General features: G+C 42.8%; 2 protein-coding genes across 3 annotated transcripts; one reads left to right on the top strand and one right to left on the bottom strand.

Annotated features, from left to right (window-relative positions):
- Positions 1–48,875: 48,875 nt before the first annotated feature.
- Positions 48,876–81,609, top strand: bard1 (BRCA1 associated RING domain 1). Of its 2 annotated transcripts, XM_035773999.2 has the most exons (11): positions 48,877–49,135; positions 49,285–49,341; positions 49,468–49,622; positions 50,981–52,089; positions 52,891–52,971; positions 53,902–54,077; positions 65,025–65,151; positions 65,378–65,510; positions 66,547–66,639; positions 78,311–78,408; positions 80,567–81,609. In XM_035773999.2, the coding sequence occupies exons 1-11, from the start codon at positions 49,047–49,049 to the stop codon at positions 80,930–80,932; spliced, it is 2,484 nt and encodes an 827-aa protein (XP_035629892.1). In that variant the 5' UTR covers positions 48,877–49,046; the 3' UTR covers positions 80,933–81,609. The 2 variants fall into 2 exon arrangements, with proteins under 2 accessions (XP_035629893.1, XP_035629892.1); XM_035774000.2 differs by lacking the exon at positions 49,285–49,341 and having other exon boundaries at positions 48,876–49,135.
- A 9,046-nt stretch (positions 81,610–90,655) lies between these two features.
- LOC118386514 (von Willebrand factor C domain-containing protein 2-like) lies at positions 90,656–128,485 on the bottom strand. Its single transcript, XM_052522702.1, has 4 exons — positions 127,405–128,485; positions 125,384–125,790; positions 99,807–99,936; positions 90,656–90,809 (listed from the first exon to the last, which is right to left on the bottom strand). Exons 2-4 carry the CDS (start codon positions 125,771–125,773, stop codon positions 90,658–90,660), a joined length of 672 nt encoding a protein of 223 aa, XP_052378662.1. The 5' UTR covers positions 125,774–125,790; positions 127,405–128,485; the 3' UTR covers positions 90,656–90,657.
- Between the last annotated feature and the right edge of the window lie 15,694 nt (positions 128,486–144,179).

Genomic DNA, 144,179 nt, shown 5'->3' with positions numbered 1-144,179 from the left:
GCAGCTCTTTCAGAACATCAGCTATCTGGATTTGGGTGAAGAAGAAGTGGAGGGGGGTGCCTTGGGCAAGATGCTGCAGGGGGTGCAGAGCTGTTGGCCGGGGTAGCCAGGTGGAAAGCATGGCCAGCCGTAGAAAAATGCTTATTGAAACTCTCAATTATCATAAATTTATCGGTGGTGACAGTGTTCCCTGTTTCCTAGCCTCAGTGCAGTGGGCAGCTTGTAGGACGGCCAGTGTGTTAAGCATATTCCAGTTTAGGTCACCTAACAGTACGAACTCTGAAGATATAAGGGAGCAATCATTTATATGGTGTCGGGTTGTCTATAACAAGCGGCAACAGTGAGAGACTTACTTCTGGAAAGGTGGATTTTTAAAAGTAGAAGCTCAAACTGTTTGGGCACAGACCTGGATAGTATGATAAAACTCTGCAGGCTATCTCTGCAGTAGATTGCAACTGCCCCCTTTGGCAGTTTTATCTTGATGGAAAACGTTGCAGTTGGGGTTGGAAATTTCTGAATTTTTGGTGGCCTTCCTAAGCCAGGATTCAGACACGGCTAGGACATCAGGGTTGGCAGAGTGCTAAAGCAGTGAATAAAACAATCTTAGGGAGGAGGCTGCTGATGTTAGGTTACAGAAGTCAACAAATGAGAGCACCTGGGGAATAGGTGTGGTACTGGGGGCTACAGGGCCTCGGTTAACCTCACCATCACCAGAATAAGGGTATGGCTAAAGGCTATAAGAACTGGCCTTCTAGTGCACTGGGAACAGAGAATAAAAGGAGCAGATTTCTGGGTGTGGTACAATAGATTCAAGGCATAATGTACAGGCAAGGGTATGGTGGGATGTGTGTACAGTGGAAGTAAACCTAGGCATTGAGTGATAATGAGAGAGATTGCATCTCTGGAGGCACCAGTTAAGCCAGGTGAGGTCTCCGCATGTGTGGGGGGTGGGACAAAAGAGCAATCAAAGACATGTTGAGCGTGACTGGGGGCTCTACAGTGAAATAAAACAATATGTACTAACCGTGATAGCATATTGACATTAGAGAGAGGCATAAGATGAGATGGGCAGAGATGGTCAGTCAGGTACGCATAGGACCTGAGGTCGAGGCTGGGGCCGACAGATAAACAAAATAGAATAGTCCAGCAGGCATCTTCTGTGTAGCCGAGTGATCATAGGGTCCAATGAGCAGCAATAGATGAGTCCGGGAGCAGTTCGGTAGTCGCTACTACGCAAGGTGAGCGGGAGACAACGGCGTTCAGAAACTGGTGGGTCGGATCTAGCGGATGGGTCTCCGACGACGTCGGAAAAGCCTGTTGAAACCACATCGGACGATTAAGTCGGCAGACCAGTTGTGATGGATCGGCGGGGCTCCGTGTCGACAATAAAGGGTCCAGGCCAATTGGCAAAGGAGGTATTGTAGCCCAATAAGTTAGCCTCGAACTAGGCCCATATACCAGCTATCTCAAGGCTAACTGATAGTGGGGTGGTAGATGCCCATCTTCCCTTATGTCTCAGCACCATATACAGTGGGGAGAACAAGTATTTGATACACTGTCTATTTTGCAGGTTTCCTGTTCTCCACTCATTACCTGTATTAACTGCACTTGTTGAGAGAGAGAGAGAGAGAGAGAGAGAGAGAGAGAGAGAGAGAGAGAGAGAGAGAGAGAGAGAGAGAGAGAGAGAGAGAGAGAGAGAGAGAGAGAGAGAGAGAGAGAGAGAGAGAGAGAGAGAGAGAGAGAGAGAGAGAGAGAGAGAGAGAGAGAGAGAGAGAGAGAGAGAGAGAGAGAGAGAGAGAGAGAGAGAGAATATGAATATAATGGGAGAAACTCCCCGAACACAGGTGTGCCAAGCACCGTACCCAAGAAGACTTGAGGCTGTTAAAGGTGCTTCAAAAAGGACTGAGTAAATGGTCTGAATACTTATGTGATATTTCCTTTTTCTGTTTTTCAAATCAAATTGTATTTGTCACATGCAGTGAAATGCTTACTTACAAGCCCTTAACCAACAATGCAGTTTTAAGAAAATACCAACAAAAAAAAGTGAGCGATAAGTATAACTAATAAATCAAGAGCAGCAGGAAATAACTATAGCGGGCTATATAAGGGGGGTATCGGTGTCGAGGTAATTCAAATCAAATGTTATTAGTCACATGATATGAATACAACCGGTATTACAACCTTACAGTGAAATGCTTACTTACGAGCCCCTAACCAACAGTGTAGTTTTAAAAAATACGGATAAGAATAAGAGATAAAAGCAACAAGTAATTAAAGAGGAGCAATAAAAAATAACAATATATACAGGGGGGTGCCGGTACAGAGTCGATGTGCGGGGACACTGGTTAGTTGAGGTAGTATGTACATGTAGGTAGAGTTAATTAAAGTGACTTTGCATAGATGACAACAGAGAGTGTTGGGGGGGTGCAATGTGAATAGTCTGGGTAGCCATTTGACTAGTTGTTCAGGAGTCTTATTGCTTGGAGGTAGAAACTGTTTAGAAGCCTCTTGGACAAAGACTTGGTGCTCCGGTACCGCTTGCCGTGTGGTAGCAGAGTGAACAGTCTATGACTAGCGTGGTTGGAGTCGTTGACAATTTTCAGGGCCTTCATTTGACACTGCCTGGTATAGAGGTCCTGGATGACAGGAAGCTTGGAGCCAGTGATGTACTGGGCCGTTCGCACTACCCTCTGTAGTGCCTTGTGGTCGGAGGCCGAGCAGTTGCCATAACAGGCAGTGATGCAACCAGTCAGGATACTCTCGATGATGCAGCTGTAGAACCTTTTGAGGATCTGAGGACCCATGTCAAATCTTTTCAATCTCCTGAGGGGGAATAGGGTTTGTCGTGCCTGCTTCACGACTGTCTTGGTGTGCTTGGACCATGTTAGTTTGTTGGTGAGTTGGACTCCAAGGAACTTAAAGCTCTCAACCTGCTCCACTGCAGCCCCGTCGATGAGAATGGGTGCGTGCTCGGTCCTCTTTTTACTGTAGTCCACAATCATCTCCCCTGTCTTGATCACGTTGATGGAGAGGTTGTTGTCCTGGCATATGGCCAGGTCTCTGACCTTCTCCCTATAGGCTGTCTCATTGTTGTTGGTGATCAGACCTACCACTGTTGTGTCATCAGCTAACTTAATGATGGCGTTGGAGTCGTGCCTGGCCATGCACTCATGAGTGAATAGGAAGTTCGGGAGGGGACTGAGCATGCATCTCTGGGGGGCCCCAGTGTTGAGGATCAGCGTGGCGGATGTGCTGTTACCTACCCTCACCACCTGAGGGCAGCCCGTCAGGAAGTCCAGGATCCAGTTGCAGAGGGAGGTGTTTTGTCCCAGGGTCCTTAGCTTTGTGATGAGCTTTTAGAGCACTATGGTGTTGAACGCTGAGCTGTAGTCAATGAATAGCATTCTCACATAGGTGTTCCTTCTGTCCAGGTGGGAAAGGCCAGAGTACAATAGAGACTGCATCATCTGTGGATCTGTTGGGGCAGTATGCAAATTAGAGTGGGTCTAGGGTTTCTGGAATGATGGTGTTGATGTGAGCCATGACCATTCAAACCTTTCAAAGCACTTCATGGCTGCAGACGTGAGTGCTATGGGTCGGTAGTCATTTAGGTTACCTTAGTGTTCTTGGGCACAGGGACTATGGTCGTCTGCTTGAAACATGTTGGTATTACAGACTTGTACAGGGAGAGGTTGAAAATGTCCGTGAAGACACTTGTTAGTTGGTCAGTGCATGCTCGCATTACACATCCTGGTAATCTGTCTTTGCCCTGCAGCCTTGTGAATGTTGGCCTGTCTAAAGGTCTTTCTCACATCGGCTACGGAGAGTGTGATCACACTGTCTTCCGGTACAGCTGGTGCTCTCATGCATGTTTCAGTGTTATTTTACTCAAAGCGAGCATAGAAGGAGTTTAGCTCATCCAGTAGGCTAGTGTCACTGGGCAGCTCTCAACTGTGCTTCCTTTTGTAGTCTGTAATGGTTTGCAGGCCCTGCCATATCCGACGAGCGTTCGGTGCCGGTGTAGTATGACTCGACCTTAGTCCTGTATTGACGCTTTGCGTGTTTGATGGTTCGTTGGAGGGCATAGCCAGATTTCTTATAAGCCTCCGGGTTTGAGTCCCGCTCCTTTGAAAGCTGCAGCTCTAGCCTTTAGCTCAGTGCGGATGCTGCCTGTAATCCATGGTTTCTGGTTGGGGTATGTACATATGGTCACTGTGGGGACGACGTCAATGATGCACTTATTGATGAAGCCAATGACATATGTGGTGTACTCCTCAATGCCATTGGATGAATCTCAGAACATATTCCAGTCTGTGTATAGAAAATCAGTCCTGTACCTTAGCATCTGCTTCATCTGACCACTTTTTTATTGATCTAGTCACTGGTGCTTCCAGCTTTAATTTTTAGCTTGTAAGCAGGAATCAGGAGGATCGAATTATGGTCAGGTAATATGTACATGTAGTGACTATTGTCTGGGTAGCCATTTGATTAGCTGTTCAGCAGTCTTATGGCTTGGGGGTGGTGCTTGTGGCTCCGGTGCTGTTTGCCATGCAGTAGCAGAGAGAACAGTCTATGACTAGGGTGGCTGGAGTCTTTGACCATTTTTTACTTTGTCATTATTGGTATTGTGTTTAGATTGATGAGGGGGAAAAAACTATGTAATCCATTTTAGAATAACATATATGCTTGGATTCCGAAAGCAAGTGCAGGTGGTGAGTCTAAAACCTCTTAAGGATCACACCCTGTTTTACAATTTTCACCTAAAATGACATACCCAAATCTAACTGCCTGCAGCTCAGGACCTGAAGCAAGGATATGCATATTCTTGACACCATTTGAAAGGAAACACTTTGAAGTTTGTGGAAATGTCAAATTAATGTTGGAGAATATAACACATTAGATCTGGTCAAAGATACATTTTTTGTTCCATCATCTTTGAAATGCAAGAGAAAGGCCATAATGTACTATACCAGGTTAGGCGCAATTTAGATTTTGGCCACTAGCAGCAGTGTATGTGTATGGGTTTTGACTGATTCAATAAACCATTGAATTTCTGTTCAATATGTTGTATCAAGACTGCTCAAATGTGCCTAATTGGTTTATTAATACATTTTCATGTTCACAACTGTGCACTCTCCTCAAACAATAGCATGGTATTTTTTCACTGTAATAGTTACTGTAAATTGGACAGTGCAGTTAGATTAACAAGAATGTATGCTTTCTGCCCATATCAGATACAGTATGTCTATGTCCTGGGAAATGTTCTTGTTACTTACAACCTCATGCTAATCACATTAGCCTACATTAGCTCAACTGTCTCGCGGAGGCGACACCGATCCTGTAATAAACGGAACATAGAACAATATAACAAACACGAGTAGCATATAGACATGAATCACATAGTTCCATTCCCCAGGCAGTATTGACTAAAGAGATGACAGATATAAGGAGGGGGGGGGGTAATCAGTGAAGAGGAGTACAGTAGGGATCTGACGGCCTTGGCGGGTCCTCCCTCAATGTCCAGGGGGAGGTGGAGAAGGGTCGTGGGGGACAGCCAGGGGACCAGGAACCACCGGCCTGAGAAGGGGGACATGAAACGTAGGTGAGATACGGTAGTCACTGGGAAGCTGTAACCTATACGTCACCTTGTTGACCCTCCGGAGAACCCTGAACGGCCCCACAGACCGGGGGACCAGCTTCTTGCAGGGCAGGCGGAGTGGGAGGTTCCTGGTGGAGAGCCATGTGCGATCACCAGGATGGAACACGGGCGCGTCACTGCGGTGGCGATCCGCCTGCACCTTCTGGAAACGGATGGCACGCTGGAGCCTCACATGAGCCTCACTCCAAACCTCCTCTGTGCGCCAGAACCATTCGACCACTGCAGGGGCCTCAGTCTCAAACATAACATCACTACATTTTAGGTATAGCAAACACAGCTAGCCAGCTAGCTAGCTAAACTTGGCCAACTTGGCTTGTAGTATTACTAGCAAGCTCTGTTATGTCCGATTCGGTCTCCGAATTGTTATGTACTGAACAACACTGCCTTGTGTAAAAGGAGAGGTTATATTGCTAGCTAGCTCCAAACTTACTTGTTTGTCATTTGCCCTCCTGAGTCCTGGTCCAGTTGGTCTAGGCTACCACAGCTGCTTGCTGTTTTCGCAATTATTTTTCTTGCTGTTTTAACTCCTCTTAAGTCTATTACCACTCAAATAAATAGGTCTATGTGTTCCTATGTAAAATAACACGCACAGTAAACATTTATATATATATATATATATATATATATATATATACACAGTATATCACAAAAGTGAGTACATCTCTCACATTTTTGTAAATATTTGAGTATATCTTTTCATGTGACAACACTGAAGAAATGACACTTTGCTACAATGTAAAGTAGTGAGTGTACAACTTGTATAACAGTGTAAATTTGCTGGCCCCTCAAAATAACTCAACACACAGCCATTAATGTCTAAACCGCTGGCAACAAAAGTGAGTACACCCCTAAGTGAAAATGTCCAGGTTGGGCCCAAAGTGTCAATATTTTGTGTGGCAACCATAATTTTCCAGCACTGCCTTAACCCTCTTGGGCATGGAGTTCACCAGAGCTTCACAGGTTGCCACGAGTCCTCTTCCACTCCTCCATGACGACATCACGGAGCTGGTGGATGTTAGAGACCTTGCACTCCACCACCTTCCCTTTGAGGATGCCCCACAGATGCTCAATAGGGTTTAGGTCTGGAGACATGCTTGGCCAGTCCATCACCTTTACCCTCAGCATCTTTAGCAAGGCAGTGGTCGTCTTGGAGGTGTGTTTGGGGTCGTTATCATGTTGGAATACTGCCCTGCGGCCCAGTCTCCGAAGGGAGGAGATCATGCATGCTCTGCTTCAGTATGTCACAGTACATGTTGGCATTCATGGTTCCCTCAATGAACTGTAGCTCCCCAGTGCCGGCAGGACTCATGCAGCCTCAGACCATGACACTCCCACCACCATGCTTGACTGTAGGCAAGACACACTTGTCTTTGTACTCCTCACCTGGTTGCCGCCACACACGCTTGACACTATCTGAACCAAATAAGTTTACCTTGGTCTCATCAGACCACAGGACATGGTTCCAGTAATCCATGTCCTCAGTCTGCTTGTCTTCAGCAAACTGTTTGCGGGCTTTCTTGTGCATCTTTAGAAGAGGCTTCCTTCTGGGACGACAGCCATGCAGACCAATTTGAGGCAGGGTACGGCGTATGGTCTGAGCACTGACAGGCTGACCCCCCACCCCTTCAACCACTGCAGCAATGCTGGCAGCACTCATACCGCTATTTCCCAAAGACAACCTCTGGATATGAAGCGGAGGACGTGCAGTCAACTTCTTTGGTCGACCATGCCGAGGCCTGTTCTGAGTGGAACCTGTCCAGTTAAACCGCTGTATGGTCTTGGCCACCTTGCTGCAGCTCAGTTTCAGGGTCTTGGCAATCTTCTTATTGCCCAGGCCATCTTTATGTAGAGCAACAATTCTTTTTTTCAGATCCTCGGGAGAGTTCTTTGCCATGAGGTGCGATGTTGAACTGCCAGTGACCAGTCCAACTATAGGCCCATATCAAAATTGTCTGTACTGTCAAAGTTACTGGAGTCCTTAGTTAGTAGGCAGCTAAAGACCTACTTCCAAGAAAACAACATCTTAAATGGAATGCAATCAGGTTTTAGGTCTGGCCACAGCACTGTTTCAGCAACATTGAAGGTTTTAAATGACATCCACTGTGCTCTTGATAAGAAATTACATTGTGTGTCTGTTTTTATTGATTTTATTGAAGGCTTTTGACACCGTGGACCATGCTGTGTTAGTGCAAAGGTAAACACTTTGTGGAATTACTGGTCATGCTCTAGATTGGTTTATAAATTAACTATCAAATCGTACACAATGTGTAATGGCGGATGGTTGTCCATAGAGGTGTGCTCAGGTGTTTGGGCCCACTGTTGTTTGGGCCCACTGTTGTTCATTTTTTATATCAACAACATTGGGGATCTTATTGATCTCATTTTTATGCAGATGAGACTGTTCTTTATTCAAGTGGTTGTAGTTTATCTTTAGCTTTTGAAAATGCCCAAAGAGCATTTAACATCATACATCAGAATCTGTATGATTTAAAGCTGATTCTAAATTTGGGTAAAACAAAATGCATGGTATTTTCAAATGCCAGGCATGTTACAAATCATGTCATTGCTACATTGGCTGGACATACTATAGAGCAAGTTAAAGTGTACACATATTTGGGTGTGTGAGTTGATGATAAGCTGAGCTTCACTGTGCATGTAGAGAACTTGATAAGGAAGCTCAAGCTGAAAATATAATTGTATTACCGGCATAAGGCTTGTTTTTCTTTTGAGGCCAGGAAGGAGCTGGTACGATGTACATTACTGTCGGTTTTAGATTGTAGTGATATTATATATATGCAGGCCTCAGCCACTACCCTGAGAGTACTTGATTCAGTGTATCATGCAGCCCTCAGGTTCATTACAAATCAGAAAAGTCTATCACATCATTGTGATCTCTACAGCGCTGTTGGCTGGTCGTCATTGACCTTGCGTAGGCTTAAACACTGGTATACACTGATTTATTCGGCCATATTGGGTAAAATGCCATTTTACCTCTGTTCTTTTTTAGTCAGGTCAGTAAATAAATATTAATTACGGTCCCATTCTGATTTAATTCTAACAGTACCAAAAATTAGGTCATGGTAGAAATAGTTTTAGTTACTTAGCACCGTGGTCCTGGAATTCTCTCCTTGTCACGCCCTGACCGTAGAGATCCTTTTATTCTCTATGTTTGTATGGTCAGGGTGTGCCTCGGGTGGGAAGTCTATGCTTTCTGGTTCTTTGTTTTTGGCCGGGTATGATTCTCAATCAGGGACAGCTGTCTATCGCTGTCTCTGAGTTTTAATCATACTTACGCAGCTTTTTTCCTTTTCTCATTTGTGGGTTGTTGTCTTTTTTAGTGGCATGTATAGCCGTACAGAGCTTCACGTTCATGTTGTTTATTGTTTTGTTGGCTCCATTTAAAATAAAAGAATGTACTCTTACCACGCTGCATGTGTGTTTATAGTTTTGTTTAATGATGTGTCTGTAAGTTGTTTTGTCTGAAACGTTGTTCCCCCTGCTGCTATTGGACCAGGTCTCTCTTGGAAAAGAGATATTATCTCAATGAGAAAAAACCTGAAAAATAAAGGTAAAATACAAAAAATTAAAGAAATTTGTGACCAAGCTTTAACTTCCTGACTGATGTCTTGAGATGTTGCTTCAATATATCCACATAATTTCCCATCCTTATGATGCCATCTATTTTGTGAATTGCATCAGTCCCTCCTGCAGCAAAGCACCACCACAACATGATGCTGCCACCCCCGTGCTTCATGGTTGGAATGGTGTTCTTTGGCTTGCAAGCGTCCCCATTTTTCCTCCAAACATAACAATGGTCATTATGACCAAACCGTTTTTATTTTTTTTCAGACCAGAGGACATTTCTTTGTCCCCATGTGCAGTTGCAAACCGTAGTCTGGCTTTTATATGGTGGTTTTGGAGTAGTGGCTTCTTCCTTGCTGAGCTGCCTTTCAGGTTATGTCGATGTAGGACTCGTTTTACTGTGGATATAGATATTTTTGTACCTGTTTCCCCCAGCATCTTCACAAGGTCCTTTGTTGTTGTTCTGGGATTGATTTGCACTTGATTTGCACCAAAGTACGTTCATCTCTAGGAGACAGAACGCATCTCCTTCCTGAGTGGTATGACGGCTGCATGTTCCCATGGTATTTATACTTGCATACTATTGTTTGTACAGATGAACGTGGTACCATCAGGCGTTTAGAAATTACTCCCAAGGATGAACCAGACTTGTGGAGGTCTACATTTGTTTTCTGAGGTCTTGGCTGATTTCCTTTGATTTTCCCAAAATGTCAAGCAAAAAGTCGCTGAGTTTGAAGGTAGGCCCTGAAATACATCCACAGGTACACCTCCAGTTGACTCAAATTATGTCAGTTAGCCTATCAGAAGCTTCTAAAGCCATAACGTAATTTTATGGAATTTTCCAAGCTGTTTAAAGGCACAGTCAACTTAGTATGTGTAAACTTCTGACCCATTGGAATTGTGACACAGTGAATTATAAGTGAAATTATCTGTCCGTAAACAGTTGTTGGAAAAATTACTTGTGTCATGCACAAAGTAGATGTCCTAACCGACTTGCCAAAACTATAGTTTGTTTTAATGACTCCAACCTAAGTGTATGTAAAGTTCTGACTTCAACTCTAATTAAAAGTTTACACTATTCATTTATGGCAAAGATACTTATACAGAGCATTCGGAAAGTATTCAGACCCCTTCCCTTTTTCCACATTTTGTTACGTTACAGCCTTATTCTAAAATGGATTTTTTTTTAAAATGTTGCCTCATCAATCTACTGTACACACAATACCCCATAATAACAAAGTGAAAACAGGTTTTTAGAAACTCCCCAAATACAGGTGTGCCAAGCTTTTTTGTTGTTGTTATTATATATTTTTTTCAATTTAACTAGGCAAGTCAGTTAAGAGCAAATTCTTATTTACAATGACAGCAGTGCCTTAGACCGCTGCGCCACTCGGGAGCCCAAGCTTGTAATGTCATACCCAACAATCAAATTTTTTCGCATTTTAAATGTGCAAAAAATTCTAAAAGCCTGTTTTTGCTTTGTTGTTATTTTTTCCATTATGACGGGAAAAAAATATGATACATTTTCTAGTAAGGCTGTAACGTAGTCAAGTGGTGTGAATACTTTCAAATGCATTGAATGTCTCCACTTTCACATGTGTCTGGTGTTAAATAGTTACTGGCTAGTTAGGTCTTCAGCTAGCATGGAGCAAAAGTGGGGGATGGGTCGTTCAAACTAGTTGTCATGTCAACACATTCATCAGTGCTGCTACGAATTGCATCGCAAGAGACGTGCCAAACAGAAGCTGTATATATAAAATAAATACATTTGTAACCATGTTTTCACCCACAGGTTCTATGTGTAAAGTCATACTGTATATAAAAAAATCTATGATGGAAACAGGACATTTTGGCACTATTTTATAAACGGTGACAGGTAATTTGTTTTTTCGACATATTTTGTGTTGATAAAATTCATTGGTGGGATTTTTTGTGTTCATTATGCGAGAACAGTTGGTGGAAATGCTTTTATGGACAAATATTGATATAATAACCATCATATCAAAGTAAACTTGGAGTTCCGCGGTGACATTTTGTGTAGTTCTCCCACTACGAGAAAGCATGCAGTTTATTATTTTGCATTTCTACCCCCCCCCCCCAAAAATAAAATAAAAACATATTATGGTGATTTGTTTTTGGCCCAAAAAGGCTATTTTGCATTGGAATCAGAATGACTGCTCGGGACCTTAAAATTCTTGTCTCAAATTTGCGGCATATGAAGTGCCGCAGGATTCCCCCACCCACAACCTGAGCTAGCTTTGGTTATTTTGAACTGAGAGGAACTGACAGAGCAGAGAGGAGAACCCTGTTTAGAGCAATATGTTCCCCAGTTCTTTCATCATCATCATAATTTTTAAAGATCTCTTGAGTTTTTATGAAATCTTAACTTGCTCTTACCTCAGATGAGAAATCTGAATCAGTAGTTGATATTTGCTGTGTCTACTGTTGCCAATTTGCCTTAATTGAGTAAGCTATGCAGTGTGGAAGTCTCCCGACCACACACACACACACACACACAGTTCTAGTTTTGTTCTGCCTATGATGTGAGTTTCAAATGCTGTGTGTTTTTTAAAGTTGACTTTTAACTTTTCCCTCAGACGAGAACTCAAAATCACTAATATTTGTTATCTCTACTATCATTACATTAATTGGTCTAAACAATGATAAAAATGTATGAGGAGGCACCAAATACACAGTAGGTGATAATCTTAAAGGACTCCAGCTGGTAACTATGAATCTGTCTGACAACCCCATGATGCTTCTCAACAATCCCTCGAACAACATTTATTTATCACTGAGACGTTTCAATAGCAGGAAGCAGCTGGTTTGATTCATAAATTGTAAGGAGAGCTCTGGCAGGGGGTGTTGGCAAACAGTAATTGCTTCTTCGTGGTGCTGGAAGTTGGAACATCTGGAGTTGGAACATTTCTGTTTGCGAGAGATCATTTATTATGAATGAAATGCTGTTTGTTGTGGGTTTCTCCGCTGAACCATTGAGAGTAATTACTGGCTCTGCTGGCATGGAAAACTAACATTGTCTCCAGGCCTGTCAAATAAGGACACAGGACAGTTTGTAGCAGGACTAATAAACATGGGACATTTGGCTTTGTGATCAGCTAATCAATCAATCAAATGTATTTATTAAGCCCTTTTTACACCACCAGTTGTCACAAAGTGCTTTTTAGTAACCAGGTCTAGACCCCAAAGAGCAAGCAGAAGGGGGAGGTTCCTTCCTCCATCCCTCCCTAGTGCTCTCTCTCCATTCTTCCCCCTAAATGTAACTCTCTGCCACCCCATGTAACTCAAGCTAGAAATATAACCAGATATAAACAAAACATATAAAAAAAACATTTTACTGCAGGGCGGGGACTGTGAAGAGACACACAGACATTTTGCATTGTATTATGTATTGTATTATGTGTGTGATACGTGGTTGGGATACGACTGTGCTATGCGGTTGTCTCGCCTGACTATCTTAAGATGAATGCACTAGCTGTGGGTCACGCTGGATGCTGCTGAATGGCTAAATTGTAATGTAAATATAGTGATAAAGTTTGGGGTCACTTACAAATGTACTTGTTTTTTAAATAAAACTCTGGGATGCTGGCCTTCTTGGCAGAGTTGCAAAGAAAAAGCCATATCTCAGACTGATTAAGATGGGAAAAGATTAAGATGGGAAAAAGAGCAATGACACTGGACAGAGGAACTCTGCCTAGAAGGCCAGCATCCCGGAGTCGCCTCTTCACTGTTGACGTTGAGACTGGTGTTTTGCAGGTACTATTTAATGAAGCTGCCAGTTGAGGACTTGTGAGGCGTCTGTTTCTCAAACTAGACACTCTAATGCACTTGTCCTCTTGCTCAGTTGTGAACCAGGGCCTCCCACTCCTCTTTCTATTCTGATTAGAGCCAGTTTACGCTGTTCTCTGAAGGGAGTAGTACACAGCGTTGTACGAGGTCTTCAGTCCCTTGGTAATTTCTCGCATGGAATAGCCTTAATTTCTCAGAACAAGAATAGACTGATGAGTTTCAGAAGAAAGTTATTTGTTTCTGGCCATTTTGAGCCTGTAATCGAACCCACAAATAATGATGCTCCAGACACTCACCTAGTCTAAACAAGGCCAGTTTTATTGCTTCCTTAATTAAGCACAACAGTTTTCAGCTGTGCTAACATAATTGCAAAAGGTTTTTCTAATGATCAATTAGCCTTATAAAACTTGGAATAGCTATCACAATGTGTCACTGAAACAGTGACTTCATTGTAACTTCCGGCGCCGACAGAGATGGCCGTGTTATTTCTTACATTAGTACCCCAGGTCATCTTAGGTTTCATTACATACAGTCGAGAAGAACTACTGAATATAGGATCAGCGCCAACTCACCATCAGTACGACCAAGAATATGTTTTCCGCGACGCGGATCCTATGTTCTGCCTTACAAACAGGACAACGGAATGGATCGCATGCAGCGACCCAAGAAAACGACTCCGAAAAAGAGGGAAACGAGGCGGTCTTCTGGTCAGACTCCGAACAAGGGCACATCGCGCACCACTCCCCAGCATTCTTCTTGCCAATGTCCAGTCTCTTGACAACAAGGTTGACGAAATCCGAGCAAGGGTGGCATTCCAGAGGGACATCAGAGACTGCAACGTTCTCTGCTTCACGGAAACATGGCTCACTGGAGAGACGCTATCCGATGCGGTGCAGCCAACGGGTTTCTCCACGCATCGTGCCGACAGAAACAAACATCTTTCTGATAAGAAGAGTGGCGGGGGCGTATGCCTCATGACTAACGAGACATGGTGTGATGAAGGAAACATACAGGAACTCAAATCCTTCTGTTCACCTGATTTAGAATTCCTCACAATCAAATGTAGACCGCATTATCTTCCAAGAGAATTCTCTTCGATTATAATCACAGCCGTATATATCCCCCAAGCAGACACATCGATGGCTCTGAACAAACTTTATTTAACTCTTTGCAAACTGGAAACCATTTATCCGGAGGCTGCATTCATTGTAGCTGGGGATTTTAACAAAGCTAATCTGAAAACAAGACTCCCTAAATTTTATCAGCATATCGATTGCGCAACCAGGGGTGGTAAAACCTTGGATCATTGTTACTCTAACTTCCGCGACGCATATAAGGCCCTGCCCCGCCCCCTTTCGGAGAAGCTGACCACGACTCCATTTTGCTGATCCCTGCCTACAGGCAGAAACTAAAACAAGAGGCTCCCACGCTGAGGTCTGTCCAACGCTGGTCAGACCAAGCCGACTCCACACTCCAAGACTGCTTCCATCACGTGGACTGGGACATGTTTCGTATTGCGTCAGATAAAAATATTGACGAATACGCTGATTCGGTGTGCGAGTTCATTAGAACGTGTGTCGAAGATGTCGTTCCCATAGCAACGATAAAAACATTCCCTAACCAGAAACCGTGGATTGATGGCAGCATTCGCATGAAACTGAAAGTGCGAACCACTGCTTTTAATCAGGGCAAGGTGTCTGGTAACATGTCCGAATATAAACAATGCAGCTATTCCCTCCGCAAGGCTATTAAACAAGCTAAGCGTCAGTACAGAGACAAAGTGGAATCTCAATTCAATGGCTCAGACACAAAAGGCATGTGGCAGGGTCTACAGTCAATCACGGACTACAAGAAGAAACCCAGCCCAGTCACGGACCAGGATGTCTTGCTCCCGGGCAGACTAAATAACATTTTTGCCCGCTTTGAGGACAATACAGTGCCACTGACACGGCCTGCAACGAAAACATGCGGTCTCTCCTTCACTGCAGCTGAGGTGAGTAAGACATTTAAACATGTTAACCCTCGCAAGGCTGCAGGCCCAGACGGCATCCCCAGCCGCGCCCTCAGAGCATGCGCAGACCAGCTGGCCTGTGTGTTTACGGACATATTCAATCAATCCCTATACCAGTCTGCTGTTCCCACATGCTTCAAGAGGGCCACCATTGTTCCTGTTCCCAAGAAAGCTAAGGTAACTGAGCTAAACCACTACCGCCCCGTAGCACTCACTTCCGTCATCATGAAGTGCTTTGAGAGACTAGTCAAGGACCATATCACCTCCACCCTACCTGACACCCTAGACCCACTCCAATTTGCTTACCGCCCAAATAGGTCCACAGACGATGCAATAATAAATAAAATAATAATATGCCATTTAGCAGACGCTTTTATCCAAAGCGACTTACAGTCATGTGTGCATACATTCTACGTATGGGTGGTCCCGGGAATCGAACCCACTACCCTGGCGTTACAAGCGCCATGCTCTACCAACTGAGCTACAGAATCTCAACCACACTGCACACTGCCCTAACCCACCTGGACAAGAGGAATACCTATGTGAGAATGCTGTTCATCGACTACAGCTCGGCATTCAACACCATAGTACCCTCCAAGCTCGTCATCAAGCTCGAGACCCTGGGTCTCGACCCCGCCCTGTGCAACTGGGTACTGGACTTCCTGACGGGCCGCCCCCAGGTGGTGAGGGTAGGCAACAACATCTCCTCCCCGCTGATCCTCAACACGGGGGCCCCACAAGGGTGCGTTCTGAGCCCTCTCCTGTACTCCCTGTTCACCCACGACTGCGTGGCCACGCACGCCTCCAACTCAATGATCAAGTTTGCGGACGACACAACAGTGGTAGGCTTGATTACCAACAACGACGAGACGGCCTACAGGGAGGAGGTGAGGGCCCTCGGAGTGTGGTGTCAGGAAAATAACCTCACACTCAACGTCAACAAAACTAAGGAGATGATTGTGGACTTCAGGAAACAGCAGAGGGAACACCCCCCTATCCACATCGATGGAACAGTAGTGGAGAGGGTAGCAAGTTTTAAGTTCCTCGGCATACACATCACAGACAAACTGAATTGGTCCACTCACACTGACAGCGTCGTGAAGAAGGCGCAGCAGCGCCTCTTCAACCTCAGGAGGCTGAAGAAATTCGGCTTGTCACCAAAAGCACTCACAAACTTCTACAGATGCACAATCGAGAGCATCCTGGCGGGCTGTATCACCGCCTGGTACGGCAACTGCTCCGCCCTCAACCGTAAGGCTCTCCAGAGGGTAGTGAGGTCTGCACAACGCATCACCGGGGGCAAACTACTTGCCCTCCAGGACACCTACACCACCCGATGTTACAGGAAGGCCATAAAGATCATCAAGGACATCAACCACCCGAACCACTGCCTGTTCACCCCGCTATCATCCAGAAGGCGAGGTCAGTACAGGTGCATCAAAGCTGGGACCGAGAGACTGAAAAACAGCTTCTATCTCAAGGCCATCAGACTGTTAAACAGCCACCACTAACATTGAGTGGCTGCTGCCAACACACTGTCATTGACACTGACCCAACTCCAGCCACTTTAATAATGGGAATTGATGGGAAATGATGTAAATATATCACTAGCCACTTTAAACAATGCTACCTTATATAATGTTACTTACCCTACATTATTAATCTCATATGCATACGTATATACTGTACTCTACATCATCGACTGCATCCTTATGTAATACATGTATCACTAGCCACTTTAACTATGCCACTTTGTTTACTTTGTCTACATACTCATCTCATATGTATATACTGTACTCGATACCATCTACTGTATGCTGCTCTGTACCATCACTCATTCATATATCCTTATGTACATATTCTTTATCCCCTTACACTGTGTATAAGACAGTAGTTTTGGAATTGTTAGCTAGATTACTTGTTGGTTATCACTGCATTGTCGGAACTAGAAGCACAAGCATTTCGCTACACTCGCATTAACATCTTGTAACAATGTGTATGTGACAAATAACATTTGATTTGATTTGATTTGAAACACAGGAGTGATGGTTGCTGTTAATTGGCCTCTGTACGCCTTTGTAGATATTTCATAAAAATTATTTTGTTTCCAGCTACAATAGCCATTTACCACATTAACAATGTCTACACTGTATTTCTGATTAATTTGAAGTTATTTTAATGGACACATTTTTTTGCTTTTGAAAGGCAGTGTATATTTATGTAAAATATATCTTTTATTGGTTATGTTGTTTCCTGTTAGAACTCCAGAAAGAGTAGCCGCTGGTTCGGCAGCTGCTAACTGGGTTCCTAATAAATACTAAATACTAAAATACTCTCCAGGGTTCAAGGTATTTTTAAAATTGTATTTCACCCTTATTTAACCAGGTAGGCTAGTTGAGAACAAGTTCTCATTTACAACTGCAACCTGGCCGAGATAAAGCAAAGCAGTGCGACAAAAACAACAACACAGAGTTACACATGGAAGAAACAGTCAATAATACAATAGAAAAGTCTATATACAGTGTGTGTAACTGAGGTAGGATAAGGGAGGTAAGGCAATAAATAGGCCATAGTGGCGAAATAATTACAATATAGCAATTTAAAACTGGAGTGATAGATGTGCAGAAGATGAGTGTGCAAGTAGAGATACTGGGGTGCGAAGGAGCAAAGAAATAAATAAAAATAACAGTATGGGGATGAGGTAGTTGGATGGGCTATTTACAGATGGGCTATGTACAGGTACAGTGGTTAGTGAGGGAGATATGAGTGAGGGAGATATGAGTCTCCAGCTTCAGTGATTTTTGCAGTTCGTTCCCGTCATTGGCAGCAGAGAACTGGAAGGAACGGCAGCCAAAGGAGGAATTGGCTTTGGGGGTGACCAGTGAAATATACTTGCTAGAGCGCGTGCTACGGGTGGGTGTTGCTATGCTGACCAGTGAGCTGAGAAAAGGCGGGGCTTTACCTAGCAAAGACTTATATATGACCTGGAGCCAGTGGGTTTGGCGACGAATATGAAGAGAGGGCCAGCCAACGAGAGCATACAGGTCGCAGTGGTGGGTAGTATATGGGGCTTTGGTGACAAAATGGATGGCACTGTGATAGACTGCATCCAATTTACTGAGTAGAGAGTTGGAGGCTATTTTGTAAATGACATCGCTGAAGACAAGAATCGGTAGGATAGTCAGTTGTACGAGGGTATGTTTGGCAGATTGAGTGAAGGATGCTTTGTTGCGAAGTAGTAATATGAGTCTGGAAGGAGAGTTTACAGTCTAACCAGAAACCTAGGTATTTGTAGTTGTCCACATATTCTAAGTCAGAACCGTCCAGAGTAGTGATGCTGGACGGGCGGGCGGGCAGGTGTGTGTAGCGATCGGTAGAAGGGCATGCATTTATTTTTACTAGCATTTAAGAGCAGTTGGAGGCCACGGAAGGAGAGTTGTATGGCATTGAAGCTCGTTAGGAAACACAGAGTCCAAAAAAGGGCCAGAAGTATACAGAATGGTGTCGTCTGTGTAGAGGTGGATCAGATAATCCCCAGCAGCGAAAGCAACATCATTCATGATATACAGAGAAAAGAGTCGGCCCGAGAATTGAACCCTGTGGCACCCCCATAGAGACTGCCAGAGGTCCGGACAACACACCCTCCGATTTGACACACTGAACTCTGTCTGAGAAGTAGTTGGTGAACCTGGGGAGGCAGTCATTTGAGAAACCAAGGCTGTTGAGTCTGCCAATAAGAATGTGGTGATTGACAGAGTCGAAAGCCTTGGCCAGGCCAATGAATACAGCTGCACAGTATTATCTCTTATCGATGGAGGTTATGATATCGTTTAGGACCTTGAGCGTGGCTGAGGTGCACCCATGACCAGCTCGGAAACCAGATTGCATAGCGGAGAAGGTACGGTGGGATTCAAAATGGTCATTGATCTGTATGTTTACTTAATATAATAATAATAATAATATATGCCATTTAGCTGACGCTTTTATCCAAAGCGACTTACAGTCATGTGTGCATACATTCTACGTATGGGTGGTCCCGGGAATCGAACCCACTACCCTGGCGTTACAAGCGCCATGCTCTACCAACTGAGCTACAGAAGGACCACGCCCAATTTTTCAGTTTTTGATTTGTTAAAAAAGTTTGAAATATCCAATAAATGTCGTTCTACTTCATGATTGTGTCCCACTTGTTGTTGATTCTTCACAAAAAATACAGTTTTATATCTTTATGTTTGAAGCCTGAAATGTAGCAGGAGGTCGCAAAGTTCAAGGTGGGCCGAATACTTTCGCAAGGCACTGTATCTGGGATAGGAGAACCCTTCCACTGAGCTATCAACTTCTTCAACGACATGGTAAGACTACGCTAACACATCATGCACAGTTAGCTGATACAATATATTTCCTCTAGCTTTGCTACATTGTCCAAAAATTGATAGCCAGGAGGATTTCTACGTTGCTCATCCTGCACCTCCTTTATACAGTCAATGACAGAACTATGAAAATTGAGCACATAACCCTAATTGCTCCTGTAAGTCACTCTGGATAAGAGATTCCATTACTCTTTAGGCTTGATAAACATTGCATTTCTGAGGTAAACAAAGAAGGGTTTTGAAAGGCAACTTCCTTTCAATATTGTTCAATAATTAGACTATTTCGTTGTTTACCTAGTTAACATCCCATGGATTGAGACATACTGTAGATATTTAAACTCCTGCATGAAGTGCTGACCCCTCTCTTTCTCTCTCTCAAAAAACACAAATACATTTTTTTTTGATGAAACATTGAATTTGGCCTTACTGCTATTAGGCCATAGAAATGCTTTTAATAACATATTTATACATGGAAGAACAGATAGTCAAAAATGTAATCAAAAGGAAGTATGTCTGACAGATAGAAGAAAGCTCAGAAAAAAATATATAAGAATTCTCTATACACTTACACTACATTACCAAAAGTTTGTGGAAACCTGCTCATCAAACATCTCATTCCAAAATCATGCGCATTAATATGAAATTGGTCTCCCTTTGCTGCTATAACAGCCACCACTCTTCTGGGAAGGAGTTCCACTAGATGTTGGAACATTGCTGCAGGCACTTCCTTCCATTCAGCCACAAGAGCATTAGTTAGATCGGGCTCTGATGTTGGGCGACTAGGCCTGGCTCACAGTTGGCTTTTCCCCTTCCTCCCAAAGAAGTTTAATGGGGTTGAAGTCAGGGCTCAAGTTCTTCCACACCGATCTGGACAAACCATTTCTGTATGGACCTTGCTTGGTGCGCGGGGGCATTGTCGCGCTGAAACAGGAAAGTACCTTCCCCAAACTGTTGCCACAAATTTGAAAGCACAGATTCATCTACAATGTTATCGTATGCCGTAGCGTTAAGATTTCCCTTCACTGGAACTAAGGGGCCTAGCCCTAACCATGAAAAACAGCCCCAGACTATTATTTATCCTCTGTCAAACTTTACAGTTGGTACTATGCATTGGGGCAGGTATTGTTCTCTTGGCATCCGCCAAACCCAGATTAGTTCTTCGGACTGCCAGATGGTGAAGCTTGATTCATCACTCCAGCGTGTTATTGCAAATGGTGATATTAGGCTTGTGTGCGGCTGCTCGGTCATGGAAGCCCATTTCATGAAGCTCCCGACAAACAGTTATTGTGCTAACATTGCTTCCAGAGGCAGTGTTGCAAGTGAGGACAGATGATTTTTACACGCTTCAGCACAGTGGCATCCTATGATGGTGCCACGTTGAAAGTCACTGTGCTCTTCGGCAAGGCCATTCTACTGCCAATGTTTGTCTATGGATATTGCATGGCTGTATGCTCAATTTTATACACCTGCCAGAAATGGGTAGGGCTGAAATAGCCAAATCCACTCATTTTAAGGGGTGTCCAGATACTTTTGCATATATAGTGTGTGTGTGTATTGCCATATATACTGTAGATTATGATACCAAAGCATCCATTTTCCCTCTATAACCTCTACTGTGTGTGTTGCAGTATGAAGGAATTTGAGGCTCTGTGTACACTCTGGTCATCACGGCGATGGGCCAGTTCAGGTGTCTGGGCTCCCTGCAGCACATCAAGAACCTGTCAGTGGATTCTCCCACCTCCCACCTCCCCCCTCTCCTCCCTCTCCCATTCCCCTCGCCATCTCCTTCCCCTCCCACTCTCATTCCCTTTCAGCTAGTCATTAGTCAGTCTGGGATGCTTGAAGATTTGTTTGTGCTGCTTTTCCAACTCCTATGATGGTTGTTGTTTGGCATGACAATGGCCAAATGAGATCTGAAACCAGACTATTTCTATTGTTCTCTGACACACCTTTTGTTCCATGTACCCTATGCCTATACATACAATTCTCCAGTGTTAAATAACATTTAAAAAATGAACACAGAGTTTTAAATCATATAGACACCGGAACAGTGTTAAATTAACAGAATGCGTAGTGTAAAGCGTTTTTCAGATACAGTGGGGCAAAAAAGTATTTTGTCGCCACCAATTGTGCAAGTTCTCCCACTTAAAAAGATGAGAGAGGCCTGTAATTTTCATAATAGGTACACTTCAACTATGACAGACAAAATGAGAAAAACATCCAGAAAATCACATTGTAGGATTTTTAATGAATTTATTTGCAAATTATGGTGGAAAATAAGTATTTTTTAAATCATGTATGAGACTATAACACAATTTATATGGTAGGCAAAAATCCAAAGAAAAACCAAACAGAATGAGTAATTGTTTTGAGATACCAGGCTCTTATAATGGAAAACTATGGGTTCTATGCAAGTCTAGCTCCCAGATTGCAATTTCTATGGCTTCCACTAGATGTCAACAGTCTTTGTTCAAGGTTTCAGGCTTGTTTCTTCCAAAATGAGGAAGAATTTGGAGTTTTGGTACAAAGAGTCACATTGGAAAATCAGTCTGTTGGCGGGCCTGCATTTTTGTTTCTATTGAACATACTTCTTTCCATATGAAATATTATAGTTGAATGACATTTTAGGGTATTTGAGGCTTAAATAGAAACGTAGTTTGACTTGTCTGACCAGAGTTTAGCGGTAGCTTTTTGGATTCCTTTGTCTGCACGTTGAACGAGTGGAACTAAACTGACTTTTTCGGATATAAAGAAGGATTTTATCGAACAAAACGACCATTCATGTTGTAGCTGGGACCCTTGGGATTGCAAACAAAAGTAAGTGATTTATTTAATCACTATTTGTGATTTTATGTAGCCTGTGCTGGTTGAAAAATATGTTGATGTGGGGCGCCGTCAAACAGTTGCATGGTATGCTTTCGCTGTAAAGCCTATTGTAAATCGGACAATGCAGTTAGAGTAACAATAATTAAGCTTTTAATTTATATAAGCTACTTGTATGTTCATAAATGTTTAATATAACGATTATTTATTTGAATTGTGCACCCTCCAATTTCACCAGATGTTTCGACAGGTGTCTGATGGGACGTCTATCCCTATTCAAAAAAATAAAAATAAATTTCCTTCACATTGAGTTGATCAGGCTGTTGATTGTGGCTGTCGTACACGCTGATCCAGAGCATTTCAAACATGCTCACTGGGTGGCATGTCTGGTGAGTATACAGGCCATGGAAAAACTGGGCCATTTTCAGCTTCCGGGAATTGTGTACAGACACTTGCAACATGGGGCTGTGCATTCTCATACTGAAACATGAGGTGATGGCAGTGGATGAATGGCACGACAATGGCCTCAGTATCTCATCACGGTATCTCTGTGCATTCAAATTGCCATTGAGAAAATGCAATTGTGTTTGTTGTTCATAGCTTTTGCCTGCCCATACCATAATCACCTTCACCATGGGACACTCTGTTTACAATGTTTACATCAGCAAATCACTCACCCACATGACACCATACACATGGTCTGCAATTGTGTGGCTGGTTGGACGTACTGCCAGATTCTGGAGACTGCTTATGGTAGAGAAATTAACATTCAATTATCTGGCAACAGCTCTGGTGGACATTCCTGCAGTCAGCATGCCAATTGCACGCTCCCTCAAAACTTGCGACATCTGTGGCATTGTGTTATGTGACAAAACGGCACATTTTATTGTCCCCAGCACAAGGTGCACCTGTGTAATTATCATGCTGTTTAATCAGCTTCTTGCTATGGGACCAACATGTAACATGTTGCATATATTTTTGTTCAGTGTAAATTGAAGTGACCACCCATGACTGAATTTGTTAGTGATAGAGACATGGTTGTTGCTGTCATGCCTTTTATTTTTATTTAGTTTTTTTAAAACAATAAATAACATAAACATACAAAGAACAACAACATCATCACACAAACATCAACTACTTCATACCTGCCCAGACCTACGTGCTCACACCCCCATCTCCAGCGCCGCGTCACTCTTCGCCACTTGGCCTAAAACTGCACCATTTTGTTTCTCTCCGTCGCCCACAGAGAGATAATAAAGAATCGTACCTTTCCATTGTGCTAATGAGCCATGCTGGTTAAGTGTGCTTTGAATTCTAAATAACACACAGCGTCACCTGCAAATCACCCCCACTCCATCACACCTCCTCCTCCGTGCTCCACTGTGGGAACCACACATGCAGAGATCAGTCACAGCGGTTGGAAACAAAAATCTCCAATTTGGATTCTTCAGAACAAAGGACAGATTTCCACCAGTCCAATGTCCTTAGGTCGTGTTCTTGGCCCAAGCAACTCTCTTCTTCTTGTTGGTGTCCTTTAGTAGTGGTTTCTTTGCAGCAATTTGACCATGAAGGCTTGATTCACACAGTGTCCTCTGAACAGTTGATATTGAGATGTATCTGTGAAGAATTTATTTGGGCTGCAATTTATGAGGCTGGTAACTCTAATGAATGTATCCTCTGCAGCAGAGGTAACACTGGGTCTTCCTTTCCTGTGGGGGTCCTTATGAGAGCCAGTTTCATCATAGCGCTTGATGGTTTTTGCGACTGCACTCGGAGAAACTTTCAAAGTTCTTGACATTTTCCGTATTGACTGACCATGTCTTAAAGTAATGATAGACTGACGTTTATCTTTGCTTATTTGAGCTATTCTTTTAACAAATAGGGCTATCTTCTGTATACCAACCCTACCTTATCACAACACAACGCATTAAGATTGAAAGAAATTCTGCAAATGAACTTTTAACGAGGCACACCTGTTAATTAAAATGCATTCCAGGTGACTTCCTCATGGAGCTGGTTGAGAGAATGCAAAATGTGTGCAAATTTGTCATCAAGGCAAAGGGTGGCTACTTAGAATCTCAAATGTAAAATATATTTTGATTTGTTTAACACTTTTTGGCTAACTACATGATTCCATATGTGTTATTTATTAGTTGTGATGTCTTCACAATTATTCTACAATGTAGAAAATATTAAAAACCCTGGAATGAGTAGGTGTGTTTAAACTTTTTACTGGCACATTGATTCTTGAAGAATATGAATAATACATGCCTCACTGTCACACTCCATGAGAACCCAAAATATAAGATTATTTTTATCCAATGTTTGTAAACATTGTAAATGCAAACAAACACTCTGTAACCTCATAACATGGTTAAAACAATCATTTTGATATCATGGATGGTCAGTCCTTGCATCCATATATAGCTCTTTCTATTAATCTGAGAGTGGCTACATTTCTCCAGACCTATTCCTCAGTTTTTGATTAAGGCAGTCCCCTGCAACTCTCTGATTCGGGGGTTGGGTTAAATGCGGAAGACACATTTCAGTTAGGTATCCCCCTTTCCCTTTACCAAAACAGAGGTGGGGCAACCATTTTGTTATTGTTTCATCTGTCTATTTGCCTGTTAAACTGCTGCATATTATCAAGATATCAAAGTGTCACCAACAAAAAAGTAAACAATAGGCCTATTGCAAATGCAGCATATGGCATTCATTTTTCACATGTAAATAGCACTTTTCAGTAGTGCTCAAAGCATGCCATTCCATGAGCACAGCGTTTATTTTTCAAATCGATTCAATGAGCCCAATCAGTCCTCCATGACAACAAAATCATAAACAACAGAGTAGCGCTGGCTAATAAGTCCTTAGATTTGAGGTCATGTTTAGGTAAAACAATTTTGCTAAACTATATTTCCAAGTCCTATTCTTGAAGATCAAGGGGTATAACGTTTATTGGAATGACTAGAATTCTGATAGACTTTGGATTTTAATGTAAAGATAACATTTTATTGTATTATTATATGTAGTAGAAAGCTTAAAGTAAAATGTATCATCCATTTTTGGCCAGCTATGTAAACTTTAACATTGATTTATCCTGCAATAGATGTGGTTCAATTGGTAACACACATTTTTGCCTCTTGAGGAGAAGTAATCTAAAAGTAACTCAATGTAATCAGATTACGTTACTGGGTTTAGGTCAAACAAAATGTACATAGCTGATTACAATTTTGGACAGGTAACTGTAACGGATTACATTTAGAAAGTAACCTACCCAACCCTGTATGTTTCCCCTTTCATCTGTGTCTGGTGTTAGTTAGTTATTTACTGGCTAGCTAGGTCTTCATCTGTGTCTGGTGTTAGTTAGTTATTTACTGGCTAGCTCGGTCTTCATCTGTGTCTGGTGTTAGTTAGTTATTTACTGGCTAGCTAGGTCTTCATCTGTGTCTGGTGTTAGTTAGTTATTTACTGGCTAGCTAGGTCTTCATCTGTGTCTGGTGTTAGTTAGTTATTTACTGGCTAGCTCGGTCTTCATCTGTGTCTGGTGTTAGTTAGTTATTTACTGGCTAGCTAGGTCTTCATCTGTGTCTGGTGTTAGTTAGTTATTTACTGGTTAGCTAGCTCTTCATCTGTGTCTGGTGTTAGTTAGTTATTTACTGGCTAGCTAGGTCTTCATCTGTGTCTGGTGTTAGTTAGTTATTTACTGGCTAGCTAGGTCTTCATCTATGTCTGGTGTTAGTTAGTTATTTACTGGCTAGCTAGGTCTTCATCTGTGTCTGGTGTTAGTTAGTTATTTACTGGCTAGCTAGGTCTTCATCTGTGTCTGGTGTTAGTTAGTTATTTACTGGCTAGCTAGGTCTTCATCTGTGTCTGGTGTTAGTTAGTTATTTACTGGCTAGCTAGGTCTTCATCTGTGTCTGGTGTTAGTTAGTTATTTACTGGCTAGCTAGGTCTTCATTTGTGTCTGGTGTTAGTTAGTTATTTACTGGCTAGCTAGGTCTTCATCTGTGTCTGGTGTTAGTTATTTACTGGCTAGCTAGGTCTTTATCTGTGTCTGGTGTTAGTTAGTTATTTACTGGCTAGCTCGGTCTTCATCTGTGTCTGGTGTTAGTTAGTTATTTACTGGCTAGCTAGGTCTTCATCTGTGTCTGGTGTTAGTTATTTACTGGCTAGCTAGGTCTTCATCTGTGTCTGGTGTTAGTTAGTTATTTACTGGCTAGCTAGGTCTTCATCTGTGTCTGGTGTTAGTTAGTTATTTACTGGCTAGCTAGGTCTTCATCTGTGTCTGGTGTTAGTTAGTTATTTACTGGCTAGCTAGGTCTTCATTTGTGTCTGGTGTTAGTTAGTTATTTACTGGCTAGCTCGGTCTTCATCTGTGTCTGGTGTTAGTTATTTACTGGCTAGCTAGGTCTTCATCTGTGCCTGGTGTTAGTTAGCTAGTTACTGGCTAGCTAGGTCTTCATCTGTGTCTGGTGTTAGTTAGTTATTTACTGGCTAGCTCGGTCTTCATCTGTGTCTGGTGTTAGTTAGTTATTTACTGGCTAGCTAGGTCTTCATCTGTGTCTGGTGTTAGTTATTTACTGGCTAGCTAGGTCTTCATCTGTGTCTGGTGTTAGTTAGTTATTTACTGGCTAGCTAGGTCTTCATCTGTGTCTGGTGTTAGTTAGTTATTTACTGGCTAGCTAGGTCTTCATCTGTGTCTGGTGTTAGTTAGTTATTTACTGGCTAGCTAGGTCTTCATCTGTGTCTGGTGTTAGTTAGTTATTTACTGGCTAGCTAGGTCTTCATCTGTGTCTGTGACAACAGTCACCCTCGAAGCATCGTTACCCATCGCTCCACAAAAGCCGCGGCCCTTGCAGAGCAAGGGGAACTAGTACTTCAAGGTCTCAGAGCAAGTGACGTAACCGATTGAAACGCTATTTAGCGCACACCGCTAACTAAGCTAGCCGTTTCACATCCGTTACACTGGAAACAGAAAAAGGAAATTGATACATGTATCGGCACACTGCTTTGAAATAAACTGCTCAGCCATTTCAACGCATGCATCGGAGCTCTGGTATAAAACGTAACATCACGAAGTATCACTATAATGTCAAATGTTTGTACCACTTTATGAACAAATCTAAACCTTTTTTTCTGAGAGCATAATACAATGGCCTGGAACTCACAGTTTATAGGCAATATCAGGCCTGCAAGTCACATTATTCTGGCATGCAAGATAATGTGTAATTTGTATTGGAATCCAGCCAGTTTGGGGAAAGCCAATTTTAGGATTTTTTTTTATCACCCGCAACCTGTATTCAGAATGAATGCCAGGGTTGGGAAGACTAAGCTATGAGACTACATAAAAATCTAAACCTGAACAACCATTTCATTAATCGGTGCAATAAATCCAAATAGCATAATGGATTAGTAAAAAAAATTAAAAAAATAATCAAATCAAAGTTTATTTGTCACGTGTATATTACATATATATTATTATATTACGTGCGCCGACCTTACATTGAAATTATTACTTACAGGCTCTAAAAAAGGTATTAGGTGAAGAATAGGCAAGTAAAGAAATAAAAACAACTGTCACGACCTGGCCATAGAGAGGGTTTTATTCTCTATTTTGGTTAGGCCAGGATGTGACAAGGGTGGGCATTCTAGTTTATTTATTTATATGTTTTCTATTTCTTTCTGTTTGGCCGGGTGTGGTTCTCAATCAGACGCAGCTGTCTATCGTTGTCTCTTATTAAGAATCATACTAAGGCAGCTTTTTCCCACCTGTGTTTTGTGGGTAGTTGTTTTCTGTTTTGCGTCTGCACCAGACAGAACTGTTTAGTTTTGTTCCATTTTGTTATTTTGTCTCAGTGTTCAGTTTAAATAAATTATCATGAACACGTACCATGCTGCGCTTTGGTCCACTCCTTCTTCATGCAACGACGAGCATTACAACAACAGTAAAAAGACAGTGAAAAATAACAGTAGTGAGGCTGTATACAGTAGCGAGGCTATAAAAGTAGCGATGCTACGTACAGACACCGGTTAGTCGGGCTGATTGAGATAGTATGTAGATAAGGTTAAAGTGACTATGCATATATGCTGAACAGAGAGTAGCAGTAGTGTAAAAGAGGGAGTGGCGGGTGGCGTGACTCAATTCAGATAGCCCGGTTAGCCAATGTGCGGGAGCACTGGTTGGTCGGGCCAAATGAGGTAGTATGTACATGAATGTATAGAATGTATAGCTTGGGGGTAAAAACTGTTCAGAAGCCTTTTTGTCCTATACTTGGCACTCTGGTACCGCTTGCCATGTGGTAGTATAGAGAACAGTCTAAGACTGGGGTGGCTGGGGTCTTTGACACTTTTTATGGCCTTTCTCTGACACCGCCTGGTGTAGAGGTCCTGGATGGCAGGCAGCTTAGCCCCAGTGATGTACTGGGCCGTACTTTGTAGTGCCTTGTGGTCGGAGGCCGAGCAATTGCTGTACCTGGCAGTGATGCAACCTCTCGATTTTGCAGCCCTTTGAGAACCTTTTGAGGACCTTTTGAGGATCTCAGGACCCATGCCACATTTTTTTAGTTTCTTGAGGAGGAATAGGCTTTGTTGTGCCCTCATCACGACTGTCTTGGTGTGTTTGGACCATTCTAGTTTGTTGGTGATGTGGACACTAAGGAATTTGAAACTCTCAACCTGCTCCAATACAGCCCCGTCGATGAGAATGGGGGCGTGCTCGGGCCTCTTTTTCCTGTAGTACACAATCATCTCCTTTTGTCTTGGTTACCTTGAGGGATAGGTTGTTATTCTGGCACCACCGTTCACACCACACCCTGGGGGGCTCCAGTGTTGAGGATCAGCGTGGCAGATGTCTTGCTACCTACCCTCACCACCTGGGGGCGGCCCTTCAGGAAGTTCAGGATCCAGTTGCAGAGGGAGGTGTTTAGTCTCAGGATCCTTAGCTTAGTGAGGAGCTTTGAGGGCACTATGGTGTTGAACGCTGAGCTGTAGTCAATGAATAGAATTCTCCCATAGGTGTTCCTTTTGTCCAGGTGGGAAAGGGCAGTGTGGAGTGCAATCTTGATTGCATCATCTGTGGATCTGTTTGGGCAGTATGACAATTGGACTGGGTCTAGGGTTTCTAGGATAATGGTGTTGATGTGAGCCATTACCAGCCTTTCAAAGCACTTCATGGCTTCAGACTTGAGTGCTACGGGTCTGTAGTTAGTTAGACAGGTTGCCTTCATGTTCTTGGGCACAGGAACTATGCTGGTCTGCTTGAAACATGTTGGTTTTACAGACTCAATCAGGGACATGTTGAAAATGTCAGTGAAGACACCTGCCAGATGGTCATCACATGCCCAGAGCGCACATCCTGGTAATCCATCTGCCCTGCAGCCTTTTGAAAGTTGACCTTGAAAGTTGAAAGTTTAAATGTCTTACTCACGTCGGCTACGAAGAGCGTGATCACACAGTCTTCCGGTACAGCTGATGCTCTCATGCATGCATGCCTCAGTGTTGCTTGCCTCGAAACGATCATAGAAGTGATTTAGCTCGTCTGGTAAGCTCGTGTCACTGGGCAGCTTGCTGCTGTGTTTCCCTTCGTAGTCTGTAATAGTTTGCAAGCCCTGCCACATAAGACGAGGTTCGGAGCCGGTGTAGTATGATTCAATCTCAGCCCTGTATTGATGCTTTGACTGTTCGCTTGTTCGTCGCAGGACATAGCAGGATTTCTTATAAGTGTCCGGGTTTTAGTTGCATAAAGTTAATGAATCAATCAATCAATGTACATGCACAAACAGATATTGAAACAACCTGAAATACAGCCTGCTGGGAAATATGATAATGATGGGCATGGTTTTGGTTTGCGTTTCTGGGCTTTGTAATTAGGGTAAAACTAGGCCATCAAAATAAGGCTTTATGAAATACATGTTGTATTGTGTTAAATAATTGATACTTTTAATAATAAAATATATTCACTTAGGATCTCACTTGAAGTCCAGGATCAAAAAATAGGTGAATGCAACAATGCAACATGTCATGGAAAGGCAAGGAACTTTCTGAAAAGGCAAGGAACTCTGGAAAATATATGAATATGGCTTTACACTAAGCAGTGTGGTAATTTAACAATATTCCAGTGTCTTTCTGGGTCCACAGACTCAACACTTTACGTGCTGAATTAACACTGTGTTAATTTAATGTTTTTTTTTTACACTGAAGATTTTGCTGTGTAGCATTCTCCCATATATGTATTATGTGCTGCCTTGCCAACTCATATGGTCATTGTTTCTCGTGACAACGGCCATAGGCAGCACAAACAGATCTAGGACCAGGCAATTCCTACTGTGTGATTTGATGTTTGTTTCCTGTGCCCTAAGCTAGCTTGTTCCCAGATCTATTTGTGTTGTATAGCCAGCTATTGCACCATGACAACACAAAAATATCTGGGACAAGGCTAACTGTACGCTATGGCTATAAACTAATATTCCCCCTTCTGACAGATAATAACATTGACTCTGATTGGTAATAAAATATATACATTCCTTTGTGGTTGAGTGTGTGTCTCTCAGCTTTGGCAGTGGCTTCACAGTGAAGATGTATCTGGCAGTGTCTTCCTGTGAGGTGGAGTTTATTACCAACTTCATTCAACACCACTTCCGCACATTTCTCCCAGCACGTTCCCAAAGCACATCCACACAGTTTATGATGTATGGCACCTGATTGATGATTGATTGATTGACATGTGCCCTCCTGTCTCCTCACAGGATCAACACTCTTTCATTGTGGAGTATCATGTTCCTGTGGCACCTGGAGGTATGGTAGACATCTTTGACCAGCTGGAGTCCAACAAAGCCACTTTGCAGATCAAGCACTTCTCCGTCAGCCAGACTACCCTGGATGAGGTAGGCGAGAAAGACAGGGAGAGGAAGGGAGATGGAGAAAGTGAGATATGGGGTGTGAGAAAAGAGAGACAGACAGAGATGGTGGGGGGAGTCTGGCAGAGACTTAAAAGGCCATTATGTCTTCACACTTCAAAAATCAAGGTGCAAAATATGTTTTGAATCCTACCTATGCTGCATCCCAAAATGGCACCCTATTCCCTTTATAGGTCAAAAGTAGTGCACTAGGGAATAGGGTGCCATTTGGGGCATAACCCTACAGTATGTAAAGCAGTCTGAATAACAAACCCAGTCACTGATCCTTCCAGGTCTTCATGAACTTTGCCATGGGAAAGGTCGGCATGGAGACAATCCCAAGCACACAGCATAAGCCTCGAATACATTGAGGCTTCAGATACATAGCTTTTGCGGCTATCTTGTTCACAATACAATGTGTCTGTCTGTGGACACCCACTGTGAAGGAAGAAGAGCAACATTCAATCTGGGTTGGAACTGAATAAATGGATCTGCATGTACGTTGAATAATAATATAAATATGAAATGAATTCTTCTTGTAATTAATTTACTTTATTTTAATTGTATAATTTTGCTTTTGGTACTGTAATCACTGTATCACATACCTTATAAAGGATAACTTATGAAGTCACTTTGTGGCCACTTTGGACTGTTAAAGTGAACCGGGTTGCTCTATTGATGGTTCATCATGTAATGAGAATCAAAGAGATGTTAACATGCTTCTATCATGTTTCTTCACTAATATGGGTTGAAGTCCTAAAAATGTAATGGCCATCCTTCCTCACCTGTAGGCTATAACCAATTAACAAAAGTACAATTACATATTTACAATTACATCTAAGAGCAAATAAATGTTATTGTCATGTTATTATCATTCCAAATCAAAGTACTGTGGTGGAAGCACTGCTCTTCACCAACAGTTATAACCTTAGAGAAATCAGTATTCCCCATGTTTAACCATTCTCTGCATTCCAATGGTGAAACTCTTATATTTTGTTGATTAAATGATATTTATTTGGCCCAATGGTTAAGCAGAAAAAGATCTGAAAAAATACTTGAAAATGTACGACCTACTATATGTGCAGAGACTGTACTTATGGTGAAGATAATATCATCAAAGCTTCTGAGATAGATGTAAGTCAATAGAAAAAAACTTTTTGCCACCCAGAGATACAAATGTTCTCAATATCTCTTCATTTCTCCTTACGACTTCCTCTGAGGGCATATCTAAATATTTTATTGGCACCTCCAAATGCTTTAAAGCGGCAATCAGCAGTTGACAAATCGTTCTCCCCGCCACTTTTTCTCTAGAAAGCTGAGGTATGTTGCAGGAGAAATGTAACCACTCTCAAATTCATAGACATAGCTATGGGTGCAAGGGCTGACCATCCATAATATCAAAATGATAGTTTTAATCATGTTTTGAGGCTATATTGTTTGTTTACATTTATTGTTTACAATCATTGTAGTAAAACAAGCTTATATTTTTAGTTCTGATGGGGTATAACAGTTGAACTAAACTCATAAGTTATATTCTTCAAGAATCAATGGGAATATGTTATTCATTTATAAGTGCAACAATTTATGTAGCTACTGTATATTGCCCCTTTAAGAACAGTTCCACATAAACATGAATGCACAGAACTTATTTTTGTACATTTCATAACGCTATTTTTCAAAGCATTTGTTGCTGTGTGGTGTGCTCATTATATGATAGCAAGTGTTGGTTCCTTATTACAACAATGTGTCATAAAACATTACTTTGTCCATTAGGCTTATCTATTGCATTTCACCATGTGCATGCAAATGATCTTCCTCCATTCCAGTATGAGTAAAGATTGTTGTTAGCTACCGTCATTTTCATTATAATTCTAAGTATATTCAATGCATAATGAATGAGTATAACGTTGAGATGGTAGATACAGTATCTACTTGTTGAGGCTTTTTTCGTTTATGGAAGAGGGGAAGAAATGTGCCATACACAGTCAGGAAGGCACAGGAAGCGATTGATGAGGTAGAGCAGTGGGCATTAATGTGGGGATTCAGGTTCTCTGTAGAGAAAACTCAGACAGTGTTCTTTACCAGGAAGGTGAGAGATGAGGTACACTTGAGGTTATATGGGAGAAACTTGGAGAGGGTGAGGCTTTCAGGTTCCTTGGGGTATGTTTTGACACTAGACTGACCTGAGAGAGAGAGAGTCGTGGGAAAGTGTAAGAAGGTGCTAAATGTGATGCTCTGTCTGACGGGGAAGGAGTGGGGTGGCTGGGCGTTCCTCATTGAGGACCATGTATGTTACATTTATCCGATCTGTAATAAACTTTAAAAAAGTGAAGTCTATCTGTTCTTTTGTTTTTTGATATAGAGTCTCTCCCTACTCAAGTGCAGTTGGGGTATATAAACTACAGAGTTAGAGCATTTATCCCAAGACCAATGCAGTGTGACCATTGTAAAAGTGTTTGCAGAAGGGAGAAGCCAAGAAGTCCAAGTTGTGGAAAAGATCATATCATGTGTTATAAAAGTGATGGAAATGTTGCAATTGTGGTGGGAACCATGAAGCCACAGCTTTCGAATGCCCCACAAGAGTGAAAGAGAATGAGGTGGCCAAAGTCAGGGCTGTCCAGCGCATTTCATATGCAGCAGCTGTTAAAAGGGTTGAGGGTTGGAATGGTGCACCTGAAGAGTCCATGGTGGTGGAAAGGCCTTCACTGCCAGACATTTCAAATCAAATCAAATTGTATTGGTCACATACACATGGTTAGCAGATGTTATTGCGAGTGTAGCAACATGCTTGTGCTTCTAGTTCTGACAGTGCAGCAATATCTAGCAAGTCATATCTAACAATTCCACAACAAATACCTAATAGACAAAAATCTAAGTAAAGGAATGGAATAACATTAAATAAATATATGGATGAGCAATGACAGAGAGGCATAAGCGAAAATGCAATAGATGGTATAGAATGCAGTATATACACTACATATGAGATGAGTAATACAAGATAACTGGCATTATTAAAGTTACTAATGTTCCATTTACTAAAGTGGCCAATGATTTCAAGTCTGTATGTAGGCAGCAGCCTATCTGTGTTAGAGATGACTGTTTAACAGTCTGATGGCCTTGAGATAGAAGCTGTTTTTCAGTCTCTAGGTCCCAGCTTTGATGCACCTGTACTGACCTCGCCTTCTGGATGGTAGTGTGGTGAACAGGCAATGGCTCGGGTGTTTAAATTGTATTTATTTATTATAATTTCACCTTTTTTAACCAGGTAGGCCAGTTGAGAACAAGTCCTCATTTACAACTGCGATCTGGCCAAGATAAGGCAAAGTAGTGCAACAAAAAACAACAACACAGAGTTACACATGGGATAAACAAACTTACAGTCAATAACACAATAGAAAAATCTGTATACAGTGTGTCCAAATTAAGTAAGGAGGTAAGGCAATAAATAGGCCAATAGTGGTGAAGTAATTACAATTTGTCAATTTACACTGGAGTGATATATGTGCAGATGAGGATGTGCAAGTAGGGATACTGGTGTGCAAAAGAGCAGAAAATCAAAAACAAATATGGGGATGAGGTAGGTAGTTGGTTGAATGGGCTATTTACAGATGGGCTGTGTACAGCTGCAGCGATCAGTAAGCTGCTCTGACAGCTGACGCTTAAAGTTAGTGAGGGAGATATAAGTCTCCAACTTCAGTGATTTTTGCAATTCGTTTCATTCATTGGCAGCAGAGAACTGGAAAAATGGCAGCCAAAGGAGGGGTTGGCTATGGGGATGACCAGTGAAATATACCTGCTGGAGCGTGTGCTACGGGTGGGTGTTGCTATGGTGACTAGTGAGCCGAGATAAGTTGGAGCTTTACCTGGCAAAGATAACCTGGAGCCAGTGGGTTTGGCGACAAATATGTAGCGAGGACCAGCCAACAAGAGCATACAGGTTGCAGTGCTGGGTAGTATATGGGGCTTTGGTGACAAAAGGGATGACACTGTGATAGACCACATCCAATTTGCTGAGTAGAGTGTTGGAGGCTATTTTGTAAATGACAGGCCTTGATGCGAAATAGGAAGCCGATTCTAGATGTAACTTTGGATTGGAGATGCTTAATGTGAGTCCTCAAGGAGAGTTTACAGTTTAGACAGACACCTAGGTATTTGTAGTTGTCCACTGATAAGGGAATTATATGCTGAAAGGTAATGACTAAACAAATTCCACCCTGAAACGTAATTATTACATGATGTAACAGATATAATGAATAATTAGACAAATGTAACTATTAGTAATCATTTGATTCTGTAACATGTATAATGAATTAGAATGGTAAACTTCAGTGTGACTAAGGAGAGACCGAGAACCAAAGAAGAACTCTGAGAAACTTACGATAGGACAGGACTACCTGGCATGATGACTCCTTGCTGTCCCCAGTCCACCTGGCCGTGCTGCTGCTCCAGTTTCAACTGTTCTGCCTGCGGCTATGGAATCCTGACCTGTTCACCGGACGTGCTACCTGTCCCAGACCTATTATTTGACCATGCTGGTCATTTCTGAACATTTGAACAACTTGGCCATGTTCTGTTATAATCTCCACCCGGCACAGCCAGAAGAGGACTGGCCACCCCTCATAGCCTGGTTCCTCTCTATGTATCTTCCTAGGTTTTGGCCTTTCTTGGGAGTTTTTCCTAGCCAATGTGCTTCAACATCTGCATTGCTTGCTGTTTGGGGTTTTAGGCTGGGTTTCTGTACAGCACTTTGAGATATCAACTGAGGTACGAAGGGCTATATAAATACATTTGATTTGATTTGACAGGGTGTCTTTTCAAGGTTCCTCTAATCTCGGGGGAATGGAACTGCCGGCTTGGTAGTGATAAACAGTGGATACAACTCACCTACTGTTTGTGTGTATGTATGTGCGTAGCATATGTACTGTTTGTGTGTATGTATGTGCGGAAGTAGGGAGTGAACTATAAAATGGATGTCTTCTTATTATCACTGTTGCCGCCTGCTACCGACCCCCGTCAGCTCCCAGCTGCGCCCTGGACACCATTTGTGAATTGATCGCCCCCCATCTAGCTTCAGAGTTTGTTCTGTTAGGTGACCTAAACTGGGATATGCTTAACACCCCGGCAGTCCTACAATCTAAGCTAGATGCCCTCAATCTCACTCAAATCATCAAGGAACCCACCAGATACAACCCTAACTCTATAAACAAGGGCACCCTCATAGACGTCATCCTGACCAACTGGCCCTCCAAATATACCTCCGCTGTCTTCAACCAGGATCTCAGCGATCACTGCCTCATCGCCTGTATCCGCCACGGAGCCGCAGTCAAACGACCACCCCTCATCACTGTCAAACGCTCCCTAAAACACTTCTGTGAGCAGGCCTTTCTAATCGACCTGGCCCGTGTATCCTGGAAGGACATTGACCTCATCCCGTCAGTTGAGGATGCCTGGTCATTCTTTAAAAGTAACTTCCTCACCATTTTAGATAAGCATGCTCCGTTCAAAAAATGCAGAACCAAGAACAGATACAGCCCTTGGTTCACTCCAGACCTGACTGCCCTCGACCAGCACAAAAACATCCTGTGGCGGACTGCAATAGCATCGAATAGCCCCGTGATATGCAACTGTTCAGGAAGTCAGGAACCAATACACGCAGTCAGTCAGGAAAGCTAAGGCCAGCTTCTTCAGGCAGAAGTTTGCATCCTGTAGCTCCAACTCCAAAAAGTTCTGGGACACTGTGAAGTCCATGGAGAACAAGAGCACCTCCTCCCAGCTGCCCACTGCACTGAGGCTAGGAAACACGGTCTCCACCGATAAATCCATGATTATCGAAAACTTCAATAAGCACTTCTCAACGGCTGGCCATGCCTTCCGCCTGGCTACTCCAACCTCGGCCAACAGCTCCGCCCCCCGTAGTTCCTCACCCAAGCCTCTCCAGGTTCTCCTTTACCCAAATCCAGATAGCAGATGTTCTGAAAGAGCTGCAAAACCTGGACCCGTACAAATCAGCTGGGCTTGACAATCTGGACCCGCTATTTCTGAAACTATCTGCCGCCATTGTCGCAACCCCTATTACCAGCCTGTTCAACCTCTCTTTCATATCGTCTGAGATCCCCAAGGATTGAAAGCTGCCGCAGTCATCCCCCTCTTCAAAGGGGGAGACACCCTGGACCCAAACTGCTATAGACCTATATCCATCCTGCCCTGCCTATCTAAGGTCTTCGAAAGCCAAGTCAACAAACAGGTCACTGACCATCTCGAATCCCACCGTACCTTCTCCGCTGTGCAATCTGGTTTCCGAGCCGGTCACGGGTGCACCTCAGCCACACTCAAGGTACTAAATGATATCATAACCGCCATCGATAAAAGACAGTACTGTGCAGCCGTCTTCATCGACCTCGCCAAGGCTTTCGACTCTGTCAATCACCAAATTCTTATCGGCAGACTCAACAGCCTCGGTTTTTCGGATGACTGCCTTGCCTGGTTCACCAATTACTTTGCAGACAGAGTTCAGTGTGTCAAATCAGAGGGCATGCTGTCCGGTCCTCTGGCAGTCTCTATGGGGGTGCCACAGGGTTCAATTCTCGGGCCGACTCTTTTCTCTGTATATATCAATGATGTTGCTCTTGCTGCGGGCGATTCCCTGATCCACCTCTACGCAGACGACACCATTCTATATACTTTCGGCCCGTCATTGGACACTGTGCTATCCAACCTCCAAACGAGCTTCAATGCCATACAGCACTCCTTCCGTGGCCTCCAACTGCTCTTAAACGCGAGTAAAACCAAATGCATGCTTTTCAACCGATCGCTGCCTGCACCCGCATGCCCGACTAGCATCACCACCCTGGATGGTTCCAACCTTGAATACGTGGACATCTATAAGTACCTAGGTGTATGGCTAGACTGCAAACTCTCCTTCCAGACTCACATCAAACATCTCCAATCAAAAATCAAATCCAGAGTCGGCTTTCTATTCCGCAACAAAGCCTCCTTCACTCACGCTGCCAAGCTTACCCTAGTAAAACTGACTATCCTACCGATCCTCGACTTCGGCGATGTCATCTACAAAATGGCTTCCAACACTCTACTCAGCAAACTGGATGCAGTCTATCACAGTGCCATCCGTTTTGTCACTAAAGCACCTTATACCACCCACCACTGCGACTTGTATGCTCTAGTCGGCTGGCCCTCACTACATATTCGTCGCCAGACCCACTGGCTCCAGGTCATCTACAAGTCCATGCTAGGTAAAGCTCCGCCTTATCTCAGTTCACTGGTCACGATGGCAACACCCATCCGTAGCACGCGCTCCAGCAGGTGTATCTCACTGATCATCCCTAAAGCCAACACCTCATTTGGCCGCCTTTCGTTCCAGTACTCTGCTGCCTGTGACTGGAACGAATTGCAAAAATCGCTGAAGTTGGAGACTTTTATCTCCCTCTCCAACTTCAAACATCAGCTATCCGAGCAGCTAACCGATCGCTGCAGCTGTACATAGTCTATAGGTAAATAGCTCACCCTTTTTCACCTACCTCATTCCCATACTGTTTTTATACTGTTTTTATTTATTTACTTTTCTGCTCTTTTGCACACCAATATCTCTACCTGTACATGCCCATCTGATCATTTATCACTCCAGTGTTAATCTGCAAAATTGTATTATTCGCCTACCTCCTCATGCCTTTTGCACACATTGTATATAGACTGCCCATTTTTTCTACTGTGTTATTGACTTGCTAATTGTTTACTCCATGTGTAACTCTGTGTTGTCTGTTCACACTGCTATGCTTTATCTTGGCCAGGTCGCAGTTGCAAATGAGAACTTGTTCTCAACTAGCCTACCTGGTTAAATAAAGGTGAAATAAAAAAATAAAATAAAAATTATAGACTTCAGAACGTTCTCTGAATAAACTGTACGGACCTTTTGCATAAGCTGAGTCTTTGCCTAATTATTATTAAACCCAGGGTCTTACAAACCTCTGGAATTAGTCAAAGCTTTAATAATCGTTAGTTATTATCATTGGGATTGAAAATTCTCGTGACACCACCTATTCTAAATCATAAGCGTCCAGAGTAGTGATGCTAGTCAGACGGGCGGGTGCTTGCAGCGAACGGTTGAAGAGCATGCATTTAGTTTTACTAGCATTTAAGAGTAGTAGGAGGAGACGGAAGGAGTGTTGTATGGCATTGAAGCTCGTTGGAGCTCGTTTGTTAACACAGTGTCCAAAGAAGGGCCAGATATATACAGAATGGTGTCGTCTTTGTAGAGGTGGATCAAAGAATCATCCGCAGCAAGAGCGACATCATTGATATATACAGAGAAAAGTGTCAGCCCGAGAACTGAACCCTGTGGCACCCCCATAGACACTGCCAGAGGTCCGGACAACAGGCACTCTGATTTGACACACTGAACTCTATCTGAAAAGTAGTTAGTGAACCAGGCGACACAGTCATTAGAGAAACCAATGAACGAGTCCGCTTTCCAATCTTTAGGAATCTCAGACGATACAAAAGAGAGGTTGAACAGACTAGTAATAGGGGTTGCAACAATTGCGGCAGATAATTTTATGAAGAGAGGGTCCAGATTGTCTAGCTCAGCTGATTTGTAGGGGTCCAGATTTTGCAGCTGTCTGGATTTGGGTGAAGGGGAAATTGGGAGGGGATTAGACCAGTTGCTGGGGTGGGGGGGTGCAGAGCTGTTGGCCGGGGTTGGGGTAGCCAGGTGGAAAGCATGGCCAGCCATTGTTGGCCAGCCAAATGCTTATTGAAATGTTTGATTATCGTGGATTTATCAGTGGTGACAGTGTTTTGTTGTCTCAGTGCAGTGGGCAGCTGGGAGGAGGTACTTTTATTCTCCATGTACTTAACGGTGTCCCAAAACATTTTGGAATTAGTGCTGCAGGATGCAAATTTCTGTTTGAAAAAGCTAGCCTTTGTTTTCCTAGCTGACTGTGTGTATTGGTTCCTGACTTCCCTGAAAAGTTGCATATCGCGGAGACTATTCGAAGCTCGTGTAGTATGCCACAGGCTGTTTTTGTGCTGATCAAGGGCAGTCAAGTATGGCATAAACCACGGGCTATATCTGTTCTTAGTTCTACATTTTTTAAAAGGAGCATGCTTATTTAAGATGGTGAGGAAAGCACTTTTAAAGAACAGCCAGGCATCCTCTACTGACAGGATGAGGTCAAAATCCTTCCAGGATACCCGGGCCAGGTCGATTAGAAAGGCCTGCTTGCAGGAGTGTTTTAGGGAGTGTTTGACAGTAATGAGGTGTGGTTGTTTGACCGCGGACCCATAACGGACTCAGGCAATGAGGCAGTGAACGCTGAGATCCTGGTTGAAAACAGCAGAGGTGTATTTAGAGGGCAAGTTGGTCAGGATGATATCTATGACGGTGCCCATGTTTTTACGGATTTGGGGTAGGTTCCTTGATAGGTAGGTTCCTTGATAATTGGTGTGAGATTGAGGGCTTCTAGCTTAGAATGTAGGATGGCCGGGGTGTTAAGCATATCCCAATTTAGGTCACCTAGCAGTACGAACCCTGGCGATAGATGGGGGGCAACCAATTCACATATGGTGTCCAGGGCACAGCTGGGAACTGAGGGGGGTCTATATTTCTGGAGAGATGGATCTTAATAGTAGACGTGGATAGTATGACAGAACTCTGCAGGCTATCTTTACAGTAGATTGCAATTTCACCGCCTTTAACAGTTCTGTCTTGACAGAAAATGTTGTAATTGGGGATGGAAATTTCAGAATTTTTGGTGGCCTTCCTAAGCCAGGATTCAGACATGGCTAGGACATCAGAGTTGGCAGAGTGTGCTAAAGCAGTGAATAAAGCAAACTTTGGGAGGAGGCTTCTGAAGTTAACTAGTTGCGACGAGCAAACCCGTATCCGGGAGCGTAATCATAGCCTCAAAAGCATTAGCATAACTCAACGGACATAAATACCCCTAGAAACTTTTCCTATTCATGAAAATCGCAAAATAAATATATTCAAACACAAGCTTAGCCTTTTGTTATCAACACTGTCATCTCAGATTTTCAAAATATGCGTTACAGCCTAGCGTGCATTTGTGTAAGTTTATCATGGCATAATGCTATGCTAGGCTCTGCTGGCAGCAGGCAACATTTTCACAAAAATAAGAAAAGCAACCAATTAAATAATTTACCTTTGAAGAACTTTGGATGCTTTCACTCAGGAGACTCCCAGTTAGATAGCAAATGTTCCTTTTTTCGCAAAATATTATTTTTGTGGGCGAAAAAGCTCCCGTTTCTTCACCATGCTTGGCTGAGAAATCGACCGAAAAATGCTACAACTATAATGCCAAACTTTTTTCAAAATTAGCTACATAATATCGACAGAAACACAACAAACGTTGTTTAGGATCCATCCTCAAGGTGTTTTTAACAAATATATTCGATAATATATCTGTCGAGGCAGTTGGTTTCTCATAAGAAGCGATTGGAAAAATGGCTACCTCAGTATTTTACGCAAGGTTTTCTGCGGGAGACACCATGTGACCACATGCCATATATGGTCCCTTACAGCCATTCTTCAAGGGAAATGCCTAAAACGACATCAAAATGCTGTAGACACCTTGGGGAAAACGTGGAAAACGTAAGCTCATTCACAGCCATATAAGGAGTCATTGGCATGAGGCGGTTTCAAAGAATGCGGCACTTCCTGGTTGAAATTTTATCTGGGTTTCGCCTGTAACATCAGTTCTGTGGCACTCACATACAATATCTTTGCAGTTTTGGAAACGTCAGAGTGTCTTCTTTCCAAAGCTGTCAATTATATGCATAGTCAAGCATCTTTTCGTGTCAAAATATCTTGTTTAAAACAGGAACGTTTTTCATCCAAAAATTAAAATAGTGCCCCCTAAATCCAACTGGTTAACATGCATGAACACAGGGCTTTTACGGTTGCAGAAGTCAACAAATGAGAACGCCTGGGGACACACAGGGCCTGTCTTAGCCTCTACATCACCAGAGGAAGAGGGGAGGAGTAGGATGAGGGCATGGATAAAGGCTGTAAGAACTGGTCGTCTAGTGCTTTGGGAACAGAGAATAAAAGGAGCAGATTTCTGGGCGTGGTAGGATAGATTCAGGGCATAGTGTACAGACAAGGGTATGGTAGGGTGCGAGTACAGTGGGGGGAAACCTAGGCATTGAGTGAAGATGAGAGAGGTTGCACCTCTGGAGGACCCAATTAAGCTAGGTGCGATCTCCGCATGTGTGTGGGGTGGGACAAAGGGGCTATCTGAGGCATGTTAAGCAGGACTAGGAGCTCCGCAGTAAAATAAAACAATTAGAGCTGACCTAAACAACAGTATACAAGGTATATTGACACTAGAGAAAGGCATAAAGCAATCACAGGTGTTGATTGGGAGAGCTAAGACAACAACAGGGAGACAACAGCGGGTAAACAGCTAGGACAACAACGGGGAGACAACAGCGGGTAAACAGCTAGGACAACAACGGGGAGACAACAGCGGGTAAACAGCTAGGACAACAACGGGGAGACAACAGCGGGTAAACAGCTAGGACAACAACGGGGAGACAACAGCGGGTAAACAGCTAGGACAACAACGGGGAGACAACAGCGGGTAAACAGCTAGGACAACAACGGGGAGACAACAGCGGGTAAACAGCTAGGACAACAACGGGGAGACAACAGCGGGTAAACAGCTAGGACAACAACGGGGAGACAACAGCGGGTAAACAGCTAGGACAACAACGGGGAGACAACAGCGGGTAAACAGCTAGGACAACAACGGGGAGACAACAGCGGGTAAACAGCTAGGACAACAATGGGTAATGAATGGGCAGAGTTCGAGGCTGGGGCAGACAGATAAACAAAATGAAGTGCCGTGTTTATGAACAGTCCAGCAGGCATCAGCTGTGTAACTGAGTGATCATAGGGTCCAATGAGCAGCAATAGATGAAACAGGGAGCTGTTCAGTAATCAATTACTACACTAGGCGAGCGGGAGACACAGCGTTCAGGAAGCTAGTGGGCCGGGGATAGCAGATGGATCATCACCAACATCCATGGCGTTGAGAGCACATCAGCCGAATTATGTCAGCAACCCAGCAGTGATGGATTGGCGGGGCTCCGTGTCGACAAAGGGTCCAGGCCAATTGGCAAGAGAGGTATTGTAGTTGGTGTACTTCGTTTGCTAGCTGGGAGATGGGCCTTGCTCGAGGCTAACTGGTGCATGTTTCTGGACAAGGGCGTTAGCCACAATAGCCACTCGGTAGCAACTAGCTAGCTGAAAAGATTCGGTGTAATGGTTCAGAGCTTGCGGCATGAATCCGGTGATGTAGTGGGGAAAAAAGCAATCCGATATGCTCAGGGCTGATATCGCGCTGCACAGACTGGCAGGTGTCTTGTTTTGCACACTTCGTACAAAATAATAAAATGCAGTACTACAGGATATTTCTTAACGTAGCTCCTTATTAGCTAGCTATAACTGGCATGTTCACGTATCGCCAACCAGGATCAAAATGACCATGACCTAACCAATCATAGCACAGTATCATATGGCGGTAAAATGCATCCAATTACAATTCAGTATGTTTACACATATGCATATTACATCCCCCCTTCTTTTAAAACAAAATAAATGTTTCCATATTCTAAGGGTTTCTTTTGAATACATGCTCTGTAGTTTGAACTCAAGGTAAGTAACCATTTATATTGCATACTATACCAACTGAATCAACATAGACTGCTACTTTTCAAACAAGGGATTCTCAGCAACTCAGCTTTCACTGTAGAAATAACATCTTAACATTTCAAACAAATACAATACCAAAGCATTTCAAGCACTTTCAATAACAAGTTTACAGTCTGGAACTCTTTTAGGGCAGCCTACACCCTTTGACAGTTCACAAGTCTAGGACAGCTCTGGGCTTGACCTCTCTTCTTGACCTTGTGCGATATGATGCTGAGCCTGTGGTGTTGCAGGTGGTGTTGCAGGTGAGTATAGTGTATGTTGTGCTGTGTGTGTGTTTAGTCCATCACGTTCTCTTTCAGAGGAACAGTTCATCCCATCGGGGTGTTGTTCTTTTGTGTCCGTAGGTGACGACGATTGCGGCAGTACACCACCGCTCCTTCTGCGGTGAAGACGTGATATGAACGTTCAGTGTCAGCTGGCTGGATGACGACTGCTGGCTTCCAGAGGCCATGCCCCTGGATTCTAACAGACTCTCTGTCGATCAGTGGTGGCAGTGGTCTAGCTGACTTGTCGTAGTATTGCTTTTGTTGTTGTTGTCTCTGCACGTTTTCATGCATTTCCTTGTAGCTGACGACCTCAGGTTGCAGCTGCTGGTTGGTGCTGGGAAGGATTGGGCGAAGACTGCAGCTCATCAACAGCTGGGCTGGTGATTTGAAGTTGTCAACTGGAGTGTTGCGGTATTCAAGGAGACTGAGGTAGGGGTCTCTCTTGTCTGCTTTTGCTTTATCCATGAGTGATTTAGCAATCTGCACAGATTTTTCAGCAAGGCCATTACTCTGAGGGTAATGTGGGCTTGTGGTGACATGTGTAAACTCCCATGAATTTGTGAAGGATTCAAACTCATTTAATTTGTAACAGGACCCATTGTCAGATATTAACGTCTCTACAATGCCATGCCTGGCAAAGGCTGCTTTCAGCTTGTGTATCACAGCTGCAGATGTGGTGCTGTGAAGCTTGTCAAGTTCGAAGTATCTGCTGTAGTAGTCCACTGCTACGATGTAGTCCTCGCTGTTCCAGGTGAACAGATCGGTTGCCACGATCTGCCAGGGTCGGTCTGGGATACAGTGAGGTAACATTGGCTCTTTGGTGTTTGAGGGGTGTCGTTCAAGACATATGGTGCATTTACCAACAATGTTTGCACATTCCGGGCCAAAACAAAATGTCCCATGCTCTCTGTTTGCACTTTTCCATGCCCATGTGTCCAGCATGGATCATTGTCAAAATCTCTTCTCTGAGACTGGTAGGAATAATTATTTTCTCTCCTTTGAAAATGATTCCGTTAATCTGTGATAGTTCATCACGATGGTTCCAGAATTCTGAGACGCTCTGAGGACATTTTCTCTTCTCCTCAGATAATCCATCCTGTATGACTTTCCTCAGCTGTGTGAGTTGTGTCCTGTTCTGTTTCTGCTTGGATCTCCTTCAGTTTTGTGTCACTAACTGGTAAGTTACTGTACACAGTGTGCACTGGCATGTCCATGCCTTCACTAAGGCTGCTGTCCTTATAGGTCCGAAACTTCCTGGAGAGTGTGTCTGCGACAGGGATGTCTTTGCCTGGACGGTGAGTAATTGTGAAGTCGTATTTTTGTAGTTGAAGGATCATTCTCTGTAGCCTTGGCGGGGCTGCGGCTAGTGGTTTCCTCATAATTGACTCAAGGGGCTTTGTGGTCGGATTCTACAATGACTTGTCGTCCATATATGTACTGATGGAAACGTTTACATCCGAACAGAATGGCGTAGAGCTCTTTTTCGATTTGAGCGTAGTTGATTTCACAGTCTGTGAGAGATTTGGAAGTGTAGCCGATGGGCTTTCCTTCTTGCAGTAGCACTGCACCTAGTCCATACTTCGACGCGTCCACTTGGAGTCTGCGCTCTTTGTCGGGGTCGTAGTAGGCAAGGATTGATCCTTGTTCTCTCGTGATCAAGTCTTTCACATTCTGGAAAGCTTTGTCTTATTGCTTGTCCCAAATAAACTCACTGGACTGCTTTAGTAGTTGACGCAGGGGTGCATTAGCATTGGAGGGGCTGGGTGCGAACTTGGCTAAGTAGTTGACCATGCCAAGCACTGTTTCCAGCTCTGCACGGTTCTTTGGTGGCTCCATTTCTTTTATGTCTAAGATCTTCTGTGGATCTGGCTTGATTCCAGTCGCTGTGAGAAGATGTCCGAAGTAGCTGACCTCTGTAGCGCCGACTGTGCTCTTCTCAGGGTTGAGCCGGACTCCTCTCTTGTGGGACCTTTGCAGCATCGAGAGGAGGTTTCGGTCGTGCTCCTCTTTGGTTCGACCATAGGCAAGGATGTCGTCCACAACTGCCACAACTCCGCCGAGGCCTTCGTACACTTCGTCGATCTTTCGCTGAAACTCGTCTTGGGCTGAGATAATCCCAAAAAGCAGGCGACGGAACCTGTAGCATCCAAATGTTGTGTTGAATGTTGTGAGCTTAGATGACTCTACTGTGAGCTTTATAGCCCAGTAGCCTGATCTAGCGTCCATGATACTGAAGTAGTGTGCTCCCGCTAGCTTGTGTGTGATGCCATGTGTCGGTAAAGGATAATGGGGGCGTTTGATAGCCTTGTTCAAGTCTCTTGGGTCGAGACATACTCGGAGCTTGCCTGTGCGTGGTTTCTCCACCACCACTAACGCATTTAGCCAGTCAGTCGGTTCTGTAACCTTGGTGACTATGTCAGATTGCTCCATGCTCTCCAACTCTTTCTTCAGACTGGCACGGAGAGCAAGGGGAAACTTTCTCGGTGGGTAAACCACAGGGATTGCGTCTGGGTCAAGGTGAATGGTACATTCTCCTGGGAATAATCCTATCCCTGTAAAAACATCAGCAAACTCCTCCAGTACATTGTCTGTCTCTACTGGTGCTGTCACTGATAAAACTAGCTTAAAGCATGCCTAAACATGCTTTAAGACCTAGCACTGCAGGTGCTCTAGTGTCAACAACATAAAAGTCCAACATCATGTCACTTTCTTTGTATTTGCATTTGAAAGTGCATGTGCCTTTTACTGGGAGCTGTTCACCACCATAACTAGTCAGTCTGTGCATGGTGGGCTGTAGCTCGCACTCACTTATTCAGAGGAATAATGTTTTCTTGTGCACCAGTGTCTAGTTTGAACTTTAGCTCTGTGCCTTGTGTTCCTATCTCAATGTCAGCAAAGGCTTGCTCTGTCTCTGATATTTTACTTTTCTGTGTCATTGAATCAATAAACAGTTCATCAGCGTTTGACTCTTTGATTGACATTTCATCTTCACTCACTGTGTGTACTGTTTTTCCATCGTAAGCTCTGCATACTTTTGCAAAGTGATTCCATTTACCACATTTAGTACACTGTTTGCCGTTTGCTGGGCAATTTCCTTGTTCGCCACGCACTTTGTATCCACAATATCCACATGTTTTGGAGCGTTTTGAGTCTGTATCGTTGTTTTGGAGTTATGTCTCTCTGTTCTAAAACACACTCTCTGTGCACAGGAGGTGTGCTTTGATGTCTGCCTGACTGCATGCACTGCGCTCTTGCTGCCGTGCGAAATGGTTTTCATCTGAGCCTGTGCTCGCTCGTAAGATATGGCTATGTTGATAGCTTTATGCAGTGTTAGCTCAGACCCAACATTCAAAAGTTTCTCTCTCACTCGCGGTGAGTGTATTCCAAATACAATACGATCCTTGACCATCTCATCCTTGTTAGCATAATCACAGTCTTTCACAAGCAGACGCAGCTTTGTCACAAACTGTTCAAAAGACTTGCTAGCTCCCTGTACTTTCTCATGGAATTTGTACCTAGCGAAAATCGTATTGGTCTTCGGCGCAACATATGCTTCAAAATGATCGTAGTATGTTTTCAGTACCTTTGATTCAGCCTGGTAAGTGTCCATGTGTAAATCTCTCCCTTTTTCACCGATCCAGAGGAGCAGGTAGCTGCATTTTTCCTCTTATCCTCTGTCCTTCAGAGGACCCGTGAACATTGGCTCCACATGCTGTTTGTACTTACGCCATGCATCGGGTAAGTTTGTAGACTCCCAGTCCATTCGAGGTGAAGGAACTCCAGAAAAACCCTTCTTGTAAGACCTTTTACTCTGACACCATCTCTTGTTTTGCACACTTTGTACAAAATAATAAAATGCAGTGCTACAGGATATTTCTTAACGTAGCTCTTTATTAGCTAGCTATAACTGGCATGTTCATGTATCGCCAACCAGGTTCAAAATGACCATGACCTAACCATTTGGGTGGTCTTAACCAATCATAGCACAGTATGATATGGCGGTAAAATGCATCCAATTACAATTCAGTATGTTTACACATATGAATATTACTGCAGGTATTATCCGGCCTGTCCGGGCTAAAGCGTCTGGAATCCGAGCTAAAGGTAAAGACCGCTAGCAGTGGCTAACAATGACTAAATAGCTAGATCTAAAAAAAAATGTTTTTTTTAAATAGCAGACCTGTACCACATTGGGTGAGGCAGGTTGCAGGAAGGTATATTTAATTCAAAAATGTAAAAAAAGAGAGATTGAAATATAATGAAATGTATATAACCCCCCTACATGGGACATAAACAAACACGTCTTACTGCTGCGCCATCTTGCAATTAAGAAGTTGGATTTTGTGGCCTATATACCTATGGGGATAAAGAGCACTGCCAAGGTGGAGAGAAGGACCAGGAAGATAGAAATCATTGTGGATGCTGCAGAGAGGTTTCTGGGGCTGAAATATTTCTTGGCGAAGGAGTTGTCACAAGCCGTACCACCCTCTCAGGCCCTACAGCCTGAGAAGGGAGACATGGAGATTTGAAGGAAGAACTGGGATTTTTGTTTTGTCAATGTATTATTTTTATTTGGCTGGATTTAAGTTTCCCTATTACGTATGGATTTTCTTTTAACCTTGTTTTGGTTTCAACCGGTCCAGTTGGTGGCAGCAATACACCCTTATCGGTTGTGAAATCCAAAGAAGAAGAAAAAGAGGGCGGGAGGGAGGTGTACGCAGTTACATCACGGGCAGGCCCTTGTCCCTGACGCTTTGGCGGGAGAAGCGAAAAAAACTAAGAAGTGAAGCTACCGCAGCAAAACTCAGCTTTAGCGTCATTTCAAGATATCAAACGTGTACGAATATAATTTCGAAATAGTGGAAAACGTAGCCATATTTCGTTAAATGGATCCTGATCTTTGCACCGACGAAGGCTGGACGAAAACGAAGGAGGCTGTCGCGCATTTTCGAAAACTTCTGCTGTGCTCAAAATGGTAAACACGCTACATTTAACTTGACTTATTTATTATGAAACTGGGCATGCTTGGCTGCTTGTTGCTAACTAGTTGGGGTAATTTATAATACTAGCGAGATCTAACTTACATGATTATGGTCATGTCTTTGATATACTTTGTCATTCCAGTTTAAAACTGATGAACGAACCTGTGTGCCTCGGGGTTTGTGAACATATGCTTTGCAGGTGAGTGGATGCTGTCCCTCTTGGAGTGGCTAACTTGGTAGAAGCAGATTGTTGTACTTTACTTGGCTTGTTATTTTACTATCCTGAGGTTATCAATGACTTGTGATTCTTTGTACTAACTACTAGGTCGTGTGCTGGTCCTCAGGCTGGAGAGGGATGTGTGGTGTGTCACAGTCCTGCCTGGGTGAAAGACATTCGGATCAACAGACAACTCAGCAATATCACAGAACTCTATGGCAACCTAGACTCACTGCTCAATCCCACTGGCTCCGATTACTCCGGTATGTTATTATTAGAAAATAAAAATAGCTGTATTGTCCTTTGGTTAGAATGGAAATGTTTCTACTGCTTTTCCCAACACCCCCAGATTATTATATTATAACCCCTGAACAGAGTGCAGGCTGTAATTTGTGAAAGAGTGCTGACCAATTTCATAGAATGGAATTGGGTGAAAATGTTGGCAGTCAGACGTCTACAGTGGGTGGTTCTTAAAACACAGCAGACTAACGCTAGATCCACATTCAGTGTGATGTGCACAAGCCTTAAGACAAAGGAATTACAGACAGCACTGAACTCTTCCACAACCTAGATTCACTGTTTATTCCCCCGAATGTCTGTGACTCTTCACTCAACATGATAGTTATGACTATGCTTTCACTTTGTTTCCCCTGTAGGTAGGTAGGTACAATTTGTAGGATGTAGCCTAGTGGTTAGACCGTTGGACTTGTAACCAAAAGTTTGCAAGATCGAATCTCCAGGTAAATATATTTTGTTCTGCCCCTGAACCAGGCAGTTAACCCACTGTTCCTATGCTGCCATTGAAAATAATAATTTGTTCTTAACTACTTGGCTATTTAAATAAAAGTTAAATAAATAAATAGGCGGCCAGTGTGGTGCAATACACTTTAGTAAACTATTAACAAAATATACTGTATTTACAAAATAATACATACAGGAGCAGTCAGAATTGTACGTCAGGATGCATAACTACAACGGGTTGTGCACGCTGATGTACAATTCTGACTGCTCCCATATGTATTCCTTTGTAAATATATTCCATTTTATTACCTGCCATTTAGGAGCCTACCTTTCCACTGCCCTCATCTCACCTGTGATTATTATTCCTTAACAAAGGTAGGCCTGTATCCCTTAGCATTAAGCACAAATGGAAGTATTACCATGTATTGCCTCTCCCCCCCCCCCCTCCCATCATAATCCCTGTTAATGACAGTAATGATGCAATGCCATTATGTATGGTGGTGTTTAGCTTCTATACTTGAGCTCTAACAAACGGGTGATGTTCATGTTCTCGCAGTGGTAGAGGAACACTGACGGGCAGCTACATGCCCCTCTGGGTCACCAAATTAGATACTAGCTAGCTTGCTAGGCAGAACAGGCTGGATGTGTGACAAGCAAGGTCGCGTGAATGAATGCAGCGCAGACAACCAAACACAACCACGGGTGAATCTAGTGGAATACAAATTGTGCTGTGACAAGGAAAGAAAACATTATAGTGCTACCTTACCGCTTGCTTTCACATATGCCATTATAGTCTCTGTCCTTAGCTTAGGTGAGACGTTTTGATGTGTGGTTTCAGTTTGTCCTACCAGTATTTTTCTCTTTCCTGTACTATTTTCAGATGCCCTTCCCATTACACCACCAGCACAGTCTGATAAATCTGTCTTAAAGCACAAGAAGAACTTCAAGATCTGGTTTAGTCCCCGCAGCCGCAAGGTGCGCTGCCGGGTAGAGAAGCCTGCGGTTGTGCCTCTCCCGGAGGCTGGGAGTGGGACTGTGAAAGCTGCTCCAAGACATCCTGAGACACTACCTGAGTCTAAAGGCAAAGACCTGTCTGTCTTCAACTTCAACTCCTCCTCCCAAGACTCTGGCTCCTCCTCTCCTCAAAGGGCGACTAACTATGAAAAGAAGAAACCGACTAAGAAGACGAGAAATGGTGGTGGTGTCAGGAAGCCTGCAGCTGGGGGTGGGCAGAAACCAACCAAGCATGAAGAAACCAAGCAGAATGTCAAGACACAGAGGCTGGAGGCAGTCAACCAGCAGTGGGGCTTTGGCGGAGCGAGAGAAGGAGATGTCGGAGAGGAAGAAGAGCAGGTCACTGCAGAGGGAGAGCACAGGTCTAGTAAAAGAGTTTCCTTCCAAAGTCCAGCCACCTTGCCTGCCACTGCGGAGTCTCAGACGGAGGATCTCCCTCAGGGGAACACCATAATCCTCAGCCCCAGCAGAAGCATCCTGAAGGTGGTTCAGCCAGGAGAGAACGTCCCACTCTCTGAGGACCAGGACGGTCCAAGCCCACACACCACCCCTTCTCAGCTGGATAAGATATCTGCAAAGCAGCACTCCAAACCAGATGAAGAAATGACTAAAAAGCCTGACCTGCCCTCCCCTCCTAAGCGCACTCCCAAAAGATTCTGTGTGGAAGCTAAAAACATCTCACAGTGTACCCCAAAGAAACCCAAGGCATCTCCTGGCCAGGGTAGACGTCCGGCAGTGGACAGGGTTGTACTCCCAGCCATGCATACCTCGCCCTCCCCCGCTGCCAGCCCCAGACAGGGTCGAACCTCCACCAGCACCAGGATATCCAGAGAAGGAGAGCAGCAGTGGGGCAGTAGTCTGTGTTCCCCCGCCCCCCTGGGGAAGAGATCCCCGGGCAGACTGTCACAGAACAGCCCAGCGGTAGTGAAGAGAAACCACAAGGGGGAGACACCCCTACACCTGGCAGCAATAAAGGTGAGATAAACATGACTTGGGTCACAGGCTCAGGGTCAGTTGTTAGAGACATGTCAAATTGTAGCAGCTGATCCCAGACCTGCTGCTATTATCAATCATTCACAGCGTTGGGACATTGATTACCTCGGGAGGATCCATGCAGGGATTACAGCAGTGTTTACAGGGCTTATGTTAAGCTCCCTGCTATTCTCCCAGGGCTGGGAAGGGAATGCTTGTCTGATCAGTAAAGAGTAGTGCTATGGGCCATGAGAGAACCACACTGCACAACCAGGTAGATTTATATATTCCGATTTAAGCTAGATTCACAACAAGGCACCCAGAACCTTAAACTACAATAGTAACATAACCTTAAACTACAATAGTAACATAACCTGGGGAGACTATCTCTTTGATTGTATTACTGTCTGCTTCCCAAATGGTACCCTATACCGATGTAAAAGTCCTGCACTATATAGGTCTTAGGTTGCCATTTGGGACACACACTGGTTGTGTGAAGTGCTTCTTCTCATGTCTCTAGTAACTGACTCTGTACCTGTGAACCTGATTGATGATCAGTGCATGCCCCATGATGCCTGTGTAGGATCAGATGCTGTGTTTGGAGTACATGTTGACATGTCTCTAACACCTGACCCTAGACATGTGGCCTGATGCATCTTTGTGAACCTCACAGAGTAATTGATTGATCATAGCAGCTGGTCTAAGATGATTTTGGATCAGCCAATGTGTTTGAATGGCATGTTCATATCTTTTACAACTGACCCTAAACCTGTGGCCTGTCTCCTCTCTCTGTCACCCCTGCAGGGTGATGTGGAGACCGTGAAGGAGCTCCTAGACCAAGGGGCTGACCCCAACCTGAAAGACAATGCTGGATGGACACCGCTGGTGAGTAAAGCCTTGTCTCCTCAGTCTCTCCTTGTCTAGACAGCAAATACATCCAATCATATACATCAAGGGACAGATAGGAATACAGGGCAGCGGTGTCAAACTCATTTTGTCCCGGGGGCTGCATTCGGTCCGGAAGGCCTCATTGAAAACTGGTTGTATTTCCTTGCCGTCAAAGTTTGATTTCGAAATTTCCGATGCTCCCTGACTATCTAGCTTTCATTTCAGTCATTTTTAGCGGGTTTGACACAAACTTTATGAATGTAGGTCCATTGTCATTTCTACACAGTTTTAATTTGGTTTTAGTCATTTTAAAGTATATTGTGTTCGTTCCTCCCCAACACCTTTTGTACAAATCTTTACTCAAACTACCGTCGGCCGGATTCGACCCCTTCATACGGGCTTCATGTTTGCCACCCCTGATTTACATGTTGGTATAGCATGCCAGTCTTTAACTTTGCCCTGCCTGATAGAAGCGCTGTTATACGTATGCATACAGTATTACAAATCTATGACTTTTGGCATTTTTAAAGGGATACTTAGACATTTTTGCAAATTGCCCAATTATCTACTTTTCCAGAGTCCAATCAACTTGTGGAAACCATTTTTGTTTTTCTGTGTTCAATTTGAAGGAAGTTAGTGGTAGTTTTGTGAGCCAATGCTAACTAGCGTTAGCATAATGATGAAGTCTATGGGTATCTTATTGCGCTAGTGCTAGTTAACAAGTTCCTTCAAACTGCATGCAGAGACACAGAATTGGTATCCACGAGTTCCACTGACTCAAAATTCCGAAGTATCCCTTTAACAGCCTCATTGAATATTCAATGTCATCAGTGCTAGTATGTATTACATAGTAATAGAAGACCGTATGCAAGAGGAAGGATGCAGTTACTGTATAATATATGTAATAACGGTGCTCCTGTGTTACAGCACGAGGCATGTAACCTGGGCCACCTGGGTGTAGTGGAGGTGTTGGTGGAGAGGGGAGGCGTGCTGTTGAACACACCAGGCTACAAGAACGATTCTCCTCTACACGACGCTGTCAGGAACGGACATACTGGCATCGCCATGCTACTGCTGCAGCACGGGGCTTCACAGAGCGTCTTGTGAGTATGATTGAATTTATGTATTATTTTTTAGCCACTCTTGTGGCCCATCCCACATGGCATTTTTCACATTAATATGGTAGAGCATATTGTGAGTATGGAAGAATGCACACTGATATCCGCAGCGAAACCCTTAGTCACATACAATGGGGCAAAAAAGTATTCAGTCAGCCACCAATTGTGCAAGTTCTCCCACTTAAAAAGATGAGAGAGGCCTGTAATTTTCATCATAGCTACACTTCAACTATGATGGACAAAATGAAGAAAAAAAATCCAGAAAATCACACTGTAGGATTTTTAATGAATTTATTTGCAAATTATGGTGGAAAATAAGTATTTGGTCAATAACAAAAGTTTATCTCTATACTTTGTTATATACCCTTTATTGGCAATGACAGAGGTCAAACGTTTTCTGTAAGTCTTCACAAGGTTTTCACACACTGTTGCTGGTATTTTGTCCCATTCCTCCATGCAGATCTCCTCTAGAGCAGTGATGTTTTGGGGCTGTTGCTGGGCAACACGGACTTTCAACTCCCTCCAAAGATTTTCTATGGGGTTGAGATCTGGAGGCTGGCTAGGCCACTCCAAGACCTTGAAATGCTTCTTACGAAGCCACTCCTTCGTTGCCCGGGCGGTGTGTTTGGGATCGTTGTCATGCTGAAAGACCTAGCCACGTTTCATCTTCAATGCCCTTGCTGATGGAAGGAGGTTTTCACTCAAAATCCCACGATACATGGCCCCATTCATTCTTTCCTTTACACGGATCAGTCGTCCTGGTCCCTTTGCAGAAAAACAGCCCCAAAGCATGATGTTTCCACCCCCATGCTTCACAGTAGGTATGGTGTTCTTTGGATGCAACTCAGCATTCTTTGTCCTCCAAACACGACGAGTTGAGTTTTTACCAAAAAGTTATATTTTGGTTTCATCTGACCATATGACAAATGCTCTCTAGCATACTTCAGACGGGCCTGGACATGTACTGGCTAAAGCAGGGGGACACGTCTGGCACTACAGGATTTGAGTCCCTGGTGGCATAGTGCGTTACTGATGGTAGGCTTTGTTACTTTGGTCCCAGCTCTCTGCAGGTCATTTACTAGGTCCCCCCGTGTGGTTCTGGGATTTTTGCTCACCGTTCTTGTGATCATTTTGACCCCACAGGGGTGACATCTTGCGTGGAGCCCCAGATCGAAGGAGATTATCATTGGTCTTGTATGTCTTCCATTTCCTAATAATTGCTCCCACAGTTGATTTCTTCAAACCAAGCTGCTTACCTATTGCAGATTCAGTCTTCCCAGCCTGGTGCAGGTCTACAATTTTGTTTCTGGTTTGACAGCTCTTTGGTCTTGGCCATAGTGGAGTTTGGAGTGTGACTGTTTAAGGTTGTGGACAGGTGTCTTTTATACTGATAACACGTTCAAACAGGTGCCATTAATACAGGTAACGAGTGGAGGACAGAGGAGCCTCTTAAAGATGAAGTTACAGGTCTGTGAGAGCCAGAAATCTTGCTTGTTTGTAGGTGACCAAATACTTATTTTCCACCATAATTTGCAAATAAATTCATTAAAAATCCTACAGTGTGATTTTCTGGATTTTTTTTTCTCATTTTGTCTGTCATAGTTGAAGTGTACCTATGATGAAAATCACAGGCCTCTCTCATCTTTTTAAGTGGGAGAACTTGCACAATTGGTGGCTGACTAAATAGTTTTTTGCCCCACTGTATGTGACTGGTTACAGGATCTGAGGCATTTGTCGCCTCAGATGCCATTGCCCCAACTGTAGACCAGGTGTTTTTAGAGCTGCATTCCGTTTTTGTTACCTTACAAAAATGTTTAGTTTCAAACTTATACTTAATGTCAGGAACACTAAATATATGTTCTCTAAAATAGAGATGGTCTACATATTTACGAATCGATTGATATTCCCAACCATGAGTTTCCCGCCTATAAAGATCTGGGCTTTTTGATTGTCGATTAAAAAAACATGCTGGGGAGCTATAGTACAATAATCGGTACCGGCGTTGAAAAATCATAATCGGTCGACCTCTAGTCTTAACATCAGACAGGATGCTATTGTCTCCTTCAATCCTTGCAATGGCTACTGCTATAGGTTTCAGGAGTTTCAGGCTGCTTACCACTCTCTCCCAAAATGCATCATCCAGGAGGATCCTCTTGATGGGGCAGACTGTGATATGGCCATTTCTTAGTGAGACTCCTTCCCCTCCGGGAGACTGTCAAACATATTGACAACACCACCCCAACGGGTGTTGCTGGGCAGCTTCAATATGGTGCTATTATTCTTCTCACTTTGCTTGTTGAGGTATTGCTATAAATTGATGACCCTTCACATACTTAATAATTTCCTTGGCTCTCTTGTAGAGTGTATCCATTGTTTTCATTGGCATGATGTACTTGAGGAGCAGATTCAATGCATGAGCAACACAGCCAATGGGTGTGATGTGAGGATAGGACTACTCCACTTTACACCAAGCAGCCTTCATTTTCGCAGCATTGTCTGTCACCAGTGCAAATACCTTCTGTGGTCCAAGGTCATTGATGACTGCCTTCAGCTCATCTGCAATGTAGAGACCGGTGTGTCTGTTGTCCCTTGTGTCTGTGCTCTTGTAGAATACTGGTTGAGGGGTGGAGATGATGTAGTTAATTATTCCTTGCCCACGAACATTAGGCCACCCATCAGAGATCATTACAATACAGTCTGCTTTCTCAATGATTTGCCACACCTTCACTTAAACTCTGAACTCTACATCCAGCAAATGAGTAGATAAAGCATGTCTGGTTGGAGGGGTGTATGCTGGGCAAATAACATTCAGAAATCTCTTCCAATACACATTGCCTGTGAGCATCAGAGGTGAACCATTTGTATACATTCATCAGCATTTCTCTGACTACGTTCCTCCATTGAGTAAAAAAACCTTCTGATTCCAGAAGGACCATGAGCTGTTGCTATCGATAAGGTGTCCGATTCATCATTTTCACTTCGAATAGAAGTAGAGGGACTTTTGTCCAGAGGCTGCTTGTTATGAGTGCTGAGGGAACTTTATGCTCTTGGCCAGATGATTCTGCATCTTTGTTGCATTCTTCACATTTTATTTTGAATATTATTTGCAAATGTACACAGCTTTTCCTTCTACATTAGCTGCAGTGAAATCTTTCCAAACGTCAGATAGTGCCCGTGGCATTTTCCTGTTAAGATTTTTTTAAATGAGTAAAACAAATACAATTCCATGAACAGATAAATGGTTAAGCAGTTAGATTAAACAACTCCTTTGTAAGATACATTTTTTTAAATGAAACATGTATGGAAACAGGAGAATTAACACTCCTCAGTTAGCAGACTCAAGCAAGCTAAAACCCACATGGTAGCAAAAACTATCAGAAATTGATAAAAGTTTGAAATGATTTAAACATACTTTGCTGTAGGCTACTATATACTAGTTTAAAAAAATATATGTAATCTCATATAAAATATATTCACCCCACCTGGTATTGTAATAAAAACTTACCAGAAAGCATGTACTCCTTGGCGCAGTCCATGTAGTAGTGTGGGCTCCATAGTATCTCATTAGTGTGCAAGTCCTGGAGAATCAGCTGTACATATGATGGAAGAATGCACTGTGCATGCAGAGGGTTGCAATTCCATTGAATTGGGGATAGTGTAGCTAAATATGCCGTAATACCTAGAATTGCCTTATGTGTATCCTACAAAAAAAGGTTCTCTGCTATAAGCTAAACTTTTTGATGAATTTAAGCAAAGTTCCCAAATTCCAGGGCTTAACTTCCCAACCCTTTGCCACCCTATGTACCATTTACAAATACCATGAGTTAATTTTTCATGATCTGCGGTACCGGACAGCCGGAGTCACAATTCTAGTTGGACAGCCGGACACTGATTGGTTGTTTGATGGTCAAGTGGTTTGACCTCATTGGGCAGGTTGGCTTAGAATACATCAGCCAGTGGGGTGGGAAGGTGCTGGTGTGTGTGTGTGTGTGTGTGTGTGAGGACACTCTCATATTATTTGATGCTGATAAGGTGGCGGTCGTTAACTGAGTGTTGAAGGAACAATTACCTATATATTCTCCCCTTCTATCTTCTCTCTCCTTCAATTTCTTTTTTCGCCCTCTGTCTTTTCTCTCTCACCTTCCCTTCTCTCTTCCCCACTGCTCAGCATGTTGATGCGCTGTAGTGGGTGGTGCCCGGGGCCTTGGCGACGGAGGTTAGCAACAGCAGATTTACTCAAGTTTACCCTGCCTGCCTGCTAGTCGTCTGCAAGGCAAAAGAGACAATCTGTCATGATGCCACAAGACAAGTGCAACCCTTCCCTGTCACACACTATCAATGAATTTAGTCTACACAAACACACACACAGGGATGATCACACACTGCCTCAGTCTGGTATAACTAATCTTTCGGGGACAGACCCACAATTCAGTCCCACTCAAAATCCTGTTTTCCCTAACCATTGCCCTAACTCTATCATTAACCCCAAAACCAAATTCTACTCTAAATCCGTAGAAAAATAATTTGACCTTGTGGGGACGAACAAAATGGGAGAAATGCATAAAGGTCTCATGCAGCCTTTAAAAAAAAAATCTCAATATCAAATATTTTCTGTGTGACAATTAAGTACCTTACTGTCATAGTTTTCAATTAAAATCGTCAAAAATTAACAAAAATAGCTTCTTAGCAAAGAGCAATTTCTCAAGCAAGAATTTTGTGAGTGGGGAGGGGAAACAGAACTAGCTGTTATGGGCAGAGGTTTGGGAACTCTTTCTTATTGGTCTAACTCATTTACCACCTGGTGATGTCACCACTCAACTCAAACCAACTCAAACAGGCAGTAATGTTAGGCAGTTTTTTCAAACTGCTATTACACTAAAATGGTATTATCCTAATATTTCACCATTTCACAGTATTATTCCAACCTCATTGTAGACGGGCAGAGATGCATACAGTTGAAGTGGGAAGTTTACATACACTTAGGTTGGAGTCATTAAAGCTTGTTTTTCAACCACACCACAAATTTATTGTTAACAAACTAGTTTTGGCAAGTCTGTTTAGACATCAACTTTGCATGACACAAGTAATTTTTCCAACAATTGTTTACAGACAGATAATTTCACTTATAATTCACTGCATCACAATTCCAGTGTGTCAGAAGTTACCGTACACTAAGTTGACTGTGCCTTTAAACAGCTTGGAAAATTCCAGAAAATGTCATGGCGTTAGAAGCTTCTGATAGGCTAAATGAGATAATATGAGTCAATTGGAGGTGTACTTGTGGATGTATTTCAAGGCCTTCCTTCAAACTCTGTGCCTCTGCTTGACATCATGGGGAAATCAGCCAAGACCTCAGGAAAAACAATTGTAGACCTCCACAGTCTGGTTCATCCTTGGGAGAAATTTCCAAATGCCTGAAGGTACCACGTTCATCTGTACAAAAAACAGTACGCAAGTATAAACACCATGGGACCACGCAGCCGTCATACCGCTCAGGAAGGAGAAGCATTCTGTCTCCTCGAGATGAACGTACTTTGGTGTGAAAAGTGCAAATCATTTCCAGAACAACAGCAAAGGACCTTGTGAAGATGACCAAGGAAATAAGTCTTATATCGACATAACCTGAAAGGTCTCTCAGCAAGGAAGAAGCCACTGCTCCAAAACCGCCATAGAAAAGACAGACTACGGTTTGCAACTGCACATGGTGACAAAGATTGTACTTTTTGGAGAAATGTCCTCTGGTCTGATGAAACAAAAATAGAACTGTTTGGCCATAATGATCATTGTGTTTGGAGGAAAAATGGGGAGGCTTGGAAGCCAAAGAACACCATCCCAACCATGAAGGACAGTGCTCTTCACAAAATAGATAGCTGCATGAGGATGTAAAATTATGTGGATATATTGAAGCAACATCTCAAGACATCAGTCAGGTAGTTCAAGCTTGGTTGCAAATGGGTCTTCCAAATGGACAATGACCCCAAGCATCCTTACAAAGTTGTGGCAAAATGGCTTAAGGACAACAAAGTCAAGGTATTGGAGTGGCCATCACAAAGCCCTGACCTTAATCCTATAGAAAATTTGTGGGCAGAACTGAAAAAGTATGTGCGAGCAAGGAGGCCAACAAACCTGACTCAGTTACACCAGCTCTGTCAGGAGGAATGGGCCAAAAGTCAGCCAACTTATTGTGGGAAGCTTGTGGAAGGCTACCCGTAACGTTTGACCCAAGTTAAACAATTTAAAGGCAATGCTACCAAATACTAATTGAGTGTATGTAAACTTCTGACCCACTGGGAATTGGATGAAATAAATAAAAGCTGAAATAAATCATTCTCTACTATTATTCTGACATTTCACATTCTTAAAATAAAGATCCTAACTGACGTAAAACATGGCATTTTTACTCTGATTAAATGTCAGGAGTTGTGAAACTGAGTTTTAAATGTATTTGGCTAAGGTGTATGTAAACTTCCCACTTCATACATACATGCATGCAGTAGCAAGAAAAAGTATTTGAACCCTTTGGAATATTTCTGCATAAATTGGTCATCAAATTTGATCTGATCTTCATCTAGGTCACAACAGCAGACAAACACATTCTGCTTAAACTAATAAAACACAAACAATTATATGTTTTCATATCTTTATTGAACACACCGTGTAAACATTCACAGTGCAGGGTGGGAAAAGTATGTGAGTCCTTGGATTTCTAACTGGTTCACCCTCCTTTTGGCAACAATAACCTCAACCAAATGTTTTCTGTAGTTGCGGATCAGACCTGCACAACGGTCAGGAGGAGTTTTGTACCATTCCTCTTTACAAAACTGTTTCAGTTCAGCAATATTCTGTTGATTTTCTTCTGTGTTTTGGGTCGTTGTCCTGTTGACTTTCAATTGGCGGGCAGATAGCCCAACATTCTCCTGCAAAATGTCTTGATAAACTTGGGAAATCATTTTTCTGTTGACTATAACAAGCAGTCCAGGCCCTGAGGCAGTAAAGCAGCTCCAAAACATGATGCTCCCTCCACCATACTTTACAGTTGGGATGAGGTTTTTATGTTGGTGTGCTTTGCCTTTTTTTTTTTTTCACACAATGTTGTGTGTTCCTTCCAAACAACTCAACTGTAGTTTTTAAATATTTGGTAGTAGCACTGTGTATGTACCTATGTATGTATGTATGTATGTACATACATACATACATACATACATACATACATACATACATACATACATACATACATACATACATACATACATACATACATAAACTCAGCAAAAAAAGAAATGTCCTCTCACTGTCAACTGCTTTTATTTTTAGCAAAATTAACATTTGTATGAACATAAGATTCAACAACTGAGACATAAACTGAACAAGTTCCACAGACATGTGACTAACAGAAATTGAATAATGTGTCCCTGTACAAAGGAGGGGTCAAAATTAAAAGTAATAGTCAGTATCTGGTGTGGCCACCAGCTGCATTAAGTACTGCGGTGCATCTCCTCATGTACTGCACCAGATTTGCCAGTTCTTGCTGTGTGATGTTACCCCACTCTTCCACCAAGGCACCTGCAAGTTCCCGGACATTTCTGGGGGGAATGGCCCTAGCCCTCACCCGCCGATCCAACAGGTCCCAGACGTGCTCACTGGGATTGAGATCAGGGCTCTTTGCTGGCCATGGCAGAACAGATATTCCTGTCTTGCAGGAAATCATGCACAGAACGAGCAGTATGGCTGGTGCCATTGTTATTCTGGAGGGTCATGTAAGGATGAGCCTGCAGGAAGGGTACTACATGAGGGAGTAGGATGTCTTCCCTGTAACGCACAGCGTTGAGATTGCCTGCAGTGACAACAAACTCAGTCCGATGATGCTGTGATGGCCCCTCCACCTCCAAATCGATCCCTCTCCAGACAACAGGCCTCGGTGTAACGCTCATTCCTTCAACGAAAACCGCGACTCGTCAGTGAAGAACACTTTTTGACAGTCCTGTCTGATCCAGTGACTGTGGGTTTGTGCCCATAGACAATGTTGTTGCTGGTGTAATAGCCTTTCTCAGCCTATTGCGGACAGTCTGAGCACTGGCGGAGGGATTTTGCGTTCCTGGTGTAACTCTGGCAATTGTTGTTGCCATCTTGTACCTGTCCTGCAGATGTGATGTTCGGATGTACCTGATCCTGTGCAGGTGTTGTTACACGTGGTCTGCCACTGCGAGGACAATCAGCTGTCCGTCCTGTCTCACAGTACGGACATTGCAATTTATTGCCCAGGCCACATCTGCAGTCCTCATGCCTCCTTGCAGCATGCCTAAGGTACGTTCATGCAGATGAGCAGGGACCCTGGGCATCTTTCTTTTGGTGTTTTTCAGAATCAGTGGAAAGGCCTCTTTATTGTCCTAAGTTTTCATAACTGTGACCTTAATTGCCTCTGTAAGCTGTTAGTGTCTTAACGACCGTTCCACAGGTACATGTTCATTAATTGTTTATGGTTCATTGAACAAGCATTGGAAACAGTGTTTAAACTCTTTGCAATGAAGATCTGTGAAGTTATTTGGAATTTTACGAATTTTACGAATTATCTTTGAAAGACCGGCTCCTGAAAAAGGGATTACATTTTTTATTTTTATGAGTCTACATGCATACATTACCAGTGAAACGTTTGGGGACACCTTCTCATTCAAGAGTTTTTCTTTATTTTTACTATTGTGGAATAATAGTGAAGACATCAAAACCATGAAATAACACATACGGAATCATATAGTAACCAAATAAGTGTTAAACAAATATATTTGAGATTCTTTAAAGTAGCCACTCTTTGCCTTGACAGCTTTGCACACTCTTGGCATTCTCTCAACCAGCTTCATGAGGAATGTTTTAACAATAGTCTTGAATGAGTACTCTCATATGCTGTGCACTTGTTGGCTGCTTTTCCTTCACTCTGCGCTCCAACTCCTCCCAAACCATCTCAATTGGGTTGAGGTCAGGTCTTTTGATGCAGCACTCCCTCACTCTCCTTGGTCAAATAGCCCTTACACAGCCTGGAGGTGTGTTCTGGGTCATTGTCCCGTTGACAAACAAATGATACTCCCACAAAGCACAAACCAGATGGGATGGCATATCGCTGCAGAATGTTGTGGTTGCCATGCTGGTTAAGTGTGCCTTGATTTCTAAATAGATCACTGACAATTTCACCCGCAAAGCACCATCACACTACCTCCATGCTTCATGGTGGGAACCACACATGCAGAGATCATCCGTTCACCAACTCTGTCTCACAAAGACATGGCGGTTGGAACCAAAAATCTCAAATTTGGACTCATCAGACCAAAGGACAGATTAAACAGACCGCTCGAAACATTCAGCTTGTCAATTCTTCTTACAAAAACAAGTCGTGATGAAGTCAATCTCTCTTCTACTTTGAGCCATGTGAGATTGACATGCATATCATTGTTAGCTTCCGGTATACTTTTAATGGCCAGCCGTGCTGCCCTGCTCTGAGCCAATTATAATTTTCCTAAATCCCTCTTTGTGGCACCTTACAACATGACTGAACAGTAGTCCAGGTGCGTCAACTAGGGCCTGTATGAACTGCCTTGTTGATAGCGTTAAGAAGGCAGAGAAGCGGTTTATTATGGACAAACTTCTCCCAATCTTAGCTAATGTTGTATCAATATGTTTTGACCATGACACTTTACAATCCAGGGATACTCCAAGAAGTTTAGTCACCTCAACTTGCTCAATTTCCACATTATTCTTGACAAGATTTGGTTGAGGTTTAGGGTTTAGTGAATGGTTTGTCCCAAATTACAATGCTTTTAGTTTTTGATTGCATTCTGGGTTAAACTTGCAAGCCCTACACAGCAGGGCAGTATTCAATATAAAAAGGCATAACCAAAACAAAACATGAGAGATGTAGATTTTTTTTGGTGCAGAAAAATGTGAGAAACAAGGCACTCCCAGACAGACACAATGTTTTTTTGGCTTTCACAGCTGATCGCTTCGCTTTCCCAGCTGCACTGAGAACTACACAGAGCCATGCATCGGGTGTTTCTGGTTCCTCTTCTGTATGCCATCGTCTTGGCTTGGATCCTCACACATCATATATGTATCATGATCAATAAAAGATGATCTCAATGGGGTATTTACTTACAGATATAACAACTGACAAAACATCTGGCCTATTCATTTATAGCAAGGTTTGTCTTATGTAGATGGAGGAAGTTTGAGAATTCATTTTTGTAAAAATAAAATGGACAACACTGTGCAACTACTGTACTCTGCATTCAGATCTGAATTGATAAATTAATGCATTTTCCCTTATCAGTATGAAAGGCTTGGTTTCAGTGGTTACCCACACCCCTTAGATACACACACTACACCACCTACCCAATGCAATTTTCCATGCTTTTCATATCCTTTCACTGGGAATGTGTGTGTGTGTCTTCGTACATGTTCGCGTCTGCAGTATTTGTGTGTCTATCTGTGTGTTTGGGGGGGTGTTATGAATCCAATTGAAATATTTTATGGACCAGTGGACCTATTAATTGTCCCCCAGGTGTTATCTTTGCTGACGCCTAATCTTTATGCACCAACCTGTTCTGCTTCTCCTCCCTCTTCCCCTCCTTTTTCTCATCCCTTCCTTCCCCTCCTCCAGGAACGTGCTGTTTCACTTTGTCTTCTGTGTCTCAGTGTATCGCGCTGCATTGCTGTTCACTGGATCCACATAGCCCTATGTCAATCCATGCACTAATATATTGTATCATATTGTCACTGATGAGTGACTTTGTTACCATCCATGTCTGTATAACCCTAATCTTAGCACCCAGAATGATGCATTGCTGTTCGGCTGCGAGATGGTACTAGTCTGTGTATCTGGATACCCAGACAGTTTTGACATGGTTCAGGTTTGTGACGGAGACAGTCTGTATCTCTATCTAACAGGAATATGTTTGGCCTTCGCCCTGTGGACTATGCCGTGAGCCCAGAGATGCAGGCAATCCTTCTGGCAGCCTCTGAAGGACCCCACCCAGTCAACTCACCTCTCAGTCCTTCACCCAGCCTCAATAAGGTATGCCCATCAGCCCATCATTGTTCTCACACAAAAGCAATGTTACATCAACCATTACCTTCTAGCTCTGCGTTAACTTATTCCAAATTATACGACTACGGAAAGAGCAGGAAGTTGTTTTATTTTATACCTTTTTTATTTATTATATACAGTAAGTTGCAAGAGGGCAACAACATATAAAATCTGTCATTTAAAACCCATGGTGTGTGTCTATGTTCTGTTACAGGCCAGTGAAGGTGTGAGGCTGGAGGAACAGGCAGTTGTACTGGGTAGTAAACTGTCCCAGTCCCAACAGACCCGGCTGGCCAAACTGGGACATCTCCTGGGAGGAAAGAGGGCAGACGCCTTCTCCTGCTCTGGTAACTTACCTGTCCACTATACCTGTACCCATCAACCTGTACACTGCCACCTGCTATAAAACATTTGATACTAGCCTGCTCCCAGATCTGTTAGTTCTGTCGTGCCAAATCCTATGGCAAACATTTGTTTAGCATGTCAACGACCAAATAGGAGTTGGCAATGCAGCACAAAGAGATTTGGGTCCAGGCACATTTTGGGACTTATTTCCTGGTTACTCCCAACCACTCTAGGTTTGATTAAGAAACAGAAGACTCACATTTGTCGTATTGTGAAAGGGTTGCAACATCACTTATTACATACAAGTAGCTACCTTTTTGGAGCTTTGCAAATCTTAGTGATACAGAGTAACAGGGAAGGCAGTTTGTTAGTTCTTTGGTAATGGCAGTTGGAACAGAGGACAGGGCTGGAAAGTAAGTGAAATAATTCCTCATAAGGTGTTTGTGACTTCTGTTGTGATGAGTGTTAGACTACAGGGCTTTGGGTAGTAAAGACTTCAGTGTCTCATATTATTTAAAGTGAAGGCAGAGCAAAGCTCCACAGCATGTAAACCACAGAGTTTAGCCCCGAGATACAATTAAGGTCATTTTGCAGCCTGTCAGCCACAGAGCCTTGTTGACTGCAGAGACAACAAGAATGTCTAAAAATATATATATACATAAAAGTCTCATTGTCTAAGCCTGGTGTGAATGAGGCTGATTCCGGTGCCGGTGTTGCAATCACTCACAACAAAGACATTGCCATTATTTTATTCAAGTAATATTTTGGAGAAGGCTATTCTATTAAAATTGTATTCAACTGTCTATTTATTTAGTAGGCCTAAATTGATATTACATTTTCATAACTACGCCTAATTATCAGATTGTAACTGTTATAAACAGATACGAAACCAATTGAATGCACTGGCATGCATTTTATGTGTACTAACCCGACCCATGAAATGGCAGACATTAGTTGATATGTGCTGTATCCATCACTACCCATGCACTAAAATACATCTTCGGATGACCTCCCGTTTTTCTTCTCCCATTCCTCTAGTCACTCATGTGGTGGTACCAGACGGGCCGATGCCCACCACCCTGTCCACTCTCCTTGGCCTCCTGAACGGCTGCTGGGTCCTCAACTTTAGCTGTAAGAAACGTTCACCTCTGCCTCCTAGGCCTACAGTAGCCTGGCCTACAACTCTGCCTCTTACCATACCTTCAGCCTCTATGAACTTCTGTCTAAGTATCTTATTATTATTATAAAGGCTGCATCCCAAATGGCACTCTTTTCCCTCATACATTAACTTTGACCTTGATTCTGTACTGCTTCTTTCAAATGTGTGTCTATGTATGGTTTATGTATTCTAATGAGAAATATAATTATACTGTAAAACTGTCCATATGTTGTGTAATATACTGTACATGGATACATTGGGCATTAATAATATATAATTTCAAACCCTTACATTTTTACATGATCGATGTCAGGCATTCAGAGTTATCCTCAACCCTCTGTTTCAAGTATGCTTTAAAGCAGTATGGATTTATACTCCATAATAATCTAGATGGAGAAATATGCCTACTTTTTATTCATCTTCCCTTGCATTATCTGCTGTTTCCTTGCTTTTGGAAGAAATGCATTTGCTTTTGTCTTTTATCTTCTTTATTCTATGTCATGCAGTGTCCTGAGAGGCATGAAGTGTTTGTTCAACAGGATATTGTAGATATTACGTGTCGGGCATACAGGCAAATACAGTGGATTGAAATAGGGGGGTTTGAGAATTGTCAGTGGACCTAAATGTCAAAATTGGTAGAAATCAAAGAAAGAAACTCTCTTCTCTTGTGTTTGTTTCCTACAGAGGTGAATTTATAAGTGGAAACTTTACCATTTCCATGCAGTTTTATATCTATTCCTAGCGGCAACCATAAAATATACTAGATATTCACAGGCAGTCTACCTCAAAAAGGAAAAAGGTGACTGTCATCAAGGTGTCTGATGCCTTGGGGTATGTGTGTGGCTTGTCTTTTTAGGATTGAGAACATTTTTATTATTCCCAACACCTCTCTCTCCTCCACGGAGGATGAACACTTGACACAGCCTGTCTACCCTCAACAACAAGTGTGCCACGTTCCATCCCTCTGTCTGTCCCTCTTTCCATGAACCCCAGTCTCTGGTGGTGGGGCTAACTAGCTGGCCCTATCTTCCGAAGCACAGTGGAGTGGAAGCCTGGATTAACCCCGGTATCTCTTCCCCCCCCCGCCAAGGCCTCGCAGGGTCTCTCGAAATGAAAGATGCAATTAAGGAGGATTAGTAAATGTAATTATGCTTGATGACTGCTTTGGACACTGTTTGTGTGTGTCAGACAGTGTTGTGTGACTGTGTAGTGTGGTCATATGGGAAGTGCCCTCATGAGAAAATACATTGTAGCTGCCACTGCCGCGGTTAGGGAGTGATCAACATGGCACTGTTGTATTGATAGCATATATCATCATGCCAAGCACAATGGCATCATGAGACATTCAAATGGAAAACACTTGGTTACCTTGCAGATTGTCATTAAGCTTTAGGCCATGTTATTTGCATGTAGTAACTAATGTCCATAAATTACCCCAACTAACAGAAAAGTGTAATGCAACCCTCCATCACCTTGAAAGCCTTATTTTACTGGAGTAAGGGTTGTCTGAAATGGTATTTTATATAGTGCGATATGTAGGGGATAGAGTGCCATTTCGGATGCAGCCAATGGAAAAGTTTAAAGCAACCCTCACTCCCATCCCCTTGAAATGCTTTTTATTTTAGCCATGACTGCTGTTCATCTGTCATCCGAACCTCTCTCGGCACGAAGAGGTCTCCCAGTGGTGAGCAACACAACAACCCAAATATTGTGTTTGTTTTTACAATCGATAATGTAATAATGGAGCATTTACCTAGTCCCAGACAGTACTATTAAAGTTCTGTTGTCTGGTACCGTTGGAGAAAACCTTCCTCTTGTCTGTGGCACCACAGGGAGGGCACTACATGGAGGGGGAAAACATCTGCTTCCCAAATGGCACCCTCTAACCTACTGCATATAGTGCAGTATTTTTGCCCAGGATCCTACAGTCAAAATAAGTGCACTATGTAGGGATTAGGGTGCAATTTGGGATGAATCCTAGGGCCTTTTCATCTCTATGCAACTTCTCCCGTTTTTTAAAAACAATTGTGACATTATATTAAGAAATGAAAGGGCGCTAGGTTAGAGTGAAGTGAAGAGAGGATTAAGGTGGATGTGTGTATTGAACTCCTGCCACTGGGGGCCATATGTCGTCAGTGGTTAGAAGCACGACTAGACCAGATCCTGGTACTCAATTTATTCAAGTGCTATGTGGGAAAAATCACTGCTTTTTGTAAATGGTTCATTTCTTACACGTGGAGAGAAGGAGATACTACGCTAAAGCTTGCCGTATTTCATTCTGTGTTGCATCATTCGCCCGTAGGGCAAGTGTGTTGAGGGCATTCTACTCTTCATCACACTTTAATTTTTCAAATGGTTTCTTCAAATCAAATTTTGAAGCTGTACTGACCACGCCTTCTGGATGGTAGTGGGGTGAATAGGCAGTGGTTGTTGTCCTTGATGATCTTTTTGGCATTCCTATTACATCGGGTGCTGTAGGTATCCTGGAGGGTAGGTATTTTGCCCCCGTTGATGCATTTTGCAGACCGCCCCACCCTCTGGAGAGCCCTGCGGTTGTGGGCGATGCAGTTGGCGTACCAGGCAGTGATACAGCCCGACAGGATGCTCTTGATTGTGCATCTGTAAAAGTTTGGGTTTTCGGTGACAAGCCAAATTTCTTCAGCCTCCTGAGGTTGAAGAGGCTCTGTTGTGCCGCCTTCTCCGCACTGTCTGTTCTGGGTGGACCATTTTCAGTTTGTCTGTGATGCGTATGCCGAGGAACTTAATTTTCCACCTTCACTGCTGTCCCGTCGATGTGGATAGGGGGGGTGCTCCCTCTGCTGTTTCCACGATCATCTCCTTTGTTTTGTTGACGTTAATTGAGAGGTTGTATTCCTAACACCACACTCCCAGAGCCCTCACCTCCTCCCTGTAGATTGTCTCGTCATTGTTGGTAATCAAGCCTACTACTGTTGTGTCGTCTGCAAACTTGATGATTGAGTTGGAGGCGTGCTTGGCCACGCAGTCATAGGTGAACGGGGAGTACAGGAGGGGGCTGAGCACACACCCTTGTGGGGCCCCAGTGTCAAGGATCACCTAACTGGTGTTGTTTCCCCACCTTCACCACCTGGGGGCGGCCTGCACAGCGCGGGCTTCAGACCCAGGGCCTCAAGCTTAATGATAGCTTGGAGGGTACTGTGGTGTTGAATGCTGAGCTATAGTCAATGAACAGCATTCTTACATATACGTGTCCAGATGGGATAGGGCCGTGTGCAGTGTGATGGTGATTGCATCGTCTGTGGCTCTATTGGGGCGGTAAGCAAACTGAAGTGGGTCTAGGGTGCAGGTAAGGCGGAGGTGATATGATCCTTGACTAGTCTCTCAAAGCACTACACGATGACAGAAGTGAGTGCAATGGGGCGATAATTTAGTTCAGTTACCTTTGCTTTCTTGGGTACAGGAACAATGGTGGCCATCTTGAAATATGTGGGGACAGCAGATTGGTATAGGGATTCATTGAATATGTCCTAAAACACATCAGCCAGCTGGTCTGCACATGCTCTGAGGACGTGGCTAGGGCTTCTGTCTGGGCCGGCAGCAGGGGCACTGTGTTATCCTCAAAGCGGGCAAAGAACATGTTCCTTTCCGGAAGCAAGACGTCGGTGTCCGCGACGTGGATGGTTTTCCTTTTGTAGTCCGTGATTGTCTGTAGTCTGTGCCACATACGTCTCATGTCTGAGCCGTTGAATTGCAACTCCAATTTGTCTCTATATTGACGTTTTGCCTGTTTGATTGCCTTGCGGAGGGAATGACTACTGTGTTCTGCCATGTTCCCAGTCACCTTTCCATGTTTAGGACATGTTCATGGTTATATACTCTAGCTATGATATGTAAGTGTATGGTAGGGATTTGACAAATGGAAATCAGTTTTCTGTCTACTCCCAGTGTCAAGATTTGATTCATTATTGTTGGACCGGAGGAGACTGAATAGTTGCCGTACTTTCGAGAACACAAAAACTCAAATTTTTCATAGCGAGCTAGCAAGGGACAGGACGAGAGAGGAGGGGCACAGTATAGGCAGGTTGGCCACCTGGCAGATAGTCCGAATGGTGCACTAGGATTATCTATCTGCAATGATTGGCTTGCAATGTTTCGCAACTTCAGTAAAGCAGGGGCCATGCCATCATCAATGAATAGGCTATTTCTCTCTCTCGGAGGACTCTCTCCGCCTTGCTGTCTCCAGTCCACCTGGCCGTGCTGCTGCTCCAGTTTCAACTGTTCTGCCTTATTATTATTAAGACCATCCTGGTCATTTATGAACATTTGAACATCTTGGCCATGTTCTGTTATAATCTCCACCCGGCACAGCCAGAAGAGGACTGGCCACCCCACATAGCCTGGTTTCATCCTAGGTTTTGACCTTTCTAGGGAGTTTTTCCTAGCCACCGTGCTTCTACACCTGCATTGCTTGCTGTTTGGGGTTTTAGGCTGGGTTTCTGTACAGCACTTTGAGATATCAGCTGATGTACGAAGGGCTATATAAATACATTTGATTTGATTTGACTATTGAGATGAGCGAAATTCAACACTTGGCTCACACATTATTGGCACATGTGCACAGGTTCGCTTCACTCTATCTACAGCGTGGTAGCTAGGGCACCAGAGCCTTGCGCTTCAGAGCTCTTTAGTTTTTGTGGAAATTGACCCACTGCTGTTTACTTTCTGTGTATCTACTTCATATAACCAAGTCTACATTCAAATTTTATTTTTCTAATTATGCTATAACACAAATATTTTGATAACTACACTGATTAAAACGTTTTTGAGTTAGGGATTTTTCTTAACTTGAAGGATCCCAATTTAGTTTTTATATGTTCACAACGCTGGTGTGTGGTACTAACAGCCAATTTTTTGGGTTCATTTTAGAGGTCGACCGATTATGATTTTTCAACACCGATACCGATTTATTGGGGGACCAAAAAATGCAGATACCGATCAATATAATACATCAATAAAAATCCATTTAGCCTCAAATAAATAATGAAACATGTTCAATTTGGTTTAAATAATGCAAAAACAAAGTGTTGGAGAAGAAAGTAAAAGTGCAATATGTGCCATGTAAAAAAGCTAACGTTTAAGTTCCTTGCTCAGAACATGAGAACATATGAAAGTTGGTGGTTCATTTTAACATGAGTCTTCAATATTCCAAGGTAAGAGGTTTTAGATTGTAGTTATAGTATTTATAGGACTATTTCTCTCTACCATTTGTATTTAATTAACCTTTGACTATTGGATGTTCTTATAGGCACTATTGCCAGTGTAACAGTATAGCTTCCGTCCCTGTTCTCGCCCCTACCTGGGCTCGAACCAGGAATACGTCGACAACAGCCACCCTCGAGGGCATCGTTACCCATCGCTCCACAAAATTGGCTGCCCTTGCAGAGCAAGGGGAACAACTACTCACATCGGTTACACCAGCCTAATCTCGGGAGTTGATAGGCTTGAAGTCATAAACAGCTCAATGCTTGAAGCATTGTGAAGAGCTGCTGGCAAAATGCACTAAAGTGCTGTTTGAATAAATGCTTACGAACCTGCTGCTGCCTACCATCGCTCAGTCAGACTGCTCTATCAAATAATAGACTTAATTATAACATAACACACAAATACAAGCCTTTGGTCATTAATATGGTCAAATCCGGAAACCATTTACATTTACATTTAAGTCATTTAGCAGACGCTCTTATCCAGAGCGACTTACAAATTGGTGCATTCACCTCATGACATCCAGTGGAACAGCCACTTTACAATAGTGCATCTAAATCTTTTAAGGGGGGTGAGAAGGATTACTTTATCCTATCCTAGGTATTCCTTAAAGAGGTGGGGTTTCAGGTGTCTCCGGAAGGTGGTGATTGACTCCGCTGTCCTGGCGTCGTGAGGGAGTTTGTTCCACCATTGGGGGGCCAGAGCAGCGAACAGTTTTGACTGGGCTGAGCGGGAACTGTACTTCCTCAGTGGTAGGGAGGCGAGCAGGCCAGAGGTGGATGAACGCAGTGCCCTTGATTGGGTGTAGGGCCTGATCAGAGCCTGGAGGTACTGAGGTGCCGTTCCCCTCACAGCTCCGTAGGCAAGCACCATGGTCTTGTAGCGGATGCGAGCTTCAACTGGAAGCCAGTGGAGAGAGCGGAGGAGCGGGGTGACGTGAGAGAACTTGGGAAGGTTGAACACCAGACGGGCTGCGGCGTTCTGGATGAGTTGTAGGGGTTTAATGGCACAGGCAGGGAGCCCAGCCAACAGCGAGTTGCAGTAATCCAGACGGGAGATGACAAGTGACTGGATTAGGACCTGCGCCGCTTCCTGTGTGAGGCAGGGTCGTACTCTGCGGATGTTGTAGAGCATGAACCTACAGGAACGGGCCACCGCCTTGATGTTAGTTGAGAACGTCAGGGTGTTGTCCAGGATCACGCCAAGGTTCTTAGCGCTCTGGGAGGAGGACACAATGGAGTTGTCAACCGTGATGGCGAGATCATGGAACGGGCAGTCCTTCCCCGGGAGGAAGAGCAGCTCCGTCTTGCCGAGGTTCAGCTTGAGGTGGTGATCCGTCATCCACACTGATATGTCTGCCAGACATGCAGAGATGCGATTCGCCACCTGGTCATCAGAAGGGGGAAAGGAGAAGATTAATTGTGTGTCGTCTGCATAGCAATGATAGGAGAGACCATGTGAGGTTATGACAGAGCCAAGTGACTTGGTGTATAGCGAGAATAGGAGAGGGCCTAGAACAGAGCCCTGGGGGACACCAGTGGTGAGAGCGCGTGGTGAGGAGACAGATTCTCGCCACGCCACCTGGTAGGAGCGACCTGTCAGGTAGGACGCAATCCAAGCGTGGGCCGCGCCGGAGATGCCCAACTCGGAGAGGGTGGAGAGGAGGATCTGATGGTTCACAGTATCGAAGGCAGCCGATAGGTCTAGAAGGATGAGAGCAGAGGAGAGAGAGTTAGCTTTAGCAGTGCGGAGCGCCTCCGTGATACAGAGAAGAGCAGTCTCAGTTGAATGACTAGTCTTGAAACCTGACTGATTTGGATCAAGAAGGTCATTCTGAGAGAGATAGCGGGAGAGCTGGCCAAGGACGGCACGTTCAAGAGTTTTGGAGAGAAAAGAAAGAAGGGATACTGGTCTGTAGTTGTTGACATCGGAGGGATCGAGTGTAGGTTTTTTCAGAAGGGGTGCAACTCTCGCTCTCTTGAAGACGGAAGGGACGTAGCCAGTGGTCAGGGATGAGTTGATGAGCGAGGAGAGGTAAGGGAGAAGGTCTCCGGAAATGGTCTGGAGAAGAGAGGAGGGGATAGGGTCGAGCGGGCAGGTTGTTGGGCGGCCGGCCGTCACAAGACGCGAGATTTCATCTGGAGAGAGAGGGGAGAAAGAGGTCAGAGCACAGGGTAGGGCAGTGTGAGCAGAACCAGCGGTGTCGTTTGACTTAGCAAACGAGGATCGGATGTCGTCGACCTTCTTTTCAAAATGGTTGACGAAGTCATCTGCAGAGAGGGAGGAGGGGGAGGGGGATTCAGGAGGGAGGAGAAGGTGGCAAAGAGCTTCCTAGGGTTAGAGGCAGATGCTTGGAATTTAGAGTGGTAGAAAGTGGCTTTAGCAGCAGAGACAGAGGAGGAAAATGTAGAGAGGAGGGAGTGAAAGGATGCCAGGTCCGCAGGGAGGCGAGTTTTCCTCCATTTCCGCTCGGCTGCCCGGAGCCCTGTTCTGTGAGCTCGCAATGAGTCGTCGAGCCACGGAGCGGGAGGGGAGGACCGAGCCGGCCTGGAGGATAGGGGACATAGAGAGTCAAAGGATGCAGAAAGGGAGGAGAGGAGGGTTGAGGAGGCAGAATCAGGAGATAGGTTGGAGAAGGTTTGAGCAGAGGGAAGAGATGATAGGATGGAAGAGGAGAGAGAGTAGCGGGGGAGAGAGAGCGAAGGTTGGGACGGCGCGATACCATCCGAGTAGGGGCCGTGTGGGAAGTGTTGGATGAGAGCGAGAGGGAAAAGGATACACGGTAGTGGTCGGAGACTTGGAGGAGTTGCAATGGGGTTAGTGGAAGAACAGCATCTAGTAAAGATGAGGTCGGCGTATTGCCTGCCTTGTGAGTAGGGGGAGAGGGTGAGGTCAAAAGAGGAGAGGAGTGGAAAGAAGGAGGCAGAGAGGAATGAGTCAAAGGTAGACGTGGGGAGGTTAAAGTCGCCCAGAACTGTGAGAGGTGAGCCGTCCTCAGGAAAGGAGCTTATCAAGGCATCAAGCTCATTGATGAACTCTCCGAGGGAACCTGGAGGGCGATAAATGATAAGGATGTTAAGCTTGAAAGGGCTGGTAACTGTGACAGCATGGAATTCAAAGGAGGCGATAGACAGATGGGTAAGGGGAGAAAGAGAGAATGACCACTTGGGAGAGATGAGGATCCCGGTGCCACCACCCCGCTGACCAGAAGCTCTCGGGGTGTGCGAGAACACGTGGGCGGACGAAGAGAGAGCAGTAGGAGTAGCAGTGTTATCTGTGGTGATCCATGTTTCCGTCAGTGCCAAGAAGTCGAGGGACTGGAGGGAGGCATAGGCTGAGATGAACTCTGTCTTGTTGGCCGAACTCCACGTGGGTCGTGCGCGCTGGGACCACCAGATTAGGGTGGCCGCGGCCACGCGGTGTGGAGCGTTTGTATGGTCTGTGCAGAGAGGAGAGAACAGGGATAGACAGACACATAGTTGACAGGCTACAGAAGAGGCTACGCTAATGCAAGGAGATTGGAATGACAAGTGGACTACACGTCTCGAATGTTCAGAAAGTTAAGCTTACGTAGCAAGAATCTTATTGACTAAAATGATTAAAATGATACAGTAGTGCTGAAGTCGGCTAGCTGGCAGTGGCTGCGTTGTTGACTTTGTAGGCTAGCTGGCAGTGGCTGCGTTGTTGACACTACACTAATCAAGTCGTTCCGTTGAGTGTAATAGTTTCTACAGTGCTGCTATTCGGGGGCTAGCTGGCTAGCTAGCAGTGTTGATTACGTTACGTTGCGTTAAAAGAACGACAATAGCTGGCTAGCTAACCTAGAAAATTGCGCTAGACTACACAATTATCTTTGATACAAAGACTGCTATGTAGCTAGCTACGATCAAACAAATCAAACCGTTGTGCTGTAATGAAATGAAATGAAAATGTGATACTACCTGTGGAGCGAAGCGGAATGCGACCGGGTTGTTGAGTGCAGAAGTTCTATCATAAACAAAACGTTTATTTCAGTGAAATACGGAACCGTTCCGTATTTTATCTAACGGGTGGCATCCCTAAGTCTAAATATTGCTGTTACATTGTACAACCTTCAATGTCATGTCATAATTACGAAAAATTCTGGCAAATTGGTTCACAGCGAGCCAGGCGGCCCAAACTGTTGCATATACCCTGACTCTGCGTGCAATGAACGCAAGAGAAGTGACACAATTTTACCTGGTTAATATTGCCTGCTAACCTGGATTTCTTTTAGCTAAATATGCAGGTTTAAAAATATATACTTCTGTGTATTGATTTTAAGAAAGGCATTGATGTTTATGGTTAGGTACAGTCGTGCAACGATTGTGCTTTTTTCGCAAATGCGCTTTTGTTAAATCATCCCCCGTTTGGCGAAGTTGGCTGTCTTTGTTAGGAAGAAATAGTCTTCACACAGTCTGCAACGAGCCAGGCGGTCTAAACGGCTGCATATACCCTGACTCTGTTGCAAGAGAAGTGACAATTTACCTAGTTAACCTCTCTAGGGTACGTGAGACGGTTGCGTCCCACCTATTCAACAGCCAGTGAAACTACAGGGCGCCAAATTCAAAACAACAGATATCCCATAATTAAAATTCCTCAAACATACATGTATTTTACACCGTTTTTAAAGCTTCACTTGTTGTAAATCCAGCCACAGTGTCCGATTTCAAAAAGGCTTTATGACGAAAGCAAACCAAACGATTATGTTAGGGGAGTGCCTATTCACAGAATAACACAGCCATTTTTCCAGCCAAAGTATAGATATATAGATAAAAGGAATCACTAACCTTTCATTATCTTCATGAGATGACACTCATAGGACTTCATGGTACACAATACATGTATGTTTTGTTCGGTAAAGTTCATATTTATATCCAAACATCTGAGTTTACATTGGCGCGTTATGTTCAGTAGTTCCAAAAAATCTGGTGATTTTGCAGAGAGCCACATCAATTTACAGGAATACTCATAATAAACATTGCTAAAAGATACTTCTCCTTAATGCAACCACTGTCAGATTTAAAAAAAAGCTTTACTGAAAAAGCAAACCATGCAATAATGAGTCGGCGCTCAGAGCCCAATCAAGACATAAATATATCCACCATATTATGCAGTCAACAAAAGTCATAAATAGCATTTTTAATCTTTACTTTGCTGATCTTTGTCGGAATTCACTCCCAGGACTCCCACTTCCACAAGAAATGTTTGTTTTGTTCGGTAATGTCCATCATTTATGTCCAAATAGTTACTTTTGTTAGCGCGTTTGGTTAACAAATCCAAAGTCACGAAGCGCGTTCACTAAAAACATGTCAAACAATATTTTGAATATATCTTTAGGATGTTTTTAACATAAATCTTCAATAATGTTCCAACTGGAGAATTCCATTGTCTTCAGAAGTGCGATGTAACAGAGCTCCCTCTCATGTGAATGCGCATGGTCAGCTCATGGCAGACCTTACTCATTCCCTTCTCCTTCGGCCCCACTTCACAGTAGAAGCATCAGACAAGGTTATAAAGACTGTTGACATCTAGTGGAAGCCTTAGGAAGTGCAACATTGCCAATATCCCACTGTATCTTCAATATGAGCGGAGTTGAAAATCAACCAACCTCAGATTTCCCACTTCCGGGTTGGATTTTTTTTCTCAGCTTTTTGCCTGCCATATGAGTTCTGTTATACTCAGACATCATTCAAACAGTTTTAGAAACTTCAGAGTGTTTTCTATCCAAATCTACTAATGATAATATGCATATTCTACCTTTTATGGCTTTGTAGCAGGCCGTTTACTCTGGGCATGCTTTTCATCCGTATGTGAAAATACTGCACCCTACCCCAAAGAAATTGTTAGCAGGCAATATTAACTAAATACGCAGATTTTAAAAAATATATACTTATGTATTGATTTTAAGACAGGCATTGATGTTTATGGTTAGGTACACGTTGGAGCAACGACAGTCCTTTTTCCGCGAATGTGCACCGCATCGATTATATGCAACGTGTACCGAACCATAAACTGTAAGGTTGCAAAATTGAATCCCCGAGCTGACAAGGTAAAAATCTATCGTTCTTCCCCTGAACAGGGCAGTTAACCCACCGTTTCTAGGTTGTCATTGAAAATAAGAATGTATTCTTAACTGACTTGCCTTGTTAAATAAAGGTGTAAAAAAATATATATGTTAAAAAAAAATACAGATTTCCGATTGTTATGAAAACTTGAAATCGGCCCTAATTAATCGGCCATTCCGATTAATCGGTCGACCTCTAGTTCATTTGACTGCAGGGATCTCCTCATCTAGCTATAAAATAGGTTTTCAAGTTCTCTCCTCTCATCTAAACTTCTGCTGTCCCCTTCTTGTCCCTGTCTCTTTCTCTCCTCATACAGGGGTAGAGGCGTGCCTGCAGGCAGATAGCTGGATCTCCGAGAGTGACCATGAAGCAGGAGCAGGACCGCAACGCAGCCGCATTAACAGACACAGCCTGGTAGGTAACGCGCGCGCACACACACACACACACACACCCCTGAAAACAAGAAGCAAAACAAAATGGAGGCAATGAACCGGCTTTCTCTAAAACTCTGGAGAGTACCAGTTTACAGCAGGAAACAATTGAGTGCATTGATGCATTCAGTGGAGGGGCCTTCTGGCACCTGAATACACAGCCACTAAACTGATAAGAGTTTTGGTTTAAAAAAAAAAAAAATCTACAATGGAGTCTGACTCTTGGGTTGGAAAGCAACATCATTACAATGCAATCCCAATGCAATAGAGGAATACAATACAGGAGTACAATGCAATAGGGCTGGGTGATCTATGGAATTAATTTGATTAATTAAAATACATGTTTTTTGCGTGATATTCCAAATACCAGAATTGCACAATAGTTTTTGAGCGTTTATGTCTGCTTGTACTCATGTCTTTTTGGTCTTGTCTCATTCGCTCCTTCTGAGATGCTCCTGTCTCCGCCCTAACAATGGGAGTCGTTGTCCCAAAGGCAGGTGGGCAGGCGACCAGCTAAGGTTCAAAATAAGCAGATTTTGGCAGGAGTAAAACCTTTCGCTTTGCCACTTTCTCCTACACCCCTCCCCCTACCACTCACAACAAAGATGAGAGGTCACTTTTTCTTCTCTGATAAATGTTTTCAACGGCGATTTGCATTTTGAGGTTTGGTCCAACAGAATTGGTCATATGGACACCGAAACACATGGAGACGTTATTTTACTGTGACACTGAAGTTAACCTTTGAACCATACCCTGTTTATGTTAGATCTTTTTGAGCAGACACTACTAAAACGGATGTACCAATGAACATTCATTCTGGAAAATGTAGGCTCAGTTTGTTGCGAGCGCATTACGGTACCATGTATCGCTAGCAGCATTTTAGTCAAATAAGGATTGTTATACTAGCTGTTTAGTCTCTGTATTTACAAATGTGCAATAAGCGTAAAACAAATAAGGATTTGACATCTCCTCATTCTGAGAAATAAGGTAGGCCACTTGATTTCAACATCTGGCAAGCCTGCTGTTCAAACAGTTGGAGATGGACAGAAATCTGTGTTCATAACAATTCACCTGTTCTGCCTTGTTAGCTGAATTCAGAGATTATGAAATTATACCTAATGCCAAGTTGGCTAAACTTGAAATATAAATATTAGCTGGCTACTCACTAGCATGTGGGCTTGTGCTTGAGCAATTGTTTGAGACCAGTTTTAATTTTCTATAATGCCTGCTACATTATTAGTGAATGTGCATTAAGAATGGTTCTGGTGATTAAATTTGTAACAAAAATGACATTTCTATAGACAGACCTGAAATCCAGATCAGTGATTATTGCAACAAAAAAAGCAGGTACAACTATTTTGATGAAATGATTAGTGGGTCTTATGGTTGTTGGAAGGTATGTATTCAGCCTTGGTATCATTTCACAAGCTTTGAAATCAATAGATTATTGCTGACTGTTTTTAAAAAATGTGGTGTGTTTGAACTTTTTAATTGTGCAACAAAGCTTATTTAGAGAAAATAAAACAAATCGAGATGTGATCATAAATCGCACATAAGTTTGAAATAACCAAGGTATGAGTTTTAGTCCATATCACCCAACCCTGGAGTGGAGTATTTGGTATTTTATTAGGAGTGGAGTAGAGGCTGCGGTTATGTAAAAACTGAAATGTTGTGTCTGTGATGCAGCAGTGATTCAGCAGCATTTCAACTCATTAACTACAGAACAATCTCTGTTGTCTGGACACTTTGTCCAGACACTCGGCTATTCTTAGTGGGACTTGATTTTATCCCGAGGCACTAGAGTGGTTAGCATCGTTTAGGATCAAGGAAGAAGATACATTCTTTGTTCTCTTTTTCTCTCCCTCTGTATGTGCACGGCTTTGATGAATTTGTAAGGGCTTGTCTACCGTAATTTACAAAATTCATGAAACATCCTCACTTTTCCTTGTTAGAGGACAACAAATGATTTGTTTAGTTCTCCTTGCAGTCCACAGACGACATGTTTTTGTCTTAACAAGCCTTATCTCATTTCTGTCCCCTCTTTCTATTTGACTCTGTTTAACTATACTCTTTTTGACTACTGTATTTGACTTTATTTGATTCTATTGTTCAATACTCCACTCATCTCTACTCTACCCCAGCTGCCCCCGCTGTTGGACGGTTGTTTCTTCTACCTCATGGGCTCCTTCAGGAAGCCCCCCAGGGACGAGCTCCTCCAGCTGGTGAGAGAGGCAGGGGGCCAGATTCTTACCCGACAGCCCAAACCAGACAGTGATGTGACCCAGACCCTGTCTGCTGCAGCCTACCACGCCTCTCTGGGCTCAGACCAGGCCCTGTGTACCCAGTACATCATCTATGATCCCCAGGGCTCTTACAGGCCACCCAGGGTGAGGTTAGGAAAGGTGTGGTCAGCTCCATCTACATGGGTTGTAAACTGTATATCGGCCTTCCAGCTACTGCCAGTGCCTGAGCTTGAATCACAGACACACCTGGTGTGTAATCAGTGAGGTGAAACATTCGCAACATTTCTGATAGAAATGTAATAAATAGGGTTGTCATGATTGCCTATTCGACATGACAGACAATCATATTTGTTCTACACAATATGTTTCTATGTAAATGTTCCGTAACATTGCACCCTCTTTAACAGGCCCATGGTCTTTCCGTCTCCCACCTGAATATCAAGGTCTAATCAGAACACAGACAGCTGTGGTTGTAAAACTATAACCTTGACATAATAGAGATTGTACAGCCACAGTCAGTCCCCAATCTCTGATGTCTCTGGATTTGGCCTTAAATATGACTTGTTTTTCTTAAAGTTTTGTACCTGTAGCTCAATGATAAGCTCGGGAAGTGTTTAATTGTATCCCCGCTCAATGACGATAGAAGATTATAAAAATGTTAGCACTTTTCACTATTTTGAATGAAGGAGTGAAAAATGGAACTGTTTTCTCCTACTGAGACTCTTTATAACATCTGTGCTTTTGAGAATAACCTTTTCTTTGAAACTGAATTGTGACTGCCTCTTCTCCATTTGTATGACATAAAAAAAGAAATTCTGAAACACTGCCTTTTATTAATACCAACGTCACCTCCTGCTGCTGCACACAGTTTTCTGTTTGGGCTTTTGAGAACGAATGGTATTCTACAAAATAAACGTTGTTGCAGCAACACAATTACTGACTCATATGCATCTTAATTATATACACTGTCCAAAACATTAAGAACATCTGCTTTTTCCATGAGACTGACCAGGTGAATCCAGTTGAACGCTATGATCCCTTATTGATGTCACTTGTTAAATCCACTTCAATCAGTGTAGATGAAGGGGAGGAGACAGGCTAAAGTTATTTTTTTTAATGCTTTGAGATGATTGAGGATGAATGGGCAAGACAAAATATTTGAATGGGGTATGGTAGTAGGTGCCATTCTTCATAAACACGGGAAACTGTTCAATGTGAAACCCAGTAGCGTTGCAGTTCTTGACACACTCCAACCAGTGCGTTTGTGTCAAGAACAGAAACGCTGCTGGGTTTTTCACATTCAACAGTTTCCCGAGTGGTCCACCATCCAAAGGACATCCAGCCAACTTGACACAACTGTGGAAAGCATTGGAGTCAACATGGGCCAGCATCCCTGTGGAACGCTTTTGACCCAATGTAGTCTATGCTCTGAAGAATTGAGGCTGTTCTGAGGGCAAAGGGGGGTGCAACTCAATATTAGGGATTTTATGGCTAGAAGGTGGACATAGTGGCTAATGCATAGGAATGCTAGTCATCGTATTCAGCCAATCGGGTTGCAGCAGTCCCTGGCTGAACGTTGGTGTAACATCAGAAAGTAGCATTAGCCATAATGATGGAAATTGTGTTTCATAAAGTATATATTTATATTCCCATTTTTTCCTACCTCTCCATTAAACCAAGTTAAGGAGGAAAGAAACACCTTTGCAGCCTGAATTGAGAATGTTTTTATTTATTTTTGTTTAATTTATTATTTTTATATACAAACCGGTCCACGGGGATACAAGTGTATAGCTGGCTGCATTACAATGCCTTTGGACAGTAAGATGAAATGACTCAATATTGCCATCTGCCAGCCTTTAAATTAGGACACAGCCATTCTCTCTTCCATATCCCAGGATGCCCCTCTCAATAGCATTAGTCAGGGATAGGTCTAATTGCTATTGATTGCAGCGTGCCACATTAAATTACCCCTTCCTGTTCTTGCGGGAGGTGTAGGGGGGCAATTAATGGTGCAGACAGACAGAACCTCAGCTCAGCCTCGTAGTTAATAGGAATGTGGAATAGAACCAGAGTGTTTATGCAGATGCTGTGTATCCCAAATTGCATCCTATTTCCTGCATAATGCGCTACTGTTGACTAGAGCCATATAGGACCCGGTCAAATGTAGTGCACTATATAGGGAATAGGGTGCCATTTGTGAGAAAGACAGAGGAAAGCCCTGGGTCACTTCCTCTAGTAGACCTCTGGGATATGATTATTCCCGATCAATCAGGAATTCCCACTTCTTTGACATTTTATATCCTCTATCTGTACATCATTAAAGTTGACCTACCCCTGAAACCAGTATCCTCTCTTTCCTGGTTTTCTATAGTGGTAGGCTATGGCCCAGGCACTATTCCCAAAATAGTTATTTTTCTGATCTCTGCATGGTTTGTTTGACTGGTGTTCTCGCTCCCAGCTACACCGGGATGGGAAGAAGCATGATGCTTCAGGTGTAAGTCATATGAAATACTGTTGGTGTCAATGGTGAAGAATTGGAAGTAAAATGTTAAAACACCACCATATTTATCTCATTTGTGGTGCAGTGAATTACAGCCCCTAAGTTTCATGCAGAGGTTATATTGTGAATAAGGAGTGACCTTTCCTACAATAAAGTGGTGAAGAGTTGCACGCATGTAGGATTGTGTTTCTGCCTGGACAATAGAAGTGGAAATGAAATAAATTGACACACACACCCTTGCTGTATAATAACACTTATTTTTCACTCTATTTAACAAAATAGTTTGTTTCCATAAATAATACACATTTTTTTCTTCAACTCTGATTTTCAGAATACACATACGTTTTGAAGGGATTTACAACTTACTATACACCATAATTGGCACCACGGGTGTTATTTCAATTGGAACAAAAATCGGGAGTGTTTGGTTCAATGTATGTACCCACTATGTGTTATAAGCTATGTATGGTCTCTAGACTCTGTCTTGGTATTTCCAACCAAACCATCTCTTTGTTTTTATTATGAACATTTCTGGCTCTAATTCAATATAACATTAATTGATAACAGAAGGAGTTAATATTAATAGAATCTTTAGGAGTAAACCCCCCTGAGCCAGTATAATGCAATTTGATTAAGTGTTTTTCTCTCAATACTAGATAGTACTCTTGTTTTTTTCAGGCACACTTTATGTAACAGTTTTTTTTTGTAAAAAAAAAAAAAAAAAGAAGCAATAGAACAATCTTTCATAGCTTCCAGCTACAGTAAGTCGGTGGAAAGAGAAATGGAATGGTATACCTTTACAGCAAATGAGCAGTGTCAAGTTGAATGGGTTGGAGAGTGCTTTGTGAGTAGTAGGCTAGACTTTCATGGCCAGACACACAAAAGACCAGACTATTTCATGAGGAGAAAATTAACAGGGATATCGACTGCTCCCTCAGACTATCTTTTGATACATTTTGAAACTCTATTACTCAGTCAATAATTCTTCACTGCAGCTGGGGTCTCACAGTTGGATTCAAAATCTACTGCAAATTCACTGAACAGTTTGAGTACATTGAAAGCTCCCTGCAGTAACCCATGTTCAGGATGCTAGGCGGTAGCTGGTGGTGAAAACAATTATGACTGCCTTCTTAACCTTTTGTACTTGAATAATTTCCCTCTGTATTATTCAAATAAGACTTTCCGTCCTTTCATTGTACAACTGTTCATGAAACAAATACCTGGAATATGATTGTCAATAAAGAGAGGGGTTAGCAATATTAATGGGAGAGGGGTTATTTCAATATTATGCTCCCTACATAGAATTAGGAATTACAATACTAGAATGGAGTAGAACCTTCTTATTATGGGATAAAGGTCAGCCATTTTGGTCAGGGAGTTGGTCAACCATTGTTTGCCATTGCTGTGATAAGATATTGTGTAAAATAATGAATTTTAATAATTGATCTGCATTGTACGCTTGTTAGCGAGCTGTCCAGACAGTTTTAGAGGAATGATTCCATAAATATTTCTAACTGCCAATAGGCCAACATTCCATTCAAACAATGCAGTCAATACACTGGCTGAAATCAGTTGATGATAGGACTTACACAAGTTGTAAATGCAACAAGTACTGATATTGTCTCATATAATAGCACTCACAGCTTTCCAAGAAAACAAATGTGTTGATATTTATGGTCCTTGCATATATTGTAGAGGCTATTATACAGAAAATTGGTATAAAACCTTTTTAAGTTGTGTTGAAGATAATTATATTACCACATCTTGCTTTTTTCCCCCTGCATGATTAAATGCCTCTACTGCCATTAATTCCAATTAGACTGGTTTGGGTGTCTCCCTGACCAATATGACTGCTATTTTCACCCTATTCTGGAACATTGAGGGTTTATGACATATTTTATTTTTATTTAACTAGGCAAGTCAGTTAAGAACAAAATCTTATTTTCAATGACGGTCTAGGAACAGTGGGTTAACTGCCTGTTCAGGGGCAGAACGACAGATATGTATGTACCTTGTTAGCTCGGGGACTTGAACTTGCAACTAGGCCAACGCTCTAACCACTAGGCTACCCTAATCTCTATGGCTCTCTACTTGTCAGTGTTCTAAATGGGACATTATTTAGCCTTTTTACCTGAACATGCAAACACCACCAGAAAAATTCATAGCAAGCAGTGCACTGGAATGAAATTCACTTTCATGGGATGGGTGGCCAAAAACAACTAACTGAAAGCCACATCCCAACAAAGCCATGAATATGACCGCATTGATGGATATGTCCCTGTGCTTCTATGGCTATATGCACCATGCCACTGCCTACATCATTTGTTCGTTCTTCAAGCAAGACGGCTCATAATCCAGTTCCTTTATCACAGTCAACACACCTATATTTGAGCTTGAATTACTTGAGCTTGAATTACAGCAACATTTTCTCTCTGCACCATGGCAAAATGTGTAGAATTGCAGGAAGTTAGCAATTCCTGAGGGAGAAGTTAACCACCTATCCAGAACAGGTTAGTCTGAGTTCAGCTGTACTGCTACCCACACAATCCCTGGAGGACCCCTTCCCTATCCCCAGCGCTATATACTGTATATGCACTGTTATACATTATATATGGCTCTGCCTTATCCCACTGTACACTGAACCCAGCTGGCCACTGGTCACAGAGGAGCTATGCAGGTTCGAGGTGACTCCACTAGCTCTTGGCTGTGCTGTATGTATGGGGAGCTACATATCCACTACCTCTTGGCTATGCATGTAGAGTATGTTTAACTAAATTGAGGCAGATAATGGATATACATAGCACTTGAGGAGGTCTCAGCTGGTTGGTTTGCAGCTGCGGACCATGGACGGTTCCTGTAAGGGTTCCAGAGCAATTTCTGTCTTGTTCATCTGGAATACTGTCTTTTTCTGTCTCCCTCTCTCTCCACCTCTCTTTCTGTCTCTCGATTATTACCATGGTAGCAAGAGATAATCTATATCCAGTACTAAAAATCTATAACACACTAAAGAGAAAATCTCAGATATCAGGACTATGATAGACCTAATTAAAAGAGATGAGTGATAAAGGTGTCATGGAGTCTCATACAATGTATGGACCTGTAGAGTGATGTATATCTTAGGGTGCATGTGCCTTCATGCATCTTAATATGTGTAGTTTTTTAATTCTATGTCTGTCGTTATGTGTCCTTGTGAGTTATTGATGATGTATGCTGTGATAAAACAACTTCCCAAGTTGGGATTAATAAAGTAAAACTACTCTCTTCTCTGGGTACTGTACGAGTAAGTATTCTGGCTTGAAAAATTGCGTCTCTCTTCTCATTACAAATGACTAATTCATCACGAGACAAGGTAATGATAAAAATGACCTGAGCAACTTTGACCATAATGATGCACCCAGGTTTAAAATCCCCTTCCCTCATTTGTTAATCTTCTGAATTCCTGAATCAATAATGATACAACTACAGGCAGCTGAGTATAACAGAATGAGCTAGTCTACAGTACAGTGGCTGCAGACAGACATAGATGGGTTTGGGAGGAGAGGCTTATTAGGTCATGTATATTTTTGGGAATGTCCCAAATGGGACCCTGCATATATAGTGCTCTACTTTTATCCAGAGCCCTTTGGGCCCTGGTCAAATGTAGTGCACTCACTACATTGTGAATAGGGGTGCCATTTGGGACACAGTCTAAGTCATTTTCTATTCTTCCACCTCTTTAGTCAGGGGTCTCACTCCTGTGTTCATTTCCGTCTCATTACCAGAAGCTGGAAGCCGTTATTAAGTAGTTAATCTATCACACAGGACGAATAGCTTCTAAAAGGTGAACAGGAATGTATTCCCACTGAAGCACACAAATATAAAGTATCAGTGATGAATTGCATGGGCTTAGCAGGAAATCTGCCTTTGAATTATTGAATAGTTTTTATCATTTCAAAAAGAAAAGGAGGTTGGGTGGGGTTGGTTGCTTGGAGTGTGACCCTGAAACCTATAGGAAGGAATCTATAGGCTAAGCAATGCATTAAATCAAGCTAAGTTATAACCCTGGCCATACTGTGGGGTGCTGTAGCGGAGCTATGCAGATATATGGAGGAGGCTAGAAAACAGAAAATCTATTGTGTAATCTATAGGGGAGGGGAGGAGAGGAGCTGTGTATCTCAGTGAGAGCTTTATTGGCTTAAGTGCTTCTTGGGGTGCAGTGGATCAACATTTTTTAAGCTGAAAATTAATTGTGAAAGCTGTAGGTATGGCCCTTAGAGGATGAAAGGGTATGCGTACAAGTGTGTGTGTGCCCGCACATGCTTGTGTGTAGGCACATGCATACGTGTTCACCTGTGTGTTTGTTTGCTTTTACAGATATCCCCTTTGTCTCTCTCTGAGTTCTTGCCGAGTGTACTTGGTGCTTGGCTGATGCTTGCAGACGGCAGCCAGGTGGCGTAGTGTTGAGCGCAGAGAGGCCCGGACATTTGATTTATCACAGAATACCCTTTGCTTAATGGAAATTAAAGCAGGCCACTGCTTGGCTCGCTAATTTCTTAGATAACAAGTTCAAGCTGTTCACACTGAGGACAATTTTTGTTGGTTTGGGCTATGGGGAAAAACAACAAAGGGAATTAAGCCAAGAGGAATGGCCCCGGTAGTGTATGAATGCTGGAGCATATTTATTTTTTACCCCCTCTGTTATGGGTTACATGGCTTCTAACTTAAGTAGTTGTTTCAACTACTAAAATAAGTAAAGTTGGTTCCTTTTTCTACTGTTTCCAGTAACTTATCACTTACTAATGTATCGGTTGGCTATACAGTACCAGTCAAAGGTTTTCTACATTGTAGAATAATAGTGAAGACATCAAAACTATGAAAAAACACGTGGAATCATGCTGTAACCAAAAAAAGTGTTAAACAAATCAAAATATATTTTATACTTGAGATTATTCAAAGTAGCCTCCCTTGGCGTCGATGACAACTTTGCACACTCTTGGTATTCTCTCACCCAGCTTCATGAGGTAGTCACCTGGAATGCATTTCAACTAGCAGGTGTGCCTTGTTAAAAGTCAATTTGTGGAATTAATTTCCTAGACCAAGTCCTTATTATGGCCAGAATACTGTAGCTCAAATAAGCAAAGAGAAACGACAGTCCGTCATTACTTTAAGACATGAAGGCCAGTCAATCTGGAAAATTTCAAGAACTTTAAAAGTTTCTTCAAGTGCAAAAAACCATCAAGCGCTATGATGAAACTGCCTGTCATGAGGACTGCGAAAGGAAAGGAAGACCCAGTTACCTCTGCAGGCTTTGTAAGGGCTATTTGACCAAGAAGGAGAGTGAGAGAGTGCTGCATCAGATGACCTGGCCTCCACCCAATTGAGATGGTTGGGGATGAGTTGGACTGCAGAGTGAAGGAAAAGCAATAAACAAGTGCTTAGCATATATGGGAACTTCTTCAAGAAAATCATTCCAGGTGAAGCTGGTTGAGAGAATGCCAAAAGTGTGTAAAGATGTCATAAAGGCAAAGGGTGTCTACTTTGAATAATCTCAAATCTAAAATCAATTTAGATTAGTTTAACACTTTTTAAATTACTACATGAGTCCATGTGTTATTTCATAGTTTTTTTACAATGTAGAAAATAATCCAAATAAAGAAAAATCCTTGAATGAGTAGATGTGTCCAAACTTTTGACAGGTACTGTATATTAGATAAAACTGGCCTCCAATCTCTCCATGCAGAGAAGAGCACCTCAAAGACAGTCTCATCAAACATATTGTGTGTAGTAAAAACAGTAACTGAGGGGGATCTGTTTGTGGCCATGCATCTTTTGTCAGTCCAGATGAGTGTAACTAACAGCACATCAGAATGCTTACATTTTATGTCAATAATTAATTTCATTGACCCCAACACCAGAAGTGAACTCTTGCTATTGACTCATAGAAGGATTGTGCATTTAGTGGGAAGCCAACAGCGGTGAGTGATATGTTTTTGTGACCATTGTAATTCCCATAGCGAAGCGGTGTGGTGAAGACATCTCAGAGAGAGAGAGCTACAGTAAGCAGATGACAGAACACATCTGACCGACTAGCATCACCACACTGGATGGTTCCGACCTTGAATATGTGGACACCTATAAGTACCTAGGTGTCTGGCTAGACTGCAAACTCTCCTTCCAGACCCATATCAAACATCTCCAATCGAAAATCAAATCAAGAGTCGGCTTTCTATTCCGCAACAAAGCCTCCTTCACTCACGCTGCCAAGCTTACCCCAGTAAAACTGACTATCCTACCGATCCTCGACTTCGGCGATGTCATCTACAAAATTGCTTCCAACACTCTTCTCAGCAAACTGGATGCAGTTTATCACAGTGCCATCCGTTTTGTCACTAAAGCACCTTATACTACCCACCACTGCGACTTGTATGCTCTAGTCGGCTGGCCATCGCTACATATTCGTCGCCAGACCCACTGGCTCCAGGTCATCTACAAGGCCATGCTAGGTAAAGCTCCGCCTTATCTCAGTTCACTGGTCACGATGGCAACACCCATCCGTAGCACGCGCTCCAGCAGGTGTATCTCACTGATCATCCCAAAAGCCAACACCTCATTCGGCCGCCTTTCGTTCCAGTACTCTGCTGCCTGTGACTGGAACGAATTGCAAAAATTGCTGAAGTTGGAGACTTTTATCTCCCTCACCAACTTCAAACATCAGCTATCTGAGCAGCTAACCGATCGCTGCAGCTGTACATAATCTATTGGTAAATAGCCCACCCATTTTCACCTACCTCATCCCCGCAGTTTTTATTTATTTACTTTTCTGCTCTTTTGCACACCAATATCTCTACCTGTACATGATCATCTGATCATTTATCACTCCAGTGTTAATCTGCAATATTGTAATTATTCGCCTACCTCCTCATGCCTTTTGCACACATTGTATATAGACTCCCCTTTTTTTTCTACTGTGTTATTGACTTGCTAATTGTTTACTCCATGTGTAACTCTGTGTTGTCTGTTCACACTGCTATGCTTTATCTTGGCCAGGTCACAGTTGCAAATGAGAACTTGTTCTCAACTAGCCTACCTGGTTAAATAAAGGTGAAATAAAAAAAATGTTTAACAGTGCTAATGGTTTGGTGGAAATGACTTCATGAAATATATAAACATGTTTATAAGCAGCATAAGCAGTAAGTAGTTATCAGAAAATATAAATAGTCACACAGTCAAAGCAGAAGACAAAAAAACAGTCTCAAGAAAAGTTCCTCCTGCTCTCTCCGCTCCTCTGTGGTTAAAGTTGTGGTAGTGGTGGTGTGTAGGTACGGTGTACGAGAGCTTTTCATTTCAGCTTGTTTTGCAGTCTCCTAGTCAATGTTGCCAAGGAATTGTGCTCCTCTCCTGTCCATCCTATCAAACATACAAGATGAGCGTTTTGTTTGTTTGTTTGCCTTTGCAGCAGGCAGGACCGCTCCCTGGCTGCACGTCACCAACACCGTCCCCGCCGGGGTTTCTATGACAACGTCTGGCCATTGAGGCACTCCCGGCGCAGGCACTGTGCTGGCTTCCACCAGTCCCCATTGTGACAGCGGCAAATGGTGCAGTCATCTACCTTCACTTCAATACCGGCTGGGATGATCGTCGTTCCGGCAAAGCAATTTGGACCTGCCTCATGGGAGCAGAGGAAGAGAGTGAAGAGAGAAAGACAGAAGGAAGAGAGACGGAAGGGAAGGAGGGAGGGGAGAGAAAAGGAGAAATGAGTGTGGTGGTTGTTTTCTTGGGAGGTTCTGTAAGAAGAGGATGGCAGAGTGATGCCTGCTTGGGGAGTTTTGAAGTCAGGACAGACACACAGATCCTTTCACGGGCATGCACAGATGGGCTTGTTTTTGCAACATTAAAGCGCTTTTCTTAGCCTGGCTCTCCCTCGACATAGAATGCATTGCATTTCAATGTGCCGCAACCAGAGAGGAGGAGAGAAGAGGAAGGAGAGGGCTTGACAGCACAGAGAGGGCTGGAATACAAACACACGCAAATGCACACATGTACACATGTACTCCTGCACACACAAACACAAATGCACACCAACACACAGAGAGAGAGAGAAAGTCACTCCTTGATTCCTAGTCTGCATGGAAAGGCCTCCTCAGCCTCTGTGGAAAGTTTATTTGGTCGATCATTGCGCTTGCAACGCGCAAGATAGTGGGTTTGATTCCCATGACCACCCATATGTGAAATGCACACAGGACAGTAAGTCGCTTTGAATAATGTATTACATTATCTTTCTACAAGACTTAACAATGAATGCTTCTCAGCATGCACGTGAGATTTGGTTCTGGGTGCTGAGATTAGGAAAGCCTAGTAGCCTATTTAATTTCTTTGGAAAAGATAATCATGTCCAGATTGTGTCCCTGCTCCCTGGCTGCATATGATCTTGATTCAAAAGTAATGTAAAGTAAGTAGCTAGCCTTGTCTGAACTGGAATGGCCCATAGGGCAGGAGCCTATCTCCTGTTTCTGAAGCATGAGGTAACTTGCTGTACAAGTACACGTCCTGGACAGGACACAAGTCTATTGCATGGCCTAAATTATACTTCAGTAAAAAGTCAAAGTAAATGCTCTACATCAAACAGGCAAAGCATCAATATAGGATCAATATTGAATCCTACTACACCGGCTCTGACGCTTGTAGGATGTGGCAGGGTTTGCAAACTATCACAAATTACAAAGGGAAAACCAGCCACGAGCTTTCCAGTGATGTAAGCCTACCAAACAAGATAAATACCTTCTATGCACCCTTCGAGTCTAGCAACATTGAACTATGCATGAGAGCATCAGTTGTTCTGGACGACTGTGTGATCACGCTCTCCATAGCCGATGTGAGTAAGACCTTTTTAACTAGGTTAACATTCACAAGGCGGATTACCATAAAGCGTACTGAGAGCATACGTTGACCAGCTGGTAAGTGTCTTCACTGACATTTTCAACCTGTCCCTGACCCAGTCTGTAATACCTAAATGTTTCAAGCAGACCACCATAGTCCCTGTGCCTACAAATGCCACGGTAACCTGTCTAACTGACTACCGCCTCGTAGCACTAATATCTGTAGCCATGAAGTGCTTTGAAAGGTTGATCATGGCTCACGTCAACACCATCATCAGACACCCTAGACCCACTCCAATTTGCATACCGCCCCAAAATATTCACAGATGACGCAATCTATATTGCAATCTACTCTGCCCTTTCCCACCTAGACAAAAGGAACACCTATGTGAGAATGCTGTTCATTGACTACAGCTCAGCGTTCAACACCATTGTGCCCTCCAAGCTCATCACTAAACTAATGACCCTGGGATTAAACACCTCCCTCTCACTGGATCCTGGACTTGGTGACGGTCCGTCCCCAGGTGATGAGAGTAGGCAACAACACATCTTCCATGCTGACCCTCAACATACAGTAGGGTCCCCTTAGTGGTGCGTGCTTAGTCCCCTCCTGTACTCCCTGTTCACCCACGATTGCGCGGCCATGCACGACTCCAAAAAGATCATTAAGTTTGCTAATGACACAACGGTGGTAGGACTGATCACCGACGATGATTAGACAGCCTACGCAGGGGTGTCAAACTCATTCCACGGAGGGTCTAGTGTCTGCATGTTTTTGCTTTTCTCTTTCAATTAAGCCCTCGACAACCAGCTGAGGGGAATTCCTTACTAATTAGTGACCTTAATTAATCAATTATGTACAAAAACCTGCAGACACTTGGCACTCCGTGGAACGAGTTTGACACCTGTAGCCCTCCGTGGAATGAGTTTGACACCTGCCAGGTCAGAGACCAGTGTGGTACCAAGAACACAACCCCTCCCTCAATGTCAGCAAGACAAAGGAGCTGATTGTGGATTACAGGAAACGCGGGCCGAGCACGCCCCAATCCACATCGACAGGGAACAGGTGGAGAGCTTGTCCACATCACTAAGGAACTATCATGGTTCACACACATCAGCACGTCGTGAAAAGGGCATGACAATGCCTCTTCCCCCTCAGGAGGCTGAAAAGATTTGGCATGGGCCCTCAGATCCTCAAAAGGTTCTTCAGCTGCACCATTGAGAGCATCTTGACTGACTGCATCACTGCTTGGTTATTTTTACACTTTCTAAAAATGTTCCTCTCTGGATTGTTGGGAAGGGCCCGTAAGTAAGCATTTCACTGTTAGTCTACACCTGGTGTTTATGAAGCATTTCACTGTTCGTCTACACCTGGTGTTTATGAAGCATTTCACTGTTAGTCTACACCTGGTGTTTATGAAGCATGTGACAAATAACATTTGATTAATATTAAGAAAACCAGACGGCATGATTTTCTTGTTTATTTTATTTACTGACTGACAGGGTCCGACTCCAACACTCAGACATAATTTACAAACACAGCACTTGTGTTTAGTAAGTGCTTCAGATCAGAGGCATTAGGGATGACAACATGGTTGTAAAGTTCTGTATTTATTTTCTTAGTCAACCTTGTGTTCTGTTTCGTTGTGTTCTTGTACGTAGCCCTGTCTTTCATTTATGTTCATTGATTTCTCCTGTGTTAGTTACTCACCTGGTCTCATCTGCTCCTTATTTAGTTCAGTTCATTTTGACTCTACTAAGCCTTTTCCTAGCTCATTTGTGAGAACCAGTTACAGCCTTCAGTCCTAGTTTTGATTCACCTGCCTGTTTGCCTACCTGTGTATGACCACTGCCTGCCTGTGACCACGTTCCTGCCTTCTAAGAAGGTGAAATTAACACCTGCCGCGCTCTGCGCATGAATCTACACCTTTTTCTCCCTGAGTATTCATTACAGAGGTATATTAATAGATGCTTGAATTGGACCATAATTATGTCCTGCCTGAGCATTCGAAGTGTAACTTTTTGGTGTCAGGGAAAATGTATGGGAGTAAAAGTACACATTTTCTTTAGGATTGTAGTCAGAATTATATAGGGAATAGGGTGCCATTTCAGACGCATATTTAACTCACCCTTGTCTGTTTAACCCACATAGGGGAATATCATGTCAGGAATAATCATATGTAAAAACATCTCTAACTATAGTAATAATAGACCACTAGCTACACCTCATAATAATAAGACACTGCCCACATCCCCACAGCAGAATCTAAAATATGCAATCACTATCAGTTTTCTTTCCGATTTTATTGCATTAAAATAGCTTGTCTCAAGGCCTACTGTAAGCAGTCCTCAATGATCTGCAGTACTGTCTCTTACTCCTCTTCCTCAAGGTATACTACTGACTCCTTCCAGGAGTTTAGTGTTTTAACAGACACCCAGGCATTTGGAAACACCCCTCAGCTGCTCTGGAACAAACTTCAGTTTCCGGATTTCTTGCTAATAGCTGAGTGAACACACTAGCAGTGTAGCAGTGCAAGACTGCTCTGAACCAAATAGATCTAATGGCATCAAGTATACCTTATAATACATCAAACACTATCTAGCCTAGCACTACCTCCTTCCGGCACCTTGGGCTACCCATACCCCTCTCTTCCGTGCCCGGGTCGATTCTCCTCTCGTAGTCTACTAAGATATGATAAAAGCCCATCAATCAACCTGTACCTCAATGGAGAAATCGTGAGTGGCCTGATGCCAAGTCCTAATTCTCATCGATCCACCACCCACCTTCAGTACAGCTTCAGTACATCTGGCACAAGTCATAGACAAACTGGGCAGAGGTTGATAAGAAAAGTGGGCATCAAGCAGCCCTGCCAAGTGTGGGTGTTTACGATGGGAAGTCACATCAGGAGAAAGGCACAATACGGGTCCCAAATGGCACCCTATTCCCTTTGCAGTGCAGTCCCTTTTCTCCCCAATTTTGATCTTATCTCATCACTGCAACTCCCCAACAGGCTCGGGAGGCGAAGGTGGAGTCATGCGTCCTCCGAAACATGACCCGCCAAACCGCACTTCTTAACACCCGCCCACTTAACCGAGACGCCAGCCACTCCAATGTGTTCGGAGGAAACACCATTCAACTGACAACCGAGACATGCGTCCTCCGGAACATGACCCGCCAAACCGCACTTCTTAACACCAGCCCGCTTAACCGAGACGCCAGCCACTCCAGTGTCGGAGAAAACACCATTCAACTGCCACAAGGATTCGCTAGAGCAAAGCCCTCCCTGGCCAAACCGCCACCTAACCCGCACTACACTGGGCCAATTGTGCGACGCCCTATGGGGCTCCCGATAACGGCACTGTAAAGAGAATACGGTGCCATTTGTGATGCAGTTACATGCAAGGACACAGTATCCACTGTCTGTCACCACTGCCTGTCACTACTGCCTGTCACTGCAGAAGATGGAAAAGACAAGGCTCTGAGACCTTGGGACATTGCTCCATTCAAAGCCAGTGCTTGTCTGTTAGTACTGTCAACAGGGATACATGTTACCTGTTTCTCTGTGTTGTCACATGCCTGTCTATCAGGAATACAGTGACTGACAGGTCAGATGAAAAGGAATAGATAGACGCTGAAAAGACAAGTTCCCATGTGTATTTTCCCTGCAAAACTGTAAAATAACTTTATGTAAGCTACATTTACTTGTGAATAATTTAAATGTATCTTACATAAAGTAAATTCATATTTAAATCAAATTCATAAGTTAATTTATATCCCTTTAGGATAGAGCTAGGTTGTTACATTTGCATAGTCCTTAGGGATCCTCAGCTTAATTTGCCTAAGGAAACCTTGAAGAAAGCCTGATGAAGCCCTCTGCAAGTCAGAGTACTTTAGTCAAAGTATGTGTATCTGCTGATGCTATGCGAGTGTCCCATATGTCACCCGATGGGCCCTGCAATGTTAGCCGTTTTTGTCATTTTAGTAGTAATTTACTGTATTAATCAACAGTAGGATACTGTGTAAACTGAATATAGTAAATTACCGTAGGATGCACAGTAAAATACTGAACATTTATTTTACAGTACACCGTAATTTCAACAGTAAAACACTGAAATGCAGAGTAAAATAACCTAAATGTGTTTTACTGTATTAATTATGGTGCATTTTGAGAAAATGGTGTGGGCGGGGAAAGAGTCTCTGACTCATTACCATATTTTAAGGTATGGCTTGTAAGAGACTATATTTGAGTGAGAATGCTGTACCTCCACAGAATACGGTAATATAAGCTACTCCAATGGTGCAACAGTCTACGGCTAAATCACCCCGGGTGCATTCCTGGGCTGTGACATTGTCGGCCTTGGCCGTGAGAGATATTGAATGGTTCACAACTGGCCCAGCATCGTCTGGGTTAGGGGAGGGTTTAGCTGGTGGGGCTTTACTTGGCTCATTGTGCTTGAATGACCCCTTGTGGGCCGGGTGCCTGATGGACTGATGATTGTTACACGTTATTATAACAGATGCAATTTGGGGGGTGTAATTGTTTGATTTGATTAATGTAAGCTGAATTGATTATTTATTGTTTGAATTGTTTATTATTTTTGGAATTGTACATAATTTGTTTAGAAATTTTAGCATGTATTGAATTTTGGAATAACCATTTAAATGGACCTTTAATGGTTACGTGACTAGCCATGTGCTTTTGATTTGTTTCTGTCAGTTTAGAAGCCTTTGTTAAGGCCTAAAGTGCAACTGATATAAAACACCTAGTATTTACATTTATGCTGTAATATGTAAATACATAGAGCCAACCTGCTTGGTATAATCCCTTGTAATTACAGTAAAATACTGTAGAAATAATTTTCTTACAGTTTAATAGTCACTTTTACTGTGTTTAATTTCTATGGCATCAAATTACCTTGAATATCTCAGTATTGGTACTATCCAGATATGGTCAGAGCTACACTACCATTCAAAAGTTTTGGGTCACTTAGAAATATCATTGTTTTTGAAAGAAAGGCAATTTTTTTGCTCATTAAAATAACATCAAATTGATCAGAAATACAGTGTAGATATTGTTAATGTTGTAAATGACTATTGTAGCTGGAAACAGCAGATTTTTTTATGGAATATCTACATAGGCGTACAGAGGCCCGTTAATAGCATCCATCACTCCTGTGTTCCAATGGCACGTTTTAAGTTTATCATTTTCAAAGGCTAATTGATCATTAGAAAACCCTTTTGAAATTACGTTAGCACAGCTGAAAACTGTGGTGCTGATTAATTAAGCAATAAAACTGGCCTTCTTTAGACTAGTTGAGTATCTGGAGCATCAGCATTTGTGGGCTTGATTACAGGCTCAAATTGGCTAGAAACAAAGAATTTCCTTCTGAAATTCATCCATCTATTCTTGTTCTGAGAAATGAAAGCTATTCCATGCGAGAAATTGTCAAGAAACTGAAAATCTCATGCAACGCTGTGTACTTCTCCCTTCACAGAACAGCGCAAACTGGCGCTAACCAGAATAGAAAGAGGAGTGGCTCTAACCAGAATAGAAAGAGGGGTGGGAGGTCCCGGTGCACAACTGAGCAAGAGAACAAGTACATTAGTGTCTAGTTTGAGAAACAGACGCCTCACAAGTCCTCAACTGGCAGCTTCATTAAATAGTACCCGCAAAAACCAGTCTCAGTTGAGAGTTGCCTATCAACCAGAGGCAACTCTGGGATGCTGGCCTTCTAGTCAGTTGCAAAGAAAAAGCACACACAAAATCAAACGCACACACACACACACACACACACACACACACACACACACACACACACACACACACACACACACACACACACACACACACACACACACACACACACACACACACACACACACACACACACACACACACACACACACACACACACACACACACACACACACTCTCTCGCTCTACAACAGAGATGAATCTTGCCAGAGCTGGCTTTGGTTCCCTATGGGGTTGGAGATGGCAGGCAGGCTCCCTGAAATGCCACCACCACGAGGGTGTCACTGTATCCTGTCTGTGTGGATTAGTGCTTCCTCCAGCTGCAGGCCCAATATGTGTGTGCGTGCACGCCTGCGGAAGTGTGTGTCTGTGTGTACAAGCATCTTCCTTGTACACCTTACAGCTCCAGTACCCTCTTTCAGAGAGCTTAGCCTATATAGGACAAACTGAGCTACAAACGAAGATACAGTCATTTTAGTGAAAATAGGAATTTGATTGAAGTCTAAATTGGGACATTTATTTATTCTTTATTCCTTATATATACTGCTATGAGCCATATCCCAAGTGGATGCTCTTGTCCTTTTCCTTAAGGATGCACTGAAATGTCCTTTCCTGTCTCTTGCATGTGAGAAGCCCTTCATTAGTTTGTTCTTCATTGTTTACGTGGAGCTAGTTTAATCAACAGTCAGTTTAGTCCTTTTTGCATTTTCCATTGAGAGAGTTAGCCTATACAACGGAAAAATCATCATCATGACGTCTGACCTGCAAGACTATACCCGCATAGTGGCTATTTGGCTCAGGTATGGATGCCCTGAGCTACAAGGCAAATTCTTCAGTGTAAATGTTTTAATCTATTAAACACTGAAAATTTTGAGTCTGTGGACCAATATATACACATGAACCATATTAAATTAACACAGGACTTAGTAGAGTTACCACCCATGACTGTATTTGTTAGTGACAATGTTGTTGCATTCCCCCATTTTCCGTTATATGTTATAATTAAAATGTTTTATTATTTAACACAATACCATTAGTGATGGGGAAACTGAGCTTCCTGAAGCATTGATGTTTCCTAGCCAATTGCATCGAAAATAGGTTCATTACTTGACGCTTTGATCAACACAGTGTACATTGGTAGCCCCTGCTGGTCAAAATAATCTAGAGCTGCCAAATTATTATAGATGACGTCCCACACCCCATATCGTGTTTGCAGTGTAGCCTTTTTGCTTCCTACCAAACCAATCAGATGGTTGTTTGACAAAAACAAAGCTTCAGACGTCATTGATCATATGCCTCTGATAAAGTGATACAGACATAGACATACTGCTTAGTGATTTCGACACATGCCTTGGAGTTCCTGTATCAAACGTAACATCACTAAATATCATACATATTTCATTAAGCCTTGTTTTGAGGGCCTAGTTTTACACAAATACATGGGCCTGAGACTCATACACATTTGCAGTGTTAATGCTGCTTAGTGTGTTGTATTTAATTAAAGCAGTTTGTTGTGTCCTCATTAGCGCTCAGGCAACCCCCCCAAAGTAACAATTTAATATACAGTAAAACATAAAAGATGCACGTCCTCAATTAAAGAGACTGAAGACTCGAATCATGAAAATATAGACGTAGAGAAAGAATCTTTTGGTTGGGTTTCGATGTGATAAAAGTGTAATTATTTTGTAGTGGGTTTGTCGGTTGAGGTTCAAACAGTTACGTTTCAAGTTTATTTGTGTAACGAATGTGTAATGACTACTTTAGAAATGTAACTTTCCAGTGTGCTCACAATAAAATCACAAGATCAGCAAGAAATATACAAACATACTAGCCTGGTTAACCAGACAAAATAGCTATGTTCATCATTCTGTTTTGTGAAACAATGGTGAGCACAGCGTCAGTCTGGCTTCCCAGGGTACATGTACACAACAACCAGCAATACAATCGTAAGGTTGATATACATAAAGTATTTCAGTAAAACCTATGTGCGTGCGTGTCAGAAACACACGACAGTAAAGTGCCCTTACCGTTTTTACAGACGGGACAGCACTGTTCTGGCTCGTAGACTGGGTTGACACACTCTGGGACGGCACAGTCAGAGACCACACAGTGCACCTCGTTATTTGGTTCACAGCGACACCACTCACAAGGCGAAGGCTGGAGGGAGAGAGGGGGAGAGAGAAAATGGAGAGAGAGAGTGAGGGAGAAAGCGAGACCGAGGGGAGGGAGGGAGAATGAGGGGCAGAGAGAGGGGGGAAGATTTTAATTGCATTTGAATACCAATCATATAACTATTGTAACAACATGGTGGCAAGATTGCTGTTAATATCAAGTTATAAGCCTTGAAAAAATACAAGGGTTAATTTGACTGAACATTTAAAAGATCAACTCATTGTCACAGTAGGATGTCTGCACACTCTTAGAAAAAAAGGTTCCAAAAGAGTTCTTTGGCTGTCCCCATAGGATAATCTTTATTGGTTCCACTTAGAAACCTTTGGAGTTTGAGGTCGAACCCCATGTAGAAAGGGTTCTACATTGAATCCAAAAAGGTTATATCTGAAACCAAAGGGTTCTGCTATGGAGACAGCTGAAGAACCCTTTTAGGTTCTAGATAACACATTTTTTCTAAGTGTGTAGGGTTACTCTTTACAACACATTAGGAAATCCACTGAAACTTCACTTGTAAACTGACAACTATGATATGATTTAGCAGTGTTCCTAAGCAACAGTGCTTAGCCTACTCATCCTTGGGGGCCATGCTGGAAACAGAGTGATTGAATTGGAACATCTCAATCACGCCACATCAACCTGGGTATGTTTCCGTCTGTCCCTCTACCTACTGAGATCCAACTGGTACCTAATGTCATGGGCAGGTCTCCTATTGGAAAAAAGTTACTGTATGTCCATGGGACTTAGAGTAAGTCCAAGGTAAAATAAAAGAGAAAAAGGTCTGTCTGTAGCAAAAGGTAAATATTAAGCTCACGTAAAGAATATACTGCGTGGGAGAACTCAACCCAATTGAAACAGAATGAACTCCAACAGTTGTTGTCATGCCATGTCTGCATAAGCAGAAACCTTTAGTTTACCCACTGACCACATTTCCATTATAGTCTGTACACTCTTTAAAAAAAGGGTTTATTTTGCTGTCCCCATAGGAAAACCCTTTTTGGTTCCAGGTAGAACCCCCTGTGGAAAGGATTCTAAAAGGAATCCAAAAGGGTTCAACCGGCAACCAAAAAGGATTATTCAAAGTGTAATCCTATGGGGACCGCCAAAGAACCCTTTAAGGTTCTAGATAGCACTTATTTTTCCTAAGAGTGTACTACATGCCTTTTGTAGTATACAATGTATGCCATCATGTTGTAAGCTACAGTGAAAGCAAGTCACTGCCTCTAGAGAATGACAAAACCACTATCTTTCATTTTCACATTCACCCACTGCAAAGGGTATCCTTTTAGCAATGTTAAAAGTCCCTGCAGCCCCAATGGCCTTTTCTCTGCCCCAACTTAACAATGTCACCCTATTTCCTATATAGTCTTCTACTTTTGACCAGAGGCATATGGTCCCCGGTCAAAAATAATGCACTATAAAGCGAGTGGGGAGCCATTTGAGACAAAGCCAGAGAGATGTTGACTCATACATTTGGAGCGGTGCCTCCGCCTGGCTGGTGTGTGTGTGTGTGTGTGTGTGTGTGTGTGTGTGTGTGTGTGTGTGTGTGTGTGTGTGTGTGTGTGTGTGTGTGTGTGTGTGTGTGTGTGTGTGTCAATAGGGTGATGAGAGACAGAGGAGAAGCCTGAGCCCTCTCAGTAGCCAAGGTGTTTAAACTTTGTACATAGGTAATTGCCAGACTGAGATCCCCTGTCTATGCCTTAAATAACACTGTTTGGCCTCAGAGCCAAGGGCTCTTATCCATGGAAACGCTCCCTAATTGTACTGAGCTCAATGGTAAACAAGAACAAACAAACAAGTTTGTGCCTGAGGGTGAAATGGCAGTCTTTTCGACTGAAACTGCATGACTTTTACTTTGAAGCCTCACAGTTTGTGATACAGTTGAAGTTGGAAGTTTACATACACTGAGGTTGGAGTCATTAAAACTCGTTTTTCAACCACTCCACAAATGTCTTGTTAACAAACTATAGTTTTGGCAAGTTGGTTAGGACATCTACTTTGTGCATGACACAAGTCATTTTTCCAACAATTGTTTACAGACAGATTATTTCACTAATAATTCACTGTATCACAATTCCAGTGGGTCAGAAGTTTACATACACTAAGTTGACTGTGCCTTTAAACAGCTTGTAAAATTCCAGAAAATTATGTCATGGCTTTAGAAGCTTCTGATAGGCTAATTGACATAATTTGAGGTGCACCTGTGGATGTATTTCAAGGCCTACCTTCAAACTCAGTGCCTCTTTGCTTGACATGGGAAAATCAAAAGAAATCAGCCAAGACCTCAGAAAAACAATTGTAGACCTCCACAAGTCTGGTTCATCCTTGGGAGCAATTTCCAAATGCCTGAAGGTACCACGTTCATCTGTACAAACAATTGTACGCAAGTATAAACACCATGGGGCCACGCAGCCGTCATACCGCTCAGGAAAGAGACACATTCTGTCTCCTAGAGATGGACATACTTTGGTGCGAAAAGTGCAAATCAATCCCAGAACAACAGCAAAGGACCTTGTGAAGATGCTGGAGGAAACGGGTACAAAATTATCTATATCCACAGTAAAATGCGTCTTATATCAACATAACCTGAAAGGCTGCTCAGCAAGGAAGAAGCCACTGCTCCAAAACCGCCATAAAAAAAGCCAGACTACGGTTTGCAACTGCACATGGGGACAAAGATCGTACTTTTTGGAGAAATGTCCTCTGGTCTGATGAAACAAAAATAGAACTGGGGGATGCTTGCAAGCCGAAGAACACCATCCCAACCGTGAAGCACAGGGGTGGCAGCATCATGTTGAGGGGGTGCTTTGCTGCAGGAGTGACTGGTGCTCTTCACAAAATAGATGGCCTTATGAGGAAGGAAAGTTACGTGGATATATTGATACAATATCTCAAAACATCAGTCAGGAAGTTACAGCTTGGTCGCAAATGGATCTTCTAAATGAACAATGACCTCAAGCATAATTTCAAAGTTGTGGCAAAATGGCTTAATTAAGGACAACAAGGTCAAGGTATTGGAGTGACCATCACAAAACCCTGACCTCAATCCTATAATTACACCAGCTCTGTCAGGAGGAATGGGCCAGAATTCACCCAACTTGTTGTGGGAAGCTTGTGGAAGGCTACCTGAAACGTTTGACCCAAGATAACAATTTAAAGGCAATGCTACCAAATACTAATTTAGTATATGTAAACTTCTGACCCAATGGGAATGTGATAAAGGAAATAAAAGCTGACATTTCATATTCTTAAAATAAAGTGGTGATCCTAACTGATATAAGACAGAATTTTTACTCTGATTAAATGTTGGGAATTGTGAAAAATGGAGTTTAAATGTATTTAACTAAGGTGTACGTAAACTTCCATCTTCAACTGTACATACTCAGAAAAAAAGGGTTAAAAGCGGGTTCTTTGTAAGGCAAAGGGTTCTACCTAGAACGTTAACATCTTAAGAACTATTTTTGGAAGAAAGGGTTATTTGATTATTCTTTGGAAGGCAAGAAGGATTCTTTGGAAGGCAAGAAGGGTTCTACATAGAACCATATATAATATTTCCTAGCATGTCTGTTATTTTGCATGTGCATTATTTGGTTGATTCATTTTATGCAACACAAAAATAAAGAACATACAGTTTTCTAAACTAATCCAATCTATTGGATGTATTGCACCCGTTACTGAGATGGTTGTTCCAGTTTGGATGACTGACAGTCTCAGTATTCAAGTTGCCTTACTCTGCCAGTCAGTCTGAATGCAGGTGATTAACAATGCCACTTGTTGGATATCCTAACTCTGGCTGGATTCCAATAGGAGTTACACGTCACTTTGTAAGCCAGCATGTGACTTGCAGGCTTGATGTGACCTGTAAAACAGGAGATTCTTAACACTGTATTAGGGTATAATTAGTGATAGTGAAACAAAGCTTGATGAAGCATTGTGGTTTTCCAATAGTCTTGAAAACAGGTTCATGACTCGAGGCATTGATTAACACAGTGTACATTAGTGGCACCTGCTGGTAAAAATAATTTACAGCTGCCAAATTATTATAGATGACGTCCCACACCCCGTATCTTATGCGCAACAGCCTTTTTGTCTTCTACCAATTCCAAACCAATCAGGTGGTTGTTCGATGAAACTAAACTTCAGACATCATTGATCACATGCTTCTGATAAAGTGATACAGACATCAGCACACTGCTTTGAAGTATACTGCGTAGAGATTTTGATGCATGCCTCAGAGCTCCAGTATCAAACATCACTAGACATAACTAGGCCCCCAATGAATTGCCTTATCATATATGTAATTTATTGTCAGAAATAATACAAAAAAAAAAACACTTTATTATACACAAACTGGCAGTAACATTTTTATGAAGGCATTTAAAGGTCTATGGAATCGTTATAAAACTGCAGCTCTGGGATAATGGTCTTATTGAACCTTTAGTAAAAGTGAACTGTCTGACAACTCAAGCATCCTCAGCTTGTAACTAGTAACATGCAATTTCATGATACAGACATTCATGAAACCTGTCATTTTCAGAGCTTCCTCTGTTTTTCAGACAACACAAAACTCCTCAAACTTTGATATCTACTTGATATCAATCTATCTAATTTACATATTTTCCTGCAACTGATCTTCCAACATACCTGTAACTTTCTCCATCCCCTTTCCTTTGGAATATTTTTTTACCAGCACTCAATTGTCATTAAAATACCTTAATTAGTAAGAGACCTTGAACAAATATTTTCAGCACTAGATTACTGCCTCCAGTTTTCTTGTAGATGTAAATGGATGGATATATCTCGCTGAATTTGCTTGATATGGTGCCACTGCCAAATCTATGGGGAAGGTGATGAAGTTAAAACACTGACAAGCCTTTACTGCACTCTATATTTACCATCATATAACAAACATTTGCTTCTTCATGGCATAGATACAAAATGAAACAAAATAAGAAATTGCACACTACTCATCGAGGGATACATTAGATATGGATGGTTGAATTAAACTGAAGCTATTATTTATTTCCTTTGTATAAGTTGTGTTTACGTCCCTACGGTACATGTTCATGTGCTGTCACAGTGTCTCTTACAAAGACTGTCAGATTAATTTATTTGACATGATCACCGGAATAATGACATATTTCTCTGTAATCATGACAAGAAAAACACATTGAATGCAATTTCTTGACTGGATGCATTGTTATACATTTGATACATCTGAAATTAAAGTATATTTAAAATGAACGGGAAGTATCCACTGTATAATGTACTTCCTGCCTCTCAATAATACATTGCAGTCTAGTGCATGCGTCCATCAATGTATTTACTGTAACAGTGCTAGAGTGCTTTGAATGCAACCTTTTGTGTGAGATTTACCGTTCGGTGAAGTGGATTAATCATGCCACGGTCTGTAAGTACGACAGTAACACACAAAAAAAAGAAAAACACCAAGACCATGTTTTGCCATGCCGAGGGGTGTGTTAGTGAGTTTGTGGATCAAACTATATGGTGATTTGTGAGCCCATTCAGGTTCACATAAGAGTGAACTGACTGTCGAAGCTGCATTAGAGACTGTAGTGGTTGTACTCTGATACTATTCTACGTTATTCTAAGTTACGTCAAAACAACATCTTATATTACCAGAATGTAGGAGAGGTAGAGTGGAGTGTAGATGGGAGATGAAGGGATGGAAGAGGAGAGGTGGAGTGGAGTGGAAATGGGAGATGAAGGATTGGGAGAGGAGAGGTGGAGTGGAGTGGAAATGGGAGATGAAGGATTGGGAGAGGAGAGGTGGATTGGAGATGGGAGATGAAGGGATGGGAGAGGTGGAGTGGAGTGTAGATGGGAGATGAAGGGATGGAAGAGGGGAGGTGGAGATGGGATATGAAGGAATGGGAGAGGAGAGGTGGTGGAGATGGGAGATTAAGGGATGAGAGAGGAGGTGGAGATGAAAGAATGAGAGAGGAGAGATGGAGATGGGAGATGAAGGGATGGGAGAGGAGAGGTGGTGGAGATTAAGGGATGAGAGAGGAGGTAGAGATGAAAGAATGAGAGAGGAGAGATGGAGATGGGATATGAAGGAATGGGAGAGGAGAGGTGGTGGAGATTAAGGGAGAGGAGAGGTGGTGGAGATTAAGGGATGAGAGAGGAGGTGGAGATGAAAGAATGAGAGAGGAGAGATGGAGATGGGAGATGAAGGAATGGGAGAGGAGAGGTGGAGATGGGAATTGGATGGGAGATGTGAGGTAGAAATGAAATATGGGAGATGAGGGATGGGAGATGAAGGAATCGGAGAGGAGAGGTGCATATGGGAAAGGAGAGTTGGAGATGTGAGATGAAGGTATGGGAGAGGGGAGGTGGATGGGAGAGATGAAAGATGGGAGATGAAGGAATGGGAGAGGAGAGGTGGATATGGGAGATGAACAGATGGGAGAGGAGATTTGGAGATGGGAGATTAAGGGATGAGAGATGAAGGAATCGGAGAGGAGAGGTGGATATGGGAAAGGAGAGTTGGAGATGGGAGATGAAGGTATGGGAGAGGAGAGGTGGAGATGGGAGTTGGATGGGAGATGTGAGGTAGAGATGAAATATGGGAGATGAGGGATGAGGGATGGGAGATGATTGAATCGGAGAGGAGAGGTGGATATGGGAGAGGAGATTTGGAGATGGGAGATTAAGGTATGGGAGAGGGGAGGTGGATGGGAGAGATGAAAGATGGGAGATGAAGGAATGGCAGAGGAGAGTTGGAGATGGGAGATGAAGGGATGGGAGAGGAGAGGTAGAGATGGGAGATGAAGGGATGGGAGAGGAGAGGTAGAGATGGGAGATGAAGGGATGGGAGAGGAGAGGTAGAGATGGGAGATGAAGGGATGGGAGAGGAGATGAGAGGTAGAGATGGGAGATGAAGGGATGGGGGGGTATAAGGGGTATCCAAAGTCAGATAAAGACACAAGGCAATCTTTTTTAGCTTTCATTTACCTCACTCAGTTGACTTATTTCACGTAAGTTATGCGGGGAACTTTCTCAAACGAGTTCAACGCTCCAGTTATCTCTGACCTACTTGTTTGCTTCTCTTAACCAGCTTTTCAAATTAAAACAATGCTTTTTTCTTCAGGCAAATTGGATAGGAAAATCAATTTGAGCAACTCATTTTAGATGCTTTTCATAGGTTTCCTTTCATAGGTGTCAGTGCTGAAGAGCACAGTAACTAATCAGTGTAGGATGTGCATTGTGGGCGGTGAAGTTTTTTTTGTGTGTGTGTATGCACACGTGTGTGTAAAAGTGTGTGTTCTGTCCTCCATTCTATCATTTTCTGCTGTGCAAAGGGTGATATATTGGTTCATTACCTTGTAAATTGGTTTTCCTGTAATATTTGTGATTGTGATCTTGAAAGGCATTGCATTTTGTTGCAGAACTTTTACTGCAGTCTGACACTACTCTTGTGAGCCTGATCAGTGTTTAAAAAGCTGCTGCAATGTCAGACTGGGCAGTTGAGAGAGCTGAGAGTTATAAAACCCTCAGAATTTAACCTTAACCTTGACATTTTGTCCAAAAGTGTCATTCGTAAATAACTGCATTTTATTTAGAAACTTCCACTGCAGTCACTTCTGTTATGATTCTGATGAGTGCTTTACTATTCAGTAGATTCAGAGCTGGATCTCTTGGGTTCCCGTGTTATTAAACTGTGTCCAATCTGTCTCTTGTAACAATGTGGGTAATAGAGCTCGCCAGCTTGTATTCCTAAAAAACGGAAATGAGTCCCCTCTGGCTTGTTCAGCCATCCCTATGGGAAAAATAGTGGGGAAAGAATAGGGTTTTGGGATAAACGGCAAAAATATGGTCTGAGGTTAACACAGGTTTAGGAGATCTAATACATTTTGTTCTATGAGATGATATCAGTCATTTAACATTAAGAATAAAGCCTCGATGTGCTTTTTTTATTACATAAATGCTTAAAAATTCACGAGAAGTGATGTTAGCTGATGAGTTGTACCCACCCCCACCCTTTTGCCCTCAGAACAGCCTCAATCCATCGGGTCATGGACTCTACAAGGTGACGAAAGCATTCCACAGGGATGCTGGCCCATGTTGACTCCAATGCTTCCCATAGTTGTGTCAAGATGGCTGGATGTCATTTTGGTGATGGTCCATTCTTGATACAGACGGAAAATTGTTGAGCGTCAAAAACCCAACAGCGTTGCAGTCCTTGACACAAACCGGCCCGCCTGTCCCCTACTAACATACCCCATTCAAAGGCACATAAATCTTGTGTCTTGCCCATTCACCCTCTTTAACCTGTCTCGTTTAACCTGCCTCCCTTTTATCTACATGGATTGAAGTGGATTTAACAATTTACATCAATAAGGGATCATAGCTTTCACCTGGATTTAGCTGGTCAGTCTATGTCATGGAAAGAGCAGGTGTTCATAATGTTTTTTACACTCAGAATATATTTAAGAGGATTAACGCTATGTAAAAACAAAATAAATCAGTGTAGCTTGTAAGACTACAGTTGCTTTTTGTGTCATTTTTGAATGGATGGGGACCCAACAACAAATGTCTTTAAGGTCCTTCTCAGCCCATCTCTCACCCCTCTTCCCTAGAGATCTCAGTCAGGAGCACGGATGGGATGGGGATTGATTGGATTTCAGCCCTACAGCCTGTCGAGTCCTGTTCTTCTCACCTGGGACATAGATATAGAACAGTTGTTTTATATCTGTGGCCTGGGATCTGAACTCACCCTATATTTCCTGGTTCTTGATTGGAGCTGCGCTGCAGAGGCTGGGGGTAGGACCGGGGGTAGGACCGGGGGTAGTACGGGCGCGACGGCGGGCGGACTGGTCCCTTCCTCGTCGGACGGGGAACCCTGTAGGTGAAACACCTACCGAGGTTGAGTGGCACAACTCTCTCATACTGTCTTATATACATACTGTATACTATCTTTCTATCTTATAAATATACTGTATATATATATATTTATATATATATCTGTGTTATATTCTACATTACATGCATCTGAAATGAAACTGTACTTAGTGTGCTATAGTACTGAATACAACACAGCAGCAAAGCCCCACCCATAGTTATGTGATTTGATTTCTACAGACTAACTCACAAATATGACTATTTTTCTATGGAACTACTATTGTTTTCACTCTACCGTCCCCATCACCAAACCACATAACTGTCCATCAGGCTAAGAAAGTAGCTCCACATCAACTACATTACATCCATATTAAAAATGGACCACTGCCCAATAGAGACTGACTCAGCATTCTGTGGAAGGAAAGATTCACTTTCTGATGAATGAGGTCTTTAAGGCTGGATCATATTTCTTAACAGATTACAGGGCATCGTCCGTGATCAATCAATGCTTAGAGAGTCCTTACTTATCAAAGGGTTTTATTACTGACAAGGTATCTACAGATGTAGTATCTTAATTTGAGCCAGTTTTCTCCAGCAGGAAAATAATACAGCAACCGTAAATGTGGATTATTATGTGGATTATAATTAATGGACATTTTTTGTAGGAGTTGATACATTTTACGTTAGGGCAAATTAAGTATGACATTTTAAAGTTGAAATTACAAACTTTAAAAGCCTTTTTAAACCTTGAATACACTACAAGTTTACATTTCCTGCTGTGCAGGGAAATTCTCATTAACAAAATAGTGATCAAATGAAGATCCTACATCTGTACAGAACGTAACCCTGAGACACTTGCACAAAAGATTGATCACATTCCCTATTCCATGATCAGTGAATTAGTTACTATGAGATACAAAATGTTGGACAAGGTGGTGATACAGTCTGATCTCTGAGATTAAAACTTTAGTGTTTCTCTCTTGGTTTGTGATTAGGAGAAATAGAATACCATTTTCACATCCTGGCTCCTATACATCCTTCCTACATTGTCCTTTCCAGCACGGTTCCAGCAACTATGTTAAATGCCTAACCAAGCCAGTGCATCATGGCTCAGCTCGGCCTGGCCCTTGGCACAGTAGTGTGAATCAACCTTCAGAGATATCTCCAACCTTACAGAGATGAAACCTGCCTTGTTGGTCTTAGATACACTGCTTGTGTTCCAAAACCCCAGTGTTTCTCTCATGGTCCCTATGTCTGCATGCCTCTTTGTTTAGAAGAGATATCAGAGAGATCTCCAACCTTAAAGAGATCGAACCTGCCTTGTGGGTCTTAAAGATATAGATCTCTGTTGGACTCCTTCCCCGCCTGCTGTGTTCAGTAAATGCGGAGCTATGCATAAAGAGCCAGGACGACGGCCAAGGAAATGCCACCGCAGCCCACGCCAAAGGTTAACCAGCCAGCCCTGTCAGCATCCTCTTAATTGGGGCTTTGATCAGAAGCTACCAACACCCTTAAATGTTTTGTTTACTCCGCTGGACACTATGCAGTCATCGTTTTATACAGTAATTCAAAGAGAAATGATACTTTCATGTCTTTAATACTTTCATAAATAGGCACTTTCATTCTGGCACAACCATGGTGATTATGACTTTAGCTTCCTCAAGTCATCAGATGCCTGTCACGGATCAACAACCCCACAACAGTGATCTGATCAAAGCTTCAAAGCTGTGGTCAATGGGAATTCTTTGCTATATCAATTATTTATCTAAACTATCTGAAAATGGCTATTTTCATTGACCATCCACAGTTTCCCCTCTGTGTTCTGCCTCTCCCTGTAATTTCTCTGTTCAGGTGAGAAAATCGATAGGAACAAATGAATGGTTTTTCAAGAGGTGTGAAATGTCCTTCCCTCTCGCCCGGCCCTGCCACTCAAGGTTAGTGGGGATGTGAGGGTGAGCTGCACTATTGATGGACTTGATCTCACATCAAACCAGCAGGCTTTACTTACAGGCCTCTCTCCCTCCCTGAGGGGAGCATGGATCTGCATCCCAATACAGGCCTAAGAGGCTTCGTCCCCTCAACACCGATCCAGCCAAGCTGAGTTACAAATGTCACCCCATTCCCTTTATAGTGCACTACCCTAAGGGCCCTGGCCAAAAGTAATGCACTATAAAGGGAATAAGGTGCCATGGGACGCGCCCCCAGTCACTGATCACAATGGATTAAGTACACGGGTTTAAAGGGCTGATCTCTCACAATCTTATTAGCAACACACTGCTTTACTTAAGTCCCCCATACTAATTAGCTAATGCCATGCTCTTTTTGGAGATCTAAAAGCCTTGTAAATGATATGGAGTCTAAAATTAGTTGCAGGTGTTTCACTGGAGTGAGCAGTCACATTGTGATTGAATTGAATTGAGTTGAAGAATGTGATCAAGGACAAAGGTGGAACATGGACAATAGGAAAATCAAATCAATGAACTGAGCTATTCGAGAGATGAGATTTCTTACAAACAAAAATTACAAAGTTTGGTGCCCACTAACCACGTTTCAATTCACAGTTTTTATGCAAGTAAAGTCATATCGTATATATTTTAAAAAACTGTGATGGAAACAGGAAGTTTTGGTATAATTTTCTAAATGTCGACAGATAATTTGTTAGTTCGACATGGTGGGATCTTTTTGTGTTAGTAAAATTAATTATGCGGGAAATGTTGGTGGAAACAAAGTCCATTTGAAGTCATGCAACAATATGGTGTGTGGTCCTCCCACTACTTGGAAAACCATGCTGTTTATTAGGCTACAGATTAAATAAGTTATGATGAACTTCACAGGGTGGTGAAAGTACACTGTGATGAGCTTGATGCTGCTTTCCAATAACTTTTGAGGGTTTTACTCTGGGGACATGATGAGCGATGCTTGACTGCTATTTGACAAATAAAAATACTCTCATCTCATAATAATCTCATTTTGTAAACTAGCTAACCCGCACTGTATCTGCTGGCTGTCGGCTAGTGCGCAGGTGCCAAGACCAGAGCCAGAGTAGGCACATTTGCCATTTAACGCAACAGTTTTGTGAAGAAAAAAAACTATCGGTAGAGTTGAAAAAGTGATGGAAACACATTGAACTTTAGATTTTTATTCGGTACATCATTATTTTGTGTGTGCACTATGTCATCACGCACTGATTTTTATTCGGTACATCATTATTTTGTGTGTGCACTATGTCATCGCGCACTGATTTTTATTCGGTACATCATTATTTTGTGTGTGCACTATGTCATCACGCACTGATTTTTATCCACAACAAGTTCATTTGGTGGAAACAGACCTTTGGTTAGAAAATGCACATGTTTTCTTTATGCAGATTCTAGAATATTTGCATGAAAATATTTTGCCAATTGGATTGAAACCTAGCTACTGTCTAACTTTTATATCAAACTTTAGGGACCATGGAAATGGAACATTTGCATAATTTTATTTAATGCTAATCATCACATAAGTTGATGATTGGGGACACATTACATGTAAAGGAAATGTGAATGCCATTAGCAATTGCATGCACATTGAATACTAAAGTATAATGGAAAAAAAGTTCCAAAAGGGTCATTTGGCTGTACCCATAGGATAACCCTTTTCATGTAAAACCAAAAGAAATCTTCCTGGAACCAAGATTTCACATTCTTAAAATAAAGTGGTGATCCTAACTGACCTAAAACAGGGAATTATTACTGGGATTAAATGTCAGGAATTGTGAAAAACTGAGTTTAAATGTATTTTGCTTAGGTGTATGTAAACTTCCGACTTCAACTGTAAGCTTGTTTTTCTCCGAAGTTTGTAAACATTGTAAATGTAAACAAACACTGTAGCCTCATAACATGATTAAAACAATACTTTTTATATATCATGGACTGTCTGTCCTTGCATCGATAGCTCTGTCTATTAATCTGAGAGTGGTTCATTTCTCGTGGCCCATCCCTCAGCTTTTTACCAAAAACAGAGGCAGGGCATCCATTTTGTTATTGTTTCATCTGTGGATTTGCCCTTTAAACGAGATAAAAGTGTCACCAACAAAAAGGTAAACAATGGGCCTATTGCAAATGCAGCATATGGCATTCATTTTTCACATGATAATAGCACTTTTAAGTAGCGCTCAAAGCATGCCATTCCATGAGCGCAGCATTTATTTTTCAACTTGAATCATTGAGCCCAATCAGTCCTCCATGACAACAAAATCATAAACAACAGAGTAGGGCTGGCTAATAAATCCTTAGTTTTGGGGTTATGCTCAGGTAAAACAATTTGGCTAATCTAGATTTCCATATTTCAAAGTCCTATTCTTGAAGATCAAGCGGTACAACATTTATTGGAATGACTGGAATTAAGATTTTAATGTAAATATGATCATTTAATCATATCATTGTATGTGGTGATGGGTTAGAAGAAGCCTACATAACCAAACCATAAAGAAAAATTCAACATCCATATATTTTGAGCTCCCGCAGTGGTTTAAGGCATTGCATCTCACTGCTAGAGGCATCACTACAGACCATGGTTTGATTCCAGGCTGTATCACAACCAGCCGTGATTGGGAGTCCCATAGGGAGGTGCACAATTAGCCTAGCGTCGTCCAGGCCAGGGTTTGGCCGTCATTGTAAATAAGAATATCCCCCACGGGACAGTTGAGCAAACGTAGGCTAATGTGATTAGCATGAGGTTGTAAGAAACAAACAAAAAAATCCCCGGGACATAGACATGTTTGATATGGGCAAAAGCTTAAATTCTTGTTAATCTAACTACACTGACCAATTTACAGTAAGACTTGCCTAGTTAAATAAAGGTTAAATAAAAAATATATATGGCCAACAATATAAACTTTAACATAGATTTATCTTGCAAAATATGTTCTTCAATTGGTAACATACATTGCTGTCTTCTTCTAATGCCTCAAGGGGAAAGTAATCTAAAAGTAACTGAATGTAATCAGATTACGTTACTGAGTTTGGGTAATCTGAAAGTTACGTTACTGATTACAATTTTGGACAGGTAACTGTAATGGATTACATTTAGAAAGTAACCTACCCAACCCTGGACAGCCTATAGGGAGGAGGTCAGAGACCTGGCAGTGTGGTGCCAAAACAACAACCTCTCCCTCAATGTGAGCAAGACAAAGGAGATTATCGTGGACTACAGGAAAAGGAAGGCTGAACATGCTCCCATTCACATCGATGGAGCTGAGGTGGAGCAGGGCGGGAGTTTCAAGTTCCTTGGTTTCCACATCACCACCAAACTATCATGGTCCAAACACACCAAGAAAGTCGTGAAGAGGCCACAACAACACCTTTTCCCCCTCAAGAGACTGTAAAGATATGGCATGGGTACTCAGATCCTCAAAAAGTTCTACAGCTACACCCTTGACAGCATCCTGACCGGTTGCATCACCACCTGTTATGACAACTGCTTGGCGCTGCAGAGGGTAGTGCGTACGGCCTAGTTAATCATCCAGGACCTACATACTACGTGTTGTCAGAGGGAGGCCAGTCACCCAAGTCATAGACTGTTCTCTCTGCTACCGCACGGCAAGTGGTACCTGAGTGCCAAGTATAGGTCCAAAAGGCTCCTTAACAGCATCTAACCCCAAACAATAAGACCGCTGAACAATTAATCAAATGGCCATCTGCACTATTTGCATTGACACCCCCTCCCTTTGTTTATACATCTCTACTGGCTGTTTATTATCTATGCATAGTAATTCTACCTCGACTAACCTGTAAGCCCACACATTGACTCAGTACCACTACCCCCTGTATATAGCCTCATTATTTTCTTAAAACTGCATTGTTGGTTACAGGCTTGTAAGTGAGCATTTCACGGAAAGGTTGTAATACCTGTTGTATTCGGCGCATGTGAAAAATACAATTGAATTTGATCTATACACATCTTCACTGGAGGAATTTACACAAGATATACTAGGAATGATATGATACTGCATAAGCGTTGGTATGTTTCTTGACACTATAATTAAGAAATAAGTATTGAGTGGGTGTGGTATAAGACCAATATACCAGGGCTAAGGGCTGTTCTTATGTACAACGCAACCCTTAGCTGTGGTATATTGACCATATACCACAACCTCCTGAGGTGCCTTATTGCTATTATAGACTGGTTCCATGATCTCGCCATCACGGTTGACAACTCCATTGTGTCCTCCTCCCAGAGCGCTAAGAACCTTGGCGTGATCCTGGACAACACCCTGACGTTCTCAACTAACATCAAGGCGGTGTCCCGTTCCTGTAGGTTCATGCTCTACAACATCCGCAGAGTACGACCCTGCCTCACACAGGAAGCTGCGCAGGTCCTAATCCAGGCACTTGTCATCTCCCGTCTTGATTACTGCAACTCGCTGTTGGCTGGGCTCCCTGCCTGTGCCATTAAACCCCTACAACTCATCCAGAACGCCGCAGCCCGTCTGGTGTTCAACCTTCCCAAGTTCTCGCACGTCACCCCGCTCCTCCGCTCTCTCCACTGGCTTCCAGTTGAAGCTCGCATCCGCTACAAGACCATGGTGCTTGCCTACGGAGCTGTGAGGGGAACGGCACCTCAGTACCTCCAGGCTCTGATCAGGCCCTACACCCAAACAAGGGCACTGCGTTCATCCACCTCTGGCCTGCTCGCCTCCCTACCACTGAGGAAGTACAGTTCCCGCTCAGCCCAGTCAAAACTGTTCGCTGCTCTGGCCCCCAATGGTGGAACAAACTCCCTCACGACGCCAGGACAGCGGAGTCAATCACCACCTTCCGGAGACACCTGAAACCCCACCTCTTCAAGGAATACCTAGGATAGGGTAAGTAAGGGTAAGTAATCCTTCTCCCCCCTTCTCCCCCAAAAAAAAAAAAAAAAAAGATTTAGATGCAAGTGGCTGTTCCACTGGATGCCATAAGGTGTATGCACCAATTTGTAAGTCGCTCTGGATAAGAGCGTCTGCTAAATGACCTAAATGTAAATGTAAATGTAATTAGAGCAGTAAAAACACATGTTTTGTCATACCAGTGGTATAGGGTCTGATATACCACGGCTGTCAGCCAGTCAGCATTCAGGGCTCAAACCACCCAGTTTATAATAACAAATATGAACCCTGTAAATAGTGTATATTGTTTTTTATTGACAGGGAGAGAAAAACAATGCTCTAACAGCAGATTAGGGAGGCACCATGGGATTAAGCTGCTCATCTAGCCTACTGTTTCTAATATAACATTTCCTATTTAACATCAGTAAAAAAAGCATTACAGCCTCAATATGCATTACTATTTAGGGCATATCTCTGAATGATTTAGTTTATGTTTGTTATGTCAGAGCTACTGTACTGTATTCAGCCCATTGTGTATCCCCCCAGGTGTTCCTCCTGTCACAGGTCTAAGATATGTTCTCAGATAAAAGTTGGTACAATTCCTTCTCATGCTTATAATGATTGCTGCATTATCCGGCAGAGTTCTATTAAACACTGTTGGGGGATATAGGCAACAGTGTGTGGGTGAAAAATGGGTCTATCTATGCAAGTGAAAATCGACTTATTCTTTACTCAATCCTACTCTTCCAATCTGTAGGTTCAACTGACTCTCTCATAGCTAAATTAAATGAGCAGCGCTGTAGTATACTGTAGGTAATGTTTACAAGCCACTGATAAGAATCACTATTGGTCAGTATAGACAAGACATGTCCATACCAACACTATAATAATAATAATTATAATAATTTATCACATTTCTACAGCACTTTTCATAACAATCTTAATGCGATTCAAAAGCAGAAAAAAACAAGTAATACATCATCATGAGTAGTTTAGCTATAGTTAGGTAACCAATAGTCCATGCATCATCCAAAGATAGAGATGGGAAGTTCATGGCTTGATCAGAGGTAGTATGGTCAGGGAGATGGTTGATGAAGAGTCTGGTGACAATCATGTAGAAGGCTACTCTGGGAACCAGCATGAGTCGTGTAGCTACTGGATTTATCCTCTTTCACAATGTATGGCATCCAGTTGGGTGACGCATCAGCAGCTTTTGGTGCCAGAAAGCTCACCACACACAGTTCAGAGTACTAGCCAGTCGTCCCCAACCACAAGCCCTCTGCCTCAGCACTTCATTAATTTACTGCATCTCCCATTCTTCTCAGGCTTCAGGTGACTCTTAAATTGATGTTTTCAAAAGATCAGAAACCAGCAGCCAGGTGAAACAAAAAAGCTGGTACAGTGTCCAGATGCATCATTCAAACAAAAACAATTGGCTAGCTAACAAGTCAAAAATAGTTGACCTGCCAGTCTATCTGCAAACATGTGGGTAAAAAACACCAGAAATATGCACTAAAACTCAATGTTATCAAAAACAAAACAGCTGATAAAAAAACAAATGACAAATAATTAAATATGTACACATTTACAGGAGTTCTCTGTTTAAGCTCTATGTTTAGGCTGGTGCCATGGCAACTACAGAACAATAAATATATGACTCTGCCATCTTCTCTTGCTCTCACCCTACTGACACATAGCCCTCCAACACTGACAATGTGCTTCAGCCTCTTCCATCATGTAATGTCCAACCAACACGACTAATTGCCATGATTAATCATCATATAAATATATCAGGCCAGTTCAGGCCTTAGGGTAGGCCTGGGTATGCGTAGATTTTATCCAGTATAACAGGACAGTATAGTAGGCCAGCCTACCTCAAGCGTGGTACAGCTCCAACCATGGCTCAAAGCATTCAGTTTGCCATTGATGAATGTGCTTGGGGAATCTCCAAGCCCATTGATAAAGTGTGAGGTGCCTGTAGTTGTGCAGCAGTGTCATTACTAATCAGCCATATCCATTACGCCCCCCACTGTCACAGCAAAAATGCTTGAGACGCTTGTGAATCTAAGCCTGGAGGATGGATAAATACATAGGCTAGACGCCGACCAGATTATCTAATATAATCTAATTTTCTCCATTTCTAATCCAGAGTAGGCGTAGGCCTGAATACAAGATACCATGATTTGCTGTGTCATAAGATGTGCACATTTACAACTTTCTCTCTGCCACCAGGTTCAGGCCCAGCCCAGCCTCTCCTCTAACCTTAACCTCCCCTCTGCAGATTCTACACCAGTTCCAGCACCAGACCCAGTTCCAGCACCAGACCGAGTCACAGCACCAGAATACTGGAAGAGGTGCAGAGGAGGGACCCAACATCTAACCTTCACCCGGAGCGAGCAGACCAGGGGAGTGCCACCATCGATATCCGGGTCTAGGGCTCCCTTGTGTGTCTGCTTCCTCCTCAGGTTATCCTTTCTCCCCTCTGCAGGTCCAGTTACAGCCTCATCCCAGTACCCGGCTTCCAGCACCAGTCCCAGCACCAGACCAACAGACGAAGTGCAGAGGAGGGACCAAAGATCAAACCTTCACCTGGTGATCAGGCCACAGGAAAGTAACACCATGGGCCTGTGGGTCTAAGGCACCTTTGTGTGTTTGCTTGCTCGTCAGGCTGTCCTTCCTACCCTGTGCAGACCCAGATACCAATCCAGCACCTGAACCAGCCCCAGTTCCTTGTTCCCGGTTCCTGTTTTTTCCTGGTCTCCTGTTTTCCACCCTGGTCCCAGCACCAACAAGACTTCAATCCTGGCCCCAACACCAGCAACAACCCTGGACACAGCACTGACCAACCACAACTGCCACCTCCATCCAGCAACTGCCAGCCCAGACCCCACCCACAACACAAAGACACATTGTGGACTGACTGATGGACAGATTGCTTTTGTTTTTGCTTTTCCTTGATTAGATGACCATTTGGTTTGCCTAATTTGACTTGATAGCTTATTGTTATAATTAATTATCATTTTGAATTTTGAAAAACCAAATTAAAGGACCTTAACCTTTTCAGGGTTCTTGCCTAACCTTAACATTTCAAGGTTCTTGCTAGGTAAAGAGTTTGGGGATATTATGGCATCATTTTGAGTGGAAAATAAAGTTTAACGTCAAAATCTGGTGTATTAGGTAAATAGGACAGATGTCAAATAATGCAATACGTTAATGAGTTCATGTTGCACTATGACTATCAAATCAAAATGTATTTGTCACATGCACCGAATACAACAGTGAAATGCTTAAATACAAGTCCTTAACCAACAATGCAGAGTTCAATTTTTTTTTACTAAATAAACTAAAGTAGAATCAAATTAAAAAGTAAGACAAGAAAATTACATAACAATAACAAGATTATATACAGGGGGTATCGGTACCGAGTCAACGTGCAGGGGTACAAGTTAGTTGAGGTAATTGTAATTGTAAAGTGACTATGCATAAATAATAGACAGTGAGTAGCAGCAGTGTCAAAACAAACAGGGTGGTCAATGTAAATTGTCCGGGTGGCTATTTCTAATTGTTCAGCAGTCTTATGGCTTGGGGGTAGAAGCTGTTAAGGAGCCTTTTGGTCCTAGACTTGGCACTCCGGTATCGCTTGCCATGCGGTAGAGGAGAGAACAATCTATGACTTGGGTGACTGGAGTCTTTGACAATTTTGGGGGTCTTCCTCTGACAACACCTAGTATATACAGTGGGGCAAAACAGTATTTAGTCAGCCACCAATTGTGCAAGTTCTCCCACTTAAAAAGATGAGAGAGGCCTGTAATTTTCATTGTAGGTACACTTCAACTATGACAGACAAAATGTGGGAAAAAAATCCAGAAGATCACATTGTAGGATTTTTAATTAATTAATTTGCAAATTATAGTGGAAAATAAGTATTTGGTCAATAACAAAAGTTTATCTCAATTCTTTGTTATATACCCTTTGTTGGCAATGCCAGAGGTCAAACGTTTTCTGTAAGTCTTCACAAGGTTTTCACACACTGTTGCTGGTATTTTGGCCCATTCTTCCATGCAGATCTCCTCTAGAGCAGTGATGTTTTGAGGTGTTGCTGGGCAACACAGACTTTCAACTCCCTCCAAAGATTTTCTATGGGGTTGAGATCTGGAGACTGGCTAGGCCACTCCTTGAAATGCTTCTTACGAAGCCACTCCTTCGTTGCCCGGGCGGTGTGTTTGGGATCATTGTCATGCTGAAAGACCCAGCCACGTTTCATCTTCAATGCCCTTGCTGATGGAAGGAGATTTTCACTCAAAATCTCACGATACATGGCCCCATTCATTCTTTCCTTTACACGGATCAGTCGTCCTGGACCCTTTGCAGAAAAACAGCCCCAAAGCATGATGTTTCCACCCCCATGCTTCACAGTAGGTATGGTGTTCTTTGGATGCAACTCAGCATTCTTTGTCCTCCAAACACGACGAGTTGAGTTTTTATCAAAAAGTTATATTTTGGTTTCATCTGACCATATGACATTCTCCCAATCTTCTTCTGGATCATCCAAATGCTCTCTAGCAAACTTCAGACAGGCCTGGACATGTACTGGCTTAAGCAGGGGGACACGCCTGGCACTGCAGGATTTGAGTCCCTGGAGGCGTAGTGTGTTGCTGATGGTAGGCTTTGTTACTTTGGTCCCAGCTTTCTGCAGGTCATTCACTAGGCCCCCCCGTGTGCTTCTGGGATTTTTGTTCACCGTTCTTTTGATCATTTTGACCCCACGGGGTGAGATGTTGCCTGGAGCCCCAGATCGAGGGAGATTATCAGTGGTCTTGTATGTCTTCTATTTCCTAATAATTGCTCCCACAGTTGATTTCTTCAAACCAAGCTGCTTACCTATTGCAGATTCATTCTTCCCAGCCTGGTGCAGGTCTACAATTTTGTTTCTGGTGTCCTTTGACAGCTCTTTGGTCTTGGCCATAGTGGAGTTTGGAGTGTGACTGTTTGAGGTTGTGGACAGGTCTCTTTTATACTGATAACAATTTCAAACAGGTGTCATTAATACAGGTAATGAGTGGAGGACAGATGAGCCTCTTAAAAAATAAGTTACAGCTCTGTGAGAGCCAGAAATCTTGCTTGTTTGTAGGTGACCAAATACTTATTTTCCACCATAATTTGCAAATTCATAAAAAATCATACAATGTGATTTTCTGGATTTTTTTTTCTCATTTTGTCTGTCATAGTTGAAGTGTACCTATGATGAAAATTACAGGCCTCTCTCATCTTTTAAGTGGGAGAACTTGCACAATTGATGGCTGACTAAATACTTTTTTGCCCCACTGTAGGTCCTGGATGTCAGGAAGCTTGGCCCCAGTGATGTCCTAGGCCGTACGCACTACCCTCTTTAGCGCCATACGGCCAGATGCCGAGCAGTTGCTATACCAGGCGGTGATGCAACCGGTCAGGATGCTCTCGATGGTGCAGCTGCAGAACATTTTGAGGATCTGGGGACCCATGTTAAATCTTTTCAGAATTCTGAAGGGGAATAGGTTCTGTCGTGCCCTCTTCACGACTGTCTTGGTGTGTTTGGACCATGAAAGTTTGTTGGTGATGTGGACACAGTCAATTAACAGCAACACTATGGTTTTGAATGCTGTTGTCAATGAATAGCATTCTCAAGTAGGTGTTCCTTTTGTCCAGGTGGGAAAGGGCAGTGTGGAGTGCGATTGTGTCATCTGTGGATCTGTTGGGGCGGTATGCGAATTGGAGTAGGTCTAGGGTTTCCGGCAGGAGGGTGTTGATGTGAGCCATGACAAGCCTTTCAAAGCATTTCATGACTACCGACGTCAGTGTTATGTGGCGGTAATCATTTAGGCAGGTTACTTTCACTTTCTTGGGCACATGTTTGAAACATGTAAGTATTACAGACTCGGTCAGGGACAGGTTGAAAATGTCAATGAAGACACTTGCCAGTTGGTCTCTGTTTGTTGCCAGTTCGTCTTGTTCGTTCAAGCTTACCAGCGTTTTTCCTGTCAGCTCCTATCGTTTCCAGCCTCTCTTTGCCTGTCCTGACCATGTACCCGCCTGTCGTCCTTTACCTTTGCCTTACCCTGGATTTTCGACCCCTGCCTCCCTTGACCTGTCTTTGCCTGCCCCTGTTGCTACAATAAACAGTGTTACTTCGACAGTCTGCATCTGGGTCTTACCTTGATCCCTGACAGTACGAACTGGCCATGACTGACCCAGCAGTCTTGGACCAGCTCCGCTACTCCATCTCCTCCCAAGAAGCCACCATTGGTATGCATGAGAAGTTGCTTTGCGGCATGATGGAGGGATTCCAGGCCACGGCCGATTGTCAAGACCAAGCATTGGACATTTTGCGGGAGCAAGTCCGTGGGTTGCCTACTAGGCAGCCGACCACGACGGTACCCTTCCAGCCCTTCTGTAACCCAGGTGGTAGCAGCACCATCACCCCGGTATCCCGAGAACCCCGCTTACCTCCACCGGAGTGAAATGATGGAGATTCCAGAACCTGTCGGGCCTTTCTCTCCCAGTGCTCCCTCGTTTTTGAGCTGCGGCCTTCTTCATTCTCCTCTGACCGCTCGAATATAACGTATATTATTACGCTGATGTCCGGGAAGGCACTCGCCTGGGACACGGCGGTATGGGAGCAACAATCCGCCGTCTGCCTCAGGTATTCGTGGCAGAGGTGAGAAAGGTGTTGAAGGCTCCAGTGTCCGGGAGAGAGACTGCCTGGAAGTTACTCCAGCTTCGGCAGGACACCTTCAGTGCGGCAGACTATGTGGTGGAGTTCCGCACGCTAGCAGCAGAGGGTACCTGGAACCCAGAAGCGCTGTTAGACACGTTCCTGCATGGATTATTGGAGGAGGTAAAGGATGAGCTGGCAGCCTGATAACTACCGACGGATCTCGACTCACTCATCGCTTTAACCATCCAGATCGATGGTCGGCTACGGGAACGTAGGAGGGAGAAGAGGTTTGAATGCTGTCCCAATCGCTCACTCAGGGATCCCACCTTGTAGCTGATAAACTCACCTCTTCCCAAGCCGATGCAGGGCTGGGCTGTCTCCAGCCAAGAGACCCAGAGTTGTCTGTATTATGGTACAGCCGGTCATTTTGTGTCTACTTGTCCCTTCAAGAGAGTTAGCATATTCGTTGAGGTACACTGGTGGGTCTGAAAGATAATTGTTCTTCTCCCCTTACTCACCCCCCTCTCTATGCCACCCTGCTATTGGATGACCAGCCACCCTGCTATGGGGGGGGGTACTGTCATACCCTGATCTGTTTCACCTGTCCTTGTGCTTGTCTCCACCCCATCCAGGTGTCACCTATCTTCCCAATTATCCCCTGTATTTATACCTGTGCTCTTTGTCTTGTTCGTTCAAGCTTACCAGTGTTTTTCCTGCCAGTGCCTATCGTTTCCCAGCCTTTCTTTGCTAGTCCTCCCGGTTTTGACCATTGCCTGTTATGACCCTGTACTCGCCCGCCTGACCTCTCTGCCTGTCCCTGATTCTGAGTCCGCCGGCAGTCCTGTACCTTTGCCTTACCCTGGATTTTCGACCCCTGCCTGCCTTGACTTGTCTTTGCTTGCCCCTGTTGCTACAATAGACAGTGTTACTTTGACAGTCTGCATCTGGGTCTTACCTTGATCTCTGATAGTCCTGGTAATCCATCTGGCCCTGCGGCTTTGTGAATGTTGAACTGTTTAAAGGTCTTACTCACATCCGCTACGGGGAGCGTGATCACACGGTCAGCCGGAACAGCCGGTGCTCTCATGCATGCTTCAGTGTTGATTGCCTCGAAGCGGGCATAAAAAGCATTTAGCAAGTCTGGTAGGCTTGTTTCACTGGGCAGCTTGTGTCTGGGTTTCCCTTTGTAGTGCGTAATATTTTTCAAGTCCTGCCACATCTGACAAGCATCAGAGCCGGTGTAGTAGGATTCAATCTTAGTCCTGTATTGACGCTTTGCCTGTTTGATGGTTCGCTCCTTTAGCTCAGTGAGGATGTTGCCTGTAATCCATGGCTTCTGGTTGGGAAATGTACATACGGTCACTGTGGGGACGATGTCGCCAATGCACTTACTGATGAAGCCGGTGACTGAGGTGGTATACTCCACAATGCCATTGGATGAATCCCGGAACATATTCCAGTCTGTGCTAGCAAAACAGTCCTTTAGCATCCGCATCATCTGACCACTTCCATATTGCGTGAGTCACTGGTACTTCCTGCTTTAGTATTTGCTTGTAAGCAGTAATAAGGATGATATAATTATTATAATTATTAATTATCAGATTTGCAAAAATGAAGGGTGAGGGAGAGCTTTGTATGCTTTGTATGTGTCTGGAGTAAAGGTGGGATATGGGCCTTATCTTGACAAAGCAGCATATATTTTGCATCGGACTCATTAAAGAAAAACTCTTTGTCCAGTTCTAGGTGAGTAATTGCTTTTTTTAGGTCATAAGAGATGGTAGCAGCAACATTATGTACAAAATGAGTTACAAACAATGCTAAACAAAATAGCACAGTTGTTTAGGTGCCCGTAAAATGGCAGCCATCCCCTCCGGCGCCATTATTATCAGTATTATACACTGTAAAAATTGTAACTTGTTTTTAAGATAACTTATTAAGTTACTGTAAATTCCAATAAACATTGGTTTAACTCTACATTACTGTAAAGAAGGCACTTATTTACAATAATGTACAGTAACATGCTGTACTTCTTTTTACAGTAACTTCTAGGTAACTGTTTGTCAGTAATTTACCATTAAAACAAGTTGTGTTTTTTACAGTGTAATATAATGAATTAAGACTAAGAGTGTTGAATGAACAATTAAAATGTTGAGTCTCTGTGGACCCATGTTTACACTGAAACAGTGTTAAATGTTAACTCTGCTTAGTGTACAGTCTTATTTAAATATTTCCCAGAGTGCCATGCCTTTCAAGTAAATTGTAGAGTTACCACCCATGACTGAATTTATCAGTTAGAGACATGGTTTCAAGGCTAATGAAATAATTTAGTTTTTTATTATTGTTTGCAATATTGAATGCTGGGTAATATGATAATGAGCTGTGTATGACTTTCAGGCCATTGTACTAGGGTGAAGCGAGGCCCTCAAAATAAGGTCTTAAGAAAAAAAACGTATGGTGTTGTGTTAAATATATATGTTGAAAGATAACATATCCACTTAGAATGTCACTTGGTGAAGTCCATAGGACTGGAAATGGATGAATGCAACAAATATGTATCTGTCACTAATAAATACAGTAACTCTACAATTTACTCGAAAGGCATGGCACTCTGGGAAATATTTGAATAAGGCTTTACACTACGGAGTATGTAAATTTAACACTGTCGCGGTGTCTATTTAGGTCCACAGACTCAATCCTTTCTTGGTTGATTGAACACTGTTAATTTAGACTTTCTTTAACAGTGGAGAATTTGCTGTGTCGATTCTCTACGAGCAGAGAACTTTGGGGGAAAACAAAATCATGATGTTCTGAGTGGAATGGCTATCCAGTCAACACTGCTGCATTGTTTTGATCGCATACAATTGTCACACTTAGCTCATTCGGCCTACCTAAATAAGCAACACTGCTTATAGTGTGTATTGTGGTACAAATGCAATTGCATCCAAATGAGAATTGAACATTTAAAATGATTACAAATGACTGATCAATAGACCATGCAAATTAAAACAATAAACACCAAACATCCCTACCTTAAATTCCTCCAGGATCTTGTAAGTTTTCCCCCTGTATTCACAAAAGTTTTTAACCTCCTTGCATTCAGGACAGCATCCATTGTGCTCCACTTTTGTGCACTTAGGGTGTATCTTGGGGCACTCCGGCTGGTCGCACACTGGCCCATCCTCAGTGCACACGCATGGGCAGTTCGAGTGTCCTGGGAAGAAACGCTCACCCAGTTTGTAAACAAATCCACTATCGTCTACGCAAACTTTCCCCCGGTAATCGTCGAAAATTATGTTGTCGCTGTTGGCAGTTCGCTCTGCCTCGTCCGCGGCGTAATCCTCGGGACTGAGGGAGGCTGGTGACAAGATGGCGTGGAGGACGAGGAGGACAATGCAGGGTGTTGGAAAGAGAGGGCCCATCCTTCGCCGCGGTATTCCTATTGCGGTCAAGGAAAGGGTCGAAGTTGCATTTACTTTGCCCATTCCATTCCCAGTCTGTGCAGCACGAAGGCCAAATTAACATGCTGATGATATCATACAAATAGAATGGTATATATTCAATTATAAGTATCCACAGCAACGGACACAATCCCAGAAAAGATTTACAATCTAACACAGCAAATTCTCAAGTGTTAATTCAACACTTAGTGTTAAATTTAACATGGGTCCAGTGTGTTGATCCAGGTGTTAATTTAACACTAACATAATTAATTTAACACTCACTGATGTAAAATAACCCCAGTGTTGGTGTTAATAACCAGTGTTAAATTAAAACCATGCTCATATTTATCATATTTCCCAGTATGCTCTATTGCAGGTGACTTTTTAGAATTGTTTGTTTCAATATCTATGTTTGTGCATGTACATTGATTGGTTAATTAATATTATGCTACTCAAAAATAAATAAATAACATTTTTCGAATCTAATCCAATCCGGGAGCTGGATTTATTGCACTATAGGGCCGGATTACCGCATTTGGGGCTCTAGGGGCCCACCCACCGTTTTTTGGGGGAAATAAGCTAATTTACTGCATTTCAATACATTTTGCCATGGTGCAGAGAGAAAAATGTGCATTTCTACACTTTTTGTCATGAGGCTAAGAGAAAATGTTGAAGTTTTAAAGCTAATTTCCTGCAATTCCACAGTTTTTGCCATGGGGCAGAGAAAAATATGTTACCCGTTACTGAAATGGTTGTTCCAGTTTAAATGGTTTAGCTCAGGGGTATCAAATACATTTTCCCCTGGGTGCTGCATTTGATCTTCAATGAGGTCCAGAGGGCCCCACTGAAACGGTATGAATGTAGGTCCATTATACTTTATACACAGTTTTGATTTGAGTCATTTTAAATTGGCCGGATTGGACCGTATGTTTGACACCCATGGTGTGGTCTCCTATCTTAGTCTTCCCAACCCTGGCAGTCTTTCTAAATGCAGGTTGTGGGTGAATAAAGATTCAAAATGTTGAATATCCCCACTCTGGCTGTATTCCAATAGGAATTACACATCACTTTCCAAGGCAGCATAATGTGATTTGCAGGCCTGATGTAGCATGAAAGCCATGAATTTCAGGCCACTGTATTAGGTAAAAATGCAGCCCTCAAAATAAGATCTTATTATAGAAGTGTTTCAGTGTGTTAATTACATCTTATGATAACATATTTGCATAGGGTCTCATTTGATGGCCAGGAAATGTTATTTGATGAATGCATTAATCATGTCTCTGTCATTAACAAATACAGTTAAGGTTTATAGCTTAACAATTCACTGAAAGGCAAGGCAATCTGGGAAAAATGCAAATAATGCTTAACACAATGTTAATTTAACACTGAAAAGTGTGGACCCATATAGACAATGGACGAGTGTTGATTTAACACTGAATAATATTCTGTCTATTATTACATTTCTTACATACATTGCAGAATGTCAGTATTTTAAGACCCCCCCCCCCCAATAAAAACAAGATGTGTTTACAATGAAAAAAAAACATTAGGTTTTAGGATGAGTTTTACAGTGAATGGGAAGGTGGATACATTGGGCATTATAGACTCACCGCGTTGAAATGTTCGGTTCCACTAGTTGGAGTCGGGATCAACAGAGATCCAAACCCAGTAGAATGGATTTAACACAGGATCCAATAACTTCCAGATTGACCATTGGATTAAACCAACAGGCTCCAGTTAAAAATATAATCCCCCTTCAGTTGCTGTTGTTGCGCGTAAAAGCAGTTAGAAACGAGACCATTTTCGGTACGGATGACTTCGGAGCAGCGCGAGCGATGTGATATGCACACACAAATCAATCTGATACATGACTCAGAGGATCCCGTATTTCCCGTAGATAAAGATAACAATAGGTACTGATTTGTGAAAAAGAAGCCTTGAAAAAAAATGGTACGAAATTATATTGCCTTCTATTTTTGCCAATATGCTACTCATAGTCGTCCACGGCAGTGAGAGTCATTTCAATCAACTTCCAAATGCTGCAGGTAGATCAAAAACATAATTATGCATTGTAACATACATCCAGCAGCGAGTACAATTTGAACAATAGACCCAAACTCTGGAAGATACACCTTTAAGAAGAGAAAAATTAACTAAAAGAAAATAAGTTTAAACCCAGCATCTCCAGTAAAAGTTGTTTAGCCTACTAAAGATATTTTATTTGTCCACACTTTTCCGTGCGCACTCTCCGGGAAGAAGCAGAGAATATGGTAGCCTACCAATCATAGCTTGATTCTCGTTAGTTGAATAAGCTGAGGCGAAAAAGCCCCGATTCAAGTCCTCCGCCTATACCGCCAATTTTGTGAAGAGGAGCGTGCAGAACAGCGGCGCTTTACATCGCCCTTGTGAGTAAGAGGGGACGCATTTGACTTCAGGACCACGGACAGTGGCAGAGGGCACAGCGGCAGACAGCGCTATCTTCAGCACTGTCGCTGTTCAGTCGAGCGTCCCGCTGAGCACGCGGAGATTGGAGAGCTTTCCCATCTTGTGTTGCTCCCCAGACCAGCAAGGAAAAAGCGAATGGTTTGGCGCAGCTTGATCACCCTTCAAAGAACTTGAAGTGGCATTTTATTATATCGATATCCGCCCAAAATGCACTGAATCAAGCGAAATAGATGGATGGGGTTTGCTCTCTTAAATATCACGTGGAGCACTTTTTATTGAAAGCTTCATAAACAGATAGCACAGTTTCTCTGCACGCAGACGTTATTTATGCTACTGTAGCCTATGAGCTAGATCACACACACTTTACCATTCTTGCAGCAAATAACTGAAATAGACTTAGAGAAAAGATGATGTACAATGTGGCGTTATGTTGATTTCAGAATAGACTACACAGTAATTTCCCAGGATTGAAGATTAACACAATTCCACATTATACCGTATCTGCTCTACAGAGAACCTACAGAGGTGCAACATTTTCGAGTGGATGGGAGAAATAAGAAACTACAGAGCTCAGCTCCCAAGGCATTTGCTTGTACAGTACAGGGGTATGGTTCATGTCTATAATGGATATAACTAAAGCTCTCTTCTCAGGCTGTCCCTGGGGATCTCTGGCTAACATGGTGTAAAATGTCAAGGGTGGATTAATCTCTGAGTGAAAACATACTCATAATACCTCACTTGACAAGTAGCCTTGCAGAGACATGTAGCATGTACACTACTGTAGAATGTTGTGTGTATGTGTGTGTGCGTGTGCATGTGTGTGTGTGAGAGTACCATGCATCGGTGTGTGTCTGTGTGTGAGAAAGTATGTGAGTAAGTCCATGTGTGTGTATGTGTGTGAAAGTACCATGCATCGGTGTGTGTGTGTGAGAGAGAGAGTACGTGAGTAAGTCCATCTGTGTGTGTGCGTATGCTTGCCTGCATGTGGTATAATGTCTCTGTGTGTGTTCAGCCTTGTCTCCGTCCTCTTTGTCAGAGTCAGTGCTATGCTTCTTTAAATGGAGCATAAACAACACCTATCAGAGATAATCAGGATGAATTGTGTCAGAGCCCTGGATGACGTCTTACAGTGATGATTCATTCACGAACAAACAGCTCTTTTTGACCAGATATCTTTTGGAGAACATAGGGAACCGAATCGAGAGAGAGAGAGAGCCGTTCAATTGAGTACCTGATTTGTATACTACTGCTACTGATTTTTGAGCACCAGAAAAGGATGATCTATAGAAACATTATAAAAACATTATCTGGAGATGGTAATTCCTCACTGCAGGAACAATAGGTAGTGGGGAGAGAGCCACATTCTGGTCCACGCAAAATTTTGTCAGTCGAAATGTAGTATTTGAACACAAATTTCATGATCTGACATAATGGTAGGCAACCCTTTAGGCTTTACATTAGAAATGTGCTATTTTTCATTGCTTTTCATCACATTTTAAGCACCACTGGACCAAGAGCCGTTTGGGAGCCAAATGAACGCCTCATTTAGGTGAGCCGAAAAGACTCGGAATACCCATCACTAATGTCATATCCCTGCTCCTTAGTAATTGAAGCATGATTTCTCACATTTTTAATAGCAACGTGTTAGCTGTCTGTACTGGAGTATCATAGACACAGCATGTTCCATAAGACGATCAGCAGCCTCAGAGGATCACACACACACACACACACACACACACACACACACACACACACACACACACACACACACACACACACACACACACACACACACACACACACACACACACACACACACACACACACACACACACTGAGCTAAGGCGCTACTGCTGAAATTCTACATGGGTAATTTCTCGTATTGAATGATTAGTGAGATCCAGATGCAGTCCAATGAGAAGCTGTGGCCGCTTGGTGAAGTGGGTGTTTGACGCCATCGTGTGTGATGTGACATGCATCTATATTATATTACAGTTTCAGCTGAAACGTTAACAAGCAAGGACAAGGTTGCACTTGCACTGATGATAAGAACAATTATCTATCCTGAATGTACAGTATGAAATGTGCTGACCCTGTCTCTCACTAAAATACATTGTTGGCAATATTATCATATTCTTCTTCATGCATATTGATGCTATCCCTCATGTCTTCATATTCGTCTACACCCGCAAAGTTTATGGACCTGTGTACCGGACACAGTTTATTAAGCCTAATTCTGATCATAAAAAGTTGAATTGATAATCTCTACTGAAAATCCCTCTTTAGTCTACTGGGAAACCTGCCCTAAGTGTACTTATCAGGGAGTTACCTTACCTTACTTACCTTCCTCATGGCTTTTTGGGTCTCTAAGCCTCTGAAGATGTTAACGAGACCGGCTCGTGTGACTTCTGAATGAGAGCTCGCTCCTCATGACCATGGGCAGAGGCTAGATGTGCAGCCACAGTCACAGGCTGTGCCATGCTTAGTTCTTAGCTCTGAATCACATCATCTCCCATCTAACACTACAGTATATGCTTGTCTGTGACCTGGTTGTATGATTGTATGAAGCCTAGAAACACTGATGGTTTCATTCTGGAGAAAAACAATTCAGCTCCATAGTAGCCAAGTCACTTTCCTTTTTATTTTTGTAATGTATTTTTTCACACCAAATACAAACATACACATACGAACAACAACTTACAGACACACACAAACTACACATCTCCTCTGACCAGATCCGCATGCTCACACCTCCATCCCTAGAGCCTGCATTATTGTTTGCCACATGGCCTTAAATTGTACCAATTTTTTTCCCCAGTCGCCATGCTAATTCAATATTTCAATAACAATTCATTATATTTTTCCATTGTGTTATTGATGGCAGATTAATTGATTTCCAAGTTATAGTATACGTTTTTTTCAAGATGAGTGATGAGAAGAGAATCATCCAGTCAGTTGGGTATCTCACTACACCCCCATATGCCATGTCTTGAAATATGCAGACAGACAAATGTAAAGTAAGTTGTAGTAATACTTCTGACAGCCAACGTTCTAGCTCTGCCCATAACTTTGGGACTTTATAGCATTCCCAGACAGCATGGATTATTGAATCATTGTTAGTTTTGCACTTAAAACATGACTCTGCTGTTGTACTGTAGAATTTGTGAATTGTATAATAAATTATATATATATTAGTTTATACTGGATTAAGCTTACATTTCTGTTCATTCATTAGTTATGCTCCAACTTTCCTTCCATCTTGTGCCAACATCAGTTCTTTTTAAGTCTCGGTTCCAATAGTTTATATTTTCTTCTAAGAGATTGTCAGTTGGATATGCTCTTTGCTTGCAAGGTTTTGTATATCTTACCTATCACTTTCCTTTTTAAATGACCATTGAACAGATTCCCAGATTTCACATTTAAGGCAGAACTCCAATTGGGAAGGCATCATGACATCAAGCCAGAACAAGCAGGATCAATTATTTAGTGACACTGCTGCACACTGGTCCTTATAGGGTTATAAGATCGGCTAGGTACAGACAACTAACCACTACTATAGCAAGCCTTGGTCCATTAGCCCTTCACTTTGGCTTGTAGAAACCATGCAACGGATCATACTGTTGTTTACAGCCGAGCAGAAACAAGTGAAATAGTAATTAAATAGCTACATTTCACAGGTTAGCATTTATTTTCCCACTGCTGACTTTTCCTTTCTCTAGCTACTTCCAAAAGTGTAATTATTTACTGCTCCTAAAGCTGCACTTGCTTGACATACTGTGAAAAACAAAAGATGAGAAAATCACAGACGTCAGTATACTGATGTAGGGGTTGATAATTCTTTGTTATGGCATATCAAGCCTGCAATTTTGAAGTGGAAATTACAAACTTTAGAAGCCTTTTTAAACCTTGAATACAGTAACGTTTGCATTTGCTACTGTGCATAAAAATTATCAGCAACAAAGGAGTGATCAAATTAAGAGATCTGTAGGAGCGATTCAAATTCAATTAGCTAATGGAAGAAGCAGCATGCATCCTCCTCCTCCTTTTCCATTCCCAGGGCTTCATTCACAAACTGCAACCAGGCAGGGACTGTAACAATGTTATAATGGTTTAGCCATTAGGGTTACATTTATAGACTGCTATCAGATTTTATCTGTATTATATTCGGTCATGGCTGTTCACGCTGGCCTAATAAACTCAATGCCAGAGTGGCAGTAAAGGCCCGAGGTGAGTTCTGCCTCTACAGCCTTGAGGTATCTATTATGTCAGTCACTGTACAAAGATGTTCTCTTGCATGACATGACAGCCAAAGAGCTGTATGTACAGTTGAAGTCGGAAGTTTACATACACTTAGGTTTGAGTCATTACAACTCATTTTTCAACCACTTCACAAATTTCTTGTAAACAAACTATAGTTTTGGCAAGTCGGTTAAGACATCTACCTTGTGCATGACACAAGTCATTGTTCCAACAATTGTTTACAAACAGATTATTTCACTAATAATTCACTGTATCACAATTCCAGTGGGTCAGAAGTTTACATGCACCAAGTTTACTGTGCCTTTAAACAGCTTGGAAAATTACAGAATAGGCTAATTGACATAATTTGAGTCAATTTGAGGTGTACCTGTGGATGTATTTCAAGGCCTACCTTCAAACTCAGTGCCTCTTTGCTTGACATCATGGGAAGATCAAAAGAAATCAACCGAGACCTCATAAAAAATTGTAGACCTCCACAAGTCTGGTTCATCCTTGTGTGCAATTTCCAAATGCCTGAAGGTACCACGTTCATCTGTACAGACAGTAGTACACAAGTATAAACACCATGGTACCACACAGCTGTCATACCGCTCAGGAGGGAGGCGCGTTCTGTCTCCTAGAGATGAACGTGTAAAAAATGCAAATCAATCCCAGAACAACAGTGAAGGACCTTGTGAAGATGACGGAGGAAACAGGTACAAAAGTATCAATATCCACAGTAAAACGAGTCCTATATCGACATAACCTGAAAGGCCGCTCAGCAAGGAAGAAGCCACTGCTCCAAACCCGCCATGAAAAAGCCAGACTCCGCTTTGCAACTGCACATGGGGACAAAGATCTTACTTTTTGGAGAAATGTCCTTTGGTCTGATGAAACAAAAATAGAACTGTTTGGCCACCATGACCATCGTTATGTTTGGAGGAAAAAGGAGGAGGCTTGCAAGCCGAAGAACACCATCCCAACCGTAAGGCACAGGGGTGGCAGCATCATGTTGCGGAGGTGCTTTGCTGCAGGAGGGACTGGTGCACTTCACAAAATAGATGGCATCATGAGGCAGGGAAAGTTATGTGGATATATTGAAGCAACATCTCAAGACATCAGTCAGGAAGTTAAAGCTTGGTCACAAATGGGTCTTCCAAATGGACAATTTGGAAGCATACTTCCAAAGTTGTGGCAAAATCCAAGTATTGGAGAAGCCATCACAAAGCCCTGACCTCAATCCTATAGAACAGTTGTGGGCCGAACTGAAGAAGCGTGTGCGAGCAAGGAGGCCTATAAACCTGATTCAGTTACACCAGCTCTGTCAGGAGGAATGGGGCAAAATTCACCAAACTTATTGTGGGAAGCTTGAGGATGGCCACCAAAAATGTTTGCCCCAAGTTAAACAATTTAAAGGCAATGCTACCATATACTAATTGAGTGTATGTAAACTTCTGACCCACCGGGAATGTGATGAAATACATAAAAAGCTTAAATAAATCATTGTCTCTACTATTATTCTGACATTTCACATTCTTAAAATAAAGTGGTAATCCTAACTGACCTAAGACAGGGAATTTTTACTCTGATTAAATGTCAGGAATTGTGAAAAACTGAGTTTAAATGTATTTGGCTAAGGTATATGTTAACTTCCGACTTCAACTGTAAGTCTTTCTTGCAGACAGGTGTACTTTACACAGCAAAATCAATGGAGTACTTTTAACTCTAAAAGTGTTAAATGTACATTATTTTCAGTGAACATATTATTCCCACAGAATTGGTGTTAAAGTAACTTAAATCAAGTGTTAAAGATTTAACTCTGTTGCAGTGTTCCCCATTCAACTCTTAAAGTGTTCAAAAGAACTTGATTGTTGTGTTTGCATAGCTCTGCTCTGGAGTAATATGCAACACCTACAGTGTAAAACACAACACTTGATTTAGAGTGAATTTAGAGTGAACTGGATTTACTTTGCTTAGTGCTTCACGGAAACATGGCTCACTGGAGAGACTCTATCGGAGTCGGTGCAGCCAGCTGGTTTCTCCACGCATCGCGCCGACAGAAACAAACATCTTTCTGGTAAGAAGAGGGGCGGGGGCGTATGCTTCATGGTTAACGTGACGTGGTGTGGCCACAACAACATACAGGAACTCAAGTCCTTCTGTTCACCTGATTTATAATTCCTCACAATCAAATGTCGACCGCATTATCTACCAAGGGAATTCTCTTCGATTATAATCACAGCCGTATATATTTCCCCCCAAGCAGACACATCGATGGCTCTGAACGAACTTTATTTGACTCTTTGCAAACTGGAATCCATATATCCGGAGGCTGCATTCATTGTAGCTGGGGATTTTAACAAGGCTAATCTGAAAACAAGACTCCCTAAATTGTATCAGCATATCGATTGCGCAACCAGGGCTGGAAAAACCTTGGATCATTGCTATTCTAACTTCCGCGACGCATATAAGGCCCTGCCCCGCTCTCCTTTCGGAAAAGCTGACCACGACTCCATTTTGTTGATCCCTGCCTACAGACAGAAACTAAAACAAGAAGCTCCCGCGCTGAGGTCTGTTCAACGCTGGTCCGACCAATCTGATTCCACACTCCAAGACTGCTTCCATCACGTGGACTGGGATATGTTTCGTATTGAGTCAGACAACAACATTGACGAATACACTGATTCGGCGAGCGAGTTCATTAGAACGTGCGTTGAAGATGTCGTTCCCATAGCAATGATTAAAACATTCCCAAACCAGAAACCGTGGAATGATGGCAGCATTTGCGTGAAACTGAAAGCGTGAACCACTGCTTTTAATCAAGGCAAGGTGACCGGAAACATGACCGAATACAAACAGTGTAGCTATTCCCTCTGCAAGGCAATCAAACAAGCTAAGCGTCAGTATAAAGACAAAGTAGAATCTCAATTCAACGGCTCAGACACAAGAGGTATGTGGCAGGGTCTACAGTCAATCACGGATTACAAGAAGAAAACCAGCCCCGTCACGGACCAGGATGTCTTGCTCCCAGGCAGACAAAATAACTTTTTTGCCCGCTTTGAGGACAATACAGTGCCACTGACACGGCCCGCAACTAAAACATGCGGACTCTCCTTCACTGCAGCCGACGTGAGGAAAACATTTAAACGTGTCAACCCTCGCAAGGCTGCAGGCCCAGACGGCATCCCCAGCCGCGCCCTCAGAGCATGCGCAGACCAGCTGGCTGGTGTGTTTACGGACAGATTCAATCAATCCCTATCCCAGCCTGTTGTTCCCACATGCTTCAAGAGGGCCACCATTGTTCCTGTTCCCAAGACAGCTAAGGTAACTGAGCTAAACGACTACTGCCCCGTAGCACTCACTTCCGTCATCATGAAGTGCTTTGAGAGACTAGTCAAGGACCATATCACCTCCACCCTACCTGACACCCTAGACCCACTCCAATTTGATTACCGCCCAAATAGGTCCACAGACGATGCAATCTCAACCACAATGCACACTGCCCTAACCCATCTGGACACGAGGAATACCTATGTGAGAATGCTGTTCATCGACTACAGCTCGGCATTTAACACCATAGTGCCCTCCAAGCTCGTCATCAAGCTTGAGACCCTGGGTCTCGACCCCGCCCTGTGCAACTGGGTACTGACGGGCCACCCCCAGGTGGTGAAGTTAGGCAACAACATCTCCACCCCGCTGATCCTCAACACTGAGGCCCCACAAGGGTGCATTCTGAGCCCTGTCCTGTACTCCCTGTTCACCCACGACTGCGTGGTCATGCACGCCTCCAACTCAATCATCAAGTTTGCAGATGACACTACAGTGGTAGGCTTGATTGCCAGCAACGACGAGACGGCCTACAGGGAGGAGGTGAGGGCCCTCGGAGTGTGGTGTCAGGCAAATAACCTCACACTCAACGTCAACAAAACTAAGGAGATGATTGTGGACTTCAGGAAACAGCAGAGGGAACACCCCCCTATCCACATCGACGGAACAGTAGTGGAGAAGGTAGTAAGTTTTAAATTCCTCGGCGTATACATCACAGACAAACTGAATTGGTCCACCCACACAGACAGCATCGTGAAGAAGGCGCAGCAGCGCCTCTTCAAACCCTGAAGGCGGCTGAAGAACTTTGGCTTGTCAGCAAAAGCACTCACAAACTTCTACAGATGCACAATCGAGAGCATCCTGTCGGGCTGTATCACCGCCTGGTACGGCAACTGCTCCGCCCACAACTGTAAGGCTCTTCAGAGGGTAGTGAGGTCTGCACAACGCATCAACGGGGCAAACTACCTGCCCTCCAGGACACCTACACCACCCGATGTCACAGGAAGGCCATAAAGATCATCAAGGACCACCCGAGCCACTGCCTGTTCACCCCGCTATCATCCAGAAGGCGAGGTCAGTACAGGTGCATCAAAGCTGGGACCGAGAAACTGAAAAACAGCTTCCATCTCAAGGCCATCAGACTGTTAAACAACCACCACTAACATTGAGTGGCTGCTGCCAACACACTGACCCAACTCCAGCCACTTTAATAATGGGAATTGATGAGAAATGATGTAAAATATATCACTAGCCACTTTAAACAATGCTACCTAATATATTGTTTACATACCCTACATTATTCATCTCATATGTATAAGTATATACTGTACTCTATATCATCTACTGCATCTTTATGTAATACATGTATCACTAGCCACTTTAACTCTGCCACTTTGTTTACATACTCATCTCATATGTATATACTGCACTCAATACCATCTACTGTATCTTGCCTATGCCGCTCTGTAACATCACTCATTCATATATCTTTATGTACATATTCTTTATCCCCTTACACTTGTGTCTATAAAGTAGTAGTTTTGGAATTGTTAGCTGGATTACTTGTTGGTTATTACTGCATTGTCGGAACTAGAAGCACAAGCATTTCGCTACACTCGCATTAGCATCTGCATGTAAAAAATACAATTTGATTTGATTTGAAACTCTTACACTTTCTCAGTGTAAGAAATGAACACCTGTATTATTACAGTAGATCCTTTGTGCGAGTTGTGCAAAGCCACATTTGCATATTTCCCATGATGCCTTCTCTTTTTGAGTGAATTGTAGAGTTACCACCCATGACTGTATTTGTTAGTGACAGACACATAGTTATTGAAATCTATAATATATAGATTTGTGTCCAAGTGAACACTTAGTTCAATACCATCATAAAAATGTAATGCTAAGATAATACAATACAGATCTCAAAAGGTCTTACTTTGTTGATGTAGTTTTACCCAATCACAGTGGTTTTAGGAACCTCTTGGTTTTCAGGACTGCAATTCACATTATGCTGGCTTGCAAAGTGATGTCTAATTCCTATTGGGTTCCCAGCCAGGTCACCCGTGATACAAGTCAGTACGTGATTGGCTGTTATAGACCCCCCTCTGCTCTCGGTGATGCATTTTCTTCTCGTATGCACCTTATGTTTACAGCGAAATGATCTTGATTGGTGATCTCAACTGGTGTTGGTTAAAGCCGCTGTGTGAAAGATTTTAAAATGTATTGTAATTCTATGAATCTTACCCAGTTGATTGACTCACCCACCCGCCCATCTCTCAAATGTCCAGAGAAATCTACCTTGATTAATTTGATATTGAGACGTTCCACACAAATATTCTGCGGTTGGTGTTTTCTGTAATTATTTAAGTGACCATTGTGCTGTTGTTGCTGGTAGAAATACTAAGGTTCCTAAGACAAACCCATGCTTTATTCGTAAGAGAAATGTTAAGAGTTTTAATGAGCAGGCTTTCTTTCATGATTTGTTTTATTTTGACTGGAGCAAGATTGAGCTTATTCCTGATGTGGAAACTGCCTGGAAATGATTTCATTATGTTTTTTCCCCCAAAAGTCAACACTGATAACCTGAATGACCCTAGACAGTTTTGGAAGAAGATTAAGTCTATGTCTGGTAAAAGTAATGTTAATGAATTACCGTTATGTGTATTGAAGGACTGTTGCTGTATATGACAAAACTGAAATGCTGAATTGTTTCAATGAGCACTTTGCATCATCTGGTAGGCTGTTTGATTCAGTATCCTCTGTCTCTGTACAACCCTGTGTGGATGAACAGCTGAGAGCTGGTCAAACTTTTAGCTTTTTGATATTCTCAGTGCAGGAGGTATATAAAGCCCTGACATCCTTAGATCAGAGAAAGCCTGCAGGTTCTGATCTTCTTGATCCCTGCTTTTTAAACTAGCAGCTGATTTCATAGCTGAACCACTTACATATCTGTTCAATCAATGTAATGAAATTCCAAAGATCTAGAAATCAGCATTTGTCCTACCACTATTAAAAGGGGGAGATCCAACTCTTTTAAATAATTATAGGCCAAACTCAAAGCTGTCACCCCTTGCAAAAATACTTGAAACCTTTGCTAGTAAAAATCTACAATAGTTTTTACATACTAACTATTTGATCTATATACAAATCGGGCTTTCAGGAAGAAGCATAGTACAATTACAGCAGCTATGAATGTTTTAAATGATATCACTGAAGCGCTTGACAAAAAAAGCAGTGTCACACTTTTTATTGGTCTCTCTAAGGCTTTTGATACAATTGATCATCCTATACTGAGGTCTATTTCTTGCTTTAGAAAACACCATTAGTGTAGTTTTGTCAGCATTCAATCAATCAATCAATCAAATTTTATTTACATAGCCCTTCGTACATCAGCTGATATCTCAAAGTGCTCTACTGATAATGACTGTGTCATTATCCTTCCCTTCCAGTACAGTAGACTGTGTCATATCCTTCCCTTCTAGTATAGTACACTGTATCATATCCTTCCCTTCCAGTATAGTAGACTGTGTCATATCCTTCCCTTCTAGTATAGTAGACTGTATCATGTCCTTCCCTTCCAGTACAGTAGACTGTGTCATATCCTTCCCTTCCAGTATAGTAGACTGTGTCATATCCTTCCCTTCTAGTATAGTAGACTGTGTCATTTTCCTTCTCTTCCAGTATGTCAGACAGTGTCATATCCTTCCTTTCCAGTGTAATAGACTGTGTAATTTCCTTCCTTCGAGTATAGTAGACTGTGTCAATATACTTCCCTTCCAGTTTAGTGGACTGTGTCATTATCCTTCCCTTCCAGTTTAGTAGACTGTGTCATTATCCTTCCCTTCTAGTATAGTACACTGTATCATATCCTTCCCTTCCAGTATAGTAGACTGTGTCATTTCCTTCCCTTCTAGTATAGTAGACTGTATCATGTCCTTCCCTTCCAGTACAGTAGACTGTGTCATATCCTTCCCTTCTAGTATAGTAGACTGTGTCATATCCTTCCCTTCTAGTATTTTAGACTCGTCACATTACCTTCCCTTCCAGTATAGTAGACTGTGTCATTTTCCTTCTCTTCCAGTACAGTAGACTGTCATTATCCTTCCCTTCCAGTATAGTAGACAGTGTCATATCCTTCCTTTCCAGTGTAATAGACTGTGTAATTTCCTTCCTTCGAGTATAGTAGACTGTGTCAATATCCTTCCCTTCCAGTATAGTAGACGGTGTCATATCCTTCCCTTCCAGTATAGTAGACTGTGTCATATCCTTCCCTTCTAGTATAGTAGACTGTATCATATCCTTCCCTTCCAGTATAGTAGACTGTGTCATATCCTTCCCTTCTAGTATAGTAGACTGTATCATATCCTTCCCTTCCAGTACAGTAGACTGTGTCATATCCTTCCCTTCTAGTATAGTACACTGTATCATATCCTTCCCTTCCAGTATAGTAGACTGTGTCATATCCTTCCCTTCTAGTATAGTAGACTGTATCATATCCTTCCCTTCCAGTACAGTAGACTGTGTCATATCCTTCCCTTCTAGTATAGTAGACTGTATCATATCCTTCCCTTCCAGTACAGTAGACTGTGTCATTATCCTTCCCTTCCTGTATAGTAGACTGTGTCATATCCTTCCCTTCCAGTATAGTAGACTGTGTCATATCCTTCCCTTCCAGTATAGTAGACTGTGTCATTTTCCTTCTCTTCCAGTATGTCAGACAGTGTCATATCCTTCCTTTCCAGTGTAATAGACTGTGTAATTTCCTTCCTTCGAGTATAGTAGACTGTGTCAATATACTTCCCTTCCAGTTTAGTGGACTGTGTCATTATCCTTCCCTTCCAGTTTAGTAGACTGTGTCATATCCTTCCCTTCCAGTTTAGTAGACTGTGCTATTATCCTTCTCTTCCAGTATAGTAGACTGTGTCATTATCCTTCCCTTCCAGTATAGTAGACTCTGTCATTATCATTCCCTTCCAGGACAGTAGACTGTGTCATTATCATTCCCTTCCAGTATAGTAGACTGTGTCATATCCTTCCCTTCTAGTATAGTAGACTGTATCATATCCTTCCCTTCCAGTACAGTAGACTGTGTCATTATCCTTCCCTTCCAGTATAGTAGACTGTATAATATCCTTCCCTTCTAGTATAGTAGACTGTGTCATATCCTCCCCTTCCAGTATAGTAGACTGTGTCATTATCCTTCCCTTCCAGTATAGTAGACTCTGTCATTATCATTCCCTTCCAGTATAGTAGACTGTGTCATATCCTTCCCTTCTAGTATAGTAGACTGGTCATATTACCTTCCCTTCCAGTATAGTAGACTGGTCATATTACCTTCCCTTCCAGTATAGTAGACAGTGTCATATTACCTTTCTTTCCATTACAGTAGACTGTGTCATTATCCTTCCCTTCCAGTACAGTAGACTGTGTCATATTTTTGCCTTCATAGTCTTGCCAATAGGCTGTCATTCTTGACGTCGTTGTAATCTTCCCTTGGACTTCAATTGATCCCAGCATAATTTCACCGTGACAAATCTACTCCTTGGCAGAGCTGCTGGAACCCCCTTGCTGTTAAGAAAAGCTGAGCAAAAATAAATTAATCTCTCTCTATAGATAATCCAAATATTTCAGATTTAAAAAATTCTTAAGCAACCTCATTATGGTAAATATATCAATGACAAATCAAATCAAAGTGTATTTGTCATGTACGCTGAATACCTTACAGTTAAATGCTTACTTACAGGCACTAACCAACAGTGCAATCTTAAAGTAAAGAATAGGTATTAGGTGAACAATAGATAAGGAAATAAAAAGCAACAGTAAAAAGACAGTGAATAATAACAATAGCGAGGCTGTATACAGTAGTGAGGCTATATACAGTAGTGAGGCTATATACAGTAGAGAGGCTATATACAATAGCGAGGCTATATACAGTAGTGAGGCTATATACAGTAGAGAGGCTGTATACAGTAGTGAGGCTATTTTCAGTAGAGAGGCTATATACAGACACCGGTTAGTCTTGTTAATTGAGGTAGTATGTACATGTAGATATGATTAAAGTGACTATGCATATATGATAAACAGAGAATAGCAGCAGCGTAGAAGTCGTGTTGGGGATGGGGATGGGGGGGGGGCACAATGCAAATAGTCCGGGTAGCCATTTGATTACCTGTTCAGGAGTCTTATGGCTTGGGGGAAAAATCTGTTGAGAAGCCTTTTGGTCCTAGACATGGCGCTCCGGTACCGCTTGCCATGCGGTAGTAGAGAGAACAGTCCATGACTGGGGTGGGTGGGGTCTTTGAAAACTTTTAGGGTCTTCCTCTGACACTGCCTGGTGTTGAGGTCTTGGCTGGCAGGAACTTACGCACTACCCTATGTAGTGCCTTGTGGTCGGAGGCCGAGCCGTTGCCGTACCGGTCAGTGATTCAACCAGGCTCTCGATGGTGCAGCTGTAAAACCTTTTGAGGATTTGAGGACCCATGCCAAATATTTTTTGTTTCCTGAGGGGGAATAGGCTTGTCGTGCCGTCTTCATGACTGTCTTGGTGTGTTTTGACCATTCTAGTTTGTTGGTGATGTGGACACCAAGGAACTTTAAGCTCTCAACCTGCTCCACTACAGCCCCATCGATGAGAATGGGGGTGTGCTCGGTCCTCCTTTACCCGTAGTCCACAATCATCTCCTTAGTCTTGGTTACGTTGAGGGATAGGTTGTTATTCTGGCACCATCCGGCCAGGTGTCTGACCTCCTCCTGATAGGTTGTCTCGTCGTTGTCGGTGATCAGGAATACCACTGTAGTGTTGTCTGCAAACTTAATGATGGTGTTAGAGTCGTGCCTGGCCACGCAGTCGTGGGTGAACAGGGAGTACAGGAGGGGACTGAGGTCCAGTGTTGAGGATCAACATGGCAGATGTGTTTCTAATTACCCTCACCACCTGGGGGTGGCCCGTCAGGAAGTCCAGGATACAGTTGCAGAGGGAGGTGTTTAGTCCCAGGATCCTTAGCTTAGTGATGAGCTTTGAGGGTACTATGATGTTGAACACTGTATTTCATGAATAGCATTCTCACGTAGGTGTTCCTTTTGTCCAGGTGGGAAAGGGCACGGTGGAGCGCAATAGAGATTGTATCATCTGTGGATCTGTTTGGGCGTTAAGCAAATTGGAGTGGATTTAGGGTTTCTGGGATAATGGTGTTGATGTGAGCCCTTACCAGCCTTTCAAAACACTTCATGGCTATGGACGTAAATGCTACGGGTCTGTAGTCATTTAGGCAGGTTACCTTTAGCGTTCGTGGTCTGCTTGAAACATGTTGGTATTACAGACCCAATCAGGGACATGTTGAAAATATCAGTGAAGACACCTGCCAGTTAGTCAGCACATGCCCGGAGCACATGTCCTGATAATATTTCTGGCCCTGCGGCCTTGTGAATGTTGACCTGTTTAAAGGTATTCCTCGCATCGGCTACAGAGAGCGTGATCACACAGTTGTCCGAAACAGCTGATGCTCTCATGCATGCTTCAGTGATTTATCTCCTCTGGTAGGCTTGTGTCACTGGGCAGCTCACGGCTGTGCTTCCCTTTGTAGTCTGTAATAGTTTGCAAGCCCTGCCACATAAGACGAGCATCGGAGCCGGTGTAATACGATTCAATCTTAGCCCTGTATTGGCGCTTTGCCTGTTTGATTTGATGGTTCGTCGGAGGGCATAGCATGATTTCTTATAAGCTTCCGGATTAGAGTCCTGCACCTTGAAAGCGGCAGCTCTACCCTTGAGCTCAGTGTGAATGTTGCCTGTAATCCGTCCTCAATGTACTTATTGATAAAGCCAGTGACTGATGTGATGTACTCCTCAATGCAATCGGAAGAATCCCGGAACATGTTCCAGTTTGTGATAGCAAAACAGTCCTATAGTTTAGCATCTGCTTCATCGGACCACTTTTTTATAGACCGAGTCACTGGAGCTTCCTGCTTTAATTTTGGCTTGTTAGCAGGAATAAGGAGGATGGAATTGTGGTCAGATTTACCAAATGGAGGGCGAGGGAGAGTTTGTATGAGTCTGTGTGTGGAGTATAGGTGATCTAGAATTTTTTCCCTCTGGTTGCGCATTTAACATGTTGATAGAAATGAGTTAATACTGATTTAAGTTTCCCTGCATTAAAGTCTCCGGCAACTAGGAGCGCCGCCTCTGGGTGAGCAGTTTCCTGATTGCTTATTTCCTTATGCAGCTGACTGAGTGCAGTCTTATTTAGTGCCAGCGTCCATCTGTGGTGGTAAATAAAATCATGTGTACACATTATTAATGCATTTTATTTATTTATTTAACCAGGTAAGTTGACTGAGAACACATTCTCATTTGCAGCAACGACCTGGGGAAT

The sequence above is a fragment of the Oncorhynchus keta genome, chromosome 7 (assembly GCF_023373465.1).
Source record: "Oncorhynchus keta strain PuntledgeMale-10-30-2019 chromosome 7, Oket_V2, whole genome shotgun sequence".
NCBI lineage: Eukaryota > Metazoa > Chordata > Actinopteri > Salmoniformes > Salmonidae > Oncorhynchus > Oncorhynchus keta.
This window is presented reverse-complemented; position numbering and strand designations above follow the sequence as displayed.

Coding starts and splice junctions, on each gene's coding strand:
- bard1 (XM_035773999.2), top strand. CDS start 49,047: ATGGATCCTGATCTTTGCACCGACGAAGGCTGGACGAAAACGAAGGAG. Junction 49,342..49,467: donor TGTGAACATATGCTTTGCAG/GTGAGTGGATGC, acceptor ACTAACTACTAG/GTCGTGTGCTGGTCCTCAGG. Junction 54,078..65,024: donor GGGGCTTCACAGAGCGTCTT/GTGAGTATGATT, acceptor TCTATCTAACAG/GAATATGTTTGGCCTTCGCC.
- LOC118386514 (XM_052522702.1), bottom strand. CDS start 125,773: ATGGGCCCTCTCTTTCCAACACCCTGCATTGTCCTCCTCGTCCTCCAC. Junction 99,937..125,383: donor AGATCCTGGAGGAATTTAAG/GTAGGGATGTTT, acceptor CTCTCCCTCCAG/CCTTCGCCTTGTGAGTGGTG. Junction 90,810..99,806: donor CTGTCCCGTCTGTAAAAACG/GTAAGGGCACTT, acceptor CCCATGAGGCAG/GTCCAAATTGCTTTGCCGGA.